We start from the raw sequence: 128,120 nt of genomic DNA on the forward strand, positions 1-128,120 counted from the left end.
ATCTTGCGCTTCTTGGGCCCGCGCTTCTTGGGCCGCTCGCCCTCCGCCTCGTCCAGCCCTTCCTCCTCCTCCTCTTCCTCCTCCTCCTCGCCCCCCAGCTCGCTCTCCTCCTTGACCTCGGCCAACGTGGCCTCCGGCACCTCTTCTCCACGGAGGGGGACTGGCTTGGCAGCCCGGGCGGGCCCCGGAGCCCCCGGCCCGGGCGCAGGCGGAGGCGGCGGCGGCGCGTCGCCCTTGTCGCTCCTCGGCTCGTCGTCGTCTCCGTCGCCCCAGCTGGCGAACTTGGGCACGTCCGAAAGGAGGCCGGGCTCGCTGAACAGGCGGGTCAGCATGGTGCCTGAGGGCGCCCCGCGGGCAGGAAGGGAGACAGACAGCACAGAGTGAGGGGCACGCCGGGGTCACGACGACCCCCCAGCAAACCGCCTCCACCCTCAAGTCTCGAGTGGGTTCCTGCCCAGGGTGCCCTGGATGCCCCCGGCCTGCGCTGCCCCGCCCAGAGCCGGCCCAGCCCTACCCGGCTGCCCGCCCGGGATCTCGGCCCAGGCCCTCTCCCCAGCGCTGGGCCCCGGCTCCTCCCCTCGCTTGAATGGGGGGCCGCTCCCCGCACCTGGTTCTTCTCAGGGTCAGGGCGGGGACGGGGTGGGGGCTTTGGCGACCAGATATCTTTGCCAGAGAGGCACCGCGCCCGCCCTGAAAGCCTGTTCTCTCCCGGCGGTGGAGAGAGGCTGGTCGGCCGCGGGTGGGGACAGCTGCCCCGCACCGCGGCTCTCGAGGCCCGGGCCCCTCGGCCGGGCTCCTCCACCCCTCCCGTGGCTCTCACCCCCACGCTCCCTAATCCAATTTGCAACTTGGCCGCGCGCCGCCCCCTGCTCGGCCCCCACCCCCGCAGCCCCAATTCCAGAGGCGGGAGGATCGGCTCCTCTAGCCGAAGCGTCCCCAGCTCCCGGAGCCGGCTCTGGGCGGCGAGGACTGGAGAAGCGGGGCGTGGGGAGGAGACTGAGAGAAGCGAGCCCTGTCCGTCTCCCCTGCGGTCAGGGACCCCCTTCCCCCTTCAAACTGCCTCCCTCCCACACGGCTCTTCAGATCTCGTTGTATTTCGGGATTGATGGAAAAAAATCCAAATTTGTTTGTTTGCTTCTTTTTTTTTGGCGGTGGGGAAAGGTCGCAGGTTTTTTCGGTACAACAGTGGGGGTGGTCCCCATCTCGGCCCCTTCGCGTCCTCCCGGGATCCTGCCTTTCTCCCCCCAAGCCCGTCGCAGGCAGAGACGCCTTCTCCGCAGCCCCCTGAGCTGCAGCCCCACGGGGAGAGAGAACCTGGGGCGCCTCCGATGCCCACCCAATGAGGGGGCATCTTCCCAGGAAGGGGGGATTTGGGGACCCTCCTGTCGGCCGAAACAGCTGCCCCCCCTTCCCAACCGGCGGGTCAGATCCAGCTCCCTCTCGGACAACTTACCTCGGAGAGGAGTCAAGGGGAGAGGGGAGGGGAGGGGGGGAGGGGGCAAGAGAGAGAGGGGGGAGAAGAGGAATCTTCTCGCTTATTTCATTGTTCCCCCATCTTCAGGGAGCGGGGGCAGCGGCTCCTCAAGGCGGCGGGCGCCGGCGTCTTCAGAGCGCCATGCGAACCGCGGAGCGAGTGTGGCATCTCTACCAGGCGGGGTACCAGCCTCTATGCCAGGCCATATGGGCTTGGCACGTCACGGGCAGCAGCTATCACATGAGAGACGGTGATTGGCATGCGTCTGCATTGGGGGAGAGCCGGCTCCCCCGGGACCCGCCGCCATCTGTCACTCTCTACTCCAAAAAAAAAAAATTAAATAAATAAAGGAAATAAATAAATATTTCTGCCGCCCTCCCCTCCCCGCCCAACGCAGGGAAAGCAGGGATTGAGCGGGAGGTGGGAGGAGTTGCCCCCCTCGGATATAGAGCCCCCCACATGGGAACAATGGGGTAGCCAGGTTGGAAATTGGGGGGTTGTGATGGCCAATTCTGTGCTCCCACCAGGGTCCTGCTCTGTCCATTTCCTCTCCTGCATGCCCCCAAGGTGAGTCAGGGACCAGACCCTGGGGTGTGGAGAAGGGACCTCTGTGCTTGCCCCCCACACCCCAGGAGGGTTCCTTTGGTCACAAAGGGACAGCTGAGGCCCCCTCCCAGGGTGGGCATGGGGGTGTCCCTAGCCCAAGCCCCATAGGTAGATGTTGGCACCATGCCATCCCTCATCCCTGTCTGCCCCTCCCCCCTCCCTCACGCACACACAACATATGTGGCTAAAGGAAATTCAAACCAAGGGAAAGATAGAGAAAGGGAAAGATTTGCCTGGATGTCTGTGCCTCTGCATGGGCGTGTGTGTGTCTGTGGAGTCAGCCGATGGGAGACATTTCCTCAGTGGTTGGGGGCATCTGTATGTTGGGGTGGGGGTGGGGAGGAGCTGGGGAGATGAGCCCATGTACCCACCTCATCTGGGGTTGGAGGAGAGGGTCTGAATCTGGAATCCTAACCCAGAAACCTCTTACTCTCCCCCTCCCCGGCCTCCCCCTGCCAGACAGGTGACCGTCCCACCAGAGGCTCTCTCCCCTGGCCTTCTGACTTGGTTATTTGAAGGAGGAGGAGGGGGCTGGGCTGGGAATTGCCTAAAGTTCCTGGATGAGACTTGAGCATTCTCCTCCTCTTGCAAAAAATACCCGAAGCCAACCCCAAGAGTGGCCAAGGGGAGGTAGGTCAGACAGGTGTTTTGATAAGGAAGGTAGGAAATTGCTGTTTTATCTTGCAGTTCACCTTTCAACCCTCTCACTGGGCCAGACACAGATGCAAATGGCCCAGGTTGAGGGAGGTAGCCTTAGACACACACACACACACACACCACGCACACGCCGACCTGTTCCTCACCCCGTGGTGCAGAAAATGGATACACACTCCTACTCAGATAGACCAGAGTGTGGAGTGTGAGCAGGTAGTCACAGCCAGGTGTCCAGAGACCCTTGCCCTCACCGCAGTTTGGCCATTTGTGTGTTTTAGAACCACATTTTCTGCCCCTCCCCACCCTCTGGTTGATACATGCACATCCAGCGTCAACTACACTTTGAGCACGCACGTTTTAATGTCAGCCATGTGCCGAGCACTGTGGTGGTAGAAAGGGGAGCAGAGGCGGACTGGACCTTCTCTCTCTCCCTCTAGCAGCATCCAGGGAAGGCCTTGGGCTGGTAAGATGTGGCTCGGGGTAGACTGACTTCAGCTGTAAATAGAGGCGCACATAAAGGCTAAGGGGGCCTTGATGAAGGGAGTGCTAGTGCTGCTGGGGGCTCTCAGAGTCACCTGGCCAAGAACTGAAAGAGCTTCAGACTGCACAGTCCCATCTGCCCCTGGACAGAGGCCCAAGGAGGGAAATTGACTCACCTAGGAACACACAGGTGAAGCACTGAACTGAGTCTGGAACTCAGGTACTTGACTCCCAGCCCAGTGCTCCTTCTAAGACCCCACAGTCTGCCTCAGTGGTCTCCAAGGATGAGAAGTGGAGAGTAAGTTTTCCTCCATTCATAAACTCTGGGTCTGGGAAGGTGAATCCCTTCGATGGCAGATTCTATCCCATCTATGGTCTATGGGGGGTTCTGAGCATGGCAGAGAAAGGGGTCAACGGATGGGCCTCAGGTAGGGCAGAGACTCAGGAGTGCTGGCCAGACCCCCATCTAAGTTCGGGCACAGCCTCTAAGGCTTTGCTGTCCCTTTACCAAGGGCAGGATCCTCCATCCTAGTAGCCCTTCTCCTTGAGTCCCCTGGCTCTCTGGTACTTTGGCTACATGTGTATGCTCTGGGCTTCTGATTCCTGGCCAAATCTGCTTACCAACTTTAAAAAATGCTGAATACCTTGAGCAAGTTATATAACTTCTCTTGGTCTTGATTTCCCCATCTATAAAATGGGGATAATTATGCTACACCCTCATAGGGCTGCTGTTAGTTCTAAATGGAATAATACATGTAATGAGCTTAGCACAAGACCAGCAATATAGTGAGCCTCCAATAAACGCCAACCCTTATTTTTATTAAAACACTTTGTAAACTGTAACATGCTTTACAGTATTGATTTCTTGCACATACCCCTCCCCACACACATTCAGAACACTTTGTATAGAAACTGAATTAATGGGTGAGTGAATGAATGATTCCTTAGGGGAGAAAGATACCCCCTGCCTTCTCCCTTGGACACTGAGAGTGGGGTGAAACCCACCAGAGGTCTCACAGGCCCCTCCAGGCTGGAGGCAGAAGCCTGTTCAGGATAAGGGGGTCCTTGGGGGGAGGGTCCTCCCATCCCTTGGGTCTCCTGTCAGGAACAACCTCAGCTCTCTGGGTCTGAGAAGCCCCCAGAGAAGGAGGCCTGGGGTTGGGGGGCATACCTGGGGGTACAGAGAACTTCATCCCTCTAGGTCTGTCTCCTGCCCCTGTCTTTTCTTCCTTCAGAAAAATGGAACAAGTTTTTCTCACTCGACACATTTCAACTTTTTTTTAGAAGATACAATAAAAACCAGGGGAAAATTGGAACAGAGGGAGGTGTGGGATGGGCCTGCCTCAGACATGGGCTTGAAAGAGGCACAACACGTGTGTCCACATACACACGAGCAAGCATGAACGCGCAGGGACATACGCGCCCCTCTCTACACCAGAGATGCAGAGATGCAGTGACGGAGAGACAGAAAGAGCCAGAAATGGAAGGAAGGAGACGGAAGGAGAAGGACACCCAGAGATGCCATCTGTTCCTCCCCCTGGCATTGGGGGAAGGGAGTTGGTGAGGGGCCTGGTCCCCTCCAGGTCTCCGAGAGGAAAAGCGGGATGGTGGGCACTTCAGCCAGGCCTGGAAGACCCCCATTTCTGCCACCCGCACCTCACAGAGGGAGCCGGGAGCTGGGGGCCTGAGGTTCCCATGGAGACATAGCCCCATCCCAAGGGAGGCCACAGTCTGGGCACCTAAAATGGCTGCCTCAGAGGGGTGGCAGCCATTTTGTACAGGCTCGGGTCCTGGGGGGCAGGGGGTGAGGGGGCTGAGAGTGCGGAGCAGGCGTGGAGAGGGAGGGAGGGAGGGGTTAGGTCATTCCTGAGCAGTCTGGGGGAATCTTGCTCAGGGGACAGCAAGAATGTTCTGTAAAACTGCTCTCATTATACCCCCTGCTCCACCAAAATAAGTACACACACACATCAATCTGTAACTACTCCACTCCGTTCTGACACACAGAGGGGCAGCTAGCCAGTCGCTGCCACCCCCCGTGAGATTGGTGGGGGCAAGTGTGCTGAAGGAGACCGGGTTTCCCACCAAAGCGCCAGGCTGGGGGGCACGGGCAGCAGGTGGGTCAAACCCAGGTGTCCATCCCTGGCCGCTGCTACAGCCGACACCTCTCTCCTGGGGCCTGCCTAGGTGGAGGGGCAGGCGGGTAAGGAAGCAGTGAGCACCGGGCACGGGGAGAAGGGGGACACCTGTTCTTCCCACCCCCACCTCAGATTGGAGGGGAAAGGCTGGAATTTGGAGCTCCTTGAAGGGCCTGTGTTCCTGGCATTAGCCGTGCTGCGGGGGGTGGGGCGGCGGGCGGGAGGGGCAGGCTGGCACTGCCCAGACGGCGCCTCTTCCAGCAGTCCGGGGTGCTTGAAGCTTCCTCCTGAAGCAAAAGAGCACCTGCCACCCTCTTCCCAGCCCCCTGCCCCACCTCAAGTCCAAAAGATGCGGGGGGAGGGGGACCTGCAGCTTCTTCCTGGCTCTGGGGTGGGCACCTGCCCCACTGCCCCCTCCTCCTCCCCGCCCGCCGCAGTGTGCTGGGGAGCGGCGGGCACGCCAGATGGCGTGGCTGAGAATGCGGCGACGTTGCCGGGAGGTGAGGGCTGGCACGGGTGATATGCGGCTGCGTGCCTTGTGGTGCCATAGGGGAGGGGGAGGGGAGGGCCAGTGAGGTGTCGCCCCCTCCTCCGTGCTGACCTCCTGTCCTGATCCCCAGCTCACTAGCAGGATTCTCTTCCACTTCCTTTCCCTGCTCCCTGGGCTCCCACTCTGGGCCTAGACCCCACCCAAAGATGGGTGGGTTAGGCATGGCGCGGAGAGTCCTAGGTCAGACCACGGCTGCATCCCTGTCCCCTGCATCACCCGCAAACAGGGATAAAGGACAGATAGAGGAGATAGACTAGTCCTCCAGCAAAGCCAGCCCCCTCAGGATTGTTCCCTTGCTCTAAAAGTGGAGTGACTTTTGCTCCCATAACCTTTGACTTCTGGCCTCTGAGCCCTGTTTTTCAGAGACGAGCTCCTTCCTTGTGGGCCTGGTCCCTAAGTTTGCCTTTCACAAAATGCATCCTCATTCCTCACCAAGAGGCTTCCCAGACACCTCCTCCTGGGAGCCCTCCCTGGCCTCCCCAGGCAGGGCGGCTTATCCCCTCTGTCAGCGTCCAGACTTGGCCGTGGTGCTACTTGTTTTGTGTCTCTTTAGTCCCTGGCTTCATGCAGCTCTTACTGAGTTGACACTGGACAAACGCTTATTGCATTGCTGCCTGGCTGGGTTGAGACTCTCCTGAAGCAGTAAGGCCAAGGTCCCGGTCAACCCAGACCCCCCAACCCTGCCCCTGCCTTTCGCACAAATTTCAGTCTGGAGAGGTAGACTCGGATGGCAGGTCATAGATTCTCCCCAAAGTGGCCCTCACAGAAAGGGCTTGGGGCTAGGAGGCTCTGGTCCTGCGGCCACATGAGGCCCCACAGGACTTGTCCCCAGCAGGCTCAGACCCCCTCTTCTTCGTACCCCCAAACCCACTCCTGCCTGGTATGGAGTAAATGCAACTCCCCAAGGAGAGACAAGGTCCAGGGACACAGTAGAGTCCCGCTCCTGCTGCCTTTTCATCTCTGCTGATGTCACTCCCCAATCCCTCAGAACCCTTCTGACTTATGGGCCTGCCCAGGCCCTCCTCTTCCAGGAAGTTGACGCTGACTTCCCAAGGGCCTGGCTCCTCTGGCTACCTTCACACCACCAAGACTACCCACCCTATCAATCTTGTCTGAAAGCCAAATCCAAACATGGCATTCACCCGCTCAGGCACCTTCAATGGCTCCCCATCACGCCAGGCTTCTTGGGGACTCTAAGCATGCCCCTGACCTGGCTGCCACCTCTAACTCTGTCCTCTCAGCTCTAGACTGTTTCCACTTTCCCAAACCTCATGCCCTGGGACCTTTGCTCAGGCTGTCCCCTCTTCCTGGAGCGCCCTCTCCCCCTTCTCACCCATAAAGCCTAAGCATCACCTCCTCCAGGAGGCCTCTCTGGGCAGCACGTTCCACCAGCAGGAACTGAGCCCAGAGCCTGGCACGCAGAATTCCACTGTCTGTGGTTGTGGCACCAAAGGCCTGTCCTGCCACTGTTGGAGGAGGTGCCAGTTCCACCCCAGAATGGGAGGCTGCAGCTGGGGCAGGGCACCCATCCCCAGGAGGCACCTCCTCAGCCTCTCCACCAATCCCAGCACGGACATGGCACATCAGTCTTCCCCTCTGTAAAATGGGTGTGATCATTACGATAAGCCCTGCCCACTGGCACTGTTAGAAGCTGGACATGAGCTAACAGGTGTGAAAGTGCTGCCTCAGCCCACAGCCCCGTCCAGAGGCAGCTGATTTCACTCCAAGTTCCTGACCAACCTTATTTAAAAAAAATGTTTGTTCCTGGAGCTCTCTTCATCACTGAATCTTTGTTCTGCCTCTCTTGTCAGTTTTCTGTGACCAGCTGATATACCTTGCTCCTGCCCCCTCCCAACTCCACTCCCAGGGCCCGAGCTGGCAGATGAAAAGGGAGCTCCAGGTGGCAACAGCACCAGATTTAGCAGTGCCTTGACCTTGGTTAAATCATGTAACTCTCTGCTTCCCATCTGTAAAATGGGTACAGTGCAGCCTGGTCACCCATTCCCTGCACCTCAGCACTGAGGGGGACCAATGGACAGCAGGTTATGAAGTGCACTCCCAGGCCACCAAGTATGACTGATGGGGGTGGCGGGCTCCTCACTGACCGTGCAGTGCAGGGCAGCGGGAAGAGCACAGGACCAAGGTGCGTCCTGGGCTCTCTTTCCTCTGGGCAGGCTCTGTTGTGGATGACCCTGTGACCTGGACATTTCCCAGTTTCGTCCCCTGGAAATCAGAGCCAGGAGTCTTGGCTGGGGAGTTCTGGGGGTCTGACACTGGACAGTTCTCTGATGCTTCCCTTGAGCCTGGCATGGATGCAGGGGACACTTGGGCCTGGCAGTACGCACAGGTGACCCATGCCACCGTGGTGCTGGTGTTCACAGGACAGCCCCAAAGGGCCGCTGGGACAGGGTGTGTGTGGAGGACTTGGTCAGGGCAGGGAGGTCTCAATTTAACCAGCGCTCTCTTGGCTCAGCCCCAGGAGTGGACCCAGGAAGGACCGCCTGGCATATAGGGTGGATACTTTTTAAGTGGGGTCCAGGGGAGGGAAGGGAACAGTCTAGGGGTAGGAGCCTCGGGGACCAGCCCCACATTTGAAGATGAAAAGACCATAGCACAGAGAGGGGAAGTGACTTGCCTGTTGTCACGCAATAAGTGAGTGGCAGAGCTGGGACTAGAAACCAGAACTCTGATGCCCACTTTGGGGTTCCCCTGTTCCTTGGGCCTCAGAGCTCCCTGTAATAACGTGTCTAACAGTGTAATGATGACAATGGCAAGCGTTATCTGTGCCAGGCACTGGGCTTCACAAGTTTCATCTTATTTCATTCTTGACAAGACATCGGAGGGAGGGACTGCCATTACCAACATTTAAAGACCCGGATGCTGAAGCACAGAGAGGTTGAGGTTAAGGTTGATGTGTCAAGGTCACACAGCTAGTAAGTGGCAGAGCCCGGGTTTGAACCAGGTTCTGCCTGACTCTTGAGTCCATGCTCTGATTCACTATTATAAACTGTGTCCTTTTCGGCAGACCCGGGAAAGGAAAGTGCCCCAGGAAGGATCTGTGCCCAGCATTTGCCCTCTGTCCGGGTCCCAAGGTCACAGGAGCCAGTGCGGTGTCCTGGGTCTATCAAGTTCTCATGGGGGGGGAGCAGGCAGGGGCTTCCTGTATACACAGGGACGGGCACATGGGGTTTCTCCGCCCTGTATCCTCTTCCCTCGGCTCCTCCGGAGGGTGCCCTACTCGCCCTTGCAGGCTCAGTGAGGTGCTTCCTCCACCAGAAAGTCCTCCCTGATGTGCCCTCAGCAAATGCCACTCCCTCCTCTGGCCCCCGGCACCGCGTTGAGCATTTGGGGATGGGCCGACCGGCTCCAAGCACGCCAGCTTTCCGGCTTGCTTAGCAGCCGCCTGCGGAGCCTCGCTGACGTTCCATCTGTAAAATGGGAACAAGGAGCCCCGCCTCCCAGGAGCTCCGCGAGGATTAGCAGCGGCGGCGTCCTATGAGGAAGCACCTGGCACACAGAGGGCCCCTGCCACTCGCTCCTTCTCCTTGTCCTTCTCCTGGCTTGCTCCCCGGTCTCTCCTCGCCACCCCCGCCCCGCGCCTGGCACAGCGCCCGGCGCGCCCCAGCCGCCCAATCCGCGCTCGCAGCCCCGGCTTCCTGCCGCCGGGCTCCCTCGGCACGTGCCCCGCGCCCACCGGGACCGCGCCCCTCCCGGGCGGGCTCCGCGCGCGCCCTCTGGCCGGGAGCCGGGGTACAGGGTGCCGGGCGCCCAGGCTCCGAGGTGGGATCGGCGGCGGCGGGAAGAGGACGCTGCCCCTTTAAGGTGCCAGCGCCGCGTGGCAGGGAAACAGCTTGTGCCAGCCCCATTCCGCCCGGCTCCGCTCGCTACAAGAAACACAATGCATAACAATCAGGCGCGCGCTTGGAGCCGTGCCACGCGGCGGGGGCGGGGCGGGGGCGCCCGGGTCGCGACCCCCGGCCGGCGTCTGGGGACCGCGGGGGGACCCGGGCCCGGCGCTCCTCCGCGTGGCCGCTCTGCGCCCCAACAGGCGCCCAGGCGCCCCCGGCCTCACCCCTGCTCGCCTCCCCTCCCTCCCCGCCATCGCGCTCCCTACAAAGTTCATTCCCACTAACTCTTTTCCAGGCCACTTCCCCCTCACATCTGACAATCGGGGCCCCTCATTCTCCCAGTAATCACTCCACTGCACTAATTGCACATGCAAATATGCAAATGCGTATTAATTAATTACTATACTAATTAGTTCTGTGGTATTTGCGAGTAATAAATCATTGGATGGGAGCGAGGAAGCTGGAGACCTGGCCCATTTTCATTCTGCATAAAATTTTAATGGTCTCTCTGGCTGATCCGGGACGGCAGCGCGCGGAGAGGCTCTTAAAGGGCCAGTGGCGGCGGGAAGGGGCAGGGGCAGGGAGCGCGGGTGACCCTGGAGGGGGCCGGCGCCTTGGGCGGACTTGGAGATGTAGCCCCGCGCTCAGCAGGGCTGTCTCAAGCGTGCGATTGGCTTTTTCCTACCACTGTGGGACTCAGTGTCCCCCTGGGTGGCTTCTAAGGAGAGAATCTGGGCGGGGAAGAGGGGGCTGAGCTCGGATTCTTTAAGAAAGGAAAGAGGGCAAGGAGCTCTGAGAGCCAATGCCAAGGCCTTTGGGGCCCCTGGGAGCCTGAGAGACAGGAAGGAAGACTCCATATCCGGGATGGCTGAGTAAACTGAGGCACAGGATGGGCCAATCTCAGCTCCCACTGTCCCCGGGGAAGGAAGCTACAAGGATGTCCTGGGTGGCCCAGACTCTCTCTTGTATCTGGGGGGGCCACCAAGGTTGGGGGTGCCTCCAGCTTTCTCTTTCCACATGATCAAATCGCGGCCCCGCCCCCGTGGGCACCAGCTGGCACCCTGGCAGAGCAGTCCTGGGCTTGAGTGGGCCCCGGGGACCCTGCTTTATTTCCAGGAGGTAGTCAGGACCCGGGCACCGGGAGGGGGCTGGCTGCTTTGCAGGGCCATTGACTGGGGTAGGCAAAGGGAACGGGTTGTGCCCAGGCCAGGGTCCAGGGGGAGGCCAGAGGTGGGCACACTGAGGAGGTGGGGATTGCCGGCTTGTCCTGAGCAGGGATCCTCAGCGCCAGGGCCTCCAGTCTGGTTCTGGTCACTCTCCAACCTTCTGCCTTCAGCAAGCCCCTGGGCGGGGCAAGGCCTAAGGAGGGTCAGAGCCCCAGTGGGGGCTGATGATAATGACAGCAACTAACAATACTATTAAATCCAGCAAACATTTATTTAGCTGCAGAGCTGTTCCAAAAGCTTTAGATGCCTCACAACCACCCAGTGACATAGGTTCTGTTACAGTCCCCATTTTATGGATGGAGAAACAGGGGCACGAGAAGGTTAAGCAACCTGCTGAAGGTCACCCAGCTGTCAGTAGTGGAAAGGGACTGGCACCCAGACAGTCTAGCTCTGGCATCCGGGTTCTTTCCCCCACACTCCACCCCCATGTCCGCAGCTCCTGCTGTGCACCAGGCCCCGGGCAGTGTCCCATTCAACTCTCACAGCAACCCAGGAGGTGGGTTCTAGAATTATCCCCACTGTAGAGATGTGGAACCCAAGGCACAGAGATGTTGACTAAGTTGCTCTGGGACACACAGGGCGAGTGTAGGAAGGCCAGGCTCTCACCTGTATCAGAGCAGAGTCCACCAGGCTCTGGGGGCAGGGCGGGGAGGGCCAGGGCAGAACGAGAGAGGAGATGGAAGGGCTCTCAGTTAGACTGTGGGAAGAACTTGCTTCTGGAGAGTGGGGGCTCCAGGAGCTGGGGTGGGGTGGAGACTTTTCCTTCCTTTGCCAGAAGGAGGCTGAGGAAGGGCCATGGCTGCCCAGTGGGCTAGAGGTGGAGGTGTGGGGGGAAAACAGAAAAGCCCAGAGTGGTAAAGCCTAGTCTGATCTCATAACCCAGGAATCCTGGTTGGGTTTTTTCCTTAATTTTGTCCCCGGCATGTGTATCCACCTCCACCCCATCCCCCCTGGCAATCTGTTGGGCACCCTCATCCCAAGATTTGCTACTTTCTCTGTTCCAGTATCTGCTGTTTCCAGCAGGGGGATAAGAAGATAACACTGTGATCACTTTGTAATAAACCACATTTTTTACCATGTGCTTATATGTATCAACTTGTTACATTTTCGTAACAATTCTATTATTATTATCGACATTTTATAAATGGAGAGACTGAGAAAGGAGAGAGAGATTAAGTGACTTGACCAAGGTCACACAGCTAGTAGGTGGTGGAACTGGGATTTGAACTCCTGAGCCAGCTTTACCACCCTGCTGCCCCTTTCCTACTGAGCGTGTGGCTACAGGGGCATGGCCAGATTGACCGTCTAGCCCAGCAGAGACAGGGATCACAATGGCAGTGGGCCTTTCACCCTGGGTGTCTTTGGAATTTGCCGATGCAAAGAGAAAGAACATGCCTCCTGCCTGCCCAGCCCTCATGGATTTTCATGTTGGCTTTTATGTGCTACTAGGAGCTGGGCAAAGTGAATGTTCAGGAGGCCAGACCCTCCTCTGCATTATCCTGGGGGTGGATGTGTGTGCGGATCTCCCGGGAGTAGGCCGCCTCCCCTCCCAGCCCACCCTTGAGAGAGGAGCGGTTAGCATCTGTCAGGAGGACCACCCTGATGTGGGAAATTGAGATTCCTGTGCTCTCAGGGACAAGCCCTACCAGGGTCCCCTTACTTCCCAGGGGCTCAGGACAACTTCTCCAGGGCATCTGGACACCTACATCTCCCCCAAACTGGAGAAACCTTTGACACCACCTTCTGGGCCTGGAAGTCTAGGGAGAGGGGTTGGAGAGCATTGGGAGGGACGGCCTTTGGGCTGCAGCCCACCAGGAAAGAAAACCCGTCCTCATCTCAGCATTCACTGAAGACCAGAGAAGGTGGGTTCATCAGGGTTTCCCCCCCCCACATGCCCAGTTTCTGGGGGCAATGTTTGGGGGGTGTCGGGGGAAGGAGGCAGGAGGAGCAGGCTGGCGGCTCTGAGCTTCTCCGTGCAGCCCCCGGGGCCGGGTGCCTGGGCAGGAGGAGGGGGCAGAGCAGCTGCTGGCGATTTATTAAGCAGTCACGGAAAAATTGGTTTATAAATTAACAGCTGTTTTAACTTTAGGGCCTCTTCTTCAGGGAATGGAAGCAGCCGACTGGACCGGGATTGGAGTGTGTGCGAGGCTGGTGGAGGGAGTGGGAGGCGGCGGACTCCGGCAGCTGGCATTCTTCGGGGGCAGCCTCAGCTGGCACCTCGGGGGGCACCAGGCAGTGGCCAGAGCAGGGGGTCTCCAGGTGCCGGGGGCTGAGGCTGCCCCGCTGTGAGCTGCGGCTTGGTCTCTTTGCAGCAACATCTCAGCTTCCACCTGGGGGCGCCAGAGGACACAGACACTGCTGTACTCGTTTACGCCACCAGAGGGCAGCTTCGGCACATCGATTTCTGCTGCTTCCGCGGAGGGTCCAAACCCGGCTGGGCGGGAGAGAAACCTGGTCTAGTAACCGAGCAAGAGCGAAGTCCGCTGCAAGAAGTGCGTTCAAGCGATCCTGATCGTCCATCCTGAATGTGCTAAAGGCATCAGTAAAGACTGAGGGCTCTGGAGTTATACTGTGTGCGTCTGAACCCAGGCTCTGGGCAAAAGCTGCTGAACCCCTCTGAACCTAATCGCCTCGTCTGTAAATTGGAATGATTCTAGTGAGGTGCACATAAAGGGTCAGCCCAGGGCCCAGCACAGAGTAAGTGCTCCATATATGTCGCCACTGTCAGTTTCTATGACTCATGGATTTACCTGTGCCTTCATTCATTCCTCAATCCCTCCTCTCTAGAGCATGCAGTGCCCACTGCACTCTGGGCACTGCGGCAGGCAGGTGGTGATGTAAAGAAAGACGGTGGGCAGGACGCGTCTCAGAACAGTGTGCTAAGAGTTATGATACACCCAGTGAGGCGGGAAGGCAGATTGACTTGGATGGAGCAAAAGAGGACGTTTTGGGGTGATGGCAACATTCTGTTTGTATTGTGGCAGTGGTCACACCCTGTATCAAATTTTCAAAAACTCATTGAAATATATATTTAATATTTTATTGTATGTAAACTCTAACCCAACAAAGTTGAATTTTAAAAAAGCAACTAAGTACCCGATGTGAATTTATTGAATGGGCAAAGAGATGGATGAGTGAATGAATGAATGAACGAGGGTGTAAATGAATGTCTCAGATGATTGCCCACTTGCCCTAGTGCCACCATTGTCCCAGCCGACGGTGCCTTTGCCCTATCCACCCGGTGTCCAGGGTTTCCCTAGAGGAGGCGGGCCTTGGGATTTATCTGTCTCCTACACCCCCCCCCCCATTTCCCCCAGCCGCAGCGAAGGAAGCCCCGATGCGCCCAGACAGCACTCCCCGGCTCCTGTAAGGCTGTTTTCCGGGACTTCCTTGGTCCTCCCTTCCAGCTGCCACATGCCAACCGGGCCAGCTCCAGCTCAGCTCCCTGGAGCCAAGGTCACGGGTGTGATGCCCAACTACGGACCCGCAGCGCCAGCAACTTAGCGGCCCAAACGCTGGCCGACTCCGCCACCTGCTGGCTCGTTTTAGAACTGCATCCCTAAAGCTCCAGGGAGGCCTGAACCTTTGTCGAGGTCCCCTGCCCTGGGCTGGGAGCATTATTAAATTTTATCCCATTTAATAGTCACACCGCGCGGAGGGGGGCGGCTTTGAAACGTAAGGAAACTGAGACACAGAGAAGCTAAGAAATTTGTCCAAGTTCACACAGTAAGTTACAGACCTGAAATTCCTACCGAGGGCTGTGAAACTCCCCAGTTTATGTTCTGTCCATGTGTCCACATCTTGCCTGGGGAAAGGAAGGGAATGTTCCCGAGCGTCTCTTCTACCCACCTCTCAAAAAGGGGGCAGAGGCCTCGCACCACCCTCCCAAACTTACCTCTCAGAGGAGGTGAATGTAGTGCCTCGGTATGCCAGGTGGTGTGGCAGGCATAGGACAAGGATAAATGGTGGGAAGGACACGCCTCAAAGCAGTGTGCTCAGGCCTGACACACAATGGACACCCTATCATAAACTTTTTTTGTCGGTCCAAGCAGGAAGACCCATAGTTTAATCAGAGGTAAGTCAAACAAGGTCTTGAATTTGTTCCTTGGACCCAACCGCCTGTGTTTCTAACTCAAGAATAATAACCAAGGAGTGGCATATTATTTTTACATCTCATTTGCATATGATTAATCCTAAGTCGAAGTGAATGGAGGTCATCCTGGCCCCTTGATCCTCAGTGCACCCCCCTCCCATGTGCCTGGTCCTGGCCACCTCCTCCAGCCCTTGCTGGGCTCCACTGTCCTCGACAGCCCCTCCCCACTCCCTGCCTGAGCCCCCCCAGCTCCCAGAAGTCCCCTTCCCTTCCTCTGTCGCCCACGCAGCCCCCACCACCTGGCCGCCCACCTGAAAAACTTTTCCCCAAGTTCTTGAGAAGTCGCGTAGGATCCAGGAGAGAAAAATCAAAGTAATAAAACCTCATTTAATTCCTAACGGAGGGCAGAGCTGTGAGCTGCAATTATCTTAATGCTGAGCTATTTTTACTCTCTCTCCATCTCTGTCTCCTGCCTCTCTCCGTCATGAGCTTTCTCCTCTCTCTGCCTGCCTTTGTCTCTCCGTCTTTCACATGTTTTCTCTTTTTGCTTTCTCCTACCTCCCCCTTTATCTCTCTCTCACCTCCTGTCTCTGTGCATTCTCTGTCATATGTCCTTCCTTCTTCCTGTCTGTCCCTTGTGTCTGTCCCTCTGTCTACACCTCTTGGCCCCAGGGTTTAGCGGCCAGAGGTGTGGTTGCCCAGGCAAAGGCTGGGAGCAGAGGGCAGAGACCCTCCCTCCACCCCCAAAGACCCCATCTTCCAGTCCTAGGGGAGAGGGAAGATTCTCTGCTCTCATCTCCCTTCTTAGCTGCCCCTGCCCAGCATCAGGGAAATCTTTCCTGGTGCCAGTCTCCTAGAGCTCCAATACTTTTGGCAGATCCTCCATAAAAAAGCCCTTCTGGTCAAATGAGTCTCAGCTGCCATGTTCCCCAAGACCTTCTCGGCTCTGATGGGCTCTGAGGTGCCACTGGTGGTGATGTCTTCCTGTTCCTGTCCTCTCATCACCTACCCAGCTCTCCTCTGTCCCCTTCATCCCACCCAACTATCCTTCCCCATGCCCCCCAGCTCCGGAAGCCACAGGCCCCTTGGCCCACCTTTGCCCAGTGACTGTTCAGGTTACTGCCTGGGCCATGCCCTTCCTGTGCCCCTTCTTACTTTCCAGACTTCCTCATTCACCCTCCCATGGCATTGCCAAACTGTCCTTTGCCACTCCCCACCATGCCCCATTGGGAAGAGGGGCTCTGGGCCAAGCCAGGGGCTGCCAGAGATGCCCACACCCCTGCGCCAGCAACCTGGCATCCGGCTGTTTCCTAACAAGTATGTAAGTCAACAAACACTCAGGAACTTGAGCCAGGCCTGGCACTGGCAGATGTGGAGCTGAGTGTCCCGGACATCCCACTCCCATGAGCAAAGTTCTGCCCCTCCTGCCGCTCAGGGCCCAGGTCCCTCACCCCCAGTGTGGGCCCTGACCCTGTTTCCATAACATTCCTCCAGCCTCTCACTCCACCAAGGGATGGAAAAGCTGCTGGGGGAGTTGGGGGGTAGGGAGGGCTCTTGGCTGTTCCAGGCCTGAGAGTGACCAGGAGAGAAGACACCAATACCAACAGAGCCCCAGGAAGACACATGCGTATGTACACATGAGTACCCTCTCTCGGCACCAGAGAGAGGCTTTCAGACCCTCACACACCGCAGAGGAAACCCCAGCTCCTGCAAAGACACCTAGAGCCTGGACAGACACACAGGGACATTCCAGCCACAGGGCTTCTCCTCCTCTCTCCCGGCTCCAGAGACACACACACACCTCTGGAGGGAGAGAGGCTCACACCTCAGAAAGGAGCACACGCCCCTCTCTCCCCAGCTCTGTTCCAATGCACCAAACTCACACACGTGATGGCACGTGTACAGTGAGTCCCCAAGCCCCCCCAACTCTGGGCTGGCTCTGCCCCCCACCAATAGATCTGGGGAGAAAAGGCAGGAGACACGTGAATCCAGGGAACATCATGGCAGGGACACATCTCCCTTCTCCCCCCCAGGAGTGCTCACACATTCACAACCTCATACCCTGTCTGCTGTGTGGCTCGAGCTGTGGGTACGGAGCCCCCACCCGCCTGCAAGCTGGCACACGCCTGCCCATCACCTTGACAGCCTCTGACATCCTCCCCCACACCCACACCCTCCCCCGCACACACGCAGTCCTCCCACACCCTGCCACTCACACCCGCATCCTTGACACTCTGACACACTTACTCACACAGACTCACACTCACACCACACCGGGCCCCCCAGCTATGGGCACCACAGGGCCCCTGGCACGCACTTGCACACACTCCCTGCCATGATGACTGACACGTGTCCTCCCACACACAACTCGCTCACACTCACTCCATTTCTAGGACACCCCCATTCACAGCGTGACATGTTGGCACTCTCTCCACGACCTCACAGCCTCCGAGAAACTCCAAGTACCAGGGCCATGAAGTGGTTAAAGCTGGAGTCCTGCCCCCCCCCTCCTGCCCGCTTTAGCCTCTCTGCTGGACTCCATCAATAATGCAGCTTCAAGTTCTGGGGAAACCGCAGGGGGCCCCCAGCCCGGCCTTGGCTCGCACTCCCCCACCCTCCCAGCCCCGGGAGAGCACGATTCTTGGTGCTTATTGGCCACTTTCTCCTGAGCCCTCCCTCCAAGCACCCGGGCGCCAGTCCCACGCCGAGGGGACGGGCTGAGGACCCCAAGGCTGGGACCAGAGGGGTGAGCCCAGCAGAGACGGGGACGCACGGAGGGGAGAGGCAGAGGGAGGGAGATAAGGGAAGGGCGGGAGAAGCGGAGCCAAGGGGCTCGCAGAGACACTCGGAGCCGCTCCGAGAGAGCGAGGGAAGGAGGGGAGGGACACAGAGCCCCCGGGCCGGAGGCGCCAGGGGCCCGAGGCCCTGAGCGAGCGCGGCCGGCGGGCCCGGAGGGAGCGGGGGGCGCGCCCAGCCCGGCCCAGCAGGCGACCCCTCCTCCCCGCGCGCGCCCTCCCCTCGCCGAGCGCGGTATTTTTATCCGTGCGTGAACAGCCCTCCTCCTCCTCCTCGCCACACACAGCCCGCCGGCAGCGCGGCGCCCCGAGCAGCGCGGGGGAGCCGAGCAGGGACCGCAGCCGAGACCCCGAGCCCCAGCCCCGCCGCCAGCGCCGCCGCCATGGACCCCAAGGACCGCAAGAAGATCCAGTTCTCGGTGCCCGCGCCCCCCAGCCAGCTCGACCCCCGCCAGGTGGAGATGGTAAGGGGGCCGCGCCCCGCCCGGGCAGCGCCCCCAACGCACCCCGCGGGCTGCTCTGTGCTGCGGGGCGCTGCCGCGCGGACTGGCCGGGGCGGGGGCGGAAGGGCAGCCGGGCTCTGCCTCGGCCACGGCGGGGGCGCGGGGGCGCGGGGCCGCGCGCGAAGTTCGCGGGAGACTCGTACAACTTTTTTCCCCGGGCCTCCCTTCTGATCCCTGGGGCCGGAGAAGTCCCGGCAGCGAGCGTCCGGGATCAGGGGGGGTCCCAGGCCGCCCGGGGAGCGGGGACTGTCCCTTAGACCCTGCGCAGTCCCGCTAGGCTAGCCCCTTTCCCTAGGCTGCCCCCAGGACCACTCCGCCCCTGTCAGACGGGAGAAACATCCCTGACCCTGTAACACAGCAGGAGTTGGAAGCCCCCTACCCCACAGCCCCGCGTCTCTCTAGGCGCACCGTGTGTGCCTAGGCTGGGGTCCCCAGAACCTTGTTCTGACCTCTTTCTGCTGTCAGGTCCCAAAAAGGGAGAGGCGACCAGTCATTACAGAAGCCAGACCTCTTCCCACAGACCACTGAGTCCTAGGGAGAGCCTTCCTGGGGGCTGGGAGGCCTCAGAAGGTGGGGGCGGGTAGGTTGTGACAGAAGGCTCCGCTCCCCACGGCCCAGCGGGGGTCACTTGTTGCTGAGACGCAGCTGACTCCCAACAGAGCAGTGAGAATGGGGCCAAACCCTATTTTGGGGGGAGATGGGGTGGATGGTTGAGTCCTGGGCCTGAGCAGCTTTTGGTCTGGAGGGCAGCGGGAGCTTGGCAGGGGGAGGTGGCAGTTTCAGCTTCACTCACCTGGTTCTCTTTGTGCATTTCCCTGGAGCTCAAAGGGGACCTAATTAACCTACAGCTGGTCTGATTGCCATGCTGATGGGGGGGCAGTTGCTGGGAGTGCTCAGTGCCATCGCCATTCAGGTTGGCTCGTACCAAGGAGGGCAGCTTTCATTTTTCACAAGGGCTGGGTGACAAGTTCTACAGCCTGACAGAGACTGCCAGAGGGGCCCAGTCTCAAGCCCCAGAGACACCCCCAGGTCCCTTTGCTCAGGGTCTCAGGGTGAAATTGGATGTGCCCGGGTTCAGCTTCCCTCTGCAGCTGGATCCAGTTTCTTTGGAACCCTTGAGCTGACCTTAGGTGGGCAGGGCCATGTGGGTACCACGGCCCATGGGGCATCTTTCCCAGATGTCCCATCCCTGGCAGCTGGAGCTATAGCCAAGCCAGCTTTGGCTCCCAAGGTCTGTGTCTTCAGAAACTGGGGAGAGGAAGGTTCCTGGTGGGAGAAGAGAGAAAAGGAGATGTCTGCTCTGGAGTAGCCATGGAGTGGGACGGCCATGGGAGTCAGTAACTGGGGTTTTTCTTCTCCTTTGGACTTCGTGTGCTGTGTGGCCTTGAGCACATTGCAGAACCTCTCTGAGCCTTGGGTTTTCACCTCCATAAAATGAGGGGGTTGGGTGAGCTACAGAGCTCCTTTCAGCTCTGACAGTCTTTGATTGAAAGGTTCCCTGGGGACTCCAAAGCACTGTTTGTTCCCTGCTGCCTGGGGGTGGGGGTGGGCTGCAGGTGTCTATCCTGTCCCCCCCACCCCCCAATCTTCTTAGATCCGGCGCCGGAGACCAACCCCTGCCATGCTGTTCCGGCTCTCAGAGCACTCCTCACCAGGTAGGGCCCCTTCCCTGCCCTCCAAGCCCTGGCTCCACCCTAACTCTGTCGCCTTCCTGGTGGCCCTGCAAAAGTCCCTTGAGTAGGAGACAGAGCTAAAGCCTGGGGAGCGGACAAGTTCTGGGAGCCCAACTCTACTGGGCTCATTTATCAACATGGCACCTCCCAACACCAGGAGGGAAAGGGCACACTTTCCTTTTACCCGAAGATTGAGACTTTGGGGAAAGTAACTTGGATTCTTTCTCTCTCTCTCTCTCCTCTTCTTCTCCTCTCTCGTTTTGGTATGGTGGCCTCCCTCAGAGGAGGAGGCCTCCCCCCACCAGGTGAGTTTCCTGGGGCAATGGGAAGGAGGGATGCCTGGGCCATTTGGGGAGGGGTGGGCTAGTGCCTGCAGTGCCAAGCAACCAACACAGGCTGCCACCCTGGAGGACACATTAGCATATCAATCAGCATCTCCTCTGAGAGTGCCTGATTCCCGGATGCCATCAGCAGATCTTCCTCTGCTCAGATTCCGGTGGAACCTCCAGCACGTAGGGTCCTGCCCTGAACCATGACTTATGGGGACCCTCCCAGGGCAACAGGGTGGAGAGCTCAGGCAAGGTGCAGGAACATTAGCAGAAGCTAGACCAGTCTGCTTGGGTTGCCATGGGGGCGATGGAATGGAGGGAGGGTGAAGGGAAGGGGCCGCTGGTGAGCCCATTTAACCTGGCACTTCCCTGGCAGAGAGCTTCAGGAGAGGGGCACCACCTCAAGTCGAAGAGATCCAATCCCTGTGCCTACACACCCCCCTCACTGAAAGGTACTACCCTGCACCCATCCATCTGGCTGTCACCTTGATCCCTGGAACTGGGCTGACACCGGGGGAGGGAGGTGAAATGCTGAGCTTTTGTCCATGGTGAGGGATTGTTTTGTGCAACACAACCCCAATTTAAAGACCAATTCTTTCTTAATCTGGCCTTGCAAAACACAAGGAGCCCAGAGGCTGGAAAGGGCAGCTGTGGGCCCTAACATCAGGTTGTGGGGGTGAAAGAAAAGAGACGGCTGGTCTGCAGTAACCAGCAGCCATGGGAAAGAGACTCAGTCCGCACCTCCCCTCTGCCAGACCACCTCCCACCCCCTAGTCATCTCCTGGGGCTGCACCCTGCTCTCCCTGCCCATTCGCACAGATCTGCACACTGGGCTCTTCCCTGCTTTTCCTTTCTGCATTAAAAGGCAAGTCATTCCTTTTGCACACCCTTATGGAACACCTAGCATGTGCCAGCTCTCACTGGTGGGCACTGGGCAGAAGAAGATGGGTAAGATTGGTCCCTGCCCTCCTGGGGTCCTTGGCCTCAAAGGCTCATGGAGACTCCACCAAGGGCAGGATGTGAAGCCTGGATTTGAAGGCTCACAAGAATTTAACAGACAGGCAAGGGCATTGGAGGGGGAGGGAAGAAGGTGTGCAAAGAGGAGGCGGTGTGAGTCAGAGGGGGCTTTAGGACCAACCTAGACTTGGTTTCTAGCTGGGGAGCTTGGGAGATACACTTGAAGGGGAAGGACTGCAGACTGGACCGTGGAGGGCCTCTTCCTTAACTGAGCCCTAGGTGCATACACACCTCCACCCCGACACCTGCCTGAGGCTCTTCCTGCCTGGCCAGCCCCCTTCCTCCCACGGGGTTGGGACCTGAAGGGTGTGCTGAGAGCTCCCTTGGAACTGGGTTTAATAAGTTCCCAGCTCGAGCCAAGGTCAACAGGTGCACCTGTCAGTCCGCCTGCCAGGGTTGGGAGCAGAGAGGAGAGGCTGGGAGGTGAGGAGAGAAGGGCAGAGGTTCTTTCTGTTCCTCCAGGACAGGCAAATGAAGGGGCACAGCTGCAGCAAGTGGGCAGTGTGGTTCAGCACCCGGACGGACGTCCTACCTGTAGGATGTGTGGAAGGGCCCCAAAGCAGCCATGAGGGAGGAGGTGACATCTCAGGAGACGATATAAGAAGTCCTCTCCTCCCCACCCTGGGCTGGGGAGAGGCTGGGTGGCTGTGAGGCAAAGAGCTGGGCTCCTGACTGCAAGCCTGGGGAGGCAGGCCCGGGGAGGAGGTTAGGGCAGGGTGCTTCCCAGTCCCCTGCAGCGGCCCAAAGTGTGTCCCCACCCCACTGCCGCTTTGGGTTACAGCTTAGGAGAGTCCAGGTGAGCAGAGGTAGGGCAGTGGGAAGGGGTCAGGAGACGGGTGGGCAGTCTGGGGTCTGTGCTGAGGACCTTCAAACTTAGAAAGGGAGACTTGGGGGGGTTTCCAGGGCCCCAGAGATGGAGACAGCCTGGGAGGGGTGAGGGAGAGACCCCAGAGAGCCCCGTGAGGCACGAAGGAGGCAAGGCGAGGGAGGCTCACAGGCACCAGGCGCTGCACACACCCATTGTTTCACTGTGGCTTAGGAACTGACCTCTCCTCCCCCGGGGAGAGGGCAGCTGTCCAAGCTGCCACTCCTCTCCTCAGTTATCTCCCTACCAACCCTTGAAGACCCTCTGTACCAGGAGGACACTGTTTTGTAGACTTCAGCCCATCTGAGCGAAGGAAGCGTCTAGCAGGGTAGGGGTTTGTAGGGGAAGAGTCGAGGGCCCTCGAGGGAGGTGGATGACACGAGGTCTTGGCGGGGGTGCTTCAAGGCTGGAGCTCTCACACTTGGCTCAGGATGAAGATTTGCCGCGTCCCCAAGGCCAGGGCAAGGAGATTTATTGCACTTTTATTGCCTGGGTGGCTTGCCCAGAGCCAGCAGGAGGCACTGGGCAGGGAGCTGGGGGCAGGGCGGGGCAGCAGGCACACACAATGCACCCTCTGTGCCTGTCCCCGAGTTGGCAGGAGTGCGGTGCCCTGCTCACTGTACTGGAGGTTTCCAGCCTGGACCTACCCCTCTGGGACTTCTGAGGGGAGGGGCTGGTGGCAGACTAAGGAGGAGTTGCGGCAACCCTACCCACCCCTTGTCAGCATCTTGTCTGTGGCTTGTGTCCCATATGCTCTAGAATCCCACCAGCTCCTGCAGCCTGACCTCACAGTGTCCCCTCCCCTGCCATCCCCAGAACCCTCAGCCCTGCCCCTTTCTCCTGACCCCCTGCTCCTTTCCATCTTTTGGAAACTTCTCTCCAGCTGCCCACACTGTTCCCTTCCTATCTCTATCCAAGCAGGTCTTTTGGCGGGGGTTGGGGGTGCTTTCTAGGTCACCGCGGAGGGAGCTGGGAGTTTGGGGATGTGGGTCAAGATTGTAGGGGCCGCATCTGAGCAGGCCGCATCCCCAGGCACAGACTCCACTGGCTGCAGACTATGATGTCCTCAGCCTCAGAATTGTTCCTACCCCTCGGAGCCTGGGCAGGACTGTGCAGATTGGCACCTATGACTGGGCCGTGCCGGGGGCGGTGACTGTGCACAGCATGGGAGGCAGGATCAGGGTGAGCAGTGAGCCCTACTCAGGCTGGGCACTCCCCCAGAAATGGCAAGGGGCAAATCCCCAGGTCCCGGCCCACAGGCCCTGTGCCCTCTGCCCGGGCTTGAAGCTGGTAGACGCTGTCTCTAGTGCTGGGTTCTTGGCAAATTGAGCTCTGCAGCCAGGGAATGTTAAGCTGCTGCTGTGCCCTCCTGGTCTTGCCCAGCCTGGTGCCCCATGGTGTTGGGGAGCTGCCTGGTGCCAGCCTCCAGGGGACCAGCATCTTGGGATCGCTTAGGAGCCAAACATGATCTAGTCTACTCTCTGTTGCTTCTGCCGTGGTCTGACTCCGCAGTAGACTGCCCTGTATCCTTTGGCCTTTGAACTTGGGCCCCTGAGGGAGTGATCTCTGGAGATCCATGGGCTACCTCTGCTGACACTTGCCTCCCTGGGTCCCCTCTGTGCCAGCCGTGCAGCGCATTGCTGAGTCTCACCTGCAGTCCATCAGCAACTTGAATGAGAACCAGGCCTCAGAGGAGGAGGATGAGCTGGGGGAGCTGCGGGAGCTGGGTTATCCAAGAGAGGAAGACGAGGAGGAGGAGGAGGATGACGAAGAAGAGGAGGAGGAAGAAGACAGCCAGGCTGAAATCCTGAAGGGCAGCAGGGTGTTTGGTAAGCTGAAGGGACTGTGATGTGTGCATCCCACCACCATGGGTTAGGTGTGGGTCCCTAAGTATCCTGAGACAACCCCTCTCGGTTCGGTTTCTCACACACGCAGACTGCAGTGACAACACTGGGGCTCCCAGTCCTCTCTCACTCCACAGGATGCCTCACACTAGCCCTGCCTGAGACATGGGCTTCCTCCATCGTTGGCTCAGTCCCTCTCCCAACCAGGTCTTCCATAATAATTCCTCTCTGCCCTAAGAATTAAGGCCAAAGACACATGAGGTTTGAGGCTAGACCCCAAAAAAGACTTCTCATCTATGGTAGTGAGGGGGTGTGAGGACACTCAGGGGTAGACGATCGAGAGAGTCCAACATGCCCACTGCCTGCGCTTCTGAATCTGGGATGTGGTCTCTGCCAGGATGCAGAGGGCTGGCTGATTTGCCCTGCCCAGGACTGTTTCTCCCTCACTTTCCTTCCTAGGATGGGGTGAGAGGGTGCCCTCTAGTGTCTAGATGCGGACTCCAGGATTCAAGAACCAATGTGGTCCTCTGCACCTCCAACCTCAGCTGCCTGGAAGACAGGGGCCAGGGAGGGGCCTAATACCTACACAGAAGGCCTCAGAGCCAGAGGCCCCAGATCCAAAAAACTCCACGGAAGGTCCCAAAGCCCAGAGAATTTCTAGGCAGAAATTTCACTGTCTCCCATGGTTGTCCTTCCATGCCTAGTCATGGAAGGCTGTGCCACATCTACCCCTCCTGGTACACATTAAACTTTTTCGTCCCATTATTTATGGGAATAACGAACAGTTGAGCACTTCTGCTTGACGTGATCAGTCCTTCCACGCAAAACAAAACAGTCTGGGCTTCCTGTCTGCATTGCTGGCAATGAGGCCATAGGCCATGGGAGCAAAAGCTCCAGCTTTGCTGCCAGCAATGGGGGAGCTGGAAGAGTTGAGTCAGTTCCCACCAAGACCCCCCAGAGAAGGTGGAAAGGAGATGAGAGCAGACTGTTCCCTCAGGAAAAGCATCAGGGCACTGGGCCAAATGACAAGCCTATCACAGAGCAATATTCACCACCACCACTGCTGACTGGCTTCTGGGTGCCAGTGCTCAGCTGGGCAGAGAATTAACTATTATTTTGTTTAAGGTAATCTACACAACTTCCCTCTTGCCATCTGCTTCAGAAAGGCACCCACTGACTCATCTAAGCCATACAGCTAGTCACTGGAAGAGCTGTCCTAGTCCAGTGATCTCTCCACTGTGCCATGATGCCCTCACAGAAGCTTAGCCTCAGCCATCAGAGAGACTTAGCTCATGCTCCAGGACAGTGAGATGGTTACTCAGAGCCTGCGTTTTTATCCCTTCTTTCCTGTCCTCAGCTGGGCAGAAGACAGCCTGTGGCCAGGGTCTGGAGGGGCCCTGGGAGCGCCCACCCCCTCTGGATGAGTCCCAGAGAGATGGCAGCTCTGAGGACCAAGTGGAAGACCCAGCACTAAGTGGTGAGGCTTGAGAGCATGGGACGGGGACAGCAGGGCAGGGAGCTTAGTGGGTGGGGCCAGGCCCTGAGTCCCTCTCTGCTTGCCTTGCAGAGCCAGGGGAGGAGCCTCAGCGCCCTGCCCCACCTGAGCCTGGCACATAGGCACCCAGCCCTGCATCTCCCAGGAGGAAGTGGAGGGGGCATCACTGTTCCCCAGAAACCCACTCTGTCCCCACCCTATTCTGTATCCTTCCTCTCACCCGCTAGGGCTGCGGCTTCTGACTTATAGAAGACTAAGGCTGGTCTGTGTTTGCTTGTTTGCCCACCTATGGCTGATGCCCAGAGAACCTGGGCACTTGCTGCCTGATGTCTTCCCCTGCCAGTCATTCCCCCATTCACCCAGTGGGAGGTGGGATGTGAGAGCCCACACTGGAAAATCCAGGAAACCAGGAACAAGGATTTGCCCTTCACAATTCTACTCCCCAGATCCTCTCCCCTGGGCTCAGGAGACCCACAGGGCAGGACCCTAAGATCTGGGGAAAGAAGATACTGAGAACTTAGTTCCACCTCCATCTCCTCTCCTATGGGAGATGCCAAGTCATCACCCCTCTCCTCACTGGCTTGTACCAGGCCCCAGGACTCAGGCATCCTTCTCCACAGCCTCAACATTTTGGAAATCTTCCCCTATTTCCCCTGCTCTTCGTGGGTGCCTGGAAGATGGACTGGCAGAGGCTGCTTTGTTGCGTTTTGTTCGTGCTTTGATGCCGGGAATGCCGCCTAGTATATATCCTTGGGGGGCACACGGTGGGGACAGCCAGGTTCTCCTTGTCCCCCAGCTGCTCTGCCTCCTTCCCCTTCTTCCCTGACTCCAGGCCTGAACCCCTTCCGTGCTGTAAGCTGTAATAAATCTTTGTAAATAACTGTGCTGAGATACCTCTTTCAGGGGAAGGGGGTGGGGGAGGTAATGGGGTGTCCTGATATGGAAGGTTGGTGGTCATCTAAGGGTAAGCGCTTTGACCCTAGCATCCACTCTACTGTAGAAGTCTTTCCTGCAGACAGTAGGCTCCAGGCACTCTTAGGAAGGACGGTAGAAGTTCTAGCTCCTGCTTGGAATTGATGAAAGAGGCGGGGGTGGGGTAGGGTGAGGCACGGGGAGAGACGGGAGAAGTCTCTCAAGAGTAATAGTGGATTCTTCCAAGGTACCCCTCCCCCACCCCACAGGCCTCCCCTCAGGAAGTTCTCTGTCTTCCACAGTGCCAGGCCAGTGTGGCCCAGCAACGGTGGCGCCCCTGGGCTTCTTTTCCATTCCCCCACCCCCGGGAAGGCACTCTTCAAGTCTAACTCCGGCCTTAGCCGACGCTTAGCAGCGCCGGAGGGCGTGAGGCGGGGCGGAGGGCGGGGCTGCAGCCAGACGCGCGCTCCGGTTCGCTCTCGGGGGCGGACTCAGCGGCGGAAGTGGCGCCGCTGGGAGATCTTCTTCCGCTCTGAGGCGCCGCCGGGGTCGCGGAGTAGGACTGCGCTGGGGCAGAAAGAGCCGGGGCCGTGGATGACATGGAGCAGGTGGGTACTGGAGAAGTCACTGAGACTGGGGGTGGTACGCGGGCTGTCTCTTGCCGGCCGATCCTGCTTCCCTGCCTGGTGTCCGACCTGGGTTCCGTCCGGCCCTTCCCACACCCCCCGCAATCCAGGTTCCGCCCCTTTCCTCTGCTCGGCCTCGCTCCGCCCCGCGCGGGTTTAGGGACCCCGGGCGCTGACCCTCGGCGACCTCGCCCACCCTTGGGGGCCGAGGAGGGCGTCCGGGATCGCCTTCCAAAGCCTCCCTCTTGGTTGTGAAGGGAGAAGCTAGGGGACAATGTGCGGGTATTAAGGGGCAGAGGTTGGGTATGGGGAGGGGTCAGGATCTGGGAGGAGGAGGAGGAGGAGGAGGAGGAAACATCTACTCATTCCGGTAGGTCTGCGTCTCGTTGTCATCCGGTGCCTCCCCAACTTCCTTCTGAAACAGCCGTAAATAACTTTCTAATTGATATCAAAAGTGTCCTTTAGAGCATCTTTCTTGAGTTCTTAGAGGTGCTTAACACCATTGACACTCAGTCCTAATTGACACTGTCCCCCTCTCCGCCCTTTTTGGCTTCCTTCTCATCAGTCTCTCCTGATTTTCTTCCTACCGCTCTGACAGTAGGTAAGAAATGCCGCCTCACATTCTCCTCTCTTGCCCAGCGCCTCGCTCTATACACCAAATCTGGGTGGTCTTATGTCTTCCCACAGCCTCAGCTTTACACCAACTAAATACTCGGACCCGCATCCTCAGCACAGCCTTTGCCTTCCTTCCTTGGTGCTCCAGACTTGGCCGTCCAGCGGCCAGTTGGACAGCTCCGCTTCAGATGGAGCTCACTGTGTTTAAACTTGAACTGGGTCAGGCACAGTGGCTCACGCCTTTAATCCCAGTACTTTGGGAGGCCAAGGCGGGAGGATCACTTGAGGCCAGGAGTTCCCAACCAGTCTGCGTAACAGAGCAAGATCCCTGTCTCTACAAAAAATAAATTAGCCAGGCGAGGTGGTGCCCACCTGTAGTCCCAGCTACTAGGGAGGCTGAGACCTGGAGTTCAAGACTGCAGTGAGCTATGATGGCACCACTGCACTCCAGTCTGTGTGACAGAGTGAGACCCTGGCTCTAAAAAAAAAGTAATAGCGGTCCAGACTTGATGTCAGTCTGCTCAGGAAAACAAATCTGGGAATGAGTAAATGATGTTACATGGCATTAATTCTAGAGAAATATACATAGAGCTCTGGGAACCCAAGGGAGAGAAAGGCCGAGGCAGTTCCCAAGGAGTGGACAATTAGTGAGGGCCCTTAAAGCAAGAAGATGAGTTTACCAGAGGGAGGTAGAGGCTGGAGTGGGCTCAGAGAAGGCAAAGCTGGGTCCTCTGAACAGAGCCCCAGTGGGTCGTGGAAGGGTGTGGGGAGATGGAGCTGAGACAGACGGAGGCAGCTTTCTCTGCTGAGACTTGTGATTCTTTTTCTCACGTGGCCATGAGGAAGTATCCGCCTGGTTTAGGAGCCAGCAGGGACCATGCCCTGGGACTGTGCTCTGGAGGCCTAGTACCTGGTGTTTGGGGCCAGGCCCCCTGAGGTAGGATCATGTACATGCCTTTGGGCTGGGCCTGTGCCTTAGAACAGAGCCTGGGTCTTTGTGTTCCTTTGCGTGCCTGGAATGCCCTTCCTCCTTGCTTCCAGCCAGTAGATGCTGATTCTTCAAGGCCTGGGTCAGAGGGCCCCTCCTCCCTGTGGCTTTCCTGACCTCACCCACTCCAGCCAGGGTCAGATGATCCCTTCTCTGGGAGCCCACGGTTCTTTGTTCATTCCTCCCTGAAAGCACTGATCACAGCATGGCACCATGTTGATTATTTATGTCAGTCTTCTGCAATAGAAGCCCCTGCTGGACCAGAACAGGGTACTGTGGCCCCAGGGACTTGCACAGTGTCCAGCACACTGTAGGCTCTCAATCCCTGTATGTGGCATTAAACTGAGCTCTCACACACCTAGACTTGTTAGGGAAGAGTAGTGCGGGTGAGACCCCAAATCCTGCACCTTTGGTGGCTTGTAAGTATTCCACCGAGTGGTGGAGCTTGTTGGCTCCATTTCATAGGTTAGGAAGCTGAGATTCAGGGGAGGTAAGGTCAAGGTCACTCAGCAGGGATTTAAAGGACTGTCTCCTAACTCCAGGTCTGCAGCTGTCTCTCAGAAACTGCCTTGGGGTTCTAGCTTCCAAGGAGGCAGTTGCCACATCAGTGGGACAGAGGACAAGGAAGGCATCCTGTCTGGCCAGTTGTATGCCTCTCTGAACTTTTTCTCACTGGGAAGAGGCTAATCCTGGCTTTTGCCTGCTCAGGGCTAGTCCTGGGAGGAGCCTGTGCTACAACACCCCCACCCCTGTGGGGGACTTTCCTTGAGAAGGCTGAGATCTCTCCCAGAAGATGGCTGGCCTTTTCCAGACTGACCTTGGGAACTTGACCTCATCAGCCCCAAGTTTTACCCAGCAGCACTGAGGGGTGGGTGGGGTCTGACTCACTGGCCCCTGTCTAGGCCAGGGGTCATGGAACCACAGAGCAGGGGCTTTCCTGACAATTAACAGGGCCTGGTGTCAGGGGGAAAGGAGGGCTGAGTAGATCTCAGTTTGTTAGAGTTTCAGTAAACTGTACCCGGAGAACCTCCCCGGCTGCGGGGAGGAGTGAGTGGTGAAGAATCTTGTTTCTGTTTGGCTTGAGTCTTCCCCTTCCGCTTCCCCAGAAGGAAAGGAGAAACAAAGCCAGGCTTCGGCTTTGAGATCTTATTTGTCATTGCAGCCGTGCCCTCCTCTCCTTAAACTCCTACTTCTCCAGGAGACTTCCCAAACCCTCTGTGGTGGGGTGGGATAGGGCCAGTATGCCAGCTGTCCCAAGGCTGATGGCATGGGCCACTGAACCCTGAATTACAGGAGAACCCAAAGTGTGCCATCCTAGGGCAGCTCCCTGCGGCCTGGGCCTGGGCCCACCCTTCCATCCAGCAGTACTGCTGGGACTCTGAGTTTGGGCAAAATGCTATGCTATGCCTGGCCCAGGGCCCTGCCTCTGACACTGCCCGTGGAGGGCAGTAGTAGCAATAGCTACCATTAATTAGGCACAGGCACTGCGCATGTGCTGTTTCTCATCCTTTCAAGCTCTGAAGTAGGTACTATACTCTCCCCATTTTACAGATAAGGAGACTTGGTGATTTGGTCAAGGGCACACAGCCTAATAAGGGATGGCCTTGGGTTTTTGACTCTGGCTCTTAGGCCCAACCCTCAAACCCACATCCTTTGCTGCCAGGGTGCACATGATGGATCCACAGACTAGCTCACTTACTAGACACGTAAGTGGCCGGGCACTGTGACTGGAGTCTCAGGCGCTCGAGGGATGACAGCTTTGAGACTCAAGTCTAGCTGTGATAAGGGAAGCACTAATCCAGAGTCCTAAAAGCTCAGGGGAGCCTGGAGGGTGAGGGAAAGCTTTGCCCAGGAGGTGACGTTTGAACAAGCCTCTGAAGGGTCAGAGTCCCCCAGAAGGAGGACGTCATTCCAGAACAAGGAGACAGGGAGCTGAGGCACACAAGGAAGACCGGCTGTGGTGTGCCCTGGGAGCAGCCGATGGTCAGGAGAGTACGGGGTGGGTGTCCACCCCCTTAGCAAGAGCAGAGTGCTGGGGTCCCACTGAGGGGCAAGTCCTTCCTGCTCCTTTACCCTCCTCATCAAAGGGATTTAACTTCACCTGGAGTCTTTTCCCTGCAAGTTGGGGCTCGGGACAGGAGGGGGCCCAGGAAACCAGTCCCCTGCCCTGTCGTGGAGGGAGTGCCTGGGCCCTGGTCAGGGCAGGACGCCTGCAGAGGGTGGGGTCCGGTGTCCAGAGAGGCAGTCTGGACAGGAAGGGGCTCCTCCTCCAGAGCTGGGCGTGAGTGTTCCTGTGCACGTGTGCACGTGCTGCTGTAGGAAAGGGTGTAAATAGTCGTTGAGCGCATTTCCTGAGCATCCACTGCCAGCCCAGTACGGTTCTGCTACTGCACCCGCAGCAGTGAGCAAAGCACGGCAAGTCCCTGCTCTCGTGGGGTTTGCATGCCAGCGGGAGAGGATGTGCAGCAAACATGGGCCAGTGGACGTGTCATATGTCAGGGGTGACAAGTGCTGTGAAGAAGAATACAGCACAGGAAGGGATGAAGGGTAGGGGCTGAAGAGGGGTTCAGGGGAGGTCTCTCCCCAGGGACATCTGTGTAGAGACCAGATGGAGTGAGGAGCAAGCAGTGCTAAGACCTGGAGAGGAGCTCCCGCCTCCGCAGCAGGTGCCAGGGCCCTGGGGTAGGAGCATTCGTGATGTGTCCAAGGACAGTGAGGGACCAACATGGCTGGAGTGGAGGGTTTAAGGGGAAGGGGGGACTTGTAGGCCAGGTGGACCCTTTGGCCTTTACTCTGGGGAAGCCACCGGAAGTTTGGGGCATCGCGGAGATGTGGTCTGACCTTTAACAGGATCCCTCTGGCTGCTGTGTTGACTCAGGGGGCTAGGACAAGGAAGAGGGCAGGAAGCTGTAGCAGGTGACAGATGATGGCCTGGACAGGGTAACATTGTGCTGGGTGAGCAGTGGGCAGATACTGGCTGGGTTTTGAAGGAAGAGACACAGGATTTGCTGATGGGTGGGATGCGGAGGGAGGACACAAAGGCTCTAGGGAGGCAGCAACCTTTGTGTTTAGCCCATCTCAGCCCAGCACAGGGGGAAGCCCACGTGCCCCTGGGGTCAGCTCTGCGCCTTTCTGGCTGGGGGAGTGTGGGCAGCTCTCCCAGAGCTTCCGTCTGCTCCTTCCCTGACGGGATTGTCACCACCGCTCTTGGGAGGGGCATGATGTGTTAAGGAGAACATGTCCGCAGGGTGCCACCGCAGGCCACTGCCAGCCAGGTTTGTTTCTTTTGCACTGGCCCATCTGGGTGGTGCCCAGCCTGTTTGGTCTGCAGTCCTGCCTTCCCCGAACCAGCGCCCTCCTGGGCTGGCCGGCAGCAGGACGTAGGCCGGGGCTAGCCTCCCCCATACCCAGGGCCCTGCCTTCCACCAGTCTGTGGAGTCTGTGGTAACCTGGTGTTCACAGGCGCTGCTTGACTCAGAACAACCCCAGCCCTGGCCTGGAGCCATCTCACCAGGCAGTTAGAGCTCAAGACCCTGTCTGCATCTGGAGAAGAGGGAGGAAAGTAATAATACTAACCCTCACGCAGTGACCACGCTGTCAGGGTGTGCTCTAGGCCACTGCATTGAATAAGTCACTTAATCTTTATATGATAAAGATTATTATATAAAGAAGTAGGTGCTATTGTTAGCCCCATTTTACAGAGGAGGAAACTGAGGCACAGTGAGGTTAAGTGACTAACAAGATGGGAATCGAAGGTTTGGCCCTCCTTCTGGCCTGGAGTCTAGTTCTCTCTTGCCTTCACCGACCCCCCTGATTTGTACTGAGTTAGGGACCCCTTGGGAAGCCCCCATAGCCAGGGTGGGACTGGTGCTAGCATTTACTGAGGAATGCAGAGTGGGGCTGGGTGTCGAGAGTCTGTGTCTACTATCCCCCCACCCCCCGCCTCAGTAGGGGATCTGGAGAGTCCACACTCACACTGCCCAGGAGACGTGGGTCATCTCTGGGTATCCAGGCGGGAGCCAGACCAGAGGCTTAGGGAGCTTGCTCTGGGTCACACAGCCGGTGAATTGCGGAGTTCAGATTTGAACCCACGCCCTTCAGGGTGATTTTGTATGGTTTTTTGTTTTCGTTTTTATTTTTAAGAAGTCACAGCCTGGATGACAGGGTGGTTTTTATTACAGGTCACTGTAGTGTATTCTAACTCCTTCCCCGTTAATTTCCCTCTGAAAGGTCTTGCCAGCTCCTTGTTCCATATCAGCCACCACTGACCCGGCACTTACCACACTCCCTCCTGACCCTTACCTAAAGACCAGCCCTATGAGGCAGGAGCTCTTGTTGCCTTTTTTTTTAAATCATGGTAAAATATATATAACACAAAATTTACTATTTTAACCATTTTTAAGAGCACAGTTCGGCCGGGCGTGGTGGCTCACGCCTGTAATCCTAGCACTCTGGAAGGCCGAGGCAGGAGGATTGCTGGAGGTCAGGAGTTCGAGACCAGCGTAAGCAAGAGCGAGACTCCGTCTCTACTAAAAAATAGAAAGAAAAATTAACCAGACAGCTAAAAATATATAGAAAAAATTAGCCGGGCATGGTGGCACATGCCTGTAGTCCCAGCTACTTGGGAGGCTGAGGCAGGAGGATCACTTGAGCCCAAGAGTTTGAGGTGGCTGTGAGCTAGGCTGACGCCACGGCACTCTAGCCCTGGGCAACAGAGTGAGACTCTGTCTCAAAAAACAAACAAACAAAAAAGAGTACAGTTCAGTGGCATTAAGTATATTATTGTTACCTTTTTTAATGCAGCTGAGGACACCGAGTCTTAGAGTGATTTTACTTTTTTAAAATTTTTTAATATTTTTTATATATTTTTTTTCATTTTTTTTTTTTTTTTTTTTTTTTTACCACTATACTAACAAGGATAGCATCCTATTGTTTGCCCGGAGTCCTGTGCCCTACCCAAGACCCCATTGCAAGCCAGACCATATTAGTACATCCTGGGGGCGAGAAAGAGAAGTCATAAGAAGGCGCTTGAGGGCCCGTGCCCACCCCTCCCCTTTGCCTCCGGAATGATCCACTGTGCCCAGACACCTGACGGGCCCGCCCCTCCCCACCCTTCTTCCCCCTCCAACCTAAGATGGCAAAACCTCCGATTGCCTCCCTCCCTCCTTCCTCCCTCCCCCTCCGAAAGCCTTAGCAGGTCACCTTCCACAAACAGGCAGACTCCTTCATGCCACATGTGCTGTTCCCCTCCTGACACCTCTGAAGGCACTTGGGAGGGGCCGGTGACAGCAGGCAGTGGGCTTGGCAGGGGGGTGCTGCTCCCAGGGGGCTGGGTGGCAGCGCTGCTGTCTCCAGCCTCAAAGTGCTCTTTCCTGCCTTCCTGCCTTCCCTGTAGGGAGGGTGGGCATGTCGGGGTGGGGGCTGGTGCTCACTGTTGTGGTGGCAGCTGCCAGCCTCCATCCTCCAGGGCCTGGTAGCCTGGAGTCAGCCAGAGAACAAGTGCTTTGGGGACTGATGGCTGGGGGCAGTTCCAGGCCAAGGCAGGTTTTCACCCTGTAGATTGGCAGGTGGTCTGATGGAGCCCAAAGGCCTTTCGAAGACATCTGAGTGAGCCATGTTTTCAAACTGCAGCCAGGGAGGCTTCGGGTGATGTTGGAGTTTGAAGAAAGGCCGATGGTGGGACTCTACAGCCACCTTCACCCATAGCAGTCAGGTTTTTGTCTGTTTTATATACTGAGGTTTTAAGTAAGGTTTACTTTAAGTTTCTCTTGCTTAAAAAGAGGGGTTTGAAAAACCACTGACCTTTTCCCCCAGATAAACAGAGGATGGTGAGAAGGACTTGCCCAAAGTTACTCAGAATCAGTGGCTGCCCAGGGACTGGGCTGCAGGTCTCTTAACTCCGGACCAGTGCTCTGTCTACTGCACAGGCTCTCATTTGGACTCTGAGCTGCTTTCAGTGGGAGGGTGGTGTGGAACCCCCTTTCTCTGACTCTTGGCCAGCAGCCCCCACCCCTGCTCCAAGCCCCCACGCTTGGCTCCCGCACCCCCTGGCATCTTCGGCTCTCCCAGCCTCTCGCAACACCTCTGCTCTAGCCCCATCTGCGTGTCTCGCTTCGACGGGGATGTCTGGGCGTGTGAGTGTCAGTGCAGTTGCCACTCCAAGTGCGTCTCACACCCAAGCTGCTGCCACCCAAGTCCTGTCCCCAGGGAGGGAGGGAGAAAGCCAGTGGGAAAGACAGACAGACATAGAAGCAGACCAGAGGAGGGAAGCTACAGCACCCAGAAGTGAGGCAGGAAGTGGGGGGAATGGGGCAGATAGAGAAGTGAAGGGAGGGGAGAGAGAGAGAGGGAGGGAGAGAAAGGGGAAGAGAGACTGATGGGGGTGGAGAGAAAGACTCAGAAACGGGAGCGAGATGGAGAGGAAGACCCAGACGGGGAAAAATACAGACAGACAGGGATGACGATACATTCTGTGGGTTGTGGGGAAACAGGCATTCTCATACATTGCTGGTGGGAACGCAAACTGCAAAGGGAACTTGGCAATACCCAGCAAAACTACATATGCAGTTTGACCCAGCAATACCACTTCCAGGAATCTTTCCTGAAGATACACTTCCAACAACATGAGAGTATATATACGCAAGGTTGTTCATTGCAGCATTTCTGATAATAACACCTCTAAATGCTCATTCATAAGAGATTGAATAAACTGTAGTTTGTCTATAAAATGGAGTACTAAGCAGCTCTATAAAAGAATGTAAAACTGAGATGGAGTGATTTCTAGGATACACTGTTAAGTGAAAAAATAACATGCTATAGGAAGTTGTCCTACATGTAGGGAGGGATAGCCGGGAGTGGTGGTGCGACCCTGTAGTCCCAGCTGCTTGGGAGGCTGAGGTGGGAGGGTCACTCGAGCTCAGGAGTTTGAGGCCACAGTGACCTATGATCCTGCCACTGCATTCCAGCCTGGGCGACAGAGGGAGACCCTGTTTCTTAAGAAAGAAGGAAAGAAGAATGGATAAAAGAAAAATATGCATGTATTTTTTCCTTTGTATAAAACAAGGATAAGCCACACACTAAAGAGGTAGGTTACTGTTACGGGTTGAACTGTGCTCCCCACAAAAGGAGAAGTTGAAGTCCCGACCCCCCCACCTCAGAATGTGACCTTACTTGGAAGTGGGGTCATTATAAATGTGATCAGTTAAGATGAAGTCATACCAGAGTAGAGCAGGCCCCTAATCCAATGTGACTGGTATCCTTCTAAGATGCCCATGTGAAGACAGACACACAGGGAGGGCATCATGTGACAATAAAGACAGAGACTTCAGTCATGTAGCTGCAGGCCAAGGAAGGCCAGATTGCCAGCAAAGCCCCAGAAGCCAGGAAGAGGCAAGGGAGGATTCAGAGGGAGCGTGGCCCTACCGACACTTGATTTCAGTCTTCTAGCCTCCTGAATGTGAGATAATCAATTTCTGTTGTCTTAAACAAACAAACAAAATACCCCAAAATGACAGCTCTGGGAAAAGGAGAGGGGTAAAAAGACACAAAGAAAACACAGACGGAAGGTTACTTTGTGACAGAGACAGGAAAGAGGCGGAGAGAAATGAAGAGGGAGGGAGGGAGACAGGTCTGGCAGGACACGAAAGGGCTGTTAGAGTCATGGAAATGTCACCTGCCCTGGAGCTGCGGCTGTCCTGGTGAGGGATGTGCTGTGTGTGCAGTCTGGCACTTGAGCCGGCTGATGGATATTGGGGGTCCCATGGCCGGCGGCCTGTCACGTCCCCTCTACTGACTGCCTCCTTCCGGAGTTGGGCCTGGCTCCCCCCAGTACTGTTGAGCTGAACTTGTCATGGGCACTCCAAGAGTGTGGTACCAGGAAGTGGCTTTGGGCGAGTGCCCCTGGCAGGGAGGGGGTGCTCCAGGGTTCCTTTTCTCTTTAGAGTTTGCGAAAGCCCCGTGGTGGCACAGGATCTTAAGGGATTGGGCACATCCTTTCATCTCTCTGAGCCTTGGTTGTTTTATCTGTAAAACAGGAGGAATCACCCCTGCCCTGTGTGGGCACGAACATGGCCGTGGACACGTAGGCACCAGGCGGCAGGACGCTGGGCCACTTTGGAGTGGCTGGCTCTTACTCTCTTCAGGGTTTGCCCTGGTCCTCTCCGCTACACAGCGTGGAGCTGAGGGCCAGGAGACCCTCTGGAACCTTCATTCATTCAACAGTCAGTTATGAAGCACCTGTTATGTGCTGGGCGCTAGGAAGACAGCAGTGAGCGAGTCAGATAACGCCCCTGCAGCCATGGAGTTTACAGTTTAATGAGAAAGTGTCAACAGTAAAATCAAACAGTAAGGAAGATAAGTTGAGGTGGTGACAAGGTCACTGACAAAAGTAAAGCAGTGTCATATATTACTCTGTGAGTGGGGCAAGAGGGTGGGAGGCTCTGAGGACAGGACTTTGGCTGCCCGTTGAAAGGACTGGGGGAGAATATTCCAGACATCTGGGAGAGCCAGGTCCAAGGCTCCGAGGCAGAACAGGGCACCGTGTTGAGGGATCTAAAAGAAGGCCAGAGTGGCAGTGGCAGTGAGACGGGGTGTGAGAAGAGCGGTAAGATGGGCTAGACAGGGCAGCCTGGGCTGAGAGGGCCTGGTGAGGAGGGGCCCTTTGGCCTGAGAACTGTGGGCAGCCCTGGCGGGTTGGGGGTGGTGGCAGGACCTGGTTGATGCTTTCTTTGCTCCGCTGTGCTGTGGAGACATGGTGCCAGAGGGTGAGGGGGCAGCCTGGAGGCCCAGCCCCTAGGAGCGGATTGCAGCTGTCCAGGCAGAGATGATGGTGGCTGGTCCTAGGGAGTGGTGGGGGAGCTAGAGAGGGACTGTGATGTCCTCCGCTCGGTAGCCCTGTCCCAGCTCCAAGCGCACAGACAGCTCTAGGAAGGCCCTCCCAGTTGCCATGGATTAGGGGGTGGGAGGGCAGGGCTGGCTGCTGGGAGGGAAAGTGGCTTTGTGCTTGGAAAACAAAGAACAGAGCTTGGGGCCCTCTTCTCGTGGGGGTGGGGGCCGGCCAAGAGGCTGTTGACAGGACCAGAGTCTGAGCTCAGGGCTGGGTTTGGGAGGAGCAGGCTGTGCCCCCAGGCATTGGGGAGGCGGGTAGGTGCCCCGAGAGCCCTCTAAGGGTGAACCTTGGGGCGCTAGGCTTTGGGGCAGGGAGGGCAAGGACAGAGAGAGGGATGCTCAACGCCCCTGCCCTGCCTGGGGAGCCAAGCCCGGGCAGGCAATTTGGGCGAGTGTCCTGGGCTGTGGGTTGGGACAGGGTGGGAGTGGGGGTCAGATGTGTTTGGGAACAAACGGGGTCCCCTGGGAGCTGGGTGTGAAGGGACCTCCAGGGCCCTGACAGGCCCCTCTGCCTCGCCCGCAGCCGTGCCGCTGAGGCCCCGCCCTGAGGTGCGGCCCACCAGGATGAGCAAACTGCCCGGGGAGCTGGCCCGAGACTTGGAGCGCAGCCTGCCCGCCGTGGCCTCCCTGGGCTCGTCGCTGTCCCACAGCCAGAGCCTGTCGTCGCACTTCCTCCCGCCGCCTCCGGAGAAGCGCCGGGCCATCTCTGATGTCCGCCGCACCTTCTGTCTCTTTGTCACCTTCGACCTGCTCTTCATCTCCCTGCTCTGGATCATTGAGCTGAACGTGAGTTGGGGCTCGGCTGGGGGCACCTGCCACAGGGGAGGGCTGCGCCTCCTGCGAGGTTGACTCTGGGTAAAATGGAGAATGGGAGGAAAACAGCAGTTCTCACCTTCTGGGTGAAGGAAATGGGGCTTGGAGGGGTTGAGTCGTTTGGCCAAGGTCCCTCCGCAAGTGTGTGACGGAGGCGGGGCTGAGCCGACCCCGGCCCGGAGCTCGCCCTTGGCCTCCGGGCCATGCTGCCCCCTAGTGGAGGTTCCCGAGAAAGGAGGCTAGGCTCCGATGGAGCTGTTGAAACCTGTTGTCTTTTTTCTGCCATATTGCTCTTGGGCTCCTGTTCATTCGTTCATTCATTCATTCATTCATTCATTCACCAAACATGTCTTGAGTCCCTGCTGTGTCCCAGGAACTGTGCTAAAAGCAGAGGGTACAGTGGGGAGCAAAACAGTAAAAGCTCCCAGTTCCCAGAGGCAGTGGCTCCGGTTTTGGTAAGATGCTGCCTGGTGCCCTGGAGAAGGTGCAGGGTCCCAACCCCCACCCTCACCCCACACAGTGGTCGGCCCACCCTCAGGAGCACAGTCTAGCTGGTGGGGGCCTGACCTGGTCTCCAGGCACTGATGGGGCAGAGCCCACGGAGGCAGGAGTCCTGGGAGCAGGGCATCCCTGGTGTGGTCCAGTCCCAGCTCCTCCTCTGCACTGACTGACTCAGCAAGGGGCTCAGCCTCTCTGAGCCTCCCTCGTTTTCGCTCAGCAGCGAGGGCTCACCATCAGAGTTCTGGATGGCGAGGGCCCTTTCTCTACGTCTCAAGCTTGGGTAACAGGAAACGATGTCTTTCTTGATAGAAGTATGGAGTTTGGGGGCCAGGCATGGTGGCTCATGCCTGTAATCCTAGTATGATTTCCCTCCAGGCCGAGGCAGGAGGACTGCTTGAGCTCAGGAGCTCGAGATCAGTCTGAGCAAGAGTGAGACACCATCTCTACAAAAAATAGAAAAATTAGCTGGGCGTGGTGGCATGTGCCTGTAGTCCCAGCTACTCGGGAGGCTGAAGCAGGAGGATTGCTTGAGCCCAGGAGTTTGAGGTTGCTGTGAGCCAGGCTGATGCCTGGGCACTCCAGCCTGTGTCACAGAGTGAGACTCTGTCTCAAAAAAAAAAAACAAAAAAAGGGAGTTTGGGGAAAGGGCTGCTTTAGGAACAAAGAGGGTACGTTTGATTCTGGGTATGTTGAGCTGGAGGGAAGGACAGGGCTCTGTCCTTTGTGCACCGGAGATGAGCTGGCACCTTCAGTGATGAAGCCACAGCCATGGAGGGCCTTCGAGGCCGTCTTACTGACGGAAAACCCAAGACCCACCAAGGGTCAGAGCCTTCTGCAGAGCTTCCGAGGTCTTAGGAACATTTTCTTTGGAAGGCCACATCCAACATCAATGCAAACCCTAAAATTTACCTATCTTGTATATTTTAAGACGTATTTCCTTACCAGGGAAGAGCTGAAAAAATTTTGATAACTTTACTTTTGAAGTTCTTTGGCCATGCCAGCTGTGCTTGCTCTGCAGTCATGCATACTTTGGAATTCTTGCAAAGTGCAAGAATCTAACAAGTCGTTTTCAAATGTAATGAAAACTTTCAGAATACTGGATTTGACAATTAGTAGAGTCACTTGGCATAGATTTAATTACAATTTTATCAATTTTCAGTTTTATAGTTTTATTTTCATATTTTGGAGCATATGTATTTTTAGTTCCCTGATCATTTCTCTGTATTGGGTGGATACAAGGACCCCAGTAGGGCTGGGACCAGTGTAGGGTCTTGTAGCCAGAGACTGGCGAAGCAGGGACTGAAACTCGCCTCTCCTGAGTCCTTATCCAGTCAGCGCTGGCGGGTGCCCAGATTGGGGGAGAAGAGGGCAGAGGACAGAGCTCAGGGACATCGACTGTGAGAGTGGGAGGGGCTGTGGACCCAAGAGGAAGCAGTCTAAGGAGCAAGAGGAGGGCTGGCTGGGGTAGGGTGGGTGTCAGACCGGGGGGCTTCATCAGCAGGCCAGAGAAGAGGCGATGTCGAGTTTCATGGGGCTCGGGTGGTCTGGAGGTAGAGGTGGTGGTATGTGTGGTGGCGTTTGACTATCGGGGGCAGCTCTGCAGACTGTGGGCTCCTTCTCTGAGCATCAGAATCACTTGGGAGCTTTAAAAGGATCCCACATGCTCAGAGTCTCACCCTGATATTCAGACTTGGTGGCCTGAGCATCTGTATCTTTAACAAGCCCCCCCCAAAATTCGGGTGACTGGCCAACGATCCAAAGCTCTAGCCTAGGTGGTTATGAAGGGTCTTCTTCCTCAGGGTTCCTGGGCTCCATCCTCCAGAGTCCCTTTGTGTCCTCCCTTCTCCAGGGGTGGCAGTGCTGGTGCTCCCACCTGCAGAAGCCTAGGCCTGCCACCCCCATTCCTTCTCAAGAGTCAGGCTGCAGGACATTGGTATCCAGGCCAAGGTCTCAGGCATCCTGGTGAAAATGTATGGTGGGCTGGGGTAGGGACAGGGGCAAGGACATGTCTGCTCCCTCTCTATGTCATCCTCTGCAGCAGTGGGATGGATTTTGCCCATTAAGCACAAACCTAATCAACTGATTTGCCACCTGAGGCTCCGTCTGACACCACCACCCTTCCCAGGCCCATCACCCCAGATGGATTGTTGGCTGGGAAGATGGAGCACCGCAGTGTGGGAGGGAGATGGAATTGCATGAGAAGCAGGCTCCCTGCACCCTGCTTAGGGCCCGCTGCCTCCCCTGCACAGCCCCCAGCCTACCCCTCCCTGGGCAGTGTACTTGAACCCAGCCCTGCCAGCTGGGGCTGCATGGGCCTGTCGAGGAAGGGGATTGGTGCCTGGGGTCTTGGGCCTCTGGCTGAGCTCCCTTGGTGCTTTGGGGCCCCTGTGGGGTGGTGGCTTAGCACTTACAGCCTCTCCTCCAGGTTCCACCCTCCCCTCCCTACCCCCCTACCCCCCAGTCTGGAAGGTGAGGGGCAGCCCCGGGCCTTGGTTCTGCCTCCAGAGCTCTTCCTCTCTCCCCGCCCCTCTCCCAGACCAACACAGGCATCCAGAAGAACCTGGAGCAGGAGATCATCCACTACAACTTTAAAACCTCTTTCTTTGACATCTTTGTGAGTGGCCTTGGGAGATCCTGGGGCGCCTCGGGGTGGAGAGGGTGCAGGGAAATGACTCTGGCTGGGTTATCTTCTTTCTGCAACTCCTATCCAGTCTGACCCCATCCTCGGGGAGCCCTCAGCCTTCAAAAACCTTCCTCAGTGAGGCCCTGCTTTCAGAGAGCCCCAAGTGGGAGGGAGAAGATGAGACCTCTGTCCAAGGAGGTCACATCCAAATTGTCCCAAAGAAATGCTAACTCAGGCCGGGCGCAGTGGCTCACACCTGTAATCCTAGCACTCTGGGAGGCCGAGACGGGTGGATCACTAGAGGTCAGGAGTTCGAGACCAGCCTGAGCAAGAGTGAGACCCCGTCTCTACCAAAAATAGAAAGAAATGATTTGGACAGCTAAAAATCTGTATAGGAAAAAAAAAAAAAAATTAGCCGGGCATAGTGGCGCATGCCTGTAGTCCCAGCTACTCGGGAGGCTGAGGCAGTAGGATCGCTTAAGCCCAGGAGTCTGAGGTTGCTGTGAGCTAGGCTGATGCCATGGCACTCACTCTAGCCCAGGCAACAAAGCGAGACTCTGTCTCAAAAAAAAAAAAAAAAAAAAGAAATGCTAACTCAGCCATTCTCTCCTGGGGTGTGGAGGGACGTGGGGGGAGGGGAGGTCAGCCTGCAGCAGGGTGGGGGACATTGGTTCCCTATGATGGCTTAGGTCCCACCCCCCGTCAGGTCCTGGCCTTCTTCCGCTTCTCTGGACTGCTCCTGGGCTACGCCCTGCTGCGACTCCGGCACTGGTGGGTGATTGCGGTAAGATGCCACTTTCCTGGCAGCTCCTGGGCCCTAGCAGGGCTGGTGCAGGGGAGGGGATGGAGGAGGACTCACTCCCCAGCCTCTGCTTTCCTTCTCTCCCCTCCTTGCCTCCCCTGGGCAGGTCACTACATTGGTGTCCAGCGCATTCCTCATTGTCAAGGTCATCCTCTCTGAGGTCAGTGGCTCAGGGTCTGGCTGGTCTGGTGGGCATGTGGCCTAAGGGATGGGCTTCTCTTAAAAAAAGGACCAATTCCCTGCTTTCTCTGTCCCTGTTGTCAGGATTGGGGGGAGGGCAATCCAGTCCTTTGATATCTCCAAGGAATCACCTTCACCCGCTTCCCCCACTATCCCCCTGCAACCCCAAGAATCAGGAAGTTCTTCCTCCAGCCTAATCTCAGTTTACCCTGCCACAGACTTAATTCATCCATCCCAGGGGCATGTGCCACCGAGGGTTCCCAAGCAGCTGGTCCCAGGCACAGGGTCTCTGCCAGTTTGGCTGGCCAGAATTGGTGACCCCAGAAGGGAACTCTGGTTTGGGGTGACTGCTGACTCCCTGCCCTGGAGCTCAGCCCCTTCCCTCCACAGCTGCTCAGCAAAGGGGCATTTGGCTACCTGCTCCCCATTGTGTCCTTTGTCCTCGCCTGGTTGGAGACCTGGTTCCTCGACTTCAAAGTCCTACCCCAGGAGGCCGAGGAGGAACGATGTGAGTGCTGGGGACCCTTGAGTGGTGGGGACCCTTGCTGCAGCCCCCAGCTGTGAGCGGGGGGAGTTTCAGGCATGAGAGTCAGTTCTCAGCCACTTGCCCCTCTGAGCAGCCACCCAGAGCCTGGGGTGAGCCTGGGGCGGGGGTGCCCCAGGCTGCTAAGGCCTCACTGTCCTCGGTTTGGGACGATGGCTGCCCACGTCTGCTCCTCCAGGGTATCTTGCTGCCCAGGCTGCTGTCGCCCATGGGCCCCTGCTGTTCTCCGGCGCTCTGTCCGAGGGCCAGTTCTATTCACCCCCAGAATCCTTTGCAGGTGAGGGCTGGTGGGTGGCGGAGCTGCCTTCAGGGAGGGGCCTTGTGAGGAGCTGGGTGGGCCGGGTCTGTTCTTTCTATTCCTTCTAGCAGGCTCCCTGGGGAAAGCCAGCAACCCTCTCCCACACGCTTTTATCCCCCACACCTTGCACTCACGTACCCGACCCCCACTACCTCCTGCACTCTCTCCCCACCCCTTGCCACTGTCATCGTGCTTGTTTTCTGCAGGGTCTGACAATGAATCAGATGAAGAAGTTACTGGGAAGAAAAGTTTCTCTGCCCAGGTATTTGGCTGCCTACCCCGACTGTGCCCTGGGAAAGGGCACCCGCACAAGGGCCAGTGCGGGCCTCAGCCACGGTGGGCGGGGGTTCCCAGGAGAGGCTAGCCCTCGGGCTGCATGCATGCCGGGTGGTGCCCGTCCATCCCAGTGTCTGCCCCATGCCTGGGGACGCTGGAGGAGCCGCCACAACCACAGGCCTCAGGAGGCCAGCCCAGGCCCCAGATACCGCTGGGCCAGGCTCCTTCAGGGGTCTGTGGAGCGTCTAGAGAGAGGACAGGCCACTGCCGAGGTAGGGTGCAGGCCCCAGGCTGACCCCTTCCTGCCTCCCGCTCTGGGCCAGGAACGGGAGTACATCCGCCAGGGGAAGGAGGCCACAGCGGTGGTGGACCAGATCTTGGCCCAGGAGGAGAACTGGAAGTTTGAGAAGAATAATGTAAGAAGCCCCTCTCCTACCTGCCCCTCCCATGTGTGTTTCTGCTTCCTTTTCTGAGGCCTGAGAAATAAACCCAAGGATTATATGGCTTAGAAGCAGATTCCTGCCCCAGGAGAGGGAGCTGGGCCCCCCCCGGTCGGCTATTCTGCAGGAGGCTGGGCGGGATGTCTCCCCTCCACCTCCCACCCCGTCCTCCCCTCCCTGCCGCCCTGCTCCCTCAGCTCCAGGCTTTGAAGGGGAAGCCAGGCTTCTATCCTGTGTCCAGTGTTTTATTTCATGATCAAAACAACATTATCTACAAAGATTGCGGAGAGCTTGGAAAACCGGGAAACATCCCCAGTCCCTCTCTCTGGCCAGCTCCCCTGGCAGCCCTGTTGGCCTGGAGACACGGCTCTTCGGGGTTGCAGCTGCAGCTGTGCTCTCGTCTTTTAACTTAATATCAAAGCCTGTCTCTCCTCCATGCCGTGCGTTGGTTAGAACCACCATTTGGTAACGGCTGCTCAGATACCCCCAAAGTACTAGAGGCTTCCACCCTGAGCTGTGGAAAACCTGCCCTGCCGCTCACCCTTCCTGTGCCATCAGCCCACTCCTGTGCCCTCCACCTGCTCTCCACCCTCCTCCCTGCTACCCTTCTGTCCCTGCCACAGGAATACGGGGACACTGTGTACACCATTGAGGTTCCCTTTCACGGCAAGACGTTCATCCTCAAAGTGAGTGCGGGAAGCGCGTATCCTGGAGCCTCCTGCTCTGTCTGGGGCTCTAGGAAGGGGCCGAGGGGTCCCCCGGCAGGTCCCCCCAACCAAGAGGGAAGGACTAGGGTACTCAAGCACATCTGGCCTCCCTGCCCCAGACCTTCCTGCCCTGCCCCGCGGAGCTGGTATACCAGGAAGTGATGCTGCAGCCCGAGAGGATGGTGCTGTGGAACAAGACGGTGACCGCCTGCCAGGTGAGCCCAGCTGGGGGGCCCAGCCTGGCCACCTCTCATGACATGGATCAGGGCACAGTCAGGCCACAGGGGACCTGGGTCGTGTCACCAAACCACTCTGTGCCTTAGCTTTCCCATCTGTAAGACGGGGACGATGGTCACAGCACCTCCTGGTGAGGCCAGGAGGGCGGGAGGGAGGAGTGGGCACAGAGCTCCGGCCCAGGGCCTGTGAATGGCGACAGCTCCCGGTACAGCCTGGGGCGTTCCTGTCCCTGGGTTTTCCCTGGGGTGGGCTGCACCTCATGTCTCCCCTGACGGCCCTCAGATCCTCCAGCGAGTAGAAGACAACACCCTCATCTCCTACGACGTGTCTGCAGGGGCCGCGGGTGGTGTGGTCTCCCCAAGGTGAGCACCCACCAAGCACCCTCCTCGCGGTCAGGCCTCCTGCACTTGGATCCAGGGCTCAGCGCCCTCCATCTTACCCTCCCTCCCCCAGGGACTTTGTGAATGTCCGGCGCATTGAGCGGCGCAGGGACCGATACCTGTCATCGGGCATTGCCACCATACACAGTGCCAAGCCCGCCACGCACAAATACGTCAGGTGAGCCTTGCCTTTCCCGGGTCATCCCAGCCAGCCCCTCCCCCGGGAGCACTGAGCAGTGCAGAGTACACTGTGTACGGCCCAGCCGGGGCAGTCTCTCCTGCTGAGGCTGCGTTCCTGTTCCCTGTCCCACTGGGCTCTGCCCCTCCCAGCCCCTAATCCTGCTAATCTTGCTGCTCTGTCTGCGGGGGTGGGGAAGGTGGACAGCTGGAGCCAAGCCACCGAGGCTGGAGGGGATGTGTACAGGGGTAGCTGGCCAGGGGTAGACCGTGGGTGGGGACCAGTGCAGGGAAGGGGCCTGGGAGCCGTGTGGTTAGCTGGGTTGTTTGACCTGAGCCAGAGGCACTGAGCTCTGGGTGTCATTTTCCTGCCTGTGGAGACTCAGGTCTCCTTTCCTCCCCTGCTTCTTTGCCCTTCTCCTGGAGCAGCTCAGAAGTCCCCCCAAAGGGAGAGAAGTCACAGTCTTCCTGCTGCCTGTCCCTGGGCTTCCTCCAGGGTTTCCCCACTGAGGCTGCAGTGCCGTGGGTGGCCCCCTCCCATAGACCTCACTCCTCCCCACCCCCTCCTGGGGCTCCGGCAGAGAGCACTGGTGTTTGAATATGAGATGGGGCTCTGGTCTTGGCAGACTTGCCGGGTGACAGGACAAGCTTATTTCCTCCCTGGGTGCCAACTTCCTTGTCTGTGGCGTGGACTGAAGCATGCTCGGTGGGGCTATGGGAAAGTGAAATGTCTAGGGGATGTGAACTGTACAGCCCAGGCCCTGAACGCCCCTTCCTGCGAAGGTGTCCCAAGTGAGAAGTGCCAGCTCAGCCCCCTCCATCACAGCCAGAGCTGACCTGGAATCTCTGGGGCGAGTATACGAGGGCTGGGAAGGTGGTGAGCTCCCTGTCACTGGGGGTGTGCAAGCACCAGCAGGTTGTTATAGGAGGATTCGAGCATCAGAGAGTGGGTGAGGGTGGAGGGCTGATACTGCAGCGTCGGGGACACCTGTGCTAAGCCTTATTCAAACAGGGTAGTAGTTTCTAGACCAGCGTCTGCCTTCCCTCTTCCACTCTAGTCCAAGCTGGGCCAAGAACAAGGTATGTGGTTGTCAGGGGCATGGAACTTGCTCAGTTCCAAAGTCCCCCCAATGGTGCCTCTCTCCTTAGGGGAGAGAATGGTCCTGGGGGCTTCATCGTGCTCAAGTCGGCCAGTAACCCCCGAGTCTGCACCTTCATCTGGATTCTCAACACAGATCTCAAGGTGGGGTGCTGGGCGCTGCTAGGTGGGCTCCGTGGCATGGAGAGGACTCTGCCTCTGACTTGGTGGCTGTGTGACCTTGGGGGTTCTCTGGCATGCCCAGGGCCTCCCCCGCTCTCAGCCTCCTTGCTTACTCGAAAATTTGGGGCAGGGTCCCGGTGGTCATTTAGCCCTGATTGCCGTAGGGCACGTGCCCCTCCTCTTACCTCCGATTCCCGAGGAGGGGTGGCTGGCTGCCAGCCCAGCCTCGCCCGGGTCTGTTTGTGTGCCTGGCGCCAAGACCTGGGCACAGCATGTTCTTCCTGCCAGGGGTGGGGGCGAAGGGGGTGCCCAGGCTGGATTCCAGAGCTGCACCTGCATTCTGGCCCGGAGCACCCCTGCTGGTGCCACCTGTGAGGGCAGAGCTCCTGCTGAGGACAAGCCGTCATGTAACTTCCGCCTGCCTTCCCCCAGGGCCGCCTGCCCCGGTACCTCATCCACCAGAGCCTCGCCGCCACCATGTTTGAATTTGCCTTTCACCTGCGGCAGCGCATCGGAGAGCTGGGGGCGCGCGTGTGACCATGCCTCCTTGCCCACCCTGCAGGCCAGGGTCCTGTCGCCACAGCCTCCAGAGCCAGAAAGGGGGGCAGCCGGGCTTCCCACTGCCCATGCAGGACGTGGCCCCAAGCCTCCTCCCTTCCCCGAGCCACTCTGTGCTGGAGCCACGGCCCTGTGCAGGTGGAGGGTCAAGTGCTCAGACTCGGGGGCTCTGCTGGCTGGAAGAAGTGGGGTCTGTCCTGCTCTTGTTTTGTGGGGTGTCCCCACCTCCTGGAGGAGGAGATTTTTGTCCCCTACCCTGCCAGGGGCAGAGTCTGGGATGGGAGCCTCAAACTTGGTTGGACGGGCCAGGGCCCTGGGCAGGACAGGTCAGGGCTGCCTGTCGCCAGTGTCAAGGTGAAAGAGCCCTTCGTCTGCCTGCTCTCTCACCACGGTTTTTAAGGATTGTTGAAAGGGTCTGGGACCTTTTTCCATACACACTTGTGGGGCAGTGGGTGGCAGGTGGGGGGGTGGCAGGTGCAGGCAGTGTGTCTCTGCCTCTCCCAGGTTGTTTCCCTCCTCCGAGGGCCTCCTTGGGGACCTTTGTAATTTGAGCCAATTAAAAATATGAACTTGGAACGAAAAAAGCAAGCCCTCCCTCTGGCTGGCCTCTTCAGGGAGAGGAGGGCAGCGCTTAGGTGGGGAAGGAGTGAGCAGCGACTCGTCACACAGCCCAGCCTCCAAGTCACAGGAGGGCAGAGCCAGTGGGAGCCTTTCCTGGAACACTCCTCCCCCTGCCTGACCTGTTCAAGTGAGCAGATGACAAGTCAGAGAAAAATGCCCCCCCCCACCGGGCCTCAGGGCGGGTTAAGGTCTTTAGCCCAGGATTTCGGGGGTAGGGGAGGTGCTGGGCTGTGCCCCCAGCAGGCCTTGACTGTCTGGGGGGCCTGGTGGTGGGGCCTGAGCTCTGGGATCCCAGCCACTCAGAGCCCTGAGCCTCGCGGGCTCCACTCGCCCACCCCCTCCGCCCCCACGGCCCACACCAGGGGCCGTGTGGAGCTCGGGGTCCCAGGCACAGGCCAGGACGCTGTCCTCCTCCCTCCCTGCCTGCAGGCTTCCCAAGGAGCCACCTTGTTTAGAGCCAGGTGCATCCTATCTTGGTCCCGGCTAGGTGTGTGACCTGACCAAATCTACCTCTCAGACTGTTTCCTACTTTGTGAAAATGGGACTAATGTCATAGGGTCGTTAAGAGTTTAAGAGCTATCAAGAATCGGGCATAGTGCCGAGTAATCAATAGTATGTAATTCTGCAGGCGGGCCTTACCAGCTGCCAGGTACTCTGCTGTCCCCACAAGGTCCTCAGCTCAGCTCCTGTCACTGCCTCTTCTGGCACCCTTTGTTTTGTCTACTCAGCGATGCCTTCATTCTTCATCCCCCTGTACCCCCCGCCTGTGTGCCAGCCTGTGAGTTGCCAGCTTTGGGTGCTGGGCTGTCCCTGCAGCCATCTTTCTCCCCTGCTCCCCGTGAATGAGAGCCAGCCTCCCAGGTTGCACGTGGAGCCCGGCTCCAGAGCTCTCCTGGCCATCTCATTGTGGCCCCTGGAGGGGAAGAGACTGACCCATGGTGACAGCCTATTTCTGGCCGATTTGGGGCTGGAGCCAGGTCTCTGACTGGCATTGTCGGGGCTCTGGAGTCTCGTTTCACCCCAGGTGAGTTGTTGAGGTGGAGCTGGGGGCTCCTTCCACCCCCACTGGCCCTCCTGAGGAGACCACTCCTCTGACCACTGGCCATGAGGAGGGAAGACACCTGGCAACGGTTCATGCCCCAGGGTCCCAGGTGCGGAGCTAACATCCGCCACCCCTGCTGGCGTGGCAGTGGTGGTCAGGGACTAGGCCTTTTGTGCGGGCACCTGAGGACGTGGTTGTGCTGCTTCTCCCGGTCAAGGGGCACCGTCTGAGGATGTGCCCTTGAGCCCAGGCAGAGGAGAGAGCAGCGGGGGCAGGACCTGGCAGCCCCGGTGCAGAGCGCAGAGGGGCACCGGTGCCTGCCCTGTTTACTGACAAGCCGCTGTCCTCCCTGGGCAAGGGGGTGTGGGTGGGGCAGAGGGCAGGTGCCAAGGGGGCACGAGGCTGGGCACGGGGCTGGTCTGAGATGGTGTCTGAGGAGCGTAGGGCACCTGGAGGTGTTGCTCTGAGGACCCCAGCCCCAGACCTCGGGCCTGGGGGCAGCCAGGGTCCAAGTACCCCAGCCCCTGCCCTGGGCCCGGAGTCCCCCCATCAGTGAGTCTTGGCTCTGCTTATAGCATCTGACGCCAGAGGGGCTGAAAATAGCCCCTGGAGAAGGGGGAGGAGGGGGTTATTTAAAGGGCCTGGGAGGAGCAGAGCAGAGAGGGCGTGAGGAGTGATCATGGCCACTGCAGAGCTGAGCTGCCAGGTGTCCGAGGAGGACTCTGAGCGCCGAGAAGCCTTCTGGGCTGAGTGGAAGGATCTGACGCTGTCCACACGGCCTGAGGAGGGGTGAGTGTGGGTCAGCGGGAGTCGCACCTCTGTTCCCCCAAAGCAAGCTCCCTGAGCCACGTGGGGACCAGAGCCCAAAGCCCTGGAGAAGTTTCTGGGGGTGGGGCAGGAAGAGTGCCTATTGGGGAGAGGGAAGCGGAGTCACCCCTCCTGCCCCAGGTCCCGGGAGCCCCTGCCCAGCCTGCGACTGGAAAGCAACAGCTCCCTGGAGCTCAGCGTCCCCTCCCCTCCTTCACAGTTGCTCCCTGCATGAGGAGGATGCCTGGCGGCGTGAGACCTACCACCAGCAGGGGCAGTGCCAGGCGCTGGTGCAGCGTTCCCCCTGGCTGGTGATGCGGATGGGCATCCTCGGCCGCGGGCTGCAGGAGTACCAGCTGCCCTACCAGCGGGTGCTACCGCTGCCCATCTTCACGCCCGCCAAGATGGGTGCCACCAAGGAGGAGCGCGAGGACACCCCCGTGCCACTGGAGGAGCTGCTGGCACTGGAGACAGCCCTGGGTGGCCAGTGTGTGGATCGCCAGGAGGTGGCTGAGATCACCAAGCAGCTGCCCCCCGTGGTGCCTGTCAGCAAGCCCGGTGCCCTCCGTCGCTCCCTGTCCCGCTCCATGTCCCAGGAAGCACAGAGAGGCTGAAAGGGACTGTGACTCGGGCTCCACTGTGCCCGCCCTGGGCTGGGCCCTTCCTGGCTAGGACTACAGAAGGGAGCTGCTGGCCATGGATGCTTTTTAGTTTGCCCAGAGTTGGGGGCTAGGGGAGGAGGGAGCCAGAGGCCAGGATGCCTGAGCCCCGGAGTTCCCAAAGGGAGGGGGGCAAAGACGGTGGGTGCTGAGGGTGGAGAGCTGGGGGCCAGTGCAGCCTAGTACCCCACCCCAGGGGAAAGGACAACAGATGCTGGTGAGGGTGAGAGGTGCCTGGGAGGAGTGATCCTGGTCCGGGTTTCAGCTTCAGAGAAGGACTAGGAAAAGTGTGAAGGGATGTGGAATGCTCTAGGCAGGAGGCTTGGAGAAGACTGGAGGGAGGGGGACGTGACAAGGGCAGAGGCAGACATAGTGGGGCCCCCAGCACGCTGTTAGCGCTGCAATAAATGCTTAGTCCTGTTACAGTCTTGTCTCTTGCCTTGTGCTTGCGGGGCCAGCCCATTAGTGTCCCCCCCGCCATGCCCACTTCTGGGAACAGGCCCTGCATCTGAGCTAAATATGGCAGAGGTGGTGGGTACACTCCCTGTCTGGGAGGGGGGCAGGGACAGAGCTGTAAACAGGGTGCCTGTCTATCCCGTCCCCCTCTTGTCCCCTGACTCTGTTGCCCAGCCCTGGCTTCCATGTCCAGCACCCTGGCATAGGGCAGTGCCCGGCAGGCCAGCTGGCATCAGGGTTTGTTTCAATGATGTCTCACGGAGAATATGGAGAGGGCTGGCACCAGGACTGTCCTTGGCTGTGCCTCAGGGTGTGGATGGGGTCAGTGACCCTAAGGCTAACCTTCCTCTCAGTTCTGAATCCAGACAGCATTGATCCTTGGCTGGCGTCAGGCGCTCCACCCTCCCTGCCCTGGGATCCCAGGGTGGGCTGGGGGCGTGGAGGGGGTAGGAGGTCAGGTTCCTGTCTGTGACCCCTGCAGCTGTTGTGGTGACTCATGTCCCAACCTGGCTGCCTCATCCAAGGAGGCTTTCCCCTTGGGACAAGGAGGATCAAGGGGACCAAGAACCAATCTGGGCAGGGGCTGGCAGCCTACCCAGGGCAGAGGGGCACCGGATGCTCCAGAGGAGTCTCGCTTCAGGAAGGCCATGGAGATGCTGTGGGCAGAATCGGTTCCCACTTGGGACAGGAGAGAAGACCCTAGCATCTTGACAGCCAGGTACCTGGAGCGCCCAGCAGAACCTACAGGTGTGGCCTGGCTCGCTCTCGCAGAGGAGGGCTGGAGTGTGAGCTGCGAGGGGAGAGGGGTCAGAGACCTCAGACCCGCCCGACCCCAAATCTGCAGACGCCCAAAGGCCCGGACTGCGCCCCCTGGTGGCCCTGGCGGCCCCGGGAGAATGCGCCCCGAGCCCTCAGCCCGCACCTGGGCCCCGCGCTGCGGACTTGGCGGGAACATCCCGAACCTTCCGTCCTGGGCAGCCCCCAGATAAGCGGCGTGGAGCCCGCGGGGCCCGCGGGGGAGGCCGGGCTGTTCCGCCTGCTAAGTGCATTAGCCGCCCTCGCCTCCCCTATCGCTGCTGCCATCGGACGGGCGGGGCCCGAGCCTGGCTCTGGGGCCCCGGAGCGACCGCAGCGGAGGCCAGAACGGACTGTCCTCTCTGGAGTGGGGGGGGGGCGCTGGAGGATGCGGGTGGGATAGGAAGGGACAAGGAGAGGATTGGAGGAGGGGCGGAGAAGGGGACTTGGGGTGACATTACTAAGGAAAGGGTGGGTGTTGGACGTCCCGGAGGAAGGGGAGCCCGGCCTGGCGGAGGTCTGGGGGGTCCTGGGAGACGGGGACTGGGGAAGTGGCTAATTCAAACCCTGGGGAAGAGAAGGGACCGGATGCTGGGCAAGGGGGTGAATGGCTGCAGGGCGCTGGAGACCGACGGGAGGAGCCGGGCCGGCGGGGCGGGGGGCGCGAGGCGGCCCTGGGACGGGCAGGTGAGGCGGAGGGTGGGGGGCTGCGGGGGCACGTGCGGAGCGGCGTGGGGCGGGAGCTGATGTCCCCGCGGCCGCCCCCTCACCTCCAGTGTGTCTGCTGTTCGGACACTAAAGGAGATGGATGGGGTGGGGAGACGCGGCGCGCGTGGCCCCGGGCGGCTCATCACTCAGCCGCGGCCCGCCGCCGAGGGGCCGGGCCAGGGGGCTGGCGGCAGATAAAGGGGCCGCGGGGCGAGCGGCGGACAGCGCGGGTCGCGGCGGCAGCATGAGCGGGGCAGACGCGAGCCACGCCTCGGGCGCGGCCCCTGACTCGGACCCGGGCCGGGCGGCGGTGGCCTCGGCCTACCAGCGCTTCGAGCCGCGCGCCTACCTCCGCAACAACTACGCGCCCCCTCGCGGGGACCTCAGCAGCCCGGACGGCGTCGGGCCTTGGAAGCTGCGCTGCTTGGCGCAGACCTTCGCCACCGGTGAGCGCGGGGAAACGGAGGCACGGGGGACAAGAAGTCACAGGGAACCACAGGGCGCAGAGAGAGACAGAAAAAGAGAGTGAGAGAGGCGGATGGGGATCAAGAAGCAGCAAATAGAGGGGAGCAACATCCCGTGGGAGAGGGCAGAGGCGAGAGGGCGGGGAGGGGAGAATGCTCAGAACTGAGGGCCGAGGTGGGGGATGCAGGAGAGAGACTGAGATGAAGAGAGAAGCAGAGAAAGAAATGGAGGCAGAGATTGGGGAGCGGAGGGAGAAACAGCGGGCGCTCTTTTCCCACTAACCCTCACTGGCAGGCAGTTTCCTAGAGGTGGCACCTGAGCCTCGGGGAGGTTAAGTTCCTTTGCCAAGGCAGGTGAGTCCCTGTTGGAGCCAGGACTCCGCCAGGTTCTCTAACTCTGAGCCAGTGCTTTTTCCAGACATAGCCACACTTACCGGGGAGAAGGAACCAGAGAGTGGGAGGGAGGAGCAGGTAAGGAAAGGGTGACTGAGGCAGGCCTGGCACCAGGACCCTCTTCCTCTTCCCTGCTCAGGCGAGGTGTCTGGATGCACACTCATTGACATCGGTTCAGGCCCCACCATATATCAGCTGCTCAGCGCCTGTGCCCACTTTGAGGACATCACCATGACAGATTTCCTGGAGGTCAATCGCAGGGAGCTGGGGCTCTGGCTGCAGGAGGAGCCTGGAGCTTTCAACTGGAGCACATACAGCCAGCACGTCTGCCTCATCGAGGGCAAGGGGTAAGGGCTAGAGGGTGAGGGCCGGGCAGGGGGCTTCCCATGGATTGGCCGGTTGGGGGCACAGACGACTGCGCCCCACCTTGTGCCCCTGCACAGTGAGTCCTGGCAGGAGAAGGAGCGCCAACTGCGAGCCAGGGTGAAGCGGGTCCTACCTGTTGACGTGCACCAGCCGCAGCCCCTGGGTGCTGGGAGCCTGGCACCCCTGCCTGCCGATGCCCTGGTCTCTACCTTCTGCTTGGAGGCTGTGAGCCCAGACCTTGCCAGCTTCCAGCGTGCCCTGGACAACATCACCACGCTGCTGAGGCCAGGGGGGCACCTCCTCCTCATCGGGGCGGTGGAGGAGTCGTGGTACCTGGCTGGGGAGGCCAGGCTGGCGGTGGTGCCGGTGCGTAAGGAGGAGGTGAGGGAGGCCCTGGTGCATAGCGGCTACGAGGTCCGGGACCTTCGCACCTACACCATGCCTGCACACCTCCGGACAGGTGTAGATGATGTCAAGGGCATCTTCTTTGCCTGGGCCCAGAAGAAGGTGGGGGTGGGGGTGTGAGGGCCCAATGTGCCAGTGCCTTATACCCCCAGCCACTCACATTCCCTATTCTCTGAAGTGGCATCTAATAAAGAAATAAGTCCCTGCTGCTGAGTGTCAGTGCTGTCTGCGGCTCTCCTGGGAAGCAACAAGGGCCCAGAGATCTCTTCTGAGTGTAGGGGTGTGGGAGGCACCAACCCTAGGCTTTCTTTTTTTTTTTTTTTCCAGAAGCTTCCTTGAGGGTAGCTTTCTGTAACCACTCATTCTTCCCAAACTAAGGCAGGCCAAGGTCAGGGGAGCTCATTCAGCTCGTGTAGTGCACCAGGCACTTGTGATAGATAGTTAGGCCTATAGCATTATTAGTCCTGCATTCAGCAGTAGGTCCTGGTGGTCTGTTTCCAGGTGAAGCTCAGAGAGGTTAAGTAACAAATAATGGTGCAACCTGGCTCAGACCAGAAAGCGGGAGAGTGGGGAAACTTAGGAGACTCAAGTGGAATTTGCAGGCCGTGGGGAGGTAGGGGGTATTGCAATCTAAGCACAAAGGCCAGGGCAGGGAGAGGGAGGAAGTGGCACCAGCTCCCTCCCCCAAGCTGGACTTGAGCTCTGCCCAGCTCTGCACTGGTCCTACCCCGACCCCCAGAGGCCCAGGTGGAGACCCCATCTTTGTCTACTGCCTCCAGCCAGCTCTAGGTCCTTGCCTTTCCTCCAGCACACCGCTCCCCACTCAACTACTCACACAAATGAGCTGAGCAAGGGTAGGTGAGGCTGAGAATTGATTTATTAAGCATGTCCCTTGCTACTCTCCTACTTTAAAATAGTTTTCAGTATCAAAAGAACCTAACATAGGCCACCCAAGTCCCTGAGGTTGGAGTCCTAGCAAGCTCCCCTCCCTCAAGGAGGGACAAGGGGGCAGGAACAAAGCAAAATCCAGGCTCCCTGCTCCAATCACAGAGACTGCTTTTGGGATGGAACATTCTGGAGCTCCACATTCTACTCTTGTGCCGCAGGACTGCGCCAGGGCTGCCGGCAACTGGCAGAGGGTCACCTTTACTGGGGTGCAGGCACAGTGTGGCTCCTGCCTGCCCTGGGGCTCCCCTGGGACAGTTAGCCCCTCTGGGGATAGCAGAAACCAGACCCAGCCATAAGCTTTCTCCCCTCCTCCCTCAGATCACCCGGTCCCTCTCAGAAGTCCAGGCTGCGGGGAAGGGGCTGGCAGCAGGGAAAGGGGCGTGGAGGGGGAGCCCAACTATGCCAAGGTGAGGAGACAAGGAGGCTGGAGAGAGCCCCGGGGATCCCCATTTTCCTTCCTCTTCCCCTGAGGGGCTGGTTCTGGAGGGTGCTCTTAAGCTGTATGGGGGCCCTGTGAGGTTTGGAGGGGGGTGGCAAAGGAGCACAGCACAAGAGCACATCCACACACAGGCAGCCTGGACACCTGGCCCTCTGGCCAGAACATGGGGGTATCATGGCTGTCTGCCTGGCTGGGGCCTCGGGCAGAGTCGGTGCTCCATAATCGACTATTGATGCTGACATGATTCCCCCATCCTGCTCCAGCCTCCTCCAACTCTGTGGCACATTCACCTGTATCCCCACGCATCTCAGATGCACCCACAAGCACACTCACATGCACATTCCCCTAACCCACCCGCCCCCTGAACAAACACACTTTGAACCTGCTCCCCCTGCCATGCACACACCCCATTCTCCACACTGCACACACCCCGGCCAGGCTCACACACACCCAAGTCCATGCTCACGGCCCACCCAGCTACGCAACTGGTCTGGCCCACACTCCCAGACACACTTGTGTGCAGGGTCCCAACTAGGACAACAGCACAGGATTCTTGTCCTAGGCTCGCAGGTGTCCTGACCCTAGAGGGGAATGTGGCAAGGCCTTCTGGGAGTCTGGCTGGGTGAAACCCCTCCCAAGTCCTAGCAGCTTGGGCCCTTAAGATCCCATGGGGAGAATGAGACTGGCCTTAAAACTTGGCTAACCAAAGAACAAGCATCCAGTGCCACCTAGTGGTGCCCTGGAGGAGAGCAAGGGGTAACAGAAGGGGTCCCCACTATTTCCCCCAAGGCAGGTAGTGCCTGGTGTCCCAGGTGTACCGAGGGCTCTGGGACCCAGCCAGGCAGCAGGGGATCAGGGAGGAACCTGGTGGGGAGGAAACAGGCAGCTCTTCTCTGAGTAGAGCTAAGGACACACTCAGTGCCGTCCAGTTCAGCTCCAGAAACCAGAGGGGCTGCCCGTTCTCCAGCCCCGGATACTGGGAGCCCGTCCCCAGAACAGCCTCTAAGACCTGTGAGGGCCGGCAAGGGGGTGGGCTGGCCACATGATTCTGGGCCCACATCCCTCATGTCCAAGTTCAAGAAGCTAAAAGGAGAAAAGAAATCATCGCGAGGGCTGAGGGCAGAAGGGGAGCCACCAGGGAGGGGGTAGGATCCCGCTCCCTGGGTCCTCAGTCCAGCTTGAACTTGGCCTCTGATTCCTTCAGCAGGTACAGGCTGTCATCTTCCAGAAAGCTGTGGGCCGAGGGAGGAGCCCACTGAGGCAAGCAGCTCTGAGAGCTCCCTTGGGGGCGGGGTAGGGGGAGTGCAGGCAAGCTGGGAGGGGCGGATGGGCACAGGAGCGGGCAAGGAAGGGCGCAAAGCAGGTGGGTGCCAGGCAGGGAGTAGCACCAACCTGAAAAAGAGGACGTGGACCGGGATGGTGCTGATGTGCCAGATGGCGTGGGCATCCAGGACCCAGAAGAGAGGCGGGAAGTCGAGCAGCTCGAGCAGGGACAGCCCCTGCAGCAGCAAGACCACTGCCACGCACTTGCGCACGTGAGGCAGCCGTCGCTGGTTCCACAGGCACCAGGCCAGCCACCACACCATGTTCACCAGGCCTGGGTGCCGGTGGGGGCAGGAAAGGCTCATTCCTTGGACTCCTTCTCCCTCCCCAAGGCTACCCCCAGCCCCATGCTCTTTGACCCCAGGATCATCCTCAGGCTCTCCCAGCCTCTCCTCTCCCACCTCAAATTCTTCCCCCTTCCTCCACCCTAAGGGTATCTCTAGAACCTCCTTCTCTAAGAATAGGACCAACCCCCCCACCCGCACCCCAAGCCAGCAGTTTTGCAGATAGCCCAAGGCCCCTGAGGCCTCAGCCCTGCCTCACCAATAGCCACGTTGGCTGCCAGGTTGTAGCCATAGTCGAAGCGGATGAGGCTCAGGTAGGAGACGTGCGCGGTCAGCATTAGCAGCAGGAGGGCCCGGAAGGCACTGGCCACAGCTGGGCGCTGCAGCCCCACGGTCCTGCCCCACCATCAGAGCTGCTCAGATGGTGGGTGGCCCGTCCCCAGAGCAGCATTCCCTGAAGCATCTCCTCCCCTCAACATCAGTATGTGGTCCCTGAAGCCACTCCCCTCTCCCCCCACCAAAACAGGCTAGTTGGACAGGCCGCCCGCCCCCCAGAGGCCTGGGGCCAAGTGCTACAGCTCCTTGTGGGGAGCCAGGGCCCCCCAGTTCTGCCTCAGAGTCCCCATCCAGGACAGCTCGAGTGGGTGTTGGGAGACCAGGCCCTCAGGGCCGCACCCCCAGGGGAGGGCCGGGTGACCCCTTTCTGCCCCTAGGGCCTGAGTTTGCCCCTGCAGCCACCAAGGCAGGCTCACCTGACACAGCACAGATACACTGAGTGTAGGATGACGGTGGAGGCACAGAAGTAGTCCATTTTCTGGGGACAGGGAGAGCCGTGGGGGGCCGGTGTGAGGGCAGCAGGAGATGGACAAGGCTCCGCAGACAGCAGGACCCAGAGAGGACCCACGGGGACGGGGGCAACCAGGGGTGGCAGGGAGGGGATGGGGGTCCTGGGCTTGTCATCAGCGGGGACTGTGTCTCTTGCTCCTTCTGCCTATCGCTGTTTCACTCCTGAATTGAACAGACTGACCCTTGTAGTCACATTTTACAATTTTTTAAAAATGTGCTGAGCAGCAAGGCTTCAGAGGCAGTGGTGGAGGGTGGCCGCCGCAGAATGCAGAGCTCGGTCTGGAGCTTGCCAGCCGTGGACTCCATCCCGATCGAGCCCCTTTGCCAGCTGGGTGACCCTGAGTAAGTGGTTTCGCCTCTGCAAGGCTCAGCCACCTCATCACAGTCACACCTACCTCACGAGGGTCAAGTGCAGCTCAAGTGCGTGAGTAGGTCTGAAACGGAGTCAGCTACGCTCCAGAGCCCCGCTCTGCCCACCCCTCTTGGGCTCCTCTAAGACAGCCCCTCGCAGGAGGGGGAGCCGGAGGGGCGCTCACCTCTGTGAGGTCGGTGTCCCTGGTGTGGAAGACAGTGGACCAGAACCAAGCGTTGAGGGACACCTGAGGAGGGACGGGCTGGTGAGCACGCTGCCCTGTGGCAGGGGAGACCCCCCCCGCAGAGGGTCATATCCACCTGCCTTCTGGAAGGGGCTCTCTGGGGTGAGCAATGAGCTTTCCCTTGGCCCCTGGGGGCCTCTGAACAAACCCGGGTCCCTCCACCCCTACCCAGCCTGGTTCCCCCAGGTTGACTTCCCGTCAGCCCAAGGCCCCAAGGCCACAGGGGGCTGCAGCCTCTACAGGTTCACAGGTTCCGGCCTGGCCTGGGAGCCAGTTCTGACAGAGCCAAGTTCCCTGGTTACTCAATCACTAAGACAACAGCCCCCAGGGGCCTTGCCTCCTCCCCCAAGCAGCAGGTGATGACAGCCCCACCCGGGCCCAGGGGAGCCAGTGACCTCAGCCTCTGGGGGCGGGAATGAGGTGGGTGGGGTGGAGGGGCTCGAGCCAGCTTGGGGTGTGATCTGAGGGAGGGAGGGAGGGAGATGAGGCAGGTCCCACCGGGGCCCAGACTCTGAGCAGGAGGGTGGCCAAGGGAGCCCAGCTTCCTCCTGGCTGAGCCGGCCCAACCCGCCAGACCAGTGGCTGCTCCCAGGCCCGGGGAGGAGCGGAGGGGCATGGCTGGAAGGGCTGTGGTGGGCAAGGGCTGGCACTTTTTTCAGGGACTGCTGTGTCCACAGCAGAGGCCCAGATTACTGAAATGGGCAGGAGGAAGGACTGGGAAACCTGTGACAACCAAAGGAAGGATCGGCCTGCAGGAGGGGAGGGATGGCTAGGGTGGGACGGGCCTGCAGAGATGAGTAAAGGCCAAGAGCTGCTCACACAGGTCCAGCGTGCCAGGAAAGCAGGCCAGGCAGGGGACAGAGGGAGCAGGGCAAGAAGCCGCTCTCTGTCGGGCACTGCAGCAGCAGGCTCACACGGTGGGATGGGTTCCCTAACGCAGGCCGGGGAGCTTAGGAGAGAATGGGAAGAGAAGGGTGGAGGCAGGGAAGGGCCGTGTCGCAAAGCCAGCCTGGCGTTTTCATGATGCCAGCTTAGGAGCGCTCAAGGCAGCCAGGTGCGGCCAGCCGGGCCTGGGCCCTGGGCTGGGCCTTGCTGTTTGTGCGTCCCTTGACCTGGGCAAAGGCCCTGCCCTTCTCAGCCCAAGCTGCCCCTGGGACAAATCAGCAGCCTAAGTGAAATTTTAGTTCCTTCCCATCCCTGGCATCAGGTGACTTAGTCTAGGTCAGGTTGCTTCCCCCTTTGAGGATGGCCACTCTGTCCCTCCCAGCTGGCTCAAGGTCCCTTCTGCAGAGACAGTCACGGAGGCCTGGTCTGGAGGCTGGAAGATGTGACTGAATCTGGCAACTTCTTGGACACTGCTCCCACAAAGTCTGCAAAGCTTGGGGTCAGCACGGAGAGAGGAGCAGGCGTGGGCTGGAGACAAGGCCCAGACGATTGTGTGGACCAGGTCTCCTGGGCAGGCCAGGAACAGGGACATCCTTAGGGAGGAGAGTGGCCCTTGTGCCAGTGTGGGAGGGAGGAGGGAAGGCAGCAGGGACTGGCAGCCAGCCAGGCCTCCTTGTCACCCACAGCAGGAAGGGGGAGGTGACAAGAGGACTGAGCTAAGTGATGGCTGGAACACCCAGAGTAGGGTGCGTGTGTATTTGTGTGTAGGTATGTTTGTGTGTGTACAAAGGGCCACAGGCCATGTGAGGGCTGTTCAGTCCCCTGTCCAACCGCCTTCCTGGGTGCCTTCCAGTTACAGAGTCCCACCTGAAGCCTGGACTCTGCACCCTTGAAAAGTCCCCTCTCCCCTGGGGAGTGTCCCATTTTGGGGGTGCTCCTCTTCTCACCCTCTCCTCAGATTTGGGAGGTAGTGTCATTAAGACTGCAAGCCCTAGAGCCAGACTGCCAGGGTGCAAATCCTGGCTCTGTACTTCCTGTGTGTCCTTGGGCAAGTTATTTAGCCTTGCTGTGCCTCAGTTTTCACATCTGTAAAATGGGAATAATCATAGTGTCGATAAGGATTGAAGGAGCAATGCAAACACAGTGTACAGCATGGTGCCCAGGACTGGGAAAGCATTAGGTGTTATTTCACTCCACCTTGCTGACCAGCACAGAGCCCTCTCAGCTCCTCACAGACCTGAGACTGAAGGGGCCAAGTCTGCCTCCCACTCTCCCTGCAGGCCAAGGACATCTAGGCAGAGAAGGGGTGGTCTCCCCAGCGGCCTAGGCCCACCTCCACAGCTCCAGACTAGGGACAGAATGTCTGGAGTCTCCACCACGAAACAGCCTCTGCGTTCAAGTCCTGCTTTGGCTCCTAAATAGCTGTGTGACCTTGAACACATAATTTATCATCTGTGAGTCTCAGCTGTCTCCTCTACAAAATGCCTGGCACTAAGGAGTCACTCAGTAAACGGTTACTGTTACTGCTGCCTGGGACACAGCAGAGGCTCCACAAATGTCACTTTCCTTCATCATGTCCCGTAGGCTGACTCTCACCTCTTTCTTTCCCCTGACCCCAACTTCCCTTGCTTCAAGGGTCACAAAGTTCAAGGTCAAACCGCAGGGCCCCAAGGTCTCTCCATCCCTGAATGCAGACACCGTAGCTATGGAAAGAGCCCCTCCTCCTCTTGGGCCACTGTCCCACTAGTATGGATCGAAGAGATACCATTTCTCTGCACTCAGAGTCTGTCACCAATATGCAGGGGGGACAGATGGACGTGGAAGGAAGGGGAAGTCCGAGATGCAAACTACGACTGTTCTCAGACCCCTCAGCCGAGCCCGAGTGGAAAGGGGTGCAGATGGGCTAACTGGTCGGGCGGGCGAGGGGCCACCCAGCGGGGACCGAGCACTGCCTGTAAACACTGAGGAGAGTGGGCGGCCAGGGTGCCCGCGGGGGTGGAAGTGGAGGCTGGGCAGAGGGAGAGCCAGAGGCTGTTTCAGTCTGTTGGAAAATAAGAAAATCGAGACAAAAATATCATAGCCGTGAAACTGGTTGGATGCCAAGTGAGCCAGATCTGTCAGGAATTCGACCCCAGTGCTAAGCCCCAATGCTCCGGGCTGTCATTGACACCGTGGCGGCAGGGACAAGTGGGTCTTTAAATAGCTTGGTGTCTCAGAAGTGGGGGAGGCAGAATGTTAAATATGATGCCTGCTGCCACCCTGGCCCCCCCACCCAGGCCACAGTGTCTCACCCCTTGCCTCAGGCAGGGCAAGCCTGTCCCTGCTCCCTCCTGAGAGGGGGGAAAGAGGTGGATGGAGATGGAGGAAGGAGAGCTTTTTCCACCATCAAAAAGGATTCCTTGATTTCCTGCTATTGCTTGTTCCACTGGCTCTTGTCTGACTGTTGGGAAGTCCTTCCTGAAGTCTGACCACCATTCTGCTACAGCCTCAACCTACTTCTTCTTGCAGTTTCCTCAACAGAGGGAGTACACAATCAGTCCCTATACCCATAAGTCATCCTGCGAAGACAGTCTGGGCTTCCCTGCCACCTCACCCCTTATCTCTACACTTGAGGATCTTTCCTTGCTAGATGAAGGGGTGGAGAATTGGTTGTCTCCTAGCTTGGACAGAGAGCAGGGGCCCCCTGCACCATGAAGTCAAAGGGCCACGGTGTGCAGAGCTTTGGTGGACTCCTCACCCCTGCCTGGCGGCTGCCCAGCCAAAGCCCAGAGCTAAACGGCAAGGCAGAGGCCGCCGTCTTGCACCAAAGCTTCATTAGCCTGCAGGGCTCCTCATTTCGCAGGGCAGACTGAGACACTCCCCCTCCAAGACCTAACCTGGAGCAGGTGAGGGGCCTTCCTATCCCACCCCAACAGAAATCAGGAGCCCCACTGCTCCAGAAGACCCAGCCCAGGACAAAGTGCACTGCCACGCCCTCCACACAGCTCAAGATCCCTCCCTCCTGCAGAATCACACACAGGACTAAAGGTCAACTGGGAAATCCAAACTAGGTCATCGACAGGAGTGTGGGCTCTGAGGCTCTGTCCCTTGAGGCCTAGTGGTGGCATGAGGGCTTCCCATTTCCCAAAACCCCATATCCCGTAGGGTGCCCTAAGACACAGGCTGCAGCTATCTGCCCTCTCCCACCCCAACTCTCTTGCTCTTTCCCTAAGGGTCCCTGGTCACCCTGGACTGCAGGATGCCCTGGGAAGTGTGACCCCTTGCCAGGAAGGAAGCTGAGTCTCAGATACCATTGAGATGAAAGATCCAAGAATCAGGGAAATCAAGACCAGCATTGTGAAGTGACCACTGGCCTCTGGCACATGTCATGAAGACAAAGGCTGGGACCCTCTGAGGTCCCCTCAGGTCTGCAGTCTACCAGAGAAGGCTCTGAGCTCTGTTCAGAGAGTTCAGGCAGGGCTGTCCCATGCTCTCCAGTAGGGGCGGGGGCAAGGGGGCGGTACAGGCAGTGGGCCCAGACAAGCAGTGTCCCTGGAAGAACCCCAAGGGAAAGGGGACAGGTGCAACCTCCTCAATTTCCCTGCCCTTCCTGCTTTCTTAGCCAGGACCAAATTCCCTTCTCTGCGAGAGACCTACACAGGAAGTGATGGCTCTGTCTCACCCATGCCTGTGACAGTGTGTGCTGATGCCAGGCCCTGCCTACATCAGCGCCCCTGGCCCTCAGCCTGGCACTCAGGGCCCTCTCTGCTCCATTTCCTGTCCCTCCATTCCCCTTCACGCAGCCACGCTGGGGCCCGACTGACTGTCCCTCAGTTGCCTGGGTGGATCCCAAATGTGGCCAGCTCTCACATGTGTGCCTTAGGCCTCGAATGCTGGAATCCAGGCTCTTCTCCCCCGATATGTACGTGTCTAAGCCCTGTCAGGTCTGCGAGTCCCAATGAAACCCCTCCTCCTCCCTGGGCTTCCCTGGCAGACGTCCCCAGATGGAGGATGTGGTCTCCCGGCCTCACAACTCCCAGGCCTCCCTGCCCAGCCCCCTGGGCTCTGCCTGCATTCTGCCTCCCACTACCCTTAGCTCCCTGGGGCAGGGGCTTCAGCCCCTACAAGTGCTAAACCCCGTCTCTACCCACAGCAAATGCTCCACGAACATTCATCACAGGACAGGGAGGCAGCCCAGAAGAGGGGACAGGAACTCAGGCCCTGGGGTCAGACAGTCCTTGATACCAACCCTGTCTCCACTCCTTGCTAACTCATTAGCTATTGACTTCGGGCAAGTTTTGTTCCCTCTGAGCCTTACTCAGAGCTCATAGGGGTGTTATGAGGATTAAACAAGAAAACGTATGTAAAGGGCTGAGGACGAGCCTGTCACATGGCTCATGTTTCATAATTCATAACGATTATCATTAACAGTTGTTGAATAGGAAGTATACGGAGGATCGACACTTCCCAGAGGTCTAACAGCATCCTACCCTGCCCCCTTCTGGTGCCCACCTGCCAGGTCCAAGGCTGGGCCTGGACTTCTCAGCACACCCCCTGCTATCAGTTTTCTTAAGGTCCTTAGAGACCTCTGGGTCACCAGACCCGGCGACATCCTTCAGTTCTTGTTTAAACTGACTGTCCAGTAAAATTTGGGAACGCAGACCGCTCTCTCCTTCCCGTGCTTGTCCCAGGGCGCCCCCAGCACAGTCTCCTAGTTTTCCACCCACGCCTCTGGCCGCTCCTTCTGTCTCCATTGCTGGCTCATCCTCCTCTCTCCAGCCATTAAGTTTGGGGGTTTCTCAGGGCTTCATCCTAGACCCCTTCTCTTCTCACTGTCCAAGTTCTCCATCTCCCAGGGTGACCTCACCCACACTCACAGCTTCTATCACCATCTCATACACAGAAACACAGGGGTCATCCTTGATTCCTCTCTCCCCATCTAAGCTGCCGCCGTGGCCTGTCAGCACAGCCAAGACGGTGAAAGTGGAGACTCTGGAGCCAGACACCTGGAATCAACCCTGGCTCCATGACTGAGGGGAGGCGACTTAACCCTTTCAGTCTGTGGTTTCCTCCTCTGTAAACTGGGGATGATAATAATACCTACCTCATAAGCTGTGTTAAACAAATGTCACGGGGGCCCACTGATTGGGACAGAGCCACTGCACTAGGCCCCAATAGACCAGAGCAAATCAAAATGGAGTCACTTGTGCTCAATGCCACAGAATCAAAGTGAAACTTTAAGGAGGCAGACAGAGCCCTAAACAGACTGCTTTTTCCTGAAAACAGGAGATTTCAGTCTACCTAAGTCAGCATAAACAGGAAGTACTTTCTGCTTCAATCCTTACAAAAAATTAACCTGATGTTAACCAATCAGCTCTTTTCCCCCTATTTTTCTGCCTCCTTCTTCCCACTGTACAGAACCCACTGCTCTGCTATCACCCAGTGGGAGCTCTCATTCTAATTTGTAGAATGAAGGCTGCCCCATTCATGAATTGAAAATAAAAGCCAATTGGGGCCGGGCACGGTGGCTCACACCTGTAATCCTAGCACTTGGAAGGCTGAGGCGGGCGGATCGTTTGAGCTCAGGAGTTCGAGACCAGCGTGAGCAAGAGCGAGACCGAGTCTCTACTAAAAAAATAGAAACAAATTAGTTGGACAACTAAAAACATATAGAAAAAATTATCCGGGCATGGTGGCGCATGCCTGTAGTCCCAGCTACTCGAAAGGCTGAGGCAGAAGGATTGCTTGAGCCCAGGAGTTTGAGGTTGCTGTGAACTAGGCTGACGCCACGGCACTCTAGCCTGGGCAACAGAGTGAGGCTCTGTCTCAAAAAAAAAAAAAAAAAAAAAAGCCAATTGAATCTATAACTAAATTTGTTGTAATTTTGTCTCTTGACACTTGTTACAAGATAAACAAGGTTAATATTTATAAAACGCTTAGAATGGTGCCTGGAATACAGTTAGAGCTGTGTGTATTAGTTAAATAAATAAAATAAATTTTTAAAAAATTTCACATCACCTCCAAAACACAACTGAAACATACTTCTTTTTAATGCCCAAGACCTGTGTCACCTCTCTAGTCTAGCTGCTGGGCCCTGTGCTAAAACTACCAACTGGTCTACTGCATCCACTCCCGCCCCCTCCAATCTGTTCTCTACACAGTAGCCAGAATGAGTTTTCCAAAGGGCAAATCTATTCATGAAACCACTTCTCTTACCAATCCTCATTTAAAATCCCTCAGTGCTTCCTGATGCTTTGAGAGTCAAGATCTGCAGTGTGAAGCTCTCCGTGGGCTGGCCCCATGCACTGCCCACCTGCCCACCTGCCCACCCAACTCACACCCAGTCCCTGGCTTCCTGCATGGCAGGCCTCCTGGCCTTTCAGGTCCTTGAATGACCCTCACTCTCTCCTGCCTGTGCACTTTCTGAGTCTTGGATCCTTGAGTGCGGCCTTTTGACTGAATCCAAATTTTAAAGAAAAAATCCTTTTAATAAAGGGATCTGTTCTGTGAAGTTTGGATTCGGTCGAGGGGCCACACGGGGATCTGGAGGGCCATGTGTGGCCTTGAGGCTGCAGGTTCCCCACCCCTGGTTTAGAGGACTCTCCCTACTCTCCTCAAATTTAGGGACCTATTTTCATATACTTTTGGGTGTCCAGCACCCAGCAAAGTGCCTGGCACATAGTAGGTGTTCAACATGTGAGTGATGGTTGCTGTGACAGCAGGAAGGTGAGTGAGCGCGGATTTTTTCCTAAAGGTTTTATAGGGACAGTTCTGATCTAGAGACATGCATTGCAGCCTCTGACTCTCACACCCTCCCCAGGGCTGTCACAGTTCATATCTGTACCCTAGTCTGTGCCTCTCACACAATTCCAGGCCCTGGATACTGGCTTCTCAGACCAACCACACTGAGGCTGACAGCCTTTTCTGGGTACTCAGACGGAACCACACCTCAGCTTCTCCAGGGATGGTCTGAGACTAGGCTGAGCTCTAGACAGAGTCTTGTGCCTGCTACTGCCTAGGAGGTCCGGGCTAGAACTGAGATCGCTCCCAGTCCTCCAGAGGGGTCCCTGGAAAGACCCATGGTCCCAGCATGCACTCTACCACCCCTCTCCCTTCTGTGTTTGTAAACTGCCCTACTGCGTCTTTTAGTGGCTTCCTCTTTGGGACAAGAAAAATGTCTCTTTCCTCTCTCCTTCCTAAACTACCTGGCCTGGGACTCTGCTAGAAAGGTAAGGCCTGATTCAGCACCTTCCCTGTTTTCTCTCCAGGCGTGACCACCCCACAGCTGCAAATTTAGCCCTGGAAAACAGACTGGAAGCTGGGTGGGTAGAAGCCCTGTTGGGTATTAATAGGGATCTAAGAGTTCCTCCTTCCTAGAGGAGGGGATACAGCAGGAATCCTGCCAGGTTACCTACCCAGGCGAAGGCCACGCAGGTGTGGTACATGGGGGAGGAAGCTGGCACGGAGGTACGGTAGCGGCAGAGCATCACCAGGCTGGCCAGGCCATTGAGAAAAGAGGCCACGGCAGAAGCCGGCTCTTGAAAGAACAGGAACCGGGAGAAGGGCCACTGAAAAAGGAGCAGATGGAGGAGGCTTGAGGGGCAGGCAACCCCCAGCTGGCTCAGTCACACTTTTCTTGACATGCTGCATTAACAGGTCTCCAACTGGGTCTTCAGCTCTGCATATTGGCCAGAGCCTCAGGTCCAGTGCTTCTCCAGGGCCTGGGTAAGGGTCATGCCCCCTGTCCCGGCCAGCTCGCACAGCACTGTAAGCCCTGATCTCTGGGAAAACCAGATGGCCAGTGTAGGTGGCTCACTGTGGCCTAGCAGAAACAGCACAGACCTGCCATCCAGAAGACACAGGTCCCAGTCCCTCCTCTACTGCTGACCACAGACCTCTGAGTTTCAGCTTACTCTGTGGAAAAGTGCGGAGAATAATTCCTGCCAACCTCAACAGGCTACAATGAAATAATACTGGGTCAAAAGGCACCAGCAAACCATGCCTCGCTGGGCAATCAAAGAGGTATTACTATTAATCCAGACCACTACTGGAAAAGCAACAGAAAACATGTCACAATGTGTCAGGAAATTTCTCCCTGCAGCAAGGTGGGCATCTCACCACCCTAAGAATCCGAGCACCACTTTCTGAGGAGACTCCAAAGCCTCCTGGATCTTGTAGCTCCAAATTCAGAGGCAGGTCTGATCCAATTATATAAACACCAGCAAATTTTGAGAAGAACAGGTACAAACATGCACCCACCACCCCATGCCCCAGATTGCTTGGACAGTGTGGTCCAACTGGGGGGTGTCTAACTCCTACCACACTATTAGCATATATCTACCCTGACCTTCCAACTCACCTTGCCATGGAACTGAGGCACTTTGTGACCTTCCTGGAGGTAGAGGCCAACAGTGACCCACATGCACTCATACTTACAGTCATCCGGACAGGTCCAGCCTGAAACAGACAAATGTGGCCTGGTGGACTCCCCAGTACAGAAAGGCACAAAGAGATCAGGAATGGGGCCCAGCTCAAATACAGGCCAAGAGGGACTGCACATGGGAGAGAACCAGAAAAAATCTCAAAATTCTAGCTTCTCACTTAAATGGATAAGGGATGGAAGGGATGTGTATCTATGTAGGTGTATTTTAGGGGTGGGAATGTCTAGTGAGCAAACAGAAATGTTTCTTCTCTTTTCCTTTCATCCAAGATGGTGATCTCGGCATCTGATGGACTCACCTATGGAAACCTGGGATAATGTTTGTCTTCCTGTACACAGGATTTACTTTCTCTCGCCAGGATGGAGCCCTTACTGTCTTATGTCTTACCCCCCTCCTTTGAAAATGCAGCCCAAATTCTTCAGCCTGACTTTTGAGGATCCAAATTGACTTTCCAACCTTATTTGTCACTACTTTAATGCCCTCTTCTCCCTGAGTAAAGAAAGCCCGCTGGATGTGTCCATATCTGTCCAGGGCTTCCACTTGCTCTGTTCCCTCTGTCCGGAATACAAAGTGGAAGTAAAAAGAACAAGCTTGTGGTAACAGGCCAGAAGTGGAAAGTCTGCTTTACCACTAACTGGCTGTGTGACCTTGGGCAGGGCACTTAACCTCTCTGAGTTTCTGTAAAACTGGGATTAGAGAAACTACCTCAAAGGGTGGTGATAAAAACTAACAGACTTATTGACACCTGCCACATGGTAAGTGCTCAGTATGGTGGTTCCTTGCCCATTATGGTTACAGGTGCAAATTTAACGTATCTGTCTGAAGCCCTTCTTTGCTCAAAACATTCCAAGATGATCCCTGCCTCCATCCCCTCAAAGCCAGAATAAATTCCTTACCATCCCAAATCCTTCTAGGGCTTAATCTAAGAGTCTTTTAGGGCTCAAGTCATTCCTGTACTTGAGAAGGCTAATGTCCCCTGGGGGCTGTAAGCTCCAAAGGGCAAGACCCTGGTTTGACTTCTGTGTCATTTCAGGGCTTTGTACCCAGTATTTAGTAAATACCCTTTTAACTAAATAAATAAAAAACAAATGAAAGTTTCTGGGAAAGTAAGACAGGCTGATGAGGCTCTCATTACCCAGGGGGCTCCACTCACTCACACTCATAAGAGATCCTGCTGGGGGAAACTAAGGTCCAGGGATTGCCTAGTACAAGGGGCGGGGCCAAGACCAAAGGGCGGGGCTTACTATGGGAGGGGCTTACCTGCTAGACTCATGTAGATTGGCTGGCGGGAGCGGAAGTGCTTCAGAGCGCCCCCCGAACAGTTCCGCTCTTCGCACTGGAGTACGCAGTCGCGGTACACCGGCTCACGGTCGCCCTGGGAGCCGCTCGCTACTGCGGCTGCCCCAGCTAGCAGCACGAGCCGCGCTGCCCGGCCGGCCATCCCTTCACCCTGGCTCGCCGCCGCGGGAGGAGCTTAGGAGCGTGTGAAACTTCCACTTCCGGAGTAACCGGAAGTTCGTGTGTTCTTTAGTCTAGTCTCCGGTGACGTCCACCCAGTTTGAAAAAAGTTCCCGGATTTTTCTGGGTTCCTGCCCCGCCCCTCGTCCTTCTGCCATCTCCTGATATTGAGGCGACTGGGTTAAGTGAAGGGGGACGCCTGATCAGTTAAGGAGCAAAATAAAGTGTTTTGTTTCTGTTAGTTCTCCGGGGTCTTTCTTTTTTGAGGTAGGGCTATTTTACTGTAACTAGCCCTGTCGGATTTCACTTCTAAATGCGCCTGGAACTGTCAACTTCTCTCCATCTCTTTTGGCATCACCCTGGTTAAACACATCATCATCTGTCACCAGGACAGCCGCAGTAGCCTCTTAACAGGGCTCCCTGCCTCTACTTTTGACCCCTCCAATCCGCGCTCCATTTTCAAAAATTCAAATTTCACTGTCACTTTTTTAAAAATCTATAAGCACTAAGATGTAATATTTCAATTGGTTCCTAACTCCCCTTAGGATACAATCCAAACTTCACAAGCCCTGCATGATCTGGCCCTTGCCCACTGATCTTCCTCACTCCCTTGTTCCAGACCCACTTCAAAGGGCCATGTCCCTTACACTTCCTGACTTTGCCAAGTCTGTATCACTCTCTTCTGGTTATTCTTCTAGTCTCAATTTAAACACCGTCTTCTGAGGGTGATTGTTAACACCTTGAGGGTGATATACAATAGTCTGTTTTCCCCACGCAGGGTGGGAACCTCTGCTGTTCTATTCACCACTTTACCTCCAGCATTAACACAGAATTTGGCTCATGTTAGGTGCTAAGTGCAATTAAAAAAAAAAAAATGGGCCGGGCGCGGTGGCTCACGCCTGTAATCCTAGCCCTCTGGGAGGCCGAAGCGGGTGGATCGCTCGAGGTCAGGAGTTCGAGACCAGCCTGAGCGAGACCCCGTCTCTACTAAAAAAAAGTAGAAATAAAAATTATCTGGACAACTAAAAATATATATAGAAAAAACTAGCCGGGCATGGTGGCACATGCCTGTAGTCCCAGCTATTCGGGAGGCTGAGGCAGTGGGATCGCTTAAGCCCAGGAGTTTGAGGTTGCTGTGAGCTAGGCTGACGCCAGGGCACTCACTCTAGCCCGGGCAACAAAGTGAGACTCTGTCTCAAAAAAAAAAAAAAATGAACAACACAATTCAACAAAGGAGCTCGCTAGGTGCCAAATTCAGGGCTGTCAAGTTACCAGCGTGGTTCTACACCGAGATAGGAAAGATGTAATATTTCAAAGAAAATTAAGGAAGACACTTGGGAATAGGGTACTTGTTTTAATATCCCCTCTCCCCACCTCCCCTGCATTACCACCAGCACCCCCCCCATCTCATTGAAGCATTGAAATCTTGTAGCTAATGATCACTTTTCCTCTTCCCCCACTTTCTTCACCCCCTAGTCAACTTTTCCTTTTTATCCTGGGTGGTGGAATGAGCAAAAAGTAACTTCAGATTCCATTCATTTCCTTACTCAGCAAACATTTCCTTATCCGTTAGCTCTAGCACCTTGCTAAGCAGGGCACAATTCCTGGAGGCACCATTCACATTGCATGGGGAGCACCATTCACATTACATTTTCTGTGAATGGTGCATATGCTGTGAATGGCAACTCTTCCAGTGAAACGTAACATGAATAGTGTTCCCTGGAGTTGACCACCCAGTTGATACTGAGTAGGAAACTGAAATGAATAAAACAACCACTGAGCCCTCCAGGAGCCAACTAGAAACAATCAAGTGCTAATACTACTTTGCATCTGATAGATCAGTCCTTTTACAATACATTTTTTAACATATTCATTTAGTCCTTACTATAATTCTGGAATGAATCTATCTTTTTATAAGAATCCCCATTTAAAGATGCAGACATTTAGGATTAAAGAGGATGAAATCCTGACAAGGTAGGGATTCTCCCTTTGAGAAGACTTCTAGGTAGGACTCTTTTAAAACTTTCAAGTTTTCTATTTTGAAGACCTCATCCTATATTATGTCAAACATATTAAAATGTGGCAATGCCTCACATTAAATAAAATTTATAAATAATTATACCTAGTTGAGTTGCTGTTAATAGTTGACGTTGCTACATTTATATATATTTAGTAAAATATTAATTTTTATAGTTTTCTTACCATATTTTAGAGCTAACAATGAAAATCTGTTCAGGTCCCAAGCATTTCACAGGTCCCTGAAAATGCATGCCTACATACGTGATGGAGAAAACAAGCTGTAGGGGGGCAATGGATACTTCTGTCCTGTTGTTCTCTCAGAAGATGAGGTATTTTCTCTCTGGCACAGCTCTTGAGAATTTTCCCTGTCAGCACAGCCACAGACAACAATCTCTAGACAGCAGTTACCTAGCCTTTCTCTTTTCCAACTTTCCAGTCTGGATCCCCCACTTCCCTATTGAGCCCCCTTAGCTTAATCTGCTTCCTAACTTGGCTTCCAATGTGAGCAACAGCCATCAAGGTCATAGATTCATTCCTTCAACTCAGACTTATTAAGACCTACTGTGTCAGCCATTGCACTAGTGAAAAAAAAAAAAAAGGAAAGACAAAGCAAATAGGATAGTGTGCTAAGGGATCAAAGGCAAGATGACCATATTCTTAGAGAAAAATTGAGGGATAGTCTACAATGAGTGTTTTTTATTCATCAAATATTTATTGAAGTTGACCATGTGCAAGGTTCTGGGAACAGAGTTATGAACAAGGCACTGTCCTCATGGTCAAAGGAGGGAGACAGGCCATAAACAAGTATCAAACAAAAGATTAAGATAATTTTACTGCTAATGTAAGAGGACATTGTACAACCACTATGTAGGATAATTTGGCACTCTCAGACTGTGAAATATACATATGCTCTAACCCAGCAATTTCACTCCTGTTATACCTACACAAGCTCCAATATACCTACAAAGCTCAAAATGGTGTAAATATAAAGCTATTCATGGTAACATTAGTCATGATTTTCAACAACAACAAAAAAAGGCGAAACAACCAAATGTTGATCAATAGAGAATGAATTACAGTAATTGAAGGAGATCCATACAATGGAATGCTGAACATAAACTAATAGGAATGGGGCAGAATTGTAATGTACAGACATGGAAAAATCCTCATGATATTTTTGATAAGTTTAAAATGCAACAGTATGTGCACACACATAAATATTAATACATTACCTCATGAAGAAAAATAAGAATATATAGTATTATATTTGTTATTTTAGATACTATATCTAGAAAAATATATAAGAAAGTGGAAATAGTTATTGCCTCTGGGGAGAAATAGAACTGTGTGTTTGGGCAACAGGGAAGTGAGTACTTACTTTTTGTTCTTGTACCTTTAAAATTTTGTACTATCTGTATATACAATCAATTGAAAACAAAGAAAAAATATAAAAACAATTTTGTGTAGTAACAGACAATTGTTGAGTTAAATACAATTAACAGTTGAATAACACCGTTTGGACTTGTAGAGTTTACTTATACTCAGCTTTTCTTCCACCTCTGCCACCCCTGAGACTGCAAGACCCCACCCCTCCTCTTCCCCCTCCTCTTCCCTCTCCTCTTCCTCCTCCTCCTCAGCCTAGTCAAAGTGAAGATGGTCAAAGTGAAGGATAGAGACTTTATGATGATCCATTTCCACTTAATGAATAGTAAACATTTTTTCTTCCTTATAATTTTAATAACATTTTCTTTTCTCCAGTTTATTTTAAGAATACAGTATATAATACACATAACACAAAATATGTGTTGATCAACTGTTCATTATTAGTAAAGATTCTGGTCAACAATAGGCTATTAGGAGTTAAGTTTTGGGAGAGTCAAAAGTTATACGTGGGCTGGGCATAGTGGCTGATGCCTGTAATCCTAGCACTCTGGGACGCCAAGGCAGGAGGATCGCTTGAGGTCAGGAGTTTGAGACCAGCCTCAGCAAGAGCAAGACTCTGTCTCTACTAAAAATACAAAGAAATTAGGCAGACAACTAAAAATAGAAAAAGTTAGCTGGGCATGGTGGTGTGTGCCTGTAGTCCCAGCTACTCACTACTCAGGAGGCTGAGGCAGGAGGATTGCTTGAGCCCAGGAGTTTGAGGTTGCTGTGAGCTAGGCTAATGCCACAGCACTCCAGCCTGGGCGACAGAGAGAGACTCTGTCTCAAAAAAAAAAAAAAAAAGTTATATGTGGATTTTTGACTGCACGGGGTGAGGGTGTTGGAGCCCCTAGCCCCTGCATTGTTCAAGGGTCAACTATATAATTGGATAATATAGTAGTGGCATCAGGGAGGGCAGAGGGATGGAGCAGGAGGGGAGGCCTACTTTGGATCGGGTGGCTAGGAAAGGCATTTTTGAGCTGAAACCTGCATGACCAGAAGGAACCAGCTCTGTGAACACCTGGGGGCAGATTGTTCTAGGCTGAGGGAACAGCAGGTGCAAAGGCCCTAAGGCAGGAACAAGCTTGGCATCTTTGAAAAACAGAAAAGAAGCTGCAGCTGGAATGCTAGAGATTGAAGCAGCAGCCAGAGACCAGGTCCTATCGGGTCTCAGGTCGTAGTGGAGAGTTGAGGCAACCAGAAGCTGCTGAGGGGTGTTTCAGCCTTCGAGCAAATGACATGATTTGATTTATGTTTAAAACATTTGCTTTGGCTGCTGTGGGAAAAGCAAAAGGATTGTAGGGGGGCAAGAGCAGCATTCAGGGAGATCAAAGGCTGGTGCTGTAGCCCAGAGGAGAAATGATAGAGGCTCATACTAGCTGGTAGTAGAAGCAGAAAAAGCATTAAGGTATTGAAATAGGAGTTGCTAGATCTGAAAGAATGATTGGATGGACGGGGCAAGGGAAGAGAAAAATCAACAATGTTAGTTCAGTGAATGAAATCATCTGAAACTGGAATTGTCCCCCCAAATCAAGACTTTGTGATTGCCATAGTTGTATGCTTCTGCAAGTTTCCTAGTCTCCTCTTCCCCAAACCAAAAGCCAGAGGCAAGAGAATCCTCATTCACACCAAATGGTCTATACCTCCCACAGCAACACGGGTTAGCCTGGGGTCCTGAAGGGCCAGGGGTGGAGCGGTGGAGAGGAGCAGGCGGGAAGACTGCCAGGATCTGGAATCCAGGAGAGGGATGGCTCGATGGGGCTTTCGAGGGACAAGCATGGTGGTTAAAGGGGTCACTTCCCCTACACCAAATCCTGAAACATGTGACCAGGAACCATTCTGTCCAACTCTCTATTTCAATGGTAAAGTGAAGCTATATTCAAGGCCACAAGCAAAGCTACCCTCTGAGGAAAGACCCACAGATAAACTGAGGGCACATGCTAAATGACCAGCACAAACACAGTGACAACATAGAGACTCACACCCAGACAGCCTCATGTGCACATGCAGTGATGGAAGTCACGCGTACCGTTGTGTACATGCATAAAAGTGGGGTGAGCCCAAGGACAGAAGAGTGCTTTCTGTTTCAACAAAGCGGTCTGGGGAGAGACGAAGGCAAATTCCTGCAGCCTTGGGCCTGCCTCCCTGAGATGTGGTGAGAGGGGCTGAGGGAGGGTCAGCAGGCCGGGGTCAGTGTGGCCGAGAGTCTGGGCAATCCCCGGGCTCACTGTGGGCCCAGGGAATGGCCTCCTGTGGTCAGGCTACAAGTGTTCGTAAAAGGCCACCTTTAGGAAGTACCAATTTTCTTACCAGAAGCTTCTCAATTATTCTCCTTTGGCCCCAGGTAGGCCCCAGTTTGTGGCCTGGACCTCGGACTGTGGACTGGACCAGCTCCTCCCTTTTTGTGTTTGTTTTCAGTCCTCTGACCCCAGGCTGGCTGGTGAAGCAGGTAGAGGGAGGAGACTCTGGTGCCAACACACACACACACACACACACACACACACACACACAGTCTCCTGTGTCCCCCCAGTCTCAGGGCTGGTCAATGATTGACTGGCATTTCACAGGCCGTTAGTTCCAGACCCCCACCTGTTGACCCTTAGAGGTCACCCCAGTGAGCCAAAGCCTGTCCTGCCTCTTCAGCGTCGGTGGTCACCCCGCGGCCTACAGCCCGGATGCTCAGGCAAATCACACGCTTCTGCCCTGATCCGGGTTTGCTGCCCCGTGTCCCGCGGTCGGCCCCCCTCTCCCCAGGCCCCTCACTAGGCCTCTCCCCAGCTCGCCATCAGTCCCGTCCCCCAACCCCCTCTCGTCCCCCCGAGACTCCCCCTCTCCGTCTTTGTCCCTCAGACTTCCCCTTTCCTCGGCTCTCCTGCCAGGCCCTGCTGGAGGGACCGCAGAAGAGAAAATTGAATCAGCAGCGCCCACCCCTGCCCCCCTTCCTCTCCTCTTGTCAAACCCCAGACAAGGTTTTTTCCTCTTCCTTCCCGGCTCTGAATGGGCTCATTCTCTTTGGGAGGCTCGGCCCCTTGGAGCCACCTCCCCGGGGCGTGAGTCCTGACCCCGGCTCCTCCCCCAGCCCGCTCGGCCCCCCGCCGCCGCCCCGCCTCCCCGCAGCCCACTGGGCCTGGGCATTGTCCGCCGCCGAGCCCGGTCTCTTCCTGGGATCTGGGGTGCGGAGAGGGTGGGCTTGCCCGGGCGGGGGCGGGGAGGGAAGGGGGGAGGCGGGATCTTTGTGGAGGGGGGGACCGTAGTTCTTGGAGGAGCCGCCTCTGGCTCCCCCACGGGGGCCCGGGGAGCGGGTGGGCTGGTGGCACCCTTGGTTCGGGGCTCTTGAGGTTAATGGGGGAAGCCAAAGCCTCCGAGGCTCTCAGTCCCGGCTCTGCTCTGTGACCTTGGAAAAGTTACTTTACCTCGAGAAATCTCAGGGTTCCTCTTCTGCAAAATGGGGAACGATAACACTCGCCTCCTCCGATGAGGAATGTGGAGGAATGTGGCTCTCGGTCAGAGTGGCACAGAGTAGGGGTCCAATAAAGGATGGCGTCCACAGCAGCTTTCCCGGCTGGACTAACCCTCTTGGACAAGAGGGCAGGAGAGGGGCGGGGAGAAGGGACCCCTTTAGCCGGACCCTAACAGCCTGATGGGCTAAAGCCGCATGCGCACTCGCCCAGGTGCAAGCTGTCCAGTGTATGACCAGCAAGTGACTCTGGGAGCCAGGTCACCGCATCATCTTCCAGAAGGGCTGGTTAGCTGCAGGACTGAGAGGCACGTTGACTATGTCCGGGGCTGGATGATGGGGTGAGGGTGAGGGGCTGGTTTTGCTGGATGCTCAACTTTTCCCATCAGCCCTAAGAGGTCCTACGCAAATTGCTTAACTCTTTTGAGACTCAGTTTCCCTGATCCACACCCTAACCCTAACCCTAACCCTAACCCAAGAGAAAATAGAAATATTGATGACCATCCTGAAGGGCTACTGTGCCCATGCATGGCAATATTTCTCCAACATTTGTGACAATGATCCAAGGAATAAATCCATTTTACATCATCACCCAGGATGTACCTACAAAACCAAACCTTATCCTTACTACGTGTGATGTGCTAGAATCCTGTTCCATTCTAGTTCTTTAACAACAACAAAAACAACTTGTCTTGATTGTTCAAACTGGTTTCACCACCAACTTTGAAATGAATCATAACTGAAATTTGAACATCACTGGTTAGAGCCAGAAGGGCACTTACTATGGGGTTAAAGAAGGGTTAGCATCAGGCCCCTCATTTGCATGGATGTGCCTAATTTTGTAATTTTTGTATTCATAACATTGTATTCTTTTCTTTCTTTCTTTTCTTTTCTTCTTCTTTTGTTTTTTCTTTTGAGACAAGGTCTTGCTCTTTCACCCAGGCTGGAGTGCAGTGGCGTCATCACAGCTCACTGTACCCTCGAACTCCTGGCCTCAAGCGATCCTCCCATCTCATCCTCCTAAAGTGCTTGGGGTTACAGGCATGAGCCACTGGGCCTGGCTGTATTCCTTTTCTTAAAGAGAGTCCCCCAAATTTTATAAGCTTCAGGCCTCACAAAACCTGGATCTGCCCCAGTATATCTAAATCTGGGACCAATTATTGAGCAATTATGTGCCAAGTACTGTGCTGAGTGCTGCAGGAGCATTATCTCCTTTAACCCCTAGGGCAGTATGCCAGATGCTGTTTTACAGAGGAGCAAACTGAGACCAGAGAAGCTCAGTCACTTGTCTGAGGTCACACAGCTAATATGTGATATATTCAAGATTTGAACCCAGGCCATCTTGATCCCAGAGCCCCCTGTTCTCAAGCCCTCACTGTGGCAGTGCCTGCCTATAACTGTGCTAAGCACACGGAAGCAAGTTAAGAAATGCTGGTGGTGTTGGCTCATTCTCTAGTCCCTAATAGGTACCTCTGATCCCCTCTTGACCAATACAAGTGTGTTCTTGGCTGGGGCATTGTAACAAGATTTGACAGATTTAACAAATAAAAGTAAGGATGCCCAGTTAAATTTGAATTTCAGGTAAACAATGAATAATTTGTTAGTATAAATATGTCCCATGCAGTATTTTGTTGGAATCTCCAACAAAAACATGCCCACCTTCCATCCCTGCTCCTACCACCAGGCCTTGGGAATAGATGGGGTTAGGGGCTCCAGGTGGAATGTAGGATGAGGAGGGGGACTTAAGCAGGCTAATAAATGGCAAGGGACAGAGAAGAAACCTTGAATGAACCAGGTACTGAGTGTCCCCACAAAGAAACAAGAAGGATGCACTTGAAGGATTGAGATGGAGGTCCCTGCAATGTGACTGTTTCCTTCCAGACTGTGAACACACTCTGAAGATCATGCCTTTCAGACTAGAGAAGATACCCCAAAAGATTTGAGAAGATATGCCAGGCAGTCCTGGAAGCCACGAAGTAAGCACAACACACCCCCTTCCTTGACTATCAATTTTACTTGAGGATGTGGTGGGAAAACCATTATTTGATCTTAAAACAAATAGGCATGTGATGGAGTAGGATGCAAACTCTCCAGGAATGTTTAAGATAAAACCTGAGACTTAAAAGGCAGTTAAGAAGGGCAGCCTTGAGAATTGGCCCCGCTCTCCCGGGCGATGGGGCGGAATCGCCCTCCTCTGTTTTTAGGGAAATGTGTGAGAACTGCTGCGGGCGACCCAGGCGTCCGGGCGCTGGGAGGGACGCACCCAGGCCTGCGCGGAGAGGGAGAAAGTGAAGCTGGGAGTTGCCACTCCCAGACTTGTTGGAATGCAGTTGGAGGGGGCGAGCTGCGAGCGCGCTTGCTCCCAATCACAGGAGGAGGAGGAGGTGGAGGAGGAGGGCTGCGTGAGGAAGTATAAGAATGAAGTTGTGGAGCTGAGATTCCCCTCCCTCGGGACCGCAGAGACCAGGAAAGCCCCCCGGCAGCCGCGCGCCCCTTCCCTGGGGGCCCTTCCCGGCACCCCGCGCCCCGCGCCCTCGCAGCCGGGTCCAGCCGGAGCCATGGGGCCGGAGCCGCAGTGAGCACCATGGAGCTGGCGGCCTGGTGCCGCTGGGGGCTCGTCCTCGCCCTCTTGCCCCCCGCAGCCGCGGGCACCCAAGGTGGGTCTGGTGTGGGGAGGGGGTGGAGCAGCGGCGGGACCCTGGCACCTGGGTCCCCCGGGCCGGCGGGGACAGAGGGCCGGGATGAGCTCTCCCACCTCGAAGTTTCGGACAGTCGAGGCGCTCCGGGCAGCCGGGCCCTCAGGCAGGAGGGGGCCAAAGAAGGTGGCGCAGGGGGGCAGTCACACCGAATCGGCTCGAGATGGCCCATTCAAGAGACTGGCGCTTTCTAGACTCCGGGAGAGCTGCGGGAACTTGTCAAAAAAGTTCTCTGGAATTGTTCAGAAAGTTTTCCCCCAACGGGTGGATTGCGTAGTGAGCGCGAGTGTGTTTTCCCCTTTCTTGAGCCCCTCAAGCGTTCTCAAAGCTTTTCCAGTTGGCAGCCTCCGCCTCCGGACCGGACTGGGCTGGATTCCTCGGGGGTCCCCTCTGCCCTGCCCCTCCCCCTCCCCTCCCCGCCCCCCTCCGGCCGATTGAGTTTAGTCGCTCCTGCCTCGGACCGGGTCCCTTGTGGAGGGGGGAGGTGGGGACAGCAACCTGTCCTGCCGGAGCCGGGGAGAAAAGGGTGGCCGGCGAGCTGCGGAATTACCTTCTGCTGGGGTCTGGGTTGGGGGCAGGGGGAGAGGTTTGTTTTGAACAGATTTCTGTCCCGCCAGCTTAGGGGCTGTGTGCTTTGTGACTTCTGGAGCGCGCGGACCATGGAGGGTGGTGGTGGGTTTCCTGGGGTGTAAAGAGGGAGCGTTCCAAGGGAGGGGTCCCTGGGCAGTCGGAGGGGAAGGGAGGCTAAGGCAATAAGGCCAGATGGGGGTATACAGAGGGCTGTTGTGTGGGGGGCAGGGTGACGTGGGGGCAGTGTGTATTCTGACCCATCTGTCCACCTGTTTGCAATAGTGATAAAAGCTAACATATATTCTGTGCCAGGTATAATCTGCCAGGCACTATGTATGGTGTTTTGCATGCATTTTCCTTTAATCCTAGAAAAATCCTATAATAGAAGTTCTACTAGCATCCCCATTTTCCAGGTGGAAAACCTGGACTTAAAAGAAGTTTGAGTAGCAGCCAGTAAGTGGTGGGGCCCAGATTGGACCCCTGGCAGTGCGACTCCAACCACACATTTGAAATCACTGTATTAATCTGCTTGGAATGATGGGGGACACTTCTCCCTGAATCACTGGGCTGTAGGGAAGACAAAATGAGAGTGTTCTGGGATTAGTGGGTGGTCTCCATAGGTCAGGGAATCTGGGCAGGGGGTGGGTGTCATCTTGTCTGTGTGTTGCCTGCGGGGCCCTCCGCCAGTGCATTGCAGTGTTATCCGAGCGATGTCAGTGTGTGTGTGTGTGTGTGTGTGTGTGTGTGTGTGTGTGATGCAGCGTGACTATGCCAGGGTGTTCCTGAGTTGTGTGGTCTGTGTGTTTGTGTGTCTGGGCTTTGTGTTGCCAAACAGCAGTCTCCCTGCTGACTTGGGGACAGGCTGAACTCTGTCCTCTCCAGGAACCTCCTTCAAGGTGCTGGGCCAGATCTGCTGTAAACAGCGGGAGGTGGCCCCACGCCTGCTTCTGGGGTGAAGGCTCTTCTCTTCCCTGAGCCCGTTCTTCCCCGCCCTGTTTCCCAGGCGGGCATCTTCACCTCTGACCTTCTGATGAGCAGGGTGAGGCCAGGCTGGGCTGCAGCATAGAGTGGCTGCCCTCTCCTTCGTGGCCTGGGAGTTGAGCAGGCAGGGAGTGGCAGTTGCTGCAGAGCTGGGATCTGAAGGGTGGGTTCTCTGGACTAGGGCCTCGTGTCTTCACCCCTCAACCTGCACTGCTCTGTGTGTGACGCAGGAGATGGTTAAAAAGGCAGTGCACCACCCAGCTGCCTCTAGCACCCAGATTATATCCCAGGGCTGAGGGCTGGGCCAGGAATGTGGGAGAAGGGGAGAGCTGGGAGAAGGCCCAGAGGGTCAGGGTTTTGCTGAAATCCTTTCTTAGAGGTCCAGGTTTTGCAAATTGTGGCAAACACATCCTTTTAATTTTGCAGAGCTCACTTATATTTTAATTCCAGTATGATTCTCCCAACAACCTCCTCTCTTTAGTAAATACTTAGGGAAAGTGCTCATTTTAATATTCAAGAAAAAACAGTTAAAAAGATAGGATCAAATGTAAAAAGAAAATACGTTGCATTCCAAAGTCAATACGAAGCACTGTTTATTCTCTCTTGGTTTGAGATTACTCGTATTCCTGCTGCACAAACCTCTTGCCTTAACTTTTTAGAAAGGTACAGCGTGCTTCCTAAATGCTAGGCTTTTATTCCGTAGATAGTTTTATTTCATCTCTGCAACAATCCTGTGAAGTAGGTACATGCAGATGAGAAAACTGAAATTCAGAGAAATGAAGCAACTTATCCAAGGCTTCCCAGCTATCCCATAATGCTCAGGGCATTTTTGGACTCTCATGAGGTGGCATTAGGAGGTGGTCAAAATCTTATTCTTTTCAACAGGAGTGCTTTGAGCAGGTGGCCAGATGGGACTAGAGGTGAATGACCTTCCCATCTATGTATGTGGTCTATAGAATGTGGGGCTGAGCTGGGGGGCTCTGAGGTCCCCTCCTGGCTGTGGAGTCCTCGCCTTTCGTGTCCAGCCCATGTCTGCCTTCCTTGTGGGCCTTCCCAGCATGGCAGGGGGCTGAGGGCAGGAGGGGGCAGAGGCCATAGTGACATCCAGGGCTGCGGGTGAGGGAGACAGAGGGAGTGGAAGCCTGAGGGGCCAGTGTGGGGCTGGGGCTGGGATGCTGGGGTAGGGTCCAGGGTAGTTGTGCCTGGCCCTGAGTGATGGAATGATCTAGAAAGAGATCCCCCTCCCTGACTTCCACCTGTGGGAAGCTTCTCTGGAGTGACACCTTCATCTTTTGTTAGGCCACCTATCCTCCCCACCCCTGGAAAGAGAGCTGACGTAGGGATGTGTGCTCTTTCATGGAGTGGGAGAATTCTTATAGCTAAAGTTTGTGTTGTCCCAGTTCTGTTTACAAAGCCTCCTCATGTTTACAGACTGCTTCTAGATTCATTATCTCATTTAACTCTCATATACCTTCTCGAAGGAGTAAGAGTTGTTGCAGCCAAGTTTAGGTCAGTACACATTCATCCAGTGCCCACTAAATCACAGGCACTGCTGTGCCTAGAGAGGAGTCTGGCTTAGCTTCTGCTCTGGAGGTCTAGGGACTTGCTCAAGGTCACACAGTGAGTAGTTGAGCTAGTGTTCTGGTCTGAAGACCCCCCAGCCCAGGCCCTAGTCTGATATTAGGCCTGATACACCAGGTGTGTGTGGTGCGTGGGTCCCGGCATCACCAGAATGGGCTCTGGCCCCATGGCTCTGGGGGCGTGGGTGAGCTGAGGGGCTGCAGGTGGTTTTATTGGTAGTGTTCACGGGAACCAGTGGAAGTGTTGGCTTTTCTGCTGTGAGCAAGAGAAGCAGCTGGGGCTGCAGGCTGGTAGGGAGGAGAGAACCCATTTGAGAAAACCCCCAGGGGGCAGGGGCCAAACTCTGACCACTAAGTCCAGCAGGAGGGACATGAAGGACTGTGACCAGCTCTGAGCAGAGGGATGGATACTGTGACCTCAACTGGTCTCTTTTGGTTTGGAGACTCTTGGCTGGATTTCATTCATTCACTCACTCAGCAAACACTTACCCAGTGCTCACTCTGGGCCCTGAACTGGCCATGGGCTGGTTCTGCCACACACTGTCTTTGCCCTGGAAAGTTGGAGGTTGGGGCTTCCCAGGGACAGGGCCCTGGAAACAAAGAACACCTCTGTGTGGAATTAGGACTCTCTACCCCGAAGAAAATCAATGGGGGCAGGGTAGATAGAGGACCGAGGTGAGGACTGGTGTGGGAGACTGGTGAGGAGATGGGGGATGGGAGGAGGGGACAAGAAGGCCTTGGTGTCACATCAGGGTGATGGGGGATGAGCCAGCAGGCCTGCAGCTCCCCAGGAGCAGGGCTCAGGGCACCAGTTCTCCACCTGTCCGCTCACAGACACTTTCAGAATCTTAATCAGACGCAAATTGGCCACAAATCGGGTAAACAAACTCGCTAGTGGGGCGGGACTACCACCCTTTCTGACCCTCCTGCCCAGCGCAGCCGCCTTGCCCCGCCTAGAGCCCATAATGTCTGTTGGTGGCATCAGGAGAGTTAGGGTGTGTTTATGTTGGTGTGGGGGATGGGGTGTATTTGTGTGTGTGCAGTTGGGCCTAGTGGAAGGAATGTGGGATCTAAAGTCAGTCAGTTCAAATTCTGCCTGCACTGCTCTCGAGGTTTATGAACTTAGGAGAATCTAACCCCTGCCAGCCTCAGTTTCCTTCTTTGCAAAATGGGGGTTGCAGTCCCAGTCTCTGGAGGACGGTTGTGAGGATCCACCCGGAGTGCCTGCAGGGAACACAGTAGGTGCTCCGCCCAGTTTAGGTGGCTGCACTTGGGTCCCATTGTTGTTGTTTTCCTATTGCCTGGCTGCCACAGTTGGTGTCCCTTGGAGAGGGCCCGCAGGGGGTGGAGTCGGCCCCTGCCCCAGCCCTGCAGGGACACTGGGCTTGGCCAGGGCCTGGGGTCTGGGCCTGGAGACAGCTGTGCCTATGAGGCAGCTGAAGCCCTGAGGCCGGGGGAGGTCCTGGCAGCAGGGCGTTATTTTGGGCCTGGCCTGCCACCCCCTGCTCCTGTTCCTCTTGGGAGTCTGCGGGGGGAGGGGCTGAGGAAGGGGAGGGGGTGCGAGTGGGTGAGGCCTGGCATGGGGAGGCAGCAGTCTCCCTCTCCTCTAGTGGGGACATGGACCCTGGAGTTCTATTTCTGGACTCTCCCCTTCCTCCCTCTTTGCTTCCTTCCCTGTCTTCCCAGAGAGTGGGAGTAGAGACCACTCTGGATGTTACTGGGAGGCCACCAATTTGAGGCCTTTGGCCCAGGCTAGTGGGACCTGGGGGCTTGCCCTACCTGCCTTTCCCCAGCTCTCTGGAGGCAGTGGTGTATCTCATTCCCCCTAGGATTTGACCTTAGGCTCCACGTTTCTGGGAAAGCAGGGGCAGACCCGAAAGCCAGCCCCTGTGTTTTCCCTGAACTGCATGTAGTCCGCGGGAGGTGGAGCAGTGACCAACGACAGGAATTCCGGGCAGCTCAGGCACCTGTGGGCCTGTGGATCTGAGGGTGCCCTCCACGCCCCCACCCTCCAGCCCAGCCTCCTGGGCAAGACACGCTAGGTGATTCATCTCACCAGAGCAGAAAAACGAGTTCCACTGGGCACTTTCATCTCCCCCTTGCTGGCAGAGAGGCTGCAGGCTGCTACCCAGAGCGCCCCTCACCAGGGGTCATTTACCCCTCTAGTGTCCCTGGTGTGGTAGGTACTGCTGGTCACAAGGACACCAGGCTGGGGTCCAGGTGGGCCACGTGTGGCAGTTCATCTTGATGCCCCATGACTGATGGCCGGCGTGGGGCGGTTACACAGGCTGACGTAGTGCCTTTGTGGCAGGAGTTTCGTGGCACAGACTCTGCCAGCTGGTTTTGGAGTCTTGCCCTGAGGAGGTGGCGAGGGTGAGGGTGGCAGCGCAGGAAACTTGGGAGCATGCATCTCCCTCTCCCAGGCTCTGCAGCCTGGGTCCCGATGCCCACAGCTGGGGCCTGATGTGCCTTTTCTCTGCATGGGAAGTTCCAGAGGTCTCTATGGTGACCAGGCCCCTGATGGCATCTATGCCCCAGCTACGATTCCAATTGACACTCCTTCCCCACGTTGTGGGTGGCATTACAGGGGTGGTATCCCTCGCCAGGAGGTTGACATGTGGGCTTGTTGGAATGGCGCAGGGAGAATGCCCCTAGTTTGTTTGCTTGGGAGAGGGGCAGGGGGTACCCAGAGGATTCATGATTCATCCTCGCCTCTCTTGGGGGATTTTTACCCCTTGGCCCTGGGTCGTGCCTGTGGGACAAAGAGAGGCTTTCTTTGCCAGCCAGCACCCTGTATTGGTGGGCAGGCTGCATGGGGCTGTCTCACTGGGGCCCCCTGTGGATGCCCAGGGTGGGCCCAGCCACAAGGAGCCTCTCCTCTGATTTCCTTCTTCTTCCCAAACACACAAGCCTTCTTGTGTTATTAACTCTGCAGCTGCACGGGATGTGGCAGGAGGGGTCCTTCAGTCATGCTTCCCCCCTGTCTGAGGCAGCATGACTCTGGGGAGTGAGTGTGGATGGGGGGACCAGGTCAGAGTCACGGGCAGTGTCCTCTGACCCACCTGCTCCCTCCTGCCAGTGTGCACCGGCACAGACATGAAGCTGCGGCTCCCAGCCAGTCCTGAGACCCACCTGGACATGCTCCGCCACCTCTACCAGGGCTGTCAGGTGGTGCAGGGTAACCTGGAACTCACCTACCTGCCGGCCAATGCCAGCCTCTCCTTTCTGCAGGTGAGGCCCGTGGGCAACCCAGCTAGGCCCTGCCTTCAGCTGGGCTGAGCCTTCTGTTTATGGGTGGGTGGGAGAAGAAGGTGCCCCTTCCCTATATTTCCTCTTTGTTGTGGTTCCTCAACCAGGAAGTCCTTTCTAATGTCTAACCCCCATCCGATCTACTGTAAAATCAGTTGACTCCCTCTCTGTAATGTGGCCGGCCATGGACATCTCTGGATGGGATGCATCTGTGTTTCTGCTAAATTTTGCACTCTGTTGCCAGCACAGTCACTTCCCCCATCCAACTGCCCCAGCTACTAACCCTCTTCCACCTACAGTGAGAGATGTGGGTTGCAGGTCCAGTTCTGCCACTGATGAGTCATGTGAATATGGTGTAGACCCTTAGCTTCACGGAGTCTCAGTTTCCCTATCTGTATCTTGGAAGCAACAGGTATCCTGGGAGACCCATTGTGAAGACGAAAAGAGAAATTTCTGTGAAAAGGTTATTCGCAGGCGAGAGTGGAAACCAGCCTGCTGGGTGTGTCCTGGGAGCTGGAGTGGGGCCACGTATGCATTGCTTGGTCTGTTGAATTGCAGACGTCATCTCGTCCAGGCCTTTCCTTTTACAGATGAAGCAACTGAGATGCAGACAGGGAGGGACACTAACTCCCAGTCCACAAAGTGCTCCCCCACCATTATCTCTCTCGATCACACAGGAATCTGGTGACGCAGGTGGGGAGCAGCCTTGACCTCCATTTCATGTGTGAGGGAGCAGGTCTGCTTCATGCCTGGGGGCTTTGCCCAAGATCCCCAAGCACTAGGGATCCCCAAGGAGGCCTTGGGGGTGGTAGTGTTCCAGGGTCCTGGTCTGGCTCAACCCCACCCTGGTCTGTCCCCTCCCAGGACATCCAGGAGGTGCAGGGCTATGTGCTTATCGCTCACAACCGGGTGAGGCAGGTCCCACTGCAGAGGCTGCGGATTGTGCGAGGCACCCAGCTCTTTGAGGACAGCTATGCCCTGGCCGTGCTAGACAATGGAGACAATGCCACCCCTGCCACAGGGGCCTCCCCGGAGGGGCTGCGGGAGCTGCAGCTTCGAAGCCTCACAGGTGACCTTCACCATCACTGAAACCTTCTCTTGGTTATTTAGAGCTGAGCAGGGCCACTGCTAGCCACAGGGAGGCTTTGTGCAAATTAGAAATGGTCTCCCCTCTGGGTGGACACAGATAGAGCCGGGGAAGACGCCCTGAGAAGATTAGGAAAAGATTTCCCTTCTTCCTAGGAGGTTTCGGCCTGCATCTGCACACATAATTTGATCATTAGAATGCAGGCTGGGTTTTTGCCCCCACTTGGCTGAGTGCAAGTGTGCAGTGAACAACCTATGTAACTGTATGTGGCAGCCTTGGAGCTACAGTGTCCCAAATTCTGGGTGCCAGGTGCTTTGCATGCGCGACTCCATCTCAGTCATGCTACATTCCTATAAGGGAAGCATCAGTGTTATTCTCATTTTACAGATGAGAAAACTGAGGCTTGCCAAGGATAAGTGACAAAGATTACATAGCTAGTTAGTGGTGGGGCTGAGTTTCAGACGCCACAGTCTCTCTTTTCCCCCACCAAGCAGTGTTCACAGGGTAGAGGTGAGAGGGAGGCGAGAGCTCATGTCCACATGGACATCCGGACCCTGATATGGACAGCTCGCTCCTCCCCGGGTCTCACTGTGTTCATGTGTATGTGTTGGGGGGCACAGGGCTGGAAGATGCTGGAGATATCTTCTCTCCTCGTGGGGTACGTGGGGGCTGTTTAAAAGGCCTGCTCCCCCTTAGACAGCAGGAGGGTCCCAAGGGAGGACAGGGGTGGTAAATGGGGAAAGCCTTCCCTCATTATTGCCTCCCCCCCAGAGATCCTGAAAGGAGGGGTCTTGATCCGGCGGAACCCCCAGCTCTGCCATCAGGACACGATTTTGTGGAACGACATCTTCCACAAGAATAACCAGCTGGCTCTCACGCTGATAGACACCAACCGCTCGCGGGCCTGTAAGCCACGCTCCTCCCCGCCTGCAGCCCCTTCTCCCAGACAGCCCGCCCGACCCCCGGTCCTGACTCACAACCCCCGGTCCCCAGTCCTGACTCACAACCTCCGCCGCCCGGGCCTCCGACAACACCCATTGCCTCTCTCTGGGTCCCTCCTGCCAGCTCTCTGCGTCTCTTTGTCTCTGTGGTTCTCTGGCCCGTCTCCCTCCACTTCTAGATTGGGCCTGTGGTTTCAGAGCCCTGTTTTCCTGTCTGGGTCCCTCTGTCACTGCGCTTTCTGCCTCTTGGCCTCTGCTGCTGTTCCTGTCTCTCTCCATTGTTGACCCGTCCTCTCACTGTCGGACATCTCTCACTGCCTCTTTCTGGTTCTCCGCAGGCCACCCCTGTTCTCCAGCTTGTAAAGCCTCCCACTGCTGGGGACAGAGTTCCGAGGACTGTCAGAGCTGTGAGTCTCAGGGAGGCCCAGAGGCTGGGGGGCCGGGGTAGGGTGGAACACAGGTGACATGGGAGGGGCCGGGTGACAGGCCTGGGGGGCCTCTTCCCTAGGGCAGGAGGTCTCCCCAGAAAGTGGTGCTGGGGAGGATCCAGTGCCAGCTGCTGCTCAGCCCTCATCCTACTCTTTGCCCAACAGTGACACGCACCATTTGTGCCGGTGGCTGCGCCCGCTGCAAGGGCCCGCTGCCCACGGACTGCTGCCACGAGCAGTGTGCTGCCGGCTGCACGGGCCCCAAGCACTCCGACTGCCTGGTACGTGCCTCTGCCCTGTGCTTGCTGGGCCCCACCCCCAGGGGGCAAGGGGTGGGCACCCTGCCTGGTACTGCCCGATTGCCCCTAGCACACCAGGGAAGAGCAGCCCAGTGACAATCAACTGCCTGTCTCCCCCAGGCCTGCCTCCACTTCAACCATAGCGGCATCTGTGAGCTGCACTGCCCAGCCCTGGTCACCTACAACACAGACACCTTTGAGTCCATGCTCAACCCCGAGGGCCGTTATACGTTCGGTGCCAGCTGTGTGACTGCCTGTCCCTGTGAGTGCTGGGGAGGTTGATTTGTGTAAACAACAGCCTGTTGTGAGTACTTTCCGCCCCTTGCTTTGGAGAAGCCGTTGTGACAGTTCGTGTCGAGCTCTTTCAAAGGCCGTGGAGCAGGTGGCAGCAGAGACAGGCAGCTAAGAGCCCAGACTTCGGAGCCGGACCACCTGGGTTTGAAACCTGGCTCTGCCACTTAGTAGTTCTGTGGCCTTCTCCTTGCTGTGCCTCCGTTTCCTCATTGGTAAAATGGAGGCAACAGTGGTCCTAACTTCATATAAAATTTGAATGAGTTAACATTTGTAAAGCTTTTAGAACAGTGCCCAGTATAAGCTAAGTGCTCCTAAATGTTGGTCTTTATTCTATAGTCTGGATAGATCAGGGTGTTTTTTAACAGCTCCCCTGTTCACTGAGGGACATTTCAGGACTGGGCTCAGACTTGGGGAGCCCCTTTCCTTCCATGGGAACGGGAGGGGGTGCCTTCAGGTCCTGGCTGTACCTCCTTACAGTTGATGAGAGGACAAAGTGGAGAGCCAGACTGGGTTCAAATCCTGGCTCCTCTACTCACTAGCACAATGACCTTGAATAATTTACACAACTCTGCGCTTTGGTTTCCCTTTTTACAAAATAGGAATCTAACAGTGCTGATCACATACGGTTGTTGTAAGGAGTATGTGAGTGTCACGTGTTCAGACACGTAGTGAGGGCTTTTCAGTATTGGTTGATATTATTCTTATTGTACCTGGGCATGGTGACACTGCTCATGGTGGCACATGAAGGGCTGGGGCACATGGACACATGTTCCTGGTCTCCTCAGACAACTACCTGTCTACGGATGTGGGATCCTGCACCCTGGTCTGCCCCCTGCACAACCAAGAGGTGACAGCTGAGGACGGAACACAGCGGTGTGAGAAGTGCAGCAAGCCCTGTGCCCGAGGTGCCCACTCACTGCCCCCTGGGCCAGCTGCAGTTCCTGTCCCTCTGCACACCCAGCCTGGTCCAGCCCACCCTGTCCTACCCTGTCCTCACACCCTCCCGGGGCCACTGTCTCTGCCCCTGGCCCTGCCTAGTCCTAGAGTTTCCCTGTATCTCCTGCCACTGTGGGGAGGGCGCCTGTGGCCCCAGGCAGGGACTGCAGACAGGACCCTGGTGCTGTTCAGTCCCACTAGGAAGGCCGAGATGGCCCCTCACCACCTGCCCGCCCACTCCCCACAGTGTGCTATGGTCTGGGTGTGGAGCACCTTCGAGAGGCGAGGGCTGTCACCAGTGCCAACATCCAGGAGTTTGCTGGCTGCAAGAAGATCTTTGGGAGCCTGGCATTTCTGCCGGAGAGCTTTGATGGGTAAGGGTGTGCACAGGGGCCTGAGGCAGTGTCAGGACAGACACAGCGTCCTGAGGACCTAGATATGGCAGCATCTCTGGGGGATGGTGGGAGACAGAGGTGGGGGCCAGGAATGCAAAGGTGGGTGGTGGGAGACCAGAGGCCACAGGGACTTGGGGGAGGGGCATTATTTTTGTAAATGATAAGTTATCTGTGAACACGGACTTGTACAGTACAGAGGTCAAACCATCTAGATAAAGTAAAATTCCCCGTGAGTTCACAGCAGCTTTATGCATAATAGCCCCAGATTGGAAATAAGTGCACATCAATAGGTGAATGAATAAACAAGTGGTGGTATATCCGTACGATGAAATTCCTCTCAGCAACAAAAAAAAATGAACTACTGATACACACAATATGAATAAATCTCAAAAACATGTTGAGCCAAAGAAGCCAGGCACAAGAATCCATACTGTGTGATTCCTTTTATGTGATGCTCTGGACAGACGAAGCCACTCCATGGTGAGAGAGATCAGAGAATAGCAGCTGCCCTGCAGTGGGGCAGCCCTTCCTGGAAAGGGGAGGACACAAGGGAAATTTCCAGGGTGATGGAAATGTTCTGAGTATTGATTGGGGTGGTGGATACAGGAGTGAATGCATCTGTCAAAATTCATCAAACCGTATGCCAAGAGTCTGCATTTTGTTATATGTAAATTATACTTCAATTTTCAAAATGGACTAAAAAAAGAAAAAATTCCCTTCCATACTTCCTTTACCTCTGTACTCTCCTTTCCAGAGGGTACCGTTGTTAAGTTTGTGTGTGTTCATCCAGACAATTTATAACACACACACGGAGAGACACAGTTGTAACGGTTTTGCAGGGGAGGTCGGTTTATGTATTGTGAGTGCTGTCTGCCCCTTGCTTTGCGGAGCCAGTCGAGCTGCCTTCTTTCAACAGCTGTGGAGCAGGTGGCAGCAAAGCGAGGCAGCTAAAAGCCCAGACTTAAGCCAGACTGCCCAGGTTTGAAACCTGGCTCCACCACTTACTAGGCACATGACAGTCTTGCCGTGCCTCAGTTTCCTCATTTGTAACTGGGGGCAAGAATAGTCCCAACCTCATAAGGTGGTTATAAAACTTGGATGAGTTAACATTGGCAACACTCTTAGAACAGCGCCTGGCAGGTACTAAGTGCTCCTAAATGTTAGCTTTTACTCTGTGGTCTGGAGAGATCAGGGTTTGAACAGCCTACCTATTTCCTGATGGACATTTAGGTCATTTTCAGTTTTCACTGTTACTAACAGTTCTGTCTTGCACATGCCTCTGAACAGAGGCCAGCGTCTCTCTAGGCCACATTCCTAGAAGTAAGATTTCTAGATCAAAGGGTATAAATACTGTTTTGATAGATCCTGCCAAATAAGGCCTGGGCTTTGAAGTTCTCAGGATGGGAACAGCCTGGCCCGATCAGCAAAGGGCTTAAGTGACGGCATTAATGCTGGGGTGGGGAGTGGGTGGCAGGCCTGGCTCTGGGGGTGATGCCCACTCCCTTCCCGCCCCTGCTGACTCTTCTCCTGATCCTTCCAGGGACCCAGCCTCCAACACCGCCCCCCTACAGCCAGAGCAGCTCCGAGTGTTTGAAACCCTGGAGGAGATCACAGGTGGGCTGTCTCTCTGCATCCTGCTGCTGGGGGGCTGGGGGTCCTCGCCCTGTCCCCACACCCCTAATCTCACCCTCTGCCTGCAGGTTACCTGTACATCTCGGCATGGCCGGACAGCCTGCCTGACCTCAGCGTCTTCCAGAACCTTCAAGTAATCCGGGGACGAGTTCTGCACGAGTGAGTAAGGGGGAGTGGGGCCTGATGGGAAGGAGTCCCAGGGAAGAGTCCCTGTGAGAAGCTTTGGGCATAGGGGAGTGTTCCTGTTCCCCAGGGACACAGCAGTAACCTTTCCACGAGAACTCACAGAATGTGCTGGGGACAGGAGGAAGGTGAGGGCAGCCCTTGCTGACAGGGAAGGGGGCAGTGGTAAGGGGCCCACCCGGCAGCTGAGCACCCCTCCTCCTACAGTGGCGCCTACTCGCTGACCCTGCAAGGGCTGGGCATCAGCTGGCTGGGGCTGCGCTCGCTGCGGGAACTGGGCAGTGGCCTGGCCCTCATCCACCGCAACGCCCGCCTCTGCTTCGTACACACGGTGCCCTGGGACCAGCTCTTCCGGAACCCGCACCAGGCCCTGCTCCACACTGCCAACCGGCCAGAGAACGAGTGTGGTAAGACAGGGAGCCCGGTGCTGCACGCGCCCTGTCTGCCAGCACACGGGAGTGCCCGGCGGGCCTGGCAGCAGCTTTCCTGGACTTGTGCAGACTGCCTGTCCTTGGTGTACTGATCTTGACTCTGCTCCGCCTGGCGTGGCTTCTTGGCGTGGCTTCTAGCTGGGTCCTACCACACTGCCGTTGGCATCCTTCCTGTCCCCTCTCTGTTTCTGGAATCTCAGAACTCTTCCTCTCCCTGCACTGGCTAGCACCTGTCCCCACCCTTCCAGCCCAGAGCCACACCCACAGCCCCTTCCCCTGGTTCACTTGGACATGGGGCCTCCTCTAAGAGTCTCCTCTGGTCCCTTCCTCCTCACTGCAGTGGGCAAGGACCTGGCCTGCTACCCGCTGTGTGCCCACGGGCACTGCTGGGGTCCGGGGCCCACCCAGTGTGTCAACTGCAGCCAGTTCCTTCGGGGCCAGGAGTGCGTGGAGGAGTGCCGAGTACTGCAGGGGTATGTGGGGCAGAGGAGCGGGATGGCTGGAGGGGTGCACAGCAGCTCTTCCCAGATCCCCCAACAATGTCCCTTTCCTCAGGCTCCCCAGGGAGTATGTGAATGGCAGGCACTGTCTGCCATGCCACCCTGAGTGTCAGCCCCAGAACGGCTCAGTGACCTGCTTTGGATCGGTGAGGTGCTCGTGGGCTCAGAGCTGGGTGGCAGGAAGGAGGGGGCATTGCCAGGGACCTGGCAGGATGGGGGGAAGCCGCAGGGTGTGCTAGAGGAGGGTGGACGGAGACGGGAGCTGGGGGATTCCAGGGCCCTTCAGACTGGGAAAGGTCCCAAGAGGCCTGAATTCTTGGCTGTGGCTGTGCAAAGGTGGTTAGACCTGCTGGCTCAGGCATTAGACTACCTGGATTTAACTTCAGGCCCTGCTTCCAATCTTGGTTTTCTCATTTCTAAAATGAATATGATAATAGTACCTACCCCGCTGGGGTGTGGCAAGAATGAAATTAGGCTGGGCTTGGCACAGTGCCTAAGCACTGAAAAGGCTTTCTGCAAAATGGTTATTGTTGTTACTCGCTGTTACACCTTAGATAATTCGCTTCCCTCTCCGGGAGCCTCCAGTTCTTCATCTGAAGCCCCCGCCCAGGACCAGGCTTGAAGGAGGCCCCAGAGGGAGGGTCCACAGAGCCTGGGAGAAGAGCAGGGTGTTTATCCCAGGACCAGGGTGAAAATAGTTGCTGGGTGGCTGTGGGAAGGGTCATAGTGCCGGCCCCCACAAACCTTTTCTCCCCACCCAGGAGGCTGACCAGTGCGTGGCCTGTGCCCACTACAAGGACCCTCCCTTCTGCGTGGCTCGCTGCCCCAGCGGTGTGAAACCTGACCTCTCCTATATGCCCATCTGGAAATTTCCGGATGAGGAGGGCACGTGCCAGCCGTGCCCCATCAACTGCACCCACTCGTGAGTCTGGGGGCCTTTTCTGCAGAAAGGAGGGCTTTCCTTTCAGGAAAGCTCTTATTGTAAAAGGGGGACACTGCTACCTTTTTCATATCTTTTCTGATCACAGAAGTAACACATGCTGTTAAAAATTTTAAATTTAAACATGCAATATAGGCCGGGCGCGGTGGCTCACACCTGTAATCCTAGCACTCTGGGAGGCCAAGGCGGGAGGATCGCTTGAGGTCAGGAGTTTGAGACCAGCCTGAGCAAGAACGTGACCCTGTCTCTACTAAAAACAAAAAAAAATTAGCCGAGCATAGTGGCACTCACCTGTAGTCCTGGCTCCTTGGGAGGCTGAGGCAGAAGGATCACTTGAGCCAAGGAGTATGAGGTTGCTGTGAGCCAGGCCAATGTCATGGCACCCTAGCCTTGGCCACAAAAAAAAAACAAAAACAAACAAAAAAAACCCCATGCAATATAAATTAATGTCACCAGCAGTTCTATCCCCACTGTTAATAATTTGGAAATTTTTCTCTCTAGTTATTTTTAATCTCTGCATATTCTAGCATATATATACTATTATATATATAATATATATGTTAATATGTATTATCTAATTGTTTTTATCTGTGAACATTCTCATATCTTATATGTATAAACTACATATGTTAATACATATTATTATTCTTCAGTTGTTTCTATCTGTGTACCTTTTAACATATATTTCTTTTTACCACAATGGGATCATAGGCTTTATGTATTGTTTGCAAATTGCTTTTAATCACTTAACAGAATCTTGCAGTGTTTTTCCATGTTCCAACATAGTGATCTATGTTATTTTAATTGTTCTCATTTAGTTGTCTTTACACAGGAAACACATGAGTATGATCTTGTGGTAAACATTTTCAGCAATATAAAAGTATAAATGTTCAAAGCAAACATGTCCTTTGACTGCCCTCCCCTGCCTACCCACTCTCCCTCCTCCCCAGGAAGAGCCACTGCATTGGCTTTGGTGTGTGCATCCTTCCAGGCTTTTCTCTCCATATGTACATATGCAGATTGCATTTATATTAGGCTGAGTCATATAAGATTCCTGTTAGTCTAAGTCAAAAATGGTCAAGAAAGAGCAATTTTAGGCCCAGTGTGGTAGCTCATGCCTGTAATCCCAGCACTTTGGGAGGCTGAGGTGGGAGGATCGCTTGAGCCCAGGAGGTTGAGGCTGCAGTGGGCTATGACCATGCTACTGTACTCCAGCCTATATGACAGAGTGAGACCCTTCTCTTACCAAAAAATCCAAACCATGGAACAGCTTTTTCATATAGTTCCACTACCTATAATCAGATTTGTGAGTGTGTGTGCATTTTTTAATGTACATGGGATCATGAACTCTACATATTGTTCTGCGTTTTGCTTTTTTACCCACTTTATGTATCCTTTCTTGTGAGTACATATAGATCTACCTCCTGTTTTTTTAAACTACTCTATCTATAGCACGAATGTAATTTAACCCTGTCCCTATTGGAGGGATATTTTGCTTGTTTCCTTTTTTTGCACAGTTTTTTGCAATTGAGCTCCATGTACAAGTGAGCGTCCTTGTGCGTGCCCCTTAGTGTGCAGGTGCTGGCGTCGAGAGGTGGAACTGCTGGGTCATAAGTGTTGTTTAAAAGGTGTTGCCAAACTACTTCTGGAGAAATTGTACCAGGGTAGGGAGGGAACAGCTGAGCTTTCAGACTTGATGTTTCTGGTGGCCACCCCTTCCGACCCACCACGGGCAGGAGGAGGGGAGCAGGGGGTGCGGGTTCCCAGACTGGAGAAGGAATCCTTTGTGGGGTGGTAGAAAGAGCACTGGTGACCTTGAGCCCAGTTTCTGCCTTTGTCAAATGGGGATAATAACCCAACCACACCCACCTCCTGGGGTTGTGGTGAGGCTGGAGTGAGCCCAGGAGGGTGGCTCCCAAAGTTGTTGACGAGACTCTCTCTCCTGCAGCTGCGTGGACCTGGATGACAAGGGCTGCCCTGCTGAGCAACGAGCCAGGTTGGCCTGGTCCCCAGGATGTACCCCCTATTGTCCTTCACTTCTCCATTGGACCCTGGGTGGTCACTGCTGTGGGGAGGCAGGGTCTCCTGACATGACACATGTCCCTTCCCACCCACTGTGGATCCTCCTTTCAATTTGCTTCAATAAATGGACAGAGGACCTGCTCAGGATGCTTGGGGCGGGGGGGATTGCAGGGACAGATGGCTAAGATGGCTAATGCCTTCCCACCCTCGAGTAGTCTGATGCCTCGCGAGGGACACAGGCAAAGTTCAACTCCTTGGAACTCAAGGTAGATTGAGAACGCAGCTGCAGCCCTGAGGAGGGAACGGTGACTTCTTAACTGGGGATGGCAGGGTGCTTCAAGGAGGAGGTGGCATTTGAGCCAGGCCTTGAAAGGGGGGCAGGTATTTCACTTGCATTCAGGTGGAAAGCACTGGGGGCAAGTGTCAGGAAAATCTAGGCTGTGTTCAAAGGTTCTGGTGTGGTGGGCTGTTGAGTAAGCACACAGGTGGGGGGATGGGGTCAAGTTGGAGTCAGGTCAGGGCCAGATCTGCAGGGGATAGGCCTTCACCACCAGGCCACAATGTTGGACTTCATTTTCTGGGCAGCTGGGAGCTTTGGGAAGGCCTTTGAGGAGTCTGACCTAAGCAATTGTCCACAAAACAAGCATGCAGGCCGGGCGCTGTGGCTCACACCTCTAATCCTGGCACTCTGGGAGGCCGAGGTGCTTGAGGCCAGAAGTTTGATGTTACAGTGAGCTGTGATGACACTTCTTCCCTCTGGCCCAGGCGACAGAGCGAGACATTGCTTTTAAAAAAACAAAACAAAACAAAACCAAAAAAGCAAACATGCATTAGAGGTTTACTATGTGCTAGGCCTTGTGCTAAGCAGAGGGGACAGGATGACAAGAATGTCAGGTCAATGCCCAGAGCTCCATCTATCCCAGGGTGAGCTGGGTCTTGGAAGAAGACTCGGTGGAGAAATGGTGGTCCGGCAGAAGGAACAGCATATGCAAAGGCTGGGAAGTGTGGAAAATTGTGACGTAGGGGTGAATAACTTGGCTAGAACATCAGAATCATTGGGTTTACATTCCTGGGCCCCACCCCGTGCAGCAGTCAGAATCTCTGGGGGTGGGGCTCCAGAATTGTGCATACAGACGGTCCCCAATTTACAATGATTTTACTTATGATTTTTCAATTTTATAGTGGTGTAAAAGCAACACGCATTCAAGTACCTGGATAGCCCTTCTGTTTTTCACCTTCAGTGCAGTAGTCAATAGAGTATATGAGATGTGCAACACTTTATTATAAACCAGGCTTTGTGTTAGACGATTCTGTCCAACTGTAGGCTGCTGGCGGTGTAAGTGTTCGAGCACGTTTAAGGGAGTTTAGGTGTCTTAAATGGATTTCGATTTATGATATTCTCAACTTAACAATGGGTTTATCGTTAAGTCGCAGATGTGGCCCCAATGTAAGAGCATTTGTATTAACAAGCTCCTTGGTGGTTTTTACACCATGAAGTTGTAGAGCCCTGAGTTAGAGCCAAGGGCAAGAACAGAGAGAATTTGCAGATGTGGATGGAGAGGGCTTCGAATGCCTGCAAGGACTTTGGACTTTATTGTGGAGGCAGCGGGGAGCCAAGGCAGGCTTTCGAGTAGGGAGCAGAGGGACAGAGCTGGGTCACTCTTTCGACTTCCCTTTCTCAGTGTCGGGGACCTTTGTGTCTGTCCATGGGCCCCCCTCATCCCTTCCACCCCAGACTGGCCCTGAGTCCCTGACTGTGACTCCCGCCTCCAGCCCTCTGACGTACATCATCCCCGCTGTGGTGGGCATTCTGCTGGCCGTGGTCTTGGGGCTAGTCTGTGGGATCCTAATCAAGCGAAGGCAGCAGAAAATCCGGAAGTACACAATGAGGAGGCTGCTGCAGGAAACAGAGGTGAGGCGGCGTGAAGGCCTCCCAGCCTGCCTGGGGTCCAGAGCCAGCGCCCAGCACTGACCCTCCACCCCCTCGTCCCAGCTGGTGGAGCCGCTGACGCCAAGTGGAGCGATGCCCAACCAGGCTCAGATGCGGATCCTGAAAGAGACAGAGCTAAGGAAGGTGAAGGTGCTTGGATCCGGAGCATTCGGCACCGTCTACAAGGTCAGGGTCCAGGCCAGTTCCTGCGGTGGGCAGTCCTAGAGGGTGGGGCGGTGCCTGGAGGGCTGTGGTCAGGAGTTCCGAAGGGAGGGGCAAGGGCTGGGGACAGTGCTGTTTGGCAGGGGGCAGTTACAGAGGCAGGAACAAAGGGAGAGGGGCAGGCCCAGGGCTGGGGAAGGACGTTCAGAGCACAGATAGTGGCCTGGAAGGCAGGTGGGATCTTCTACCTCACATTTTCCTCTTTCTGCCCAGGGCATCTGGATTCCTGATGGGGAGAATGTGAAAATCCCAGTGGCCATCAAAGTGTTGAGGGAAAACACATCCCCCAAAGCCAACAAAGAAATCTTGGACGTAAGCCCCTCCGCCCTCTCCTGCTGGCAGTATAGGAGGGACCCCCAGCTGCAGGTCGGGGCTCTGGGCTTTCTTTTCTGGGTATTGGGGAGATGTGATTCCCCCAAAACCTTGGCACTTAACCTCTAGTTAGTGAGGGTTGCAGTGGTCCCTTAGGCGGGGTGTGTGGCTGGGGGCTTGTGGTCCCCTGTAACTTCTCAGTGAACCCTCACCCCCAGGAAGCATACGTGATGGCTGGTGTGGGCTCCCCGTATGTCTCCCGCCTCCTGGGCATCTGCCTGACATCCACGGTGCAGCTGGTGACACAGCTCATGCCCTATGGCTGCCTCCTGGACCACGTCCGGGAACACCGCGGGCGCCTGGGCTCCCAGGACCTGCTGAACTGGTGTGTGCAGATTGCCAAGGTATGCACGTAGGGGCCTGGGGGGCCTGGGCTCCGCAGCTCCCTTGGGAGCAAGCCCCTGTCTCCACACGGGACCAGGGTGGGGTCCCAGAAGGTCCACACTGGTGCCTGCCATTCCAGGGGATGAGCTACCTAGAGGATGTGCGGCTTGTGCACCGGGACCTGGCCGCCCGGAACGTGCTGGTCAAGAGTCCCAACCATGTCAAGATTACCGACTTCGGGCTGGCTCGCCTGCTGGACATTGACGAGACAGAGTACCACGCCGATGGGGGCAAGGTCAGAGGAGGGAGCAGTGTGGGTTGGGGCGGAGGAGGTCTGGCCCCTGGGAGAACTCTGAGAATGGCCACCTCTCCATCGCACCCAGTTGGAGGACTTCCTCCTCTGCTCTCCCAGGTGCCCATCAAGTGGATGGCGTTGGAGTCCATTCTCCGCCGGCGGTTCACCCACCAGAGTGATGTGTGGAGTTACGGTGCGTGGTGGGGAGGGTGGGGGGGATGCTAGTGGGAGGATGAGAGCTGGGATGGGGAGAATTATGGGGCCACCTTAGCATGTGGGAGGGAAGGAAGGGGCTGCCTGTGCCCCACGCTGCAGGGTCCATGTAAGTCCCCGAGACTGGGGAGAGACTGGGTAGGTCCTGTCTCTTGGCATCACATCTCCCTCCCCCTGCCATGGTGCTGGGCTCCTGGGCAGAGTCTCTGGGCTCTGCACACTAAAGCTCTGCTGGTCCCCCAACCCTCGACCCCTGTCTCTGTCTCCACCCTAGGTGTGACTGTGTGGGAGTTGATGACTTTTGGGGCCAAACCTTACGATGGGATCCCAGCCCGGGAGATCCCTGACCTGCTGGAGAAGGGGGAGCGGCTGCCCCAGCCCCCAATCTGTACCATCGATGTCTACATGATCATGGTCAAATGTGCGTGGCTGAGCTGTCCAGGTTGCTCGGAGGAGGGCTGGGAGGTGCTGGGTGGAGGCGCCCACAAGGGGCATGGGAGGGGACCAAGAGCAGGATGTATGTGGACCCAGGGCCCCTGGTATATTTAAAGGAGCCTCAAAAGCATCTCGTGTCCCTTCTGCAGTAGAGTCCAGAGGTTCTCTAGAGGAACAGTTAGAAAGAGACTTCTATGCAAAATTAAAATGGGAAACTAGTAGAGATGTGCAAAGGTTCTGGCTGAAGACCCCAGAGTCTGGTACTGGTTCTCTAGCACCTGTGGGCTTTGGGCTGTCCCTTGGGGTTGTCTAGACCAGGCTGGAGAGGGAGTGGGAGGTGGAATGGCAGCGAGCACACAGGCTGCACCCAGGACTAGATGCTGAGCTCCCTCCTGCCCCAGGTTGGATGATTGACTCTGAATGTCGGCCGAGGTTCCGGGAGTTGGTGGCCGAATTCTCCCGCATGGCCAGGGATCCCCAGCGCTTTGTGGTCATCCAGGTACTGGGCCTTTGTGCCCTATCCCTGCCTATGACTAAGAGAGCACCCTTCCGCAGGGTGGGAAAGGGAAATGGCCCCTGGGTGCCGGCCTCTTGCCCTCTGCGAGCCTTCCCCGGGAGGCTGCACACCGGGCTGGGGAGGGGCTGCCACCCCGTGTCTCCCTCCTCCCCAGAATGAGGACTTGGGCCCGGCCAGCCCCTTGGACAGCACCTTCTACCGCTCGCTGCTAGAGGATGATGACATGGGGGACCTGGTGGATGCTGAGGAGTATCTGGTACCCCAGCAGGGCTTCTTCTGCCCAGACCCTGCCCCAGGCGCTGGGGGCACAGCCCACCACAGGCACCGCAGCTCGTCCACCCGGGTCAGTGCCCTCGGTCACACTGTGGTGGCTGTTTGGTTACCCCCACCCCCACCCCAATAAACTAGGGCCCCTTTCTCTGATGTTCCCTAACCACTACCTTTCCCAGAGACCCCATTGTCCCTAAGGATTCCTATTGCTTTCCAACCTCTGTGACCCCATTCTCTCCATGGTGACTATGTCATACCCCAAAGATGACCTCTCTTTTCCTCCTGTGATCCTGTCACCTCCCATGGAGTCCCCATCTCAGATCCATGACTTTCTCTCTTGTCCCTAGAGTGGCGGTGGTGAGCTGACGCTGGGGCTGGAGCCCTCTGAAGAGGAGCCCCCCAGGTCTCCACTGGCGCCCTCAGAAGGGGCTGGCTCTGATGTGTTTGATGGTGACCTGGGAATGGGGGCAGCCAAGGGGCTGCAAAGCCTCCCTCCACATGACCCCAGCCCTCTACAGCGGTACAGTGAGGACCCCACAGTACCCCTGCCCTCTGAGACTGATGGCTACGTTGCCCCCTTGACCTGCAACCCCCAGCCTGGTATGGAATCTGGGCCCAAGCTGAGAGACTGGGAGGTGGGGGAAGTTGGGGACCCTCAGCCCAGGGTCCACTGCAGGGGCAGCAGACACCTGGGTCTCTTTTCCTAACAAGTCCTCGTCTCTTGCCCTTTCAGAATATGTGAACCAGCCAGATGTTCGGCTGCAGCCCCCACTACCCCTAGAAAGCCCTGTGCCTCCTGCCCGACCTGCTGGTGCCACTCTGGAAAGGCCCAAAACTCTCTCCCCAGGGAAAAATGGGGTTGTCAAAGACGTTTTTGCCTTTGGGGGTGCCGTGGAGAACCCCGAGTACTTGGCACCCCGGGGAGGGGCTGCTCCTCAGCCCCACCCTCCTCCTGCCTTCAGCCCAGCCTTTGACAACCTCTATTACTGGGACCAGGACTCATCAGAGCGGGGGTCTCCACCCAGCACCTTTGAAGGGACTCCAACAGCAGAAAACCCTGAGTACCTGGGCCTGGACGTGCCAGTATGAATGAGAAGGCCAAGTCCCCTGGGGCCCTGCTGTGCCCATCACCATGACTTCTAGCCCATCACCACGAGGTGGGGAAGGGCTCTCCAGCCATATCCAGGGGAGCCTGCCATGCCAGGAACCTGTCTGAAGGAACTTTTTTCCTGCTTGAGTTCCCCAGTGGCTGACAGGGGCCCAGCATGGTGGAAGATGGCAGCGCTGGGGAGCCTTGGTTGATTGTGGAGCCCTGTGGACTCCAGGGTCCAATGGATGCCACTGTCATAGTCGCCTCACCGGGGGTAGCAGTCCAGCCTGGCGCTCTACTTCCAGCTCCTCAGTACTTAAGGATTTGGGGAAGCTGGCCTAGGAGGGGGAGAGGCCCCAGGGGAACATCTAAGAGCAAGAGCAACCCCTCAGAGACTGTCCCTGACACCTACTGCTGCCCCCAGGAAGAAGAGAGCAGCAACAGCGTCCAGATCCAGTCCTTGTACAGAGTGCTTTTTTGTTTTGTTTTTACTTTGTTGTTGTTTTTTTAAAGATGAAATAAAGACCCGGGGGAGAGTGGGTATTGTGTGGAGCGGGGAGGGGTTCCTGGGGCAATAATGTCCCTTCTCCACACTCACTTTCTCCATTTGCAAATATATTTTGGAAAATAGCTAGGCACCAGCCTACATCTGGGGGTGGTTCTGTGCCATCCCTTACTGCTCACCTTAAACACTCAACTCCTCTTTTCCTGGAGGGAGTGGCTAGAAACCTCCAGAAAGCTTGAATGAGGAATGTAACATCCGCTTCCCTGGCTTTTGGGTTGGGGGGACTGGGAAGTTGGGGTTCTGATCTGAGAGTCTTTTGACCACAAGATCATTCTTACTTAGAACAAACTATTTAATAAGTCCTAAGGCCACCCACCAGCATGGGGTAATTTCCCCCCTGTGGCTCAGGCAGGTGGGCGGAAAGGGGGAAAGCAGCACAGTCTACCGTGGGACTTATTTTCCTTGCCTTGGCTATGAGAGAGGAGCTCACTGAATTAATTAGCTGTCCAGAAAAAGCCCACCCACCCAGCACAGCCACCCTGGTGGCCCTCTATACTCCCAGACTGGACATAAAAACACACACACTAGTTGGCACAAGTGTTTGTAGTGCCATTTTATTGCCAATAGCAGACACTGCCCAGGACTAAGGGAGAATAAATTAGATCTACTGTGGCACCTGACAGGCATTGCCAAGCTGGGGAGAGGACTGGGCTTTTGTGGGCACTGATCCTGGGAAGGGGGGTATAAAGTGGTTGTGGAAATGTCCATGGAGAGCGTCTCTCTCCCACCCCCAAGCCACGGAAGCTTCTATTCTTTCCTTGTACCCAAAGGGGCAAAGTGAAGGCCAGGGTCTCTTAGCTGCCAGGAGCTAAGAGGAAAGAGGCAGGGGGAGCTCCTAGCAGGACCAAACAGGAGACCAAGGCTTGGACCTCAGAACAGAGCAGGAACCCAGAGTCACGTGCAGTCACAGGATGATGCAGGGAGGACGGCTGTTGGTGATCTTTTCTAGGGGTTCTCCATTACTGGCTCTTCGGATGGCTTCAATGAGCTAGAGGGCAGAGATGTGGAATGATGGGATGATGTATTGTTCAGGTAGGGTGACCCAGGGGTCCTCCCAACACTGCAAATACTCACATCTTTCTCATAAGGAAAGCCCCCATTCTCCAGCTTGGAGAACACCAGCTGTCCATTGATCTCGATCTCAAAGGCTCCTGGTATGAAACAAAAGGATGAATAAATGGTATGTTGAGAACAGAGGCAGGAGTCGGGGAAGGACCTCCAAAGGCCCTTCCCGCCCCCTTAGACTTCACACAGGCTCCTTCAAGTCCCTGTCAGTCCCCTTAGAAACTTCTTTGTGGTTCCTAAGCCATTCCCCAACTCTAGGTCAACTCGAATGAACCTACAGGAGGCCTCACCTGCTCCCTCCCCTCCAACCCTATACTATTGCAGTCTAATCGGTTTTTCCCTACAGGCTTCACCTGTGACCCCCTGCCTATGCAAGGGGGCTCATGTTGGCTGGATATCTTACCAAGTGCCAGACACTGAGGGGCACTTTACATAAAGCAGCCGAAGTCAGACCTAGAAAAGTGGCAGACCTGGGATTTATAACATTGACTCAGCAGGTGTTCTGCGGGCCTCACCTGTGCCCCCCAGGCGCGACTCGATCTCGATGCCAGGATACTGCTCCTTCACCGCACTCGCCAGCTCCAGGTAGGTCGCCTCAAAGCCACAGGGTTCACTAGGGAGAAGAGATCTGGAGTGGGCTGGGGTTTCGGGGGAGGGGCCGTCCGTGGGCCCATCTCGGTCCTGCCGGGGTGGGGTGCGGGGGGTGGTCTTCCAGCCGCAGCCGCTCACCAATACTCCACCACGATGCGGACCCCACTGCCCGGCTCGACCTCCCCGGGAGGGGGCGCTACGGACGCCTGCCCCGGCTCCCCACTCATCGCTGCCGGCTCCGCTCAGGCCTCTGCTTCCGGGTGCGACGTGACGTCACGGGCACGTGACGGGGCGGGGCCGCGCGTTGCATCCGGACGCCCCCTGCAGGCCGCGGTTACTGCTGCGATTGACCCTATTCCTCAGCTCGAGCGCTGGGTCCACTGGCGCTGGGTCCACTGGCGCTGGGCGGACCGTCCAGGCTGTCCCTGGCTAGGGTCCCCAGAGTGCCGGGCTTGCCCCGCAGCTGGTGTCCGCCGGGTTTTGTGGCCTTATTTAATCTAATAAAATATCTTAGACTAAAACGCGCTTTCCAGTTTACAAAAGGAAGAGAAAATGGTGGGGCAAGCAGTTTGGAGATGGGTATTGTGTTTGGACTGATGTAATAGTTGCCATTTCTTGCTAACATGCTGATGATACTTGAAACCATCCCACAGCTGCACACCTCAATGCTTCTGGCTCCGAAGCTCTAGACTGCCTTTTCCCATCTTTTGCAACTGTCTGCTCCTCAGGCCTCCGTCACTTGCAGTCAGCTACGGCACATCCCCCGTTTCCCCCTAGCCTCTCACGAGAGGGCTCGCATCATTATTGCCATTTTCCGACTCTGGAAATGGAGGCTACCTAAGTCCTTGCTTTTTCCCTGCCCTGGAGTACCACTATAGTGTCCTGACAGGTCGCCCACTTCAGTATCCCTTTAAACCGTTCATTTTCTTCTAACAATTCAGTGATTTGTACAGTTGTGCAACCATCATCCCAATCCAGTTACAGAACGTTTCCATCAACCAGATAAGCTCCCTCTTGCCTGTTTGCAGACAATCTAGCCTCAAATTCCAGCCCTAGGCAAACGCTAATCTGCTTTCTGTCTCTACAAATTTGCCTTTTCTGGATGTTTCATATAAACAGAATCAAACAATATGTGATCTTTTGCTTCTGGCTTCTTTCACTCTATATAATGTTTTTTTGAGGTTCACCAGTGCTGTGTGAAGTACCAGTAGTTTGTTCCTTTTTATTGCTGAGTAGTATTCCATGGATACGCCACATTTTGTTTATCTATTCACCGGTTGATGGACGGTTGGGTTTACAGTTTTTGTCTATTTTGAACAATGCTGCTATGAATGTTCATGTAGGTTTCTTTGTGTGGATATATGTTTTCATTTATCTTGGGTAGATTCCTAAGAGTAGAATTGCTGGGTTATATGGTAATTTTATGTTTAACTTTTTAAGAAACTGCCAAGCTGTTTTTCAAAATGGCTATATTATTTTACATTCCCACCAGCAATATGTAAGGATTTGTTTTTCTATATCCTCACTAATACTTGTCATTTGTCTCTTTGATTATAACCATCCTAGTGATCATGAGATAGTATATCGTTGTGGTTTTAATTTGCATTTCTTTAATGACTAATGATGTTGAGCATTTTTTCATGCAGTTATTAGTCATCATGTATATAACATTATTTGAAGAAACATCTATTCAAGTCTTTTACCCATTTTTAATTGGATTGTTTGTCTCTTTATTATTGATTTGTAAGACTTTATATATTTTTGGTATAAAGTTCCTAATCTCATATGTGATTTACGAGTATTTTCTCCCTGTCTTTGGCTAGTTTTTTTTTAAATAGTGTCTTTTGAGGTTCGAAATTTTAAATTTTGATGAAGTCTAACTTATTAATTTTTTTGTCAGTTGTCCTTTTGCTTCTCTACTTTACCCAAGATCATGAAGATTCTCTCCCATGGTTTCTTCCAGAAGTTTTATAGTTTTAGATCTTACATTTTAGGTGTATGATCTATTTTGAGTTGTTTTTTGTGCATCATGTAGGGTAAAGATCTAAATTCATCTTTTGGCGTGTGGGCTCAATTGTCACAGGACCATTTTTTTAAAAGATTGTCCTTTTCCCCATCAAATTCTCTTGGCACCTTTGTCAAAAATCAATTGACTAGAAATGTAACGGTTTATATTTGGACTCTTGATTCTATTCCATTGATCTATAAATCTATTCTTTTTTATTTAAAAAATTAAGATACAATTTATACACAGTAAAATTCAACTTCTTGAGCGCACCTTTCTGTGAGTCCTGCCAAACACACACAGTTGTGCATCCACCATGACCAAGATACAGAATGGTGCCATTACTTCCCACAAATCCCTGTGTCCCCTACTGTCAACTGCTCTCCCTCCTCCCCAGCCACAATCTGCTTTCTGTCCTTATAGTTCTACCCCCTCCAGAAAGCCATTTAAGTGAAATCCTACAGCACTCAGCCCTCTGAGTCCGACCTCCTTTTCCATCTCATCCTTCAACATGCAGAGTGATCTTTTCAAAATGTAAATTTGCCCACTTCTCTGTGGCTCTACCTAAGTCCAGACAGAACCTGCAGGGTCTAGCCCCTGCCCATTACTGCCAGTCTGGACAAACAGGATGGATGACTCAAACCCAGTTTGCAGAACAGCCACCTGAGGGCTTGTCAATACCACACATTCCTGGGTCTCAGCCCCAGATACTGAGATTCAGTAGCTGGGGAGGGGCCCAAGGATCTGTTTTTTACACAAGCTTAGGGAGATTTTCAGGCAGGTGATCACAGGCCACTTTCAGAAGCACAGCTGCCTTTCTCCACACCTACCACACCTGCCCAGGCTCACGTGCGTGGCCTCTTCTCCCTCCCTTATCCTCCACCCCTACTCTCTGCCTCTGCATGCTGTGTTTCCTCCTGCCAGGGCACTTGTTCCCTCATTGTGGAAGGTGACACCCCCCCATTCCCATTCACCAATCCCAACCCCCTCCCCACCTCAGCTAGTGTCTCCTTTGCTCAATTGTCACTTCCACAAAGAAGTCTTCCCTAACTCCTTGTGTGAGTCATTCTCCCAGCAGAGTTGTCACCTGTCATTTCTTATTTGTGTGATTCTTTATTTTTTTAATTTTTTTTAACTTTTTATTTTTTTCATTTATTTATTTATTTATTTATTTATTTTTTTGAGACAGAGTCTTACTCTGTTGCCTGGGCTAGAGTGCCGTGGCGTCAGCCTAGCTCACAGCAACCTCAAACTCCTGGGCTCAAGCGATCCTTCTGCCTCAGCCTCCCGTGTAGCTGGAACTACAGGTGTGCACCACCAGGCCCGGCTAATTTTTCTATATATATTTTAGCTGTCCATATAATTTCTTTCTATTTTTAGTAGAGACGGGGTCTCGCTCTTGCTCAGGCTGTTCTCGAACTTCTGAGCTTAAATGATCTGCCCGCCTCGGCCTCCCAGAGTGGTAGGATTACAGGCCTCAGCCACCCACTGCACTGGCCTTGTGTGATTCTTTGATTAATGTCAGTCTCCCTGGCTGAGCTGCGTGAGGATCAGGGTGCGGTCTGTTTTTGTTGCTCACCCCTGTATCCCCAGCTCCAAGTATGGGGCTGCCATATAGTGGATGCTTAACACATAGTTGAGTGAATGAGTTTTGTCTACTGTGCCTTTGCACAAGCTGCTCCATGGCCCAGATGACCTTACCCCCCTCCCCCACCTCTGCCTGGCCCACTCATACCGGTTTTTCAAGGAAAATTCAGTTTGGAGAAAGTTGAGGTTGGAGCCACTCCTCTGCTCCCCCAGGGCAGACCTCTTATCACCCTGTGGATTATTTGTTTTCCCAACTGTCACCCACATCAAGCTGGGAGGTGGCCGCAGCCTTTGATCTCGGCCCCCCCGTCCCCTGTGTCTGCCATGTGCTGAACCAGAGAACTAAAATGATCCCTCTAGGAGTCCCCTGGCGCCCCGTCCAGAGCTTTTGGTAGATCACTGTGGCTCCTCCCATTGTGCGACCTTGCCTAACCCCTTCGATTTTAAAAGGGGAAACCGAGTCTCTGGACTTTGCTCAGAAGGGAGAGGGGGTACAAACACCGGGTGCCTCTGAGGGTGGCCAGACTGTGTCTGGAAGTCAAGGGGCAGGCCATGTTGCTAGACACCACTCTGGCTGGCTTCCCTCTTTCGCAGAGTGCCCTTTGCCCGAGTGGGTGGGACCCAGAGCTGCAGACGGGCCCCCTAGCTTGGCCAATGAACAGATCTGATTTGGGGAGGGGTGTAGCGAAGAGTGGGCGTGGCCGTTTCCCCTTACCTTCCAGCCCCCAGCCCCTTCCTCCCAGGATATCGGGACTCTTAATCTTTGCTCTCGCTGCCGTCCCTCTGTCTTCCCTTCCTCTCCCCAGGCACCTGTACCCTCCCCTGACACCTGCTGCCAGGCTAAGAAGGGCAAAAACAATCCCAGTTGGCGTAGTGTCAGGAGTCTCCGCTCCCTCGTCCCGTGCTTCCTCCTCCCTGGCACCTCCCCCAGGCCCCGCCCCCATCTGCCCAGGATAATTTTAGTTTCCTTGGGTCTGGAATCTGGACACACAGGGCTCCCCCCAGCCCCCGACTTCTCCGTCCAAAGTCGGGACGCCCTCCTACCACACGTAGAGAAGCGGGCGTGGATTTGAAATAAAATCCAGGTATCTGGGGTCCCTAGACAGAGCCAGACTTTGGACCCGGTGTACTGCTACTCCTGCTGGGGCTCCTCCAGGTAAGGGGACCGAGGTCGGTCTCAGACGGCTACCTGCTCCTAGCCCCAGCCGCAGGGCCCCAGGCTATGCCCGTCTCTGGGTCGAACTGGCTGGCTGCCCAGGTGGGAGGACTGGCGGCCACCTGGCTCTCCCCCTCCCCTTCCCTCCTCGGTGATGTCAGGCCAGGGGCGGGGGCAAGAGGGGGACAGGTAGTTAAGGGCCTGGCGTCTCCCTCCTTAAACCGGCGGCCCCAGCCAGGTGTACTGACGCCCAGGGTCCAGGTAAGGACCAAAGCGGGCACTTCGTCTTGAGGGTGGCGTGCACAGGTGGGTCTGGGGTCACCATAGAAAGATCCGGTCTCCCGCTCTGCTACTCTGGCGGCCTCTCACTTTCTCTTTTCCGCCGATCTCCTGTCCCCCCCCCCTCCTCACCGGCCGCCCTGTCCTCCCCATTCTCGTTCCCTGCCCTCCTCGGAGCCTCCTTCCCTCCCTGGACGCCCGCCCGAAGCCAGTGGATGAGCCTGCGGAGATCCGATTCTCTCCCCGGGAGACTCGGCTTTCCCGCTGAAACTGGCCCCTCCCCGCACACCCAGAAAGCTACGACGGGTGTCCGAATGCTCAGTCCGGTTTTACCCCAGTTTGGGTTTCCCCGAGTCTCTACTAAGAACAGGCGTCTCCGCGGGAGGGGGGCACCGTCCAATTTGGAGGGCAGGAAAGGAAAGGAATTCTTTAAATTGCTGAAGCTCCATCTCTCCAGATTGGATTCACTGCTCAGGAACACAGCGTCCTGTCCACCCAGATGGGAAGGTGGGGACAGGGTGGGCCAAGGGGTCCCTCCTGGCTTCTGTATGAAGTGGGCGGGAAGGCAAGACCGGTGGATGGGGGGGTCTGCAGTGCAGAGGGGAGGGAGGAGAATGGTGTTGTCTGTTTCGTGAGGCTGTGAAAAGACCCAGGTTCCGGGGCTGGGTCTCCCTGTCAGGTTCGGGACAGAATGCACCTGTCTACTAGGTGGGAGTCCTCCCAGCCCCGCTGTCCCCCAGGAATGCCCTCTCTTGGTCGCCTGTCCTGGACTCTGCTCCCCCCTCTCCTCCTGATATCCTGCTGTGTGCGCAGTGGGGAGGAGGAACCTCGGTGGGGACTGCCTGTAATGATTAACCCCACAGACACTCCAGCATTCTTCCCAAATTAAACTTTAAAAGAGCTTCCCCCCCCATTGGGTGTTTCTTCCACAGTGAGGGAGTGGGCGGGGCCTCAGGGTCCTGGGGCCTTCCCTCCAACTCTGGGTTACCTAGGGGTCTCTCACCTGGGCCCTGCACCCTAAATGTTCCTCTGAAGGTTAAGCCTCTCCCACTACAGTAAATCCTGATGGAGGTGGGGCGTGGAGTACTGGGCCAGATGGGGTCCCCTCTGGCTACATCAGGCCCCCAGCCCAGGCCCCCGCCCCACCAGCCCTTCCCCCAACCCTGGGAAGCAGGGTTGTTTACTGTTGGCTCTGATCACTGGGCCCAGCCACTCGCCCTAGGGGCCAGCCAGGTGGGGCAAGATTCAGGAAGTAAACAAGGAGGTTGGGAGGGCGGGAACGAGGGTGGGGCTGGAGTCTCTGGAGCAGGAGAGGCAGCTGGGGAAGCCATGGCCAGGCCAGCCTGAGTTGCGATTGAGAGGCAAATTGATTATGGGGTCAGTTTCTCCAATAGAAGCTTTCCCAGGTCCCCAGTTTGAAAACTCCAGATCTCTGGGTAAGGAGCTGCCCAGACCCACAGCTAGGACCCTGTTCTCCTCCCCCGTCATCCCTTTGGTCTTGACTGTTCCACTCTTCTCTAGCCTTAGAGGGGTCTGAATGCCAAACCCCAGTCTTGAGTGGTTCCTCCCTGACCTCTGATGCCAGATTCTAGTCTGATTTAAATCCACTCCCTGCCCCCTTACAAGGCCCTCAGCATCCTCTGTTCCTCCTCCCACCCCCCTGTTGGTCTCTGACTTCCAGGAAAGTGTGGCCTGTGCAGCCCCTCCCCCAGTCCTCCCTGGAATGAGGGCTTCAGGGCTGTTTGCCTGAGGCTAGACAGGGTGGGAGGGGGGCATTGTGTCTTGGTGTCTGTTGATGTTGGATGGTGGGTGTGTCTTGTCCTTCCTGGCAGGACCTAGAGCTCCCTCCCCGGCCTTTTGCCCTGTTGCCAGTCTGTCTGGCATCCTGGGTGATTTGACTTTCCACGCCTGCTTTTGTGGTACCCCTCTGGCCAGGAAACCTGGGAGAGTGTGTTGGGATGGACCTCATTCCCCCGGGGTGAGGTGGACAAGTCCCCGGGACGGATGCATTCTGGGTGCTAGGAGCACCTAGCAGCAGAATGAGAGCTTATTAGGCCCCAGACACAGGACTGGGAGCTCCGAGGGCTGCTTTGGTTAGGGAGGGACTCCACTGGGAGGTAGGCTTCACTCCAAATGGGCCTCTGAATCCAGGCCGGGTATTTCCTCTCTCCTTCCTGGTGAGGGGGCTGCCTGGCTGGGTGGTGGCTTGGGATTGGGGGTGGGCAGATTGCAGGTCCCACCTGGACTGGAGGTAGGCCAAGGGTGGGGAGGAAGAGATGATGTCAGAGGAGCCTCAGGCCCCTCATCCTCCTCCCTCATCCTGTCCCTGCCCTGTGCCTCCCCCATTCCTCCCTGGCTACCCGTAGGCTGGAGAGTGGGGGGGCGGGGTGGAGGGTAGAGGCAGGGTTGTTTGTGTTTCTCCTAAGCCAGGAAGTTGTGCAGATGAGTCAAGGTTGAATGGAGAGCCCCAGGCAGAGCTGTCCCGCCCCACCCTGACTCACCTGTCCCCCAAATCCCCTTATGCCCTCACTAAAGGGTCAGGTGCCTGATCCATCCTCGGGGGTCAATCCCAGGTGTCCCAGGCAGCCTCACAGTACTGACCCCGTGTGCGGAGAACAGGCTGGGGGCTGGGATTGGTGAATTCTCCCGGGTTCTCCCAGGTCTCAGCCCAGCCAAAGGGGTCTGCTTGGTTCCTGCACAGAAGGGGCCAGCATTGCCTCTACCCGTAGTGGGCAGCTTTGCCCTGTCTCTCCTTTACTTCCTTGTCCTGGGTGTCTGTGTGGCCCCAGTGGGTGATAAGATGTGGGTAAGATGCTGGCTCTGTCTGGGGGTTCCAGGTGCCCTCAGACTAGTGGGTGGACAGGACAGGTGCACAGTAATTGGTGCAGAGGAACCAGCACAGTGCTCTGTAGTCTTTTTCAGTCAGAATGTGGAAAATCCAGGCAGCCTTCTCAGAGGAGGTGGCTCTAGCCCTGGGGCTTCAGGAAAGAGTTGGGCAGGAGGATGGCCCGAAGAGGGCACACAAAGTTTGGGGGCTGCTGGGGCAAGGGCCCCAGCGGAGCTGCCCTCCTGTCCTCCTGGTTCCTGTCCTTCCCACCTCTGTCTCCTTCCTTGCATCACTCATCACCTGGGCAGGCTCTGGCAGCTGACTCTGGCAGCTAAGTGCTGGAAAACCCGGGGCAGAGCCCAGCAGACTGAGTGCCCCAAACTTGGAGGCAGAGGGGTGGCCCCGTTGCCCTGACACTGAGAGCCGAGCCCCAGACAGTCTGTGGGTCATGCTGTTGCTGCTGCCAGGCTACGGCAGGGGGTGGGGGAGACACCCTCTTAATTCTTCCCCTGAGCAACTTTGGGCTAAAGAAAGAGCACTGTACTCAGAGTCCAAATACAGGTTCTACTCCCTGACTTACCTGTCACTGGGGGCAAGAATGCTTCCTTCTCAGAGACTTAGTGTCCCCTTTTGTAAAATGGGGCTAATTCTATCCTTCCCAGAGGGCTCCAGAGAAACTCCAGTTAGAGGAGAGCAATGAGGTGCTATGTAAACTCTGAGGGCACCCTGACAGCCTGTGAGGTCCGAGGGTCTGGATTCTCTTGGCCCCTGTCCCCAGGACAAGGGCGCACAAATGGCTACATTCAGCCCGTCTTCTCCCTCAGATGCCATGGAGCTGGATCTGTCTCCACCACAGCTCAGCAGCTCCCCAGAAGACCTGTGCCCAGGCCCTGGGACCCCTCCTGGGACTCCTCCACCCACTGACACCCCTCTGCCTGGGGAGGTGAAGAGGTCCCAGCCTCTGCCCATCCCAACCAGCAGGTACAATGGAGCGATGGGCGGGGGTGGGGGCGGTGAGAGGAGGATGATACGCAGAGGTCCACAGCCAGTTCCTCACCTTCCCTACCTCTCTCCTCCACCCAGGAAACTTCGAGAGGAGGAGCTGCGATCAACCTCTCTACCCGCCATCCCCAACCCCTTCCCCGAGCTCTGCAGCCCTCCTTCACAGGCCCCCATTCTTGGGGGACCCTCCAGTGCAAGGGGGCTGCTCCCTCGAGACGCCAGCCGCCCCCATGTGAGTTGTCGTTGGGAAGGGCAGGCAGGGGTACAGGGGTGCTCTGGGCCTGGGGTAGATAGAGTGCCACTTGAGTGGAGGTGGGGGCGCTCTTGGTCCAGGGTCCCTGAGGGCACAGCAGGTGGGGAAGGGGCAAGAATCACCCTTTGCCCTCCCTCAAGTCATCTGCAATTCCTGGCAGCAGGTAGTAAAAGTGTACAGTGAGGACGGGGCCTGCAGGTCTGTGGAGGTGGCTGCGAGTGCCACAGCCCGCCACGTGTGTGAAATGCTGGTACAGCGAGCTCACGCCCTGAGCGACGAGACCTGGGGGCTGGTGGAGTGCCACCCTCACCTAGCGCTGGGTGAGTTGGGGCACAGGAGCTGCCCGAGCCAGGAGGCAGTGCCTCACGTTTCGGGCTAGGCACGTGGCTCATCCAGGAGATCTGGCTGGTCTCCACTAACCCCTGCTTTTTGCCCTTGACCCCAGAGCGGTGTTTGGAGGACCACGAGTCCATGGTGGAAGTGCAGGCTGCCTGGCCCGTGGGCGGAGACAGCCGCTTTGTCTTCCGGAAAAACTTTGCCAAGTACGAGCTGTTCAAGAGCTCCCCAGTGAGTGTGTGTGGGGTGTTTGGGCGCTGGGACACCCCAATTCCCAGCCTGGGCCCTTGATCCCTGACCCTGACCCCTTTCCCCCCACCAGCACTCCCTGTTTCCAGAAAAGATGGTGTCCAGCTGTCTTGAGGGACAAACAGATGTATCCCATGAAGACCTCATCCAGGTGAGGGGACCCCCATTTCGCACATATTCATGACTCCTCGGAATTGCCCAGTGCTCTTCCACCTTTAAGCCCTGTGCCTCTCTCTATGTGGTAGAAAGAGCTCAGCCACGGTCCTACATGACTGTGGGCAAGTCACTTTCCCTGCATGAGCATCAGTGTCTCCATCTGTTAAATGGGGACAAGAAATGCATGTGGAGCGAGTCCTCATGAAAACCTGAGGGTGGAGAGGAAGGGCAGAGGTCTGGCCTCTCACTCTCCTCCACTCTCTTCTGGCCTCAGAACTTCCTGAACGCGGGCAGCTTCCCCGAGATCCAGGGCTTCCTGCAGCTGCGCGGGTCTGGACGCAAGCTTTGGAAACGCTTTTTCTGCTTCCTGCGCCGGTCTGGCCTCTATTACTCCACCAAGGGCACCTCCAAGGTGAGGTCTCCAGGGTGCCAGCTGCAGTCCCTCAAGTGCCTCTTCCCTGTTGGAACCCCTGGGCCCTCCTCCACACCCCCTAGGCTGTCTGCCTCCAGCTTCCCGTAGGTGACATGAGTTCAAGTCCTGGCTTTACTTGTTCGAGTCTGAGTTCAAGTGACCCAGGGCACTTCTTTGCCCCTCTCTGGTCCTGAAATCTTCCCACCCAGCTTGGGGGGGCAGTAGCAGAGAGATGGGGTCTTCCTGTACCAAGTCTCCCTCATTCATGCCGCCCAGGATCCGAGGCACCTGCAGTACGTGGCAGACGTGAACGAGTCCAACGTGTACGTGGTGACTCAGGGCCGCAAGCTCTACGGGATGCCCACGGAATTCGGCTTCTGTGTCAAGGTGAAGACCCTGGCCTGGCCTGGCCTCAAGGGGAGCAGGAGCTTCTCAGGCCCCAGGGTCCTACCTGGGCGTCTGAGCTCCATCTGGGACACCCAGATCCTTCTCCCTGCACCCTGCACTGCTGTTGACCCCTTGGGTCCTGCCCTACCCTGTGGAGACAGGGACAGGCATCTGGCCCTTGAGGCAGGTGTGAGACCAGCCAGTTTCCTCTCCCCACAGCCCAACAAGCTTCGAAATGGCCACAAGGGGCTCCGGATCTTCTGCAGTGAGGACGAGCAGAGCCGGGCCTGCTGGCTGGCTGCCTTCCGCCTCTTCAAGGTGAGGTCCTGGGGGTGGCGGGGGCCCTGCCGGAGGGATCCCCAGTGGGGGTGGGGGGAGGAGTCATAGTTATGCCCTCAGGAAGCCTCCAGAATGAGGGGGGCATCATAGCCTTGCTGTCTGAGAACCCCCAGGCCCAGGCTGGAGTCACAGCTCTGGCTTCGGGAAGTTCCTATCCAACAGCCCTGCCCTTGGCAAGTGCTGGTCTGGGGAGGTGTCACAGCCCAGCACCCAGGACCTCTGGATCTCAGGAGGTCTTTCTTCCCTCTTTCTCTCCCCACCGCCCGCAGTATGGGGTGCAGCTATATAAGAATTTTCAGCAGGCACAGTCTCGCCACCTGCGCCCAGCTGGCTTGGGTTCCCCACCCTTGGTGAGTGTGCACAGGGGCATTAGGTGAGGGGTGGACGCCCAGGGATACCTGGACCCTGTTCTGACCTCTCTCTTCCCCATCCTATCCCATCTCCAGAGGAGCGTCTCGGATAATACCCTGGTGGCCATGGACTTCTCTGGCCATGCCGGGCGTGTCATCGAGAACCCCCGGGAAGCTCTGAGTGCAGCCCTGGAGGAGGCTCAGGCCTGGAGGGTGAGGGGCCTGCACCCATCCGCGTGTTTGTGCTGGGTGCTCTTCTCCCTATAGGTTTCTGTGGAAAGGGAGGGAGGAAGAGGCGGGTAAGAGGCCTCCCCAGCTGGGGAAAGGTGCTCTACATTCTTAAGGTGCCAGGTAATACCCCAACTATACCCTGACTCTCCACAGAAGAAGACGAACCACCGCCTCAGCCTGCCTACCCCATGCTCTGGCACAAGCCTCAGTGCAGGTGGGTGATGGCCCAGAGTCCCCAGGGGGTAGTATGGGGATCCCCTCCCCTGAGTGACAGCCCATCTGCTTCCCCCCACCCCAGCCATCCACCGCACCCAGCCCTGGTTCCACGGGCGCATTTCCCGCGAGGAGAGCCAGCGGCTCATTGGACAGCAGGGCCTGGTAGACGGGTAAGGGGCATGGCCGGGTGGGGCAACAGACCCAGCGATAAGAGAGACCCGGGGTCAAGATGGCAGCCCTGTGTCCTTGGGTAATGTTGCCCTGTCTCTGGTCTCCTGGCAGCCTATTCCTGGTCCGGGAGAGTCAGCGGAACCCACAGGGCTTTGTCCTCTCTTTGTGCCACCTGCAGAAAGTCAAGCACTATCTCATCCTGCCGGTGAGTAATCCCCTCCTTCCCTGAGAGTCCCCGGAGTCCCGCAAGGGGACACAGGCCCACCAGCACCCTGTCCTCCTCATCTGGCCCCTCAAGAAGCTCCCGGGCCCCCAGTGTGTCTCCTTTTTCCCTGCATAAGAAATGGGGACCTCAGCCCCAGCTCAGGAGGGAGCTCCTTAAACCTCGTGCCCCCCTCACCGGCCACCCGCTCTGCCGTACCCCAGAGCGAGGAGGAGGGCCGCCTGTACTTCAGCATGGACGATGGCCAGACCCGCTTCACGGACCTGCTGCAGCTCGTGGAGTTCCACCAGCTGAACCGCGGCATCCTGCCGTGTGTGCTGCGCCACTGCTGTACCCGTGTGGCCCTCTGACCCCTGCCCGAGCCAGCTCACGTCTCAGCCGACTGCAGCCACCCACGGCCCCTCCACGCACCCAGTGGACGTGGGGTGCAGAAGCTGGGGACGGGGTGGTGGATAATTGGAGGGCTGCTCGCTCAGCCTTCTCTGCCACTCTGCCTCCCTCAGGTAGAAAATGACCCCCTACCCGGTGTACCCTTGACACCTGTCCCCTAAGGAAGGCTCTCTGGTGGCCCTTCCCCTCTCAGAGCTCCTGGGGCACTACTCTGGGGCAGGGCATTATGGGAGAAATGGGGGCCGCCAAGATGGTCTTATGCACCATACTTTGTACAGACTAAGAGGCCAGTTGATCTGCTCTGTTTTATACTAGTAACAATAAAGATTATTTTTTGATACACCCGTGAGTTCTGTCTGGCAAGGCTTGCTAGCTGAAGTCAAGAAGAGGAAGGCACCGGGGGAGACCTTGGGGGACGTGTCAGATGGCCCACGGTCACGTCCTGGCCAGCCTGGATGTTTCTTGAGGGCAGGAGTGGTCGTGGTCATCTGAGAGTCTCCAGTGCCCACCATGGAGCCTGGCACATAGTAGGTGCCCAATAATTGCTAGTTAAATGAAGGAATGGACAAGGGACTGTCATCTAGGTGAGATTTCCTGACAGGGCTGAAGCCGATAGAGGTAACTGACAGGCCTGGGAGCCAGAGGTGAATCCGACAGCACTTTTGTCCTCAGCAGGTCCTGGACTAGCTGGTAGGACAGTGAGCCCCGACAAACACAGTCGTGCTTCTGCCACCATGACCGAGATACAGAACAGCCCCACCACCTCCCACAAGCCTGTGCCTCCTACTTCAACCCCTCCCCTTCCTCCCAATTCCAGACCTGCTTTCTTTTTATTTTTTTTTAATTTTTAATTTTTAATTTTAATTTTTATTTATTTATTTTTTTTGAGACAGAGTCGCCCGGGCTAGAGTGCCGTAGCGTCAGCCTAGCTCACAGCAACCTCAAACTCCTGGGCTCAAGCGATCCTTCTGCCTCAGCCTCCCAAGTAGCTGGGACTACAGACATGTGCCACCATGCCCGGCTAATTTTTATATATATATATATTTTTTTAGCTGTCCAAATCATTTCTTTCTATTTTTAGTAGAGGGGGTCTCACTCTTGCTCAGGCTAGTCTCGAACTTCTGACCTCAAGCAATCCTTCCACCTCAGCCTCCCAGAGTGCTAGGATTACGGGTGTGAGCCATGGCGCCCGGCCCAGACCTGTTTTCTGTCCTAGTTCTGCCGCCTCCAAAGAGCCATATAAACAGAACCTTATGTCACTCAGCCCTCTGAGTCTGGCTTCTGTCTCCAGTGCATCCTTCAATATCCACAGGGATCTTTCCAGAACATAAATCTGCCCAACCCCTGTGCCTCCACTTAAGCCCAGATGGACTCTATGGGGTCTGGCCTGTCCCCGCTGCTCACTCAGTCTATGTTTTTGTCTAAGAGTTTTACGGTTTGAGCCCTTACCTGATGGGAGCGCTATAATATGAGATTGGGAACACCTGAACCTGCTCGCAAATCAGCGACAGACCCTCCTTCCAGATATATGAACTAGGTATTATTTTTGTCAAAAAAATCAAACCTCAATCTGATCCCTTGGATCCAATGACGAGTTTACCAGAAATATAAGGAACGGAGAAACACGTAAAACGACACATGGGGACAACAGTTACCAAAATCCAGACTGGGAAATTCTACAAAACAGATAACCTAGTTTCTTCTTCAACGACAACAAAATTACAAGAAAAGAAAAGATGGGGAATCTCTAGATTTTAAGAAATTTAGACATACATCAGTCAAAGGTGATGTGTTGACCTTATTTGATTCAAATCCAAACTAACTAAATAAAAAAATATGAGCAATTGGGGGAAATTTGAATTCTGATGAGATGTTTGATAATATTAAGGAATTATGATTAACTTTTGAACTTCATTTGAAGTATTTAGAGTAAATGACAGGATGTTTCAGCTTTGTTTTTAAAATAGTCCAGAGGTTAAGGGAGAGGGTTTGGGTGTAGTCTCAGGTGGACCACGAGTTAACATTAGTTGAAACTTTGTGATAGGAACATAACATGGGGACTCATAAACTATCCTCTCTACTTTTGTATATGCTTGAAAATTCGATAATTTTTTTTTCTTTTTTTTACTTAAAAATTTTTTTGGGCTGGGTGCAGTGGCTCACGCCTGTAATCCTAGCACTCTGGGAGGCCGAGGCGGGTGGATTGTTTGAGCTCAGGAGTTCGAGACCAGCCTGAGCAAGAGCGAGACCCCGTCTCTACTAAAAAAACAGAAAGAAATTATATGGACAACTAAAAATACAGATAGAAAAAATTAGCCAGGCATGGTGGCGCATGCCTGTAGTCCCAGCTACTCAGGAGGCTGAGGCAAGAGGATCGCTTGAGCCCAGGAATTTGAGGTTGCTGTGAGCTAGGCTGACGCCGTGGCACTCTAGCCTGGACAACAGAGTGAGATTCTGTCTCAAAAAAAAAAAAAAAATGTTAAAACAATTTTTTTGGTAGCGACGGGGTCTCACTATATTGCCCAGACTGGCCTCAAACTCCTGGCCTCAAGCAGTCCTCCTGCCTAGGCCTCCCAAAGTGCTGGGATTACAGGTGTGAGCCACCACACCACACCCTATAATGTCTTTGTGTGTGTGTGTGTGTGTGTGTGTGTGTGTGTGTGTGTGTGTTTTAAATAGAGACTCTCTCCCTAAATCTTTTTTTTTTTTTCTGATACTTTTGCTATGAATCTCCCCAAATCTTTGAGATTGACTGGGCGGAATCCCATTTTGTAGGTGAGGAAAGTGATGGCTCAGTGAGGAACCCCGCCCCAAATCACAGGAGAGCCAGGATTTCAGCCTGGGTCTGGCACCAGGTCTGGGCACATCCTGCTACTCCTGTCTGGCCGCCCTCCTGGTGGAATTCCTCAGCCACAGTGAGAGCAGTGGTGGCCTACACGGGTCCTCCCTTTGGGAGCCCCTTCCTTCTCTGCAGCCCTGGTCTCCGGCCAGGAGGGTTGTCCTGAGGTAACTCTGAGTAGGTCCAGCCGCTGCAACAAGTCCCTGGGCCAGGCTCGGTGGCCCTGGCAGCCACTCCTGACCAAGGCACCCCCTCCTTGGCTGGTCCCAGGCTGGGGAGCTTGGACCCAGGCCTTGGAGACAGGTGGACGCAGAGGCCTCATCCACACTCCAACCTGCAACCTGCCGGGGATCCATCCTCAGGGACTTGCCGCAGCCCCGGTGTGGGAAGCGTGGCAGATTTTGCTTCTTCTCAGCAGGACCTGAGGCAAGGATCAGAGCGACCTCCCGCCCGCCACCTCCCAGAACCATCCCCATCACTGGCTGCTGCTGCCTGTGTGGCTGGCCACAGATGTCCAGGGCCACTTCCAAGCTGTGGGTGCCAGGGTCCAGGCTGGGGTGAGGGGAAAGGGGTCAGGGTTAGGCTGCCCAAAGGAAGGACCCGATGTCCCTTCACAGCCCAAGGCACTGGACAGGAGACAAAGCCTTTCTGTGTCAATCAGCTAATTGGAGACTCTGTGCGAGATTTCCTTCCCACTCTGTAAATGGGAAACTGAGGCTCAAAGAAAGAGAGCGACCCACCTGGGGTCACAGAGGGAGTTACGGACAGAGGCCAGACTCAGGCCAGTGGCAGGTGCTGGAATGCAGCCTCTCTTTGCCCTGGCCTTTGTTCTTTACTCCCTCCCTTCAAAGTGCTGGCCACTGTGAGGAACCTGGGCTGCTGGGAGCCCTTAGAGGTGACAGCACTTGGCCCTGAGCTGGACACTAAAGATTGGCAGCAGGACATGCTTGGTGAGTGGCTGGGATTTCTGACTTCATGGAGGAGATGCCGTAGCCAAGAATGTGGGGGACAGGGACCCCTCAGGGCCAGCCCACAGAGGGACCATGTGGGCAAAATTCTTCTGTTCTGAGGATGTGGGAAGCCTGCTGCTCTCCCTCTAAGAGATTGCAGCATGACCTACCAAGGCCAGACAGCAGATGGGGCTGCCAAGGACAGCTGCAGTGCTGGATGGTGGAAGCTTGTGGTTCTAAGGAAACCGGGTCTGGTGGGAGGGAAGCTGAGCTTCCTCTGGTGGAGATGGTAGGGGCTGGGAGCTCAGCTACTGTCTTTTCAAAATTGATTCGGCCGTGTGTGGTGGCTCACACCTGTAATCTCAGCACTTTGGGAGGCTGAGGTGGGACAGTAGCTTGAGGCCAGGAGTTTGAGACCAGCCTGGGCAAAATAGTGAGACCCCTGTCTTTACAAAAAGTTTTTAAAAATTAGCTGGGCTTGGTGGTACATGCCTGTAGTCTTAGGTACTCAGGAGGCTGAGGTAGGAGGATCGCTTGAACCCAGAAGTTTGAGGCTACAGTGAGCTATGATGATGCCACTGCACTCCAGCCTGGACGATAGAGTGAGTCCCTGTCTCTGAAAAATAAAAATAAAAATAAAATAAATTTGTAGGGTTTGATTATAAACATTATACATGCTTATTAAAAATATTTCAGAAATCAGAAAAAGACTTTGGAAGAAAATGGAAATTCCCCACAATCTTCCCTTGCTGAGAAGGACGCAGGTATTGAGAGAGGGTGATGCAGGGCTCACATCTGGGGAGCTGGCCCTAAGTGGCTTGCAGTGCGTAATGGACACCGGCTTCCCAGGGCTAGCGTGGCTTAACTTCGCACCAGGGCGCATCACCATCTCTGGCAGTGCTGTGGGCCTGCAGGGTAGGTTCTTCATGGAGGGCGTGGCTGCAGGGCTGGCCTCTCTGCCTGCTTGAGTGTGGAGGGCAGGGAGGACTGGTGCCAACTTTCTGGACTCTGGGAATGGGGTATGGTGTATGATTCTAGGGGAGCCCACCTCCCTAGATGGGGCATCCAGACAAAGTTCTGGCCAGTTCATGCTCTCTCTGCTCCCCAGACATCCCATCCCATTCACTGAAATCTAGGCAGCATCCAAGTTCATGGGTGGAAGGCCTCCTGGTATAGACCCAAGGGTTCAACCTCAGGTCAGTGACACTGCTTGGCTCCTTCCTCGTGCCCCAGTGCCAGGCACCCTGAGGAGGGACGGAAGGAGAAAGGACAGGACACAGGCGGGGGAGCCCATGGCCACTCGGAAGGATCCTTTCTTCCAAACCGTCCACATAAGCAGTTTTCTAACAGAGTCCAAGGGTTCCAGCAAGGGTTTAAGGGGCAGGTTGGGGCAGGGATGGGGGAAGCACTGTCTTTGTATCTGGAAATTCAGCTTTATAGTGTATTTGGGAAAAAGGTTTCCACGCATGAAACACTGATCTGGTCCAACAGACAGAAAGGGGGCCCAGAGGTCAAGAGTTGGTCCAACGTGCACAGTGGTGGGAGTCTGTTGGCAGAGACCACTTTCCTGTCCTGTGCTGCTGGCAGAACCCCGGCTTTGGGGCTTGAGAGGGGAGTGTGCAGTGGGGACATAGGACAGAGGACTCTGAGCTTCCAGCAGAGCTGGGAGAGGAGGAAAAAGAGGTAGTTGGATCTCAGGGAAGTTGGATGTTGCAGACTGGACTCCAAACTCTCAGGGGAGTGGGTGATCCTGGGGGCTGAGGTCCCCCGGGATCTCTAGGCAGGAAGGAGGGGTGCTGGGAAGTGAGGGCGCTATCTGGGCTCAGTAGGGCTGTGCTACACCAGATCCTGATGAGGCCTCAAATTCAATCCCACGTGGGCTGAGCTATGACGGATTCTTGCAGCTTTTTTCAGGGCTGCACCTACCCCAAGGAAGGGGCGAGTTTTTCCTTGCTGAGCACCTGGGGGGACTATTTAGCCGGAGCTGTGTTTTTGTTGTAAGGAGTTTGTTCTTACTTGGATTGGGCTTATCTTGGGGTGGTTTTAGGGAGACTGGGAGGGCAAAGGGCCACCTCATAGTGGGTAGTGGAACCGGGCCCTGTGACATTGGAGTTCAAGGGGATGCTGTATACAGGGATGGAGTGGGCCGCCTGCACCTGCTGCGCCCAACTGGTGACCAATGAGCATGTTCACCCGCAATTACCTGCCCAATTCCTGCGCCCTGAGTCACACCTTCCAGGACAGGGCAGAGGCAGGCATTCCTACCGGGCACTCCCATTTCCCCAATGATTCCGGGGGATCTGCTCTCTGCCCAGTTTTGGGCCACCCTGGCCCTCTTACACCCATCAGTCCTGAAACGGGTTTCCTATCTTTGGGGTCCCTCCGCCCAAGCGGAGCCACCCGCCCCATACATCTAAGGGATGAGCTTGGTGTTGGGGGCTGGGGGAGTGAGAGGAGACCCAAGATTTGTTAGGGAGGCTGAAGCAGGAGTGAGGTTGCACCCGGTGGCCGTCCCCGCCTGGCACGTGCGCAAGGTGATCTGCGGCGGCCGCCCGCCCTTCCGCCCCCACCGTGCCCGCCCGCGCGCGCGGACAGGCGCCAGGCTCCACGCGCAGCTCGCGCCTCGGCGGGGGGAAGGCCGGCCGGCTTCGCCAGGGGGCGCGCTTCGCTTCGGGGCCCGGCGCCTTCGAACTCGGCCCCACGAGGCCCCGCCAGGCTACGCGCCGTCGGGAGGGGGTTCGCGTGGCGCCACAGTCACGATCCCGCCGCCGCGGAGCGTGGGTTCGCCTGTTCTTCGTTGCGGGTGGCTGGGCGGGTGCAGCGAGGCGCGAGCGCCGCACTCCCCCATCGCTGGCAGCCACGCGCGGCGGCCGCGTCCTCCCGCTCCCGGGAGGGGACCCCGCGTCCCCGCCTCCCGACGGCGCCCGAGCCGGCCCAGCCGCGCGGCTGCAGTGACACCCAGCGGCCGTCGCGGGAAGTGCGGGCGCGGCGGGCTGGGCTCCCGGGGCTCAGGTAGCGCCTCTCGAGGTTCCCACTCGTGGTTACGGGCGGGCACCCCCGAGGAGACAGGCCGCGCTCTGCAGACCGCCCGCGGGGCACTTCCCCTTCCCCTCCCCCGTTTCCTCCCCTGCAGCCGCCCGAGCGCTGGGAGATCCTGCCCGGCTGCTGTGCCCGGAAGGGCGGGGCGGGGCGCGGCGGCGGCGCTGGGCTGTGACCCGGAGCAGTTTCACTTCTGGATCCCGCTCCGGCTGTGATGGCAGAGTACCCGGGTGGGGACGGCGGGGGGACACGCGGGCATGCCGAGGTCCAGCGCTCGGGACCCCGCGTGGGGGACGGCTTTTTGCTCCTGGGCTGTCACGCGACCCACACCTTGCCCCATTTTCCACCCCCCACTGGGTTCCACTCCGCTGTCCCGGAGCTGCCGCTCCTCCCCAGCAGCCGCCGCCTCCGCCGGGGCTGCCGACCCCCGGAGAGGCCCCGAGCGGCGTGGGCGGCAGGAGGAGCGAGCTGTGAAGCCGCAGGCAGGGGGTTAGGCTGCGGGCTGCTGAGACGCCGAGCTGTTTCTCAGAAGTGCAGCTGCCCCTCCCCTCACACCCCCCTCAGCTCCCACCTCGCGCCGCTCCGCACCCCTCCCCCTCTCGGCCGGCCTCGCCCCACTCTCCCAGGCAGCCCAGCCGGGAATCTGGTGTCTGCCTCTAGGCAGAATTAAGGGAAGAACCCGAGAAAGGGGAGCCGGGGGTTCAGATCCAGCCTCAGCGCCCATATTCAGAGCCTCCTATAATTCCGCAGGTGAGGGGACAGGGGCCTGTCACCTCCCTGCCTTCCCTAACTCCTGTGGACCAGGATTGGGATTTCACAGAGCAGTTAAGAAAAGTGACCTCTTGGGAACATCACCGGCCCACCATCACGCTCCAGCGCGCCACCTCCCTCGCAGTGGCCGGGCCTAGCGGGGAGAGAAGGGAGAGGGAACAGGACCTCCTTTTCTGGAGCTTGAGGACAGGTCTGGAGCCTGCCTGGCTGCAGCAGTGGGGCTGAGGCCGAGCCTAGACTGCCACCTGGGAAGCACCTCAGAGATCCTCCAGGGGAAAATCCATGCCCAGCGAGGGAAAGTAAAGTGTCTGGAGTTACCCAGAGAGTGGCAGGGCTGGGATTGAAATCCAGGAGTCCCCAAAACACCCCTGGAGTCTGCACCAGGCTGTCTTTTGCTTGAGACTTCAGAGCTTTGCAGGATTCACCGCCTCTGCCTGCTTTCCTCCAGCCCGCCCCCTGCCCCCCACATGCACACGCACGTTTTCCAGGGCTCCAGGAGTCTGGCGGGGGCAGGTAGGGTCTGTGAGGGAGGGAGGTGGAAGTACTGAGAACCTAATTCCAGCGGGGGTGGGATGGGGATTGAGCTGGTGGAAGGACAAGCCTGGGGGAGGAGGTGGCATCTGCCCCCCTAGTTCCCAGCCACCTGCCACCCCCAGGGCTGTGGTTTATTTGACTAGGCAGCTCTTCTGGGCCAGGGGCCCGGGGGGCTGGGGGGAGGTGAGGTGATGGGAAAAGGCTGTTCTGGGGCTTCCTGCCCCCTCACTCCTGGGGAAGGGGGGCAGCTGACATCACCCACAGGCCCTCTAACCTGCACTCTTTCCACTGCAGTGCTCTTTCCTTGGGCATGTGCGTGTTATTCTGGGGGAAGGTCTGTTATTTGGGGGAAGGGAGGCAGCTGCCTACTTCACAGGTCAAGACAGAGTTAAAAACAAAACCACAGCAAATTCAACACCCCGTGTCCTTCAGGGACTTTCCATGACACCTTCCTTCCCCCCTCTCCCCCAAGCCAGGGAGTACCTCCCCAGAGGGCCTCCCCACCCCAGGTGCAGTGGCTTTTGGCTTTTATGCAAACAACTGCCTGACCCGGGAATGCTCCCTCAGCCAGAACTTATGGTCTGGGCCAAATGTGCCCCTCCGCCATCCCTCAGGCCAGTGTTCCCAGAGCTTTCACCTCCACTCTCCCACAGACCCTGGATCCTAAGGGATGGGCATCAGGGAAGGGGGCTAGGTCTTTTCCCCCTGCCTGCCCTTGGGTGGCAGTTGCCTGCAGGTGAAGGTTTGGGCCCAGCAGCCTGTGTGAATGGCCTGGGGTTCTGAGTGGTGGGGGAGGGGCAGGAGGGTGCAGGTGGGGGTGGCCCCCATGGCCAGGCCAAGGGTCAGGAAAGAAATCCTCAGGCTGGACGTCGTCCATTCAGCCCCAAGTGCCAGCACCAGTGCAAGCTGGCACAGACTTCTCACCGTTCACTGGCAAAGGGGTCAGGGTCTCCCTGTCTCCCTCTTTGCTCCCTGAGCTGCTTCTGTTTGCCGAAGGGAGTGGGATCCGGAAAGGCCACATACTACTCTCTTTAAGGCTGAAATCAGCTACTGAGAGGTCCTTTTTGTGTATTCAATGTTAACGTGCAAAGGCAGGTTGCCATGCCGTTCCTCTCTCCTCCTTAGGTTGAAGGAAACTGGGAAACCTGCTGGAGACCCTCAAAAGAGTTTGGTGGTGCTGACGGGAGGGAGGTGGTGCTGAACATAGAGCCAGGGGAGGTTGCCACCAGCCTGGCCCTGTGTTTGCCATTCCTAAACTTCTGGGCAACTTTCTCATGCCTCTTCCACAGGAGAGGGGAAAGGGAGGGCGTTTTAGGTGAGACTGAGCAGAGGACAAAATCACCTCTCAAACATTTTCTTGTTTCTATTTTTTTCTTTCTTTCTTTTTTTTAAGACAGGGTCTCACTCTGTCGCCTGGGATAGAGTACAATGGCATCATCATAGCTCACTGCAACCTCAAACTCCTGGGCTCAAGCGATCCTCCTGCTTCAGCCTCCCAAGTAGCTGGGACTCTAGGCGCGCACCATGACACCTGGCTCATTTTTCTATTTTTGTAGAGACGGGGTCTCGCTCTTGCTCAGGCTGGTCTCGAACTCCTGAGCTCAAGCAATCCTCCTGCCTTGGCCTCCCAGAGTGCTAGAATTACAGGCCTGAGCCACTGCACCTGGCCTTCTCTAACATTTTCTAAGAGAGAACACAAGATAACAAGATGGATAGCTTGTTAGAGAAAGCTGCCCCAGCCGTATGCCATTCTCCTAGGAGTTTTCCCCCCAACACCTTTGGCTTGGGCCTCCAAGTATCTGAAGATTGTATTCAAATGTGGTCAAATTTAACAAGTACAACTTGAGTTTCCCAGTGTGGATATTTATGAGACCCCACAGATAAAAAAGTCAGTATTTGCCTATCTTTTAAGAAACCCTGTGGAGGGGACAGGGCAGAGAAGTGACTTGGAACAGGGAGACACTGTGCTCAATGTGTTGATCACTATCAGTCCAGGGCCCCTCTGGCCCCCTTAGTGAACTAACAGCCGGTGGAACCAGAACCCCAGCATGAGGGTACAGGGGCCAGTAGCAGGATACCAAAGCCGGGCTCACCAAGGTGTCAGTAAGATCCTTTATTTTGGTGATAATTCCATTTATCTTGATACCCAGACACTAAGAAGTAGCCGGAGGGGCTAAATTAAGAAAATATTCCTCAGGGCAGAATTAAACCGTCCCATTTTCTGAAAGCAGCAGCTACAAACGACAGGCACACACAAGGACTAATTTCAAACACACCAGGATTTTTTTAATTTTGCAGGGTAAAAATCAAACATGATACAGAAACCTTGAAAACCATCAGCAGGGTTGTTTCTGACACGAGGATGTGCTACATGGTTCTGGCGAGGGTTAGCATTGCCACATTTCAGAAGCTGACTTTCTTTGAACAGTCTTTACGGAGGAGTGGGGCACTTCCCAGTGCTCCAAATAGCTGGACTCCACATAAAACTCCAGATGAGTGACAAGGGAGTCACTGCTGGGCAGTGGGGTGCATTTCTGAGAAACGCAGATGGGAGGAGGGGCTGTGAGCACAGGCTGTGTCAAAACCCTCTGCAAGGGCTCCCTCCCTCCCAGTGGGAAGGCCACCCTGAGCCCCAAACCACGTTCTGTTCCTCCTTCGTCATTCTGCAGACAATGGTCATCCACAGACCACACGTGTGGTGGCTTTGGCAACCAGAAATTAAAAATAAGCTATAGTTTTTCCAGTAGCCAAATGATCCTTCACCAAAGCTCATAGACTGAGAACCTGAGCCTACAAAACCACAGTCTGGGTGAAGGGATGTCTGCTTTTTAAATGACCTGCTAATTCTTTGCAACCCACAGTAATTTGGTTTCTGTGAACCCACAGAAGCAGGCCCACCGAAAAGGGCCTTGTCTGCTAGCCTGGAAAAGTCCTTATATAAATGAGTCACTGGCGATGGGATCAGTCATTTTTAAGGCTGTCCCATTTTCTTAACGTGTTCAAATGTGTGTTTTTAGTCTTTTCAGGAGAGGAAGAAGCAAAGCTGCGCTTGCATTCAGAATATGAAATGTGTGCCACACAGATGTGTGGCCAGCATGTAGGGAAGGTGGGTGGCATCGTGGGACTGCTCTCCAGGCTGTCTGGAGTGGGGGTCAGTGGAGAGATGAACAGTGAGAACTATTTGAGGAAACTCAAGTTCTTGGGGAACTAATAGTTGAGGGCGCAGTGAGACAGTGAGGGCGCAAAGCTAATTCTGCTTCCCTGGGTACAACACTATGAAGTGTCTGTAGCATGTGGTTAACTCACATTGGTTCCAAGGTGCAACAGATTCTCTACCCTTGAGCATTAAAACAACACAAAGGAACCTGTGTAAGAGATCAGTTGCGTCCATTTGTAAAGGAATGACTACTGTTAAGGTCCTAGTATGGCCTTGGAATATTCTTCATGTCTCTAAATCCAGACACAGTACATGCAAGGGGAAATTTGCAACCCCTGCCCCAAAGTAACATTACCCCATAGACAAAATTACATAAAACCTCACAACATCGTTAGTAGATAGATATTGTTACATCCTTACATTTTTAATTGAAACATTAATATTTCAATTTCAAATAGCAACTCAATCAGTAACAATGCATAAGGCAGTCCACTATTGTAATATAGTATTCAAAGGAAACTTACATCCAACTTCTTCAAAGTGCAAAAAGTTGTTTATCCAGGTGATAGTATGGCAGGGTACAGACTATATACAGCTTGGGTAAATTAGAGGTACAGTCTTGGGTTGCTTTATAAGCTTGCACAAGTTTAAAGCCCACATAGCTCTTGTAGGCTCTTCTGAGTCCACGGTCCTTGAGTCAGCAGTCCCCAGCCCTGGGATCACTGATAATTCTCAGAACCATTCTGTCTTGCAGGCTTAGAAAACAAAGTTCTATTCCTAGGGTGGCCCAGAACTAGTCTTTGGTTTCAGGTCAAAATTGTCCTCTAGATAGGCACTTAAATCCCAAATCGTTCTGCTTGTCTGACCTCTGTCTATAGAGATTTTCTGAACTATATTTTCTGTGTGAACACAAAAATAGCTTCCAATTCTCTAAAAGATAAGAGATATTACTATATATTGCTTCTCTTCTTCTGTTCCTGATGC

At 56.0% G+C, this 128,120-nt stretch overlaps 9 protein-coding genes and 1 pseudogene across 17 annotated transcripts in view; 6 read left to right on the forward strand and 4 right to left on the reverse strand.

Annotated features, from left to right (window-relative positions):
* NEUROD2 (neuronal differentiation 2) overlaps positions 1 to 1,646 on the reverse strand; it is a 3,120-nt gene extending 1,474 nt beyond the window's left edge. The window contains exons 1-2 of the mRNA XM_045526376.1: positions 1,454 to 1,646; positions 1 to 337 (exon numbers count right to left, since the gene is read on the reverse strand). The exon at positions 1 to 337 is cut by the window's left edge and continues 1,474 nt beyond it. Coding sequence (XP_045382332.1) covers positions 1 to 332 — 332 coding nt within the window. The 5' untranslated portion in view covers positions 333 to 337; positions 1,454 to 1,646. The remainder of the gene's footprint in view (positions 338 to 1,453) is intronic.
* A 16,115-nt stretch (positions 1,647 to 17,761) lies between these two features.
* PPP1R1B (protein phosphatase 1 regulatory inhibitor subunit 1B) lies at positions 17,762 to 26,468 on the forward strand. Its single transcript, XM_045526377.1, has 8 exons — positions 17,762 to 17,812; positions 18,149 to 18,325; positions 19,959 to 20,019; positions 20,320 to 20,342; positions 20,743 to 20,818; positions 23,874 to 24,077; positions 25,450 to 25,569; positions 25,660 to 26,468. The coding sequence occupies exons 2-8, from the start codon at positions 18,245 to 18,247 to the stop codon at positions 25,707 to 25,709; spliced, it is 615 nt and encodes a 204-aa protein (XP_045382333.1). The 5' UTR covers positions 17,762 to 17,812; positions 18,149 to 18,244; the 3' UTR covers positions 25,710 to 26,468.
* A 464-nt stretch (positions 26,469 to 26,932) lies between these two features.
* Positions 26,933 to 47,499, forward strand: STARD3 (StAR related lipid transfer domain containing 3). 3 transcript variants are annotated; one of them, XM_045526379.1, is made up of 16 exons: positions 27,016 to 27,107; positions 36,762 to 37,071; positions 38,138 to 38,400; positions 41,465 to 41,542; positions 42,258 to 42,335; positions 42,460 to 42,513; positions 42,924 to 43,041; positions 43,256 to 43,354; positions 43,582 to 43,637; positions 43,975 to 44,067; positions 44,715 to 44,777; positions 44,918 to 45,013; positions 45,318 to 45,397; positions 45,489 to 45,593; positions 46,742 to 46,835; positions 47,286 to 47,499. In XM_045526379.1, the coding sequence occupies exons 3-16, from the start codon at positions 38,179 to 38,181 to the stop codon at positions 47,388 to 47,390; spliced, it is 1,341 nt and encodes a 446-aa protein (XP_045382335.1). In that variant the 5' UTR covers positions 27,016 to 27,107; positions 36,762 to 37,071; positions 38,138 to 38,178; the 3' UTR covers positions 47,391 to 47,499. The 3 variants fall into 3 exon arrangements, with proteins under 3 accessions (XP_045382334.1, XP_045382335.1, XP_045382336.1); XM_045526378.1 differs by lacking the exon at positions 36,762 to 37,071 and having other exon boundaries at positions 26,933 to 27,107; XM_045526380.1 differs by lacking the exons at positions 27,016 to 27,107; positions 36,762 to 37,071 and adding an exon at positions 27,478 to 27,495.
* Positions 47,500 to 49,410: 1,911 nt separating this feature from the next.
* On the forward strand, positions 49,411 to 50,963 carry LOC123620836 (titin-cap). The gene is made up of 2 exons (XM_045526382.1): positions 49,411 to 49,863; positions 50,102 to 50,963. Exons 1-2 carry the CDS (start codon positions 49,754 to 49,756, stop codon positions 50,493 to 50,495), a joined length of 504 nt encoding a protein of 167 aa, XP_045382338.1. The 5' UTR covers positions 49,411 to 49,753; the 3' UTR covers positions 50,496 to 50,963.
* Positions 50,964 to 52,503: 1,540 nt separating this feature from the next.
* On the forward strand, positions 52,504 to 54,335 carry PNMT (phenylethanolamine N-methyltransferase). Its single transcript, XM_045526381.1, has 3 exons — positions 52,504 to 52,945; positions 53,496 to 53,703; positions 53,800 to 54,335. The coding sequence occupies exons 1-3, from the start codon at positions 52,600 to 52,602 to the stop codon at positions 54,245 to 54,247; spliced, it is 1,002 nt and encodes a 333-aa protein (XP_045382337.1). The 5' UTR covers positions 52,504 to 52,599; the 3' UTR covers positions 54,248 to 54,335.
* A 651-nt stretch (positions 54,336 to 54,986) lies between these two features.
* Positions 54,987 to 56,581, reverse strand: LOC123620838 (annotated as a pseudogene).
* Positions 54,987 to 69,367, reverse strand: PGAP3 (post-GPI attachment to proteins phospholipase 3). The gene is made up of 8 exons (XM_045526383.1): positions 69,129 to 69,367; positions 67,787 to 67,884; positions 66,843 to 66,995; positions 58,504 to 58,566; positions 57,874 to 57,935; positions 57,381 to 57,517; positions 56,907 to 57,111; positions 54,987 to 56,746 (listed from the first exon to the last, which is right to left on the reverse strand). Exons 1-8 carry the CDS (start codon positions 69,307 to 69,309, stop codon positions 56,683 to 56,685), a joined length of 963 nt encoding a protein of 320 aa, XP_045382339.1. The 5' UTR covers positions 69,310 to 69,367; the 3' UTR covers positions 54,987 to 56,682.
* A 9,183-nt stretch (positions 69,368 to 78,550) lies between these two features.
* ERBB2 (erb-b2 receptor tyrosine kinase 2) lies at positions 78,551 to 101,595 on the forward strand. Of its 2 annotated transcripts, XM_045526385.1 has the most exons (28): positions 78,599 to 78,881; positions 85,131 to 85,282; positions 86,165 to 86,369; positions 87,159 to 87,293; positions 87,667 to 87,735; positions 87,922 to 88,037; positions 88,176 to 88,317; positions 89,135 to 89,254; positions 89,533 to 89,659; positions 91,221 to 91,294; positions 91,381 to 91,471; positions 91,703 to 91,902; positions 92,267 to 92,399; positions 92,482 to 92,572; positions 92,981 to 93,094; positions 93,191 to 93,348; positions 95,315 to 95,362; positions 97,162 to 97,300; positions 97,382 to 97,504; positions 97,754 to 97,852; positions 98,071 to 98,256; positions 98,376 to 98,531; positions 98,649 to 98,724; positions 99,019 to 99,165; positions 99,581 to 99,678; positions 99,851 to 100,039; positions 100,314 to 100,566; positions 100,700 to 101,595. In XM_045526385.1, exons 1-28 carry the CDS (start codon positions 78,809 to 78,811, stop codon positions 101,053 to 101,055), a joined length of 3,870 nt encoding a protein of 1,289 aa, XP_045382341.1. In that variant the 5' UTR covers positions 78,599 to 78,808; the 3' UTR covers positions 101,056 to 101,595. The 2 variants fall into 2 exon arrangements, with proteins under 2 accessions (XP_045382340.1, XP_045382341.1); XM_045526384.1 differs by lacking the exon at positions 92,981 to 93,094 and having other exon boundaries at positions 78,551 to 78,881; positions 93,188 to 93,348.
* Positions 101,596 to 102,159: 564 nt separating this feature from the next.
* Positions 102,160 to 103,568, reverse strand: MIEN1 (migration and invasion enhancer 1). Of its 2 annotated transcripts, XM_045526387.1 has the most exons (4): positions 103,416 to 103,568; positions 103,202 to 103,299; positions 102,696 to 102,772; positions 102,160 to 102,609 (listed from the first exon to the last, which is right to left on the reverse strand). In XM_045526387.1, the coding sequence occupies exons 1-4, from the start codon at positions 103,502 to 103,504 to the stop codon at positions 102,526 to 102,528; spliced, it is 348 nt and encodes a 115-aa protein (XP_045382343.1). In that variant the 5' UTR covers positions 103,505 to 103,568; the 3' UTR covers positions 102,160 to 102,525. The 2 variants fall into 2 exon arrangements, with proteins under 2 accessions (XP_045382343.1, XP_045382342.1); XM_045526386.1 differs by having other exon boundaries at positions 102,160 to 102,772; positions 103,416 to 103,565.
* A 4,271-nt stretch (positions 103,569 to 107,839) lies between these two features.
* On the forward strand, positions 107,840 to 116,188 carry GRB7 (growth factor receptor bound protein 7). Of its 5 annotated transcripts, none has more exons than XM_045526389.1 (15): positions 107,840 to 108,025; positions 111,956 to 112,112; positions 112,215 to 112,365; positions 112,547 to 112,706; positions 112,832 to 112,953; positions 113,045 to 113,122; positions 113,402 to 113,539; positions 113,816 to 113,926; positions 114,146 to 114,244; positions 114,535 to 114,615; positions 114,712 to 114,828; positions 115,000 to 115,060; positions 115,145 to 115,232; positions 115,345 to 115,438; positions 115,660 to 116,188. In XM_045526389.1, exons 2-15 carry the CDS (start codon positions 111,961 to 111,963, stop codon positions 115,804 to 115,806), a joined length of 1,599 nt encoding a protein of 532 aa, XP_045382345.1. In that variant the 5' UTR covers positions 107,840 to 108,025; positions 111,956 to 111,960; the 3' UTR covers positions 115,807 to 116,188. The 5 variants fall into 5 exon arrangements, with proteins under 5 accessions (XP_045382345.1, XP_045382344.1, XP_045382348.1 ...); XM_045526388.1 differs by lacking the exon at positions 107,840 to 108,025 and adding an exon at positions 108,214 to 108,286; XM_045526392.1 differs by lacking the exon at positions 107,840 to 108,025 and adding an exon at positions 108,214 to 108,286 and having other exon boundaries at positions 112,550 to 112,706.
* The last annotated feature ends 11,932 nt before the right edge of the window (positions 116,189 to 128,120 follow it).

This window comes from Lemur catta, chromosome 15 (genome assembly GCF_020740605.2).
Source record: "Lemur catta isolate mLemCat1 chromosome 15, mLemCat1.pri, whole genome shotgun sequence".
Taxonomy (NCBI): Eukaryota; Metazoa; Chordata; class Mammalia; order Primates; family Lemuridae; genus Lemur; species Lemur catta.

Excerpts from the sequence above, each read along its gene's own strand:
- GRB7 (XM_045526389.1), top strand. The coding sequence starts at position 111,961 with ATGGAGCTGGATCTGTCTCCACCACAGCTCAGCAGCTCCCCAGAAGAC. Across the intron at positions 113,540-113,815 it reads CCACCAAGGGCACCTCCAAG|GATCCGAGGCACCTGCAGTA; the intron begins GTGAGGTCTCCA and ends CATGCCGCCCAG. Across the intron at positions 115,439-115,659 it reads AGCACTATCTCATCCTGCCG|AGCGAGGAGGAGGGCCGCCT; the intron begins GTGAGTAATCCC and ends GCCGTACCCCAG.
- PNMT (XM_045526381.1), top strand. The coding sequence starts at position 52,600 with ATGGGGTGGGGAGACGCGGCGCGCGTGGCCCCGGGCGGCTCATCACTC. Across the intron at positions 52,946-53,495 it reads GGCGCAGACCTTCGCCACCG|GCGAGGTGTCTGGATGCACA; the intron begins GTGAGCGCGGGG and ends TTCCCTGCTCAG. Across the intron at positions 53,704-53,799 it reads TGCCTCATCGAGGGCAAGGG|TGAGTCCTGGCAGGAGAAGG; the intron begins GTAAGGGCTAGA and ends GCCCCTGCACAG.
- ERBB2 (XM_045526385.1), top strand. The coding sequence starts at position 78,809 with ATGGAGCTGGCGGCCTGGTGCCGCTGGGGGCTCGTCCTCGCCCTCTTG. Across the intron at positions 89,660-91,220 it reads CTGCCGGAGAGCTTTGATGG|GGACCCAGCCTCCAACACCG; the intron begins GTAAGGGTGTGC and ends TGATCCTTCCAG. Across the intron at positions 95,363-97,161 it reads CCTGCTGAGCAACGAGCCAG|CCCTCTGACGTACATCATCC; the intron begins GTTGGCCTGGTC and ends TCCCGCCTCCAG.
- PPP1R1B (XM_045526377.1), top strand. The coding sequence starts at position 18,245 with ATGGACCCCAAGGACCGCAAGAAGATCCAGTTCTCGGTGCCCGCGCCC. Across the intron at positions 24,078-25,449 it reads GAAGGGCAGCAGGGTGTTTG|CTGGGCAGAAGACAGCCTGT; the intron begins GTAAGCTGAAGG and ends TCCTGTCCTCAG. Across the intron at positions 25,570-25,659 it reads GGAAGACCCAGCACTAAGTG|AGCCAGGGGAGGAGCCTCAG; the intron begins GTGAGGCTTGAG and ends CTTGCCTTGCAG.
- PGAP3 (XM_045526383.1), bottom strand. The coding sequence starts at position 69,309 with ATGGCCGGCCGGGCAGCGCGGCTCGTGCTGCTAGCTGGGGCAGCCGCA. Across the intron at positions 67,885-69,128 it reads AATCTACATGAGTCTAGCAG|GCTGGACCTGTCCGGATGAC; the intron begins GTAAGCCCCTCC and ends TGTCTGTTTCAG. Across the intron at positions 56,747-56,906 it reads GTCCACGTCCTCTTTTTCAG|CTTTCTGGAAGATGACAGCC; the intron begins GTTGGTGCTACT and ends CTCGGCCCACAG.
- MIEN1 (XM_045526386.1), bottom strand. The coding sequence starts at position 103,504 with ATGAGTGGGGAGCCGGGGCAGGCGTCCGTAGCGCCCCCTCCCGGGGAG. Across the intron at positions 103,300-103,415 it reads CGCATCGTGGTGGAGTATTG|TGAACCCTGTGGCTTTGAGG; the intron begins GTGAGCGGCTGC and ends TCTTCTCCCTAG. Across the intron at positions 102,773-103,201 it reads GTCGCGCCTGGGGGGCACAG|GAGCCTTTGAGATCGAGATC; the intron begins GTGAGGCCCGCA and ends GTTTCATACCAG.
- STARD3 (XM_045526378.1), top strand. The coding sequence starts at position 38,179 with ATGAGCAAACTGCCCGGGGAGCTGGCCCGAGACTTGGAGCGCAGCCTG. Across the intron at positions 43,042-43,255 it reads GGAGGCCGAGGAGGAACGAT|GGTATCTTGCTGCCCAGGCT; the intron begins GTGAGTGCTGGG and ends CTGCTCCTCCAG. Across the intron at positions 43,355-43,581 it reads ACCCCCAGAATCCTTTGCAG|GGTCTGACAATGAATCAGAT; the intron begins GTGAGGGCTGGT and ends TGTTTTCTGCAG.
- LOC123620836 (XM_045526382.1), top strand. The coding sequence starts at position 49,754 with ATGGCCACTGCAGAGCTGAGCTGCCAGGTGTCCGAGGAGGACTCTGAG. Across the intron at positions 49,864-50,101 it reads TCCACACGGCCTGAGGAGGG|TTGCTCCCTGCATGAGGAGG; the intron begins GTGAGTGTGGGT and ends CCTCCTTCACAG.